This window comes from Populus euphratica, unplaced genomic scaffold (genome assembly GCF_000495115.2).
Source record: "Populus euphratica unplaced genomic scaffold, PopEup_1.0 scaffold179.1, whole genome shotgun sequence".
NCBI lineage: Eukaryota > Viridiplantae > Streptophyta > Magnoliopsida > Malpighiales > Salicaceae > Populus > Populus euphratica.
Genome location: NW_011500059.1, coordinates 4,729 through 126,624, shown reverse-complemented (window position 1 = coordinate 126,624; position 121,896 = coordinate 4,729). Strand labels below are relative to the sequence as shown.

At 31.0% G+C, this 121,896-nt stretch overlaps 10 protein-coding genes and 1 long non-coding RNA gene across 17 annotated transcripts; 4 read left to right on the top strand and 7 right to left on the bottom strand.

The window, feature by feature from the left end:
• Positions 1–554: 554 nt before the first annotated feature.
• On the bottom strand, positions 555–4,031 carry LOC105107991 (pentatricopeptide repeat-containing protein At1g80270, mitochondrial-like). The gene is made up of 3 exons (XM_011002118.1): positions 3,825–4,031; positions 2,736–3,309; positions 555–1,992 (listed from the first exon to the last, which is right to left on the bottom strand). The coding sequence occupies exons 1-3, from the start codon at positions 3,857–3,859 to the stop codon at positions 745–747; spliced, it is 1,857 nt and encodes a 618-aa protein (XP_011000420.1). The 5' UTR covers positions 3,860–4,031; the 3' UTR covers positions 555–744.
• A 2,029-nt stretch (positions 4,032–6,060) lies between these two features.
• On the top strand, positions 6,061–10,832 carry LOC105107989 (arginine/serine-rich coiled-coil protein 2-like). Of its 5 annotated transcripts, none has more exons than XM_011002115.1 (7): positions 6,062–6,289; positions 6,487–6,621; positions 6,796–7,641; positions 7,745–7,888; positions 10,041–10,132; positions 10,212–10,280; positions 10,428–10,832. In XM_011002115.1, exons 1-7 carry the CDS (start codon positions 6,127–6,129, stop codon positions 10,770–10,772), a joined length of 1,794 nt encoding a protein of 597 aa, XP_011000417.1. In that variant the 5' UTR covers positions 6,062–6,126; the 3' UTR covers positions 10,773–10,832. The 5 variants fall into 5 exon arrangements, 3 of the variants coding, with proteins under 3 accessions (XP_011000417.1, XP_011000419.1, XP_011000418.1); XM_011002116.1 differs by having other exon boundaries at positions 6,064–6,289; positions 10,465–10,695; XR_838972.1 differs by lacking the exons at positions 10,212–10,280; positions 10,428–10,832 and adding an exon at positions 9,234–9,944 and having other exon boundaries at positions 6,061–6,289; positions 10,041–10,115.
• Positions 10,833–20,205: 9,373 nt separating this feature from the next.
• LOC105107988 (F-box protein At2g26850-like) lies at positions 20,206–23,715 on the top strand. Its single transcript, XM_011002114.1, has 5 exons — positions 20,206–21,190; positions 21,341–21,420; positions 21,703–21,875; positions 22,137–22,211; positions 23,178–23,715. Exons 1-5 carry the CDS (start codon positions 20,522–20,524, stop codon positions 23,363–23,365), a joined length of 1,185 nt encoding a protein of 394 aa, XP_011000416.1. The 5' UTR covers positions 20,206–20,521; the 3' UTR covers positions 23,366–23,715.
• Positions 23,716–26,680: 2,965 nt separating this feature from the next.
• On the top strand, positions 26,681–32,082 carry LOC105107987 (ubiquitin-associated domain-containing protein 2-like). Its single transcript, XM_011002113.1, has 8 exons — positions 26,681–26,924; positions 27,056–27,156; positions 28,086–28,226; positions 28,644–28,710; positions 29,361–29,512; positions 29,657–29,758; positions 30,661–30,783; positions 31,472–32,082. The coding sequence occupies exons 1-8, from the start codon at positions 26,900–26,902 to the stop codon at positions 31,637–31,639; spliced, it is 879 nt and encodes a 292-aa protein (XP_011000415.1). The 5' UTR covers positions 26,681–26,899; the 3' UTR covers positions 31,640–32,082.
• Positions 32,083–34,969: 2,887 nt separating this feature from the next.
• Positions 34,970–39,316, bottom strand: LOC105107986 (dual specificity protein phosphatase 12-like). Of its 3 annotated transcripts, XR_838971.1 has the most exons (8): positions 39,216–39,316; positions 38,662–39,103; positions 37,961–38,013; positions 37,692–37,756; positions 37,500–37,578; positions 36,779–37,084; positions 35,175–35,253; positions 34,970–35,094 (listed from the first exon to the last, which is right to left on the bottom strand). XR_838971.1 is itself a non-coding variant. In XM_011002112.1 (7 exons), exons 2-7 carry the CDS (start codon positions 39,069–39,071, stop codon positions 35,234–35,236), a joined length of 933 nt encoding a protein of 310 aa, XP_011000414.1. In that variant the 5' UTR covers positions 39,072–39,103; positions 39,216–39,316; the 3' UTR covers positions 34,970–35,233. The 3 variants fall into 3 exon arrangements, 2 of the variants coding, with proteins under 2 accessions (XP_011000414.1, XP_011000413.1); XM_011002112.1 differs by having other exon boundaries at positions 34,970–35,253; XM_011002111.1 differs by lacking the exons at positions 34,970–35,094; positions 35,175–35,253 and adding an exon at positions 35,350–35,917.
• A 3,074-nt stretch (positions 39,317–42,390) lies between these two features.
• LOC105107985 (uncharacterized) lies at positions 42,391–46,065 on the bottom strand. The gene is made up of 6 exons (XM_011002110.1): positions 45,691–46,065; positions 45,118–45,210; positions 44,646–44,879; positions 44,005–44,107; positions 43,662–43,891; positions 42,391–43,078 (listed from the first exon to the last, which is right to left on the bottom strand). The coding sequence occupies exons 1-6, from the start codon at positions 46,005–46,007 to the stop codon at positions 42,859–42,861; spliced, it is 1,197 nt and encodes a 398-aa protein (XP_011000412.1). The 5' UTR covers positions 46,008–46,065; the 3' UTR covers positions 42,391–42,858.
• A 3,292-nt stretch (positions 46,066–49,357) lies between these two features.
• LOC105107984 (CDPK-related kinase 7-like) lies at positions 49,358–55,765 on the bottom strand. The gene is made up of 11 exons (XM_011002109.1): positions 54,421–55,765; positions 53,342–53,472; positions 52,727–52,768; positions 52,528–52,636; positions 51,906–51,984; positions 51,494–51,790; positions 51,297–51,409; positions 50,714–50,821; positions 50,563–50,625; positions 50,260–50,427; positions 49,358–49,927 (listed from the first exon to the last, which is right to left on the bottom strand). Exons 1-11 carry the CDS (start codon positions 54,907–54,909, stop codon positions 49,790–49,792), a joined length of 1,737 nt encoding a protein of 578 aa, XP_011000411.1. The 5' UTR covers positions 54,910–55,765; the 3' UTR covers positions 49,358–49,789.
• A 16,064-nt stretch (positions 55,766–71,829) lies between these two features.
• Positions 71,830–74,148, bottom strand: LOC105107983 (transcription factor bHLH106-like). The gene is made up of 2 exons (XM_011002107.1): positions 73,745–74,148; positions 71,830–72,860 (listed from the first exon to the last, which is right to left on the bottom strand). Exons 1-2 carry the CDS (start codon positions 74,039–74,041, stop codon positions 72,435–72,437), a joined length of 723 nt encoding a protein of 240 aa, XP_011000409.1. The 5' UTR covers positions 74,042–74,148; the 3' UTR covers positions 71,830–72,434.
• Positions 74,149–83,784: 9,636 nt separating this feature from the next.
• LOC105107982 (probable auxin efflux carrier component 1b) lies at positions 83,785–87,484 on the bottom strand. The gene is made up of 6 exons (XM_011002106.1): positions 86,096–87,484; positions 85,284–85,560; positions 85,104–85,189; positions 84,817–84,974; positions 84,627–84,703; positions 83,785–84,249 (listed from the first exon to the last, which is right to left on the bottom strand). Exons 1-6 carry the CDS (start codon positions 87,195–87,197, stop codon positions 84,183–84,185), a joined length of 1,767 nt encoding a protein of 588 aa, XP_011000408.1. The 5' UTR covers positions 87,198–87,484; the 3' UTR covers positions 83,785–84,182.
• A 15,611-nt stretch (positions 87,485–103,095) lies between these two features.
• Positions 103,096–106,309, top strand: LOC105107981 (3-oxoacyl-[acyl-carrier-protein] reductase, chloroplastic-like). The gene is made up of 3 exons (XM_011002105.1): positions 103,096–103,529; positions 103,669–103,898; positions 105,825–106,309. Exons 1-3 carry the CDS (start codon positions 103,166–103,168, stop codon positions 106,101–106,103), a joined length of 873 nt encoding a protein of 290 aa, XP_011000407.1. The 5' UTR covers positions 103,096–103,165; the 3' UTR covers positions 106,104–106,309.
• Positions 106,310–113,981: 7,672 nt separating this feature from the next.
• LOC105107980 (uncharacterized) lies at positions 113,982–115,069 on the bottom strand. Its single transcript, XR_838970.1, has 2 exons — positions 114,965–115,069; positions 113,982–114,900 (listed from the first exon to the last, which is right to left on the bottom strand). It is a non-coding gene; the product is annotated as an uncharacterized LOC105107980 (long non-coding RNA).
• Between the last annotated feature and the right edge of the window lie 6,827 nt (positions 115,070–121,896).

The window sequence follows — 121,896 nt, the reverse complement described above, 5'->3', positions numbered from 1 at the left end:
CTGCAGATTTTCATAAAGGTTTGCCTTTGCACATGCAGAAGCAAAGTTTAAAGGATTTTTGGTCATCTGTTGGGAAAAAAAATCCATTGAAGTTAATTGTGGCCCTCTCTGAGGACTTCGAGCTCGAAGAAAGCCAAGATTTTTCAGGTTTTCTACAAGTGTTTGTCCCAGTGGAACCAGCTCGTAATAAAAACTGCAGGACAGCCAACAGGAGCGTCTACCCATGCTTCAGAACCTTGTTCTGTAAATAGATTTCCTGATTAGATATGTTGTCAGGAACAAGTTTCACCCTCTGGAAAATAAGCCTTGACATTCTTCTTTTCCTTGTCAAGTGCGATATTTATTAGATGCTTTCCCAAAGTAAATTGACTTCAAGTGAAAGGCAAAGGTATACTTGGGGCCAGCAGTTGATGATACAATGAGATCCGAAACTGAGTTGGAGAAACAAGTGATCAATGGCTTAGACTTGATCCAGCGCTGTCAAACCCTAATGCAATCTCAACCAGACAAATGGTAAAATATATTTTCACGAAAGATTTGAGGATAAAGCAACATAAAAGAAACATAATGGCAGGCATAAGATTAAACATTACTACAGAGGAGATGGGGAACAACTGTCGCGACATGAAAGTAAGCAAAAGATCTGCGTAAAAAAAGGTTTCACCTACTAATAACTTGTAACCACCATGCACGGAACATAAAGTTTACAAGAACGTAATCCATGCATAGGGACCGTCAAATAATTCAGTCAAGCAAATCAGAAACTACCGTCCTCTTAAATGCATCTACCTGAGAAAGTTGGGCTGCCATGGCCTTGTTGGCGAATAAACCATCCGCCTTCAGTCTCTCCCTCATGCCATAACATGGAGCCTTGGCATTTATATATGCCTGGATTAGTGTCTGAAATTGCTTTGATCGAGCCTGATAACCAGCTTGTCTCATCCGGTGAAACATTTTCTCTGCATTATGTATGTCACCCTTCTTTGCATATTTCTCCATGATAATCATGTATGAACTAAACATTGGCTTCATCTGATTCTGTTGGACAGCCTTATTCAGTATAGAGTCAGCTTTTTCCACCTCCCCTGCTTCCACATAAAGCTTGATAAGTGCATCCCATGTCATTGGCCCAATGCGACACCCACTATCACCCATTTGCTTGATCAGATCTTTACCCTTGGATAGCATCTTATGGTTTGCATAAACCTTCAAAAGTGTAGAATAATGCCTTGAAGAAAGCTTCTTCCATGTTTTTGACATCAACTCAAAAACTGCCTCAGCTTCAGGAATTTTCTTCAGCTGTCCCCAGGCTTCAATGGCAGCCATGCACTCATCAAGTCGGGGGCTTTTCTTACAGAACTTCCAAAGCCTACTCACTTCATCAGCCTTCCCAAGAGTACCATACAGAGGAAGCATAAATTGGCAAGCCCACCGATGCTCTTCTAAGTTGCCCCCTTCCATCTCTTTCAAAACAATCTCAGCTTTTTCTTTGAGGCCACCAGATACATAGTGCCTGGCCATTATAGCTTGAGTTTTGATATCAGGTTCAATGCCTTCAGCCTTCATTGTCTCTGCGATTTGTTCCATCCCCGCTATGTCATTGGATTGGCCTTTTGTGTCTATTAAGAGTATGTAAGTAAAAAGAGAAGGCTTGACATTTTCTTTCTCCATTAATAACAACACATCAGCAATTTTCTTCTTGTCATGCCTCTTGTAAAGGAGCAGCAGTTGGTTGTAAGAAAATAATGTGATTGGTAATTCGAGGTCCTTCATTTTGTTGAATACTTCCAATGCCTTCTTTGCATTATTAGCTGAAACACAGTTTGCCAGCAAGGTTCGGTAGATCACCTCCCCTTTAAAGGATTTTGGGATTTTCTCAATATAAACCTCTGCCTTCTGGAGACCACGCACCTTTGCAATTAAATCAAGACGAGACGCATAATCTCTTTCATCAAAGTCTTTTTGCTTATTTGCTTCCACCCACTCTGAGAGCTGCAAAAGCAACCACATAAATGTGCCCAAAGGACAGAAACCATCATAAAACTCTAAATAACTAAAGGGAAGACAAGTAACTCTCACAACTTTGCAATCAACATGGAACTCATAAATCTTTCAAATGAGACCCAAACAATCACCATTCAAACTGGAGTTCTGTGAAAAGGTTGTGATGAAAAAATCCTACCCTTTTGTAAGTACATGTAGTAAAAGGGATGCATTATTTATCATGATGAAAAACATCTTGGGTTTGCAACTATCTGGTGAGAATTCAAGTCTCTAGAGGGCCACTTCATGCAAAAAAGCTGAAGGATAGATCACTCCAAAGCCTCGCACCCAAGGCCAACTTTGGTAGGACCACAGAATTATAATTGTTCTAAAACGTTCAATCTAGCTTGGCATGAGGAGTAAGGAATCAATGTCTTGTGAAAACAATGTATGGCCTCATTGCAGTTTAACTTGTGAAGCTAAGTGCATACAGCTGCCACCAACTCTTGGACACAACATCAATTATTAATTCATTTCACTTGGAAAACATCCCCAATTTACTATATGCACTTACCGGCCTCGTCCAACATGTACAGCAAGCATTCACTAGAGAACATCCTAATTTAATTTCCCCTCTCACAAATGAATAGCAGACCTCATATCAAATTGGATGCGAGGCTAACAACCTCAAACAACTGACAATTAGCTACATTAGACATCTATAAGAAAAGATTAGCATCAAGTCAAATCACCTGTAAAGCCCTCCCAAACAGTCGACGCTTGCGAAGATTGAACATGGCATTAGAGATCTCTAACTGGTCCAAGTCCTTTCCTTCTGCCACCCACTTGTCAAGAACACTATGAACAGAAACACCTGGAGCAGAAATGATGGCCTTGAACAATTCTGAGGGAGCCTTTTTCCTTGGTAATCTTTTCTCAGCTGGATCTGTTTCATTATCTGATAGTTCTAGTGCATTCTGAGAAGGCTCCCCAATATCATTTGTGTCATCACCGGACAACTCAGGTTCAGAAATTAGCTGATCTACATTGACCACACTTTCATTGGCACTTATTGGTGTTTCAAGTTCAGAGAACTCGTCCTCCAATTCTTCATCTGATTCACTGCTTTCAGCACCAGCTTGTGAAGCAAAACCACGCTTCTCCAAATAGAACTTTGAACCAATATTTGCGCTATGGTAAAATTGAGGCCTCTCAGATACAGGTTGAGGAGGCTCGACAACCGTAGCCTTGCCTTCTATGTAACTAAATACTATTTCTGATTTAGCACAACAGGCACGGGAAGTTCCAACACTGAATCCACGAAACCTGGTAACAGAACAAAAGATTATCACTCAAAAATATATGGAAGGGAAAAATTAAAACTGCCTAAAGGATGCAATCAATGGAAAACCACCAGAGCAGAAAAATAGTTTAAATGAAACTTCTTTCTACTACAAGAAATGTAGATGTAAGCTTCTCATGGAAATTACAAAATCCCAGAAACCACCTAGGAAACAAAACTGTTTAACTACAACTAATCTAACAACCGGCTAAATTAAGTCAAAGGGGTTTCATTCTTCTTCCTTATAAGTACCTCATTAACATTAAGGCCATTAAAAACTAAAATCTTACTCTCCTACCTTTTCCCTTCTCATCGCTTGAAAAGGCAATGGAAAAAAAAACGCTTTTACAGTAACCAAAAAGATCAAACCTTTACAGGACAAAATGAATAAGTAAAACAAACCCATTCCTCACCCATACTCAAATATCAATTGTGATAGATAATTCTTCAAATAACAACTAAATAAATAACAAAGTCAGAGAGAGAAAGAGAGAGTTACTTGAGAGGATTGCAAGCTCGGCGAAGAGACAGCATGGCTTTTGGTTAATGGGGGATGGGTTGAAGGTTTTGGTGAAGAAATTGAAAATGAAATAGCGGAAGCGAGTGTGAGAGTTGAAGTCACGGCCTCACTCTTAAACCCTGGAGAAACCTGAGAAGGGGTCTTGAAGGGTTTCTAAATAAATATTTGTTCAGCTAGGGCTGCAACCAAAAGTTTCTTTTCTTTTCAGGATTGCCCCCGGAGACTTCTTCTTTTCTGCAACCCCTAAACTCATTTGCTAAGATTTTTTTTAATTTTTTTTTTAACGAATGGATTATCTTCTTCTTTTAAATCCAAGGGTCACCAAGAGTTTCACAATTTGAAATGTTAGAGAGTTAGTGGGATAAATTTAGTTTAGTTGAGAATAAACTAACCACTTTTTTTCTTAAAAAAATACTAACACTCATTGGTGATATATTTATTATAAAAAATAAACTTTTATTGTTATTATACATGAAGTTATTAAGAACCCATTTATTTTTGTATTTTAATGTTTAGTTGATATTTAATTCTTGAAGATCAATTGAAATTTGATTATTCACTATATATAATGATCCCCGCCATAGTTAAATAATTAAATCACTCAACTCATAATTGATGTTTGTAAATTCAATTTTTATTAAATATATGCTAATAAGACCATTTAATAAATCTATTGAAATTGACTATGTATCAATAAAATCTTATCATTCATACATACAAAAGTAAAAGATCAAACTTTTATTTAGTGTCAATGTAACATTTATGAATAGCCATCAATTTCCAAGAAAGGTAGAAGAATAAGACCTATTATAGAACATACAATGTATAATAAATATTTCATCATTATGTTTCAACAAAGTTATTCTATTCCATCTCTCAAAAAAAATAAAAAAAACTTAATAACATAACGATATATTTACATAAAACTTCTACCTCAAGTACAAGTATTAAAGCCATACACAATCAAATAAAATCTAATACATAATAATTTGTTTTATAAGTAACATTGATGTGGCAAAGGTTGTAATGCCAAAGAAGTCATTACTCCAAGCCATGAAGGAAAAGATCATAAACGTTTATATTATAAAATTATTTTTTAGTAAAATATGTTTTATAAGTAACATTGATGTGGCAAAGATTGTAATGCCAAAGAAGTCATTACTCTGAGCCATGAAGGAAAAAATCATAAACGTTTATATTATAAAATTAATTTTCAATAAAATAAAAAATACATGTATGGTAGAATCATAACCATAAAATAAGATCCCAATTGAAATATATACATTTGTCTAGTACACTAAAAATGATGAGAAGAAATATATTTTACATCCTAGAGGGGTTATAATTGAAGATACTACAAAAGTTCCTATAAAAATAAAAAATATTATGTTTTTAAGTAAGATTTAAACTATTAATTTATATAATTGAAAGAATTAACTAGGTTTATGATGAAACCTAAAAATTAATCATTAATCCAATTTAGAGACTTTTACAAAATTGACCTTAATGTAAAATGAAGGAGTAAGGGCATAACTAATTGAATTTAGTAGTTTCTCATGTAAAATTATTGATTTTAAATATATAATAATATGAAAAAAAATAAAATTATTTCAAGCAACGACAAAACTAGAATCACCTTTTATTTAAAAAAGAGAAGGATAAGTTATTCATATTTTGTTTTGAGGTTAAGGATAAATTGAAAGCTAAGCCAAAAAAAATTCTAAAGATTTGTGAAGGAAAAATAGAGATGTCCCCTATATCATCCCTAATATATGATATTATCAATGTAATTTCATAGAATTATTTGATCTAATGCTATATGAAAAACATAAGCTAACCACATGAAGGAATGAGAAGGCGTGAGATGTGAAAAGCATTACATGAGTGGTTCAATAAATTTTGATTTTTATATATTCATTCATGTAGTAATTGATTTTATTATAAGATATATAACATATATAAATATTATCATCTACGCCCATAAAAACCTTATAGTTTAAAAAAAAACTTGTCTTAATTTAGAAAGAAAATCAAGTCTTAAATTTCATGGGTGTTTTATTGTGGCTAACCGGTCGATTGATGGCAATCACAAATAACATCTTAGATATAGCTCCAGCACTTTTTATATTTTTTTATTAGTGAAACCAAATAGCTTTAGCTTAAGAAGAAAAAAAACTGAAACAACGATATTTTGAAAATGGTTCGGATTGATCTATTGACCCATGGATTAACCCAATAAACCTTCTGTTCATTCTTTGGGTGTGGGTTCGGGTCGGCTAGTATGATTTTTGACTCTTCCCCGTATCCTTCTGCATACAACAAATGGATTTTTTTCTCATGCAACAAAAAGAATAGGAAAGAAGAAGAAGAAGAACGAAAATCCCATCTGAACAAACAAATATCACGACAGAGAGGGAGAGACGAAGAAATGAAAGAAAAAACAGGTCCCTTTCTTCTTCTTTTGGCTGGTTTAGTTACGAATTAACTTGGTGAAAATAAGTAGTGATGGTTTTAGAACCCAAGATTCATTTCTCTTAATCTTTTTCTTTCTTGTTAAAATTTAATAATTGAATAGTTATGTTTTATTTGTTTACTAATTTTGTTTTTTGATTAACTAATTTATGAAATACTTGTTGTTTAGGTTTGATGGATACCGGCGGCATTCAGTCGGAGAATGCTGAGACAAGATTAACATTTTGTAAGCCTTTAAATGATGTGGCTAACAGGAAGTATCGACGACGCCATTCTCCTGTTAATGGATCTCCTTCTTTGGATGGTTAGTTTGTTCAGTTTTGGTTTTTGGATTTATGGGTTTGTTGCCGTTTTAAGATTAATGAAAGCCTGCTGTAGGTTTTTGTTAGAATTTTGCTGCTGCTGCTAGGTTTTGTTGTTGTAATTTTACTGCATTTTAGTGAGGGTTGATTGGTTGTGTTTATTGTGTGAATTGTAGGAAGTCCGAAGCATGATCGTAGCTCCAGTCCGGTAGTTCCGAGGGAGGATGTTGCTAAAGCTTCACAGAGAAGGAAGGATGAGGAAAAAGAACTGAACCGGGATTCTGGGAGGAGTCGGTATGAGAAGAATAGAGATTCTTGTAGCCATTATGATGGTAATTCTTCGAGGAGTTCTCATGGGTATTCTAGGAATGATGATTATAGTAGACGTGACAGGCGTGTGGATGATGGAGAAAGACATTATCAGGTGTCTTCCCCTTCTGATAGGGAGTTGAAGGATGGTGAGCATGGTAGGTCAAGGGATTATGCGCGAAATGTGGGGAAATATTATTGTGACAGATATGATAATTCAGGGCATAGAAGGAGGTATAAAGAGAGAGAATCATCGGAGCATCAGAAGTTGAAAGATAAGGACTTTTCGCCTGATAGAGTTGCATCTGCTAGGAAATATACAAGCCCAGCTTCTGAAGAGAAGGATAGGTATCGGAACAGGCGGGACAGAGATGTTCGTGATGAGAGAAGAGATCATCACAGTTCTGGAGGTCATAAAGGTGATCGTTCTTCTTACTATGAGGAAACCCGATGGCATCGAAATGACTCTTCTGGAAGGGATGGTGGACATCGCCCTAGAGAACATTATAAGAATGACCCTAAGGAATTGAATGGTCAGAACGAAAAGAAGAAACATGATAACAGGGAAAATAGCAGGGAAAACAATCGGTACAGTGAAGCAGCAGGGCAGACAAGTGATGATAAATCTATTTCTGGGAGTGAAAATCAAGAATCTCCTGCCAAAAAGCCAAAATTGTTTAGCTCTAACAAGGACCCTGATTACAATGGAGATGGTATTACTTTGCTTTGTCCTGTCCTTTGTTCAACGGTTCTCCCTGGTTTGCATTCTTGCTTTAGAAGTCAAGCTCTATTAATTTGAATTCTCAACCACTGTAGTTAATGAAAGGCAGCCTTCAAGTTCATTGCTGGCCCAGGAGGTTGATAACAAGATCAATGAAGGACAAACACATGCCAATAGTTCAGAGGTTGCTAAGGACTTCGATGCCGCAAAGGTTGCTGCTATGAAAGCTGCTGAATTAGGTAGTCAATAATTTCACAAATAAGTAATTGCCATCTGATATTTTATGATATTGCCATGGTTTTGAAGGGTTCTCTTTTGCATGGCATGCATTACTTCTTGGTTGCATTTGCCCCTTGAAATGAAATATGGGGATTTGTCAAGTACTTATATAATGAAAAATTGGAGTACAGGGTGTATACTGTCAAGAAGGTTTTAGCTTCTAGTCTCTTGTTCTTTTGTGAGTCCTAGGGAGTAGCAACTTGTTTTGATCAGGTTCTAACTCGTGTAGACTCTAGAATTTCTTGTTATCTAGACTATATATTTTCCTGATTTTACGGTCCTCCTGGGATTTAAAGTTCATCTATTGCTACATAGTTCTAAATTGCTAGAAGGTTTCTGCAGGTGAATTTTTTTTTAGCTGCACCTGCTTATAAACTTAGCCTCGTGTCTTTCTCACCTTTTATACCTTTTTTCCAATTTGGAAAATAGTGTGGAGATTAGTGATAGACCAGAAAATAAAAAAAGAAATTTCCAATGATTTCCTAGCAAGGTTCTGGCAGTTTTAAGGCCACAAAAGTTCAGAAACAGACCTTTATGTGTGGATGAAGAGAGAGTGCTAGGTTGGTAACTCGCAACAAGCATGTTAGCCATGCTCATGCTATTTAGGGTGGAATTCAAGAAGCATCGATACAAATAGGAAGCAGAGAGAGCTGGGTTTGTGTCACTCTAAATTTTATTATGAGTCAATCTCTTTTCTTGTTAATGAGATAAGTTATGATAAATAAGGTCAAATCTTGCAATAGTTCAAAATTTCTCCTGTAATCTCATAAGAGTTCCCCTTTGGTTAGTAATATGTTTCTTATAATTTTTAGGGCCTAGACGCATGTTATAGGAATTGGTACATGGTGACTAGTATTGATTGAGTTATGGCTGGGTTAATGGAAGTGGAGCTGAATGCTTTGTGAGGATCTTTTGTAAATGCAAAGTGCACAGCAGGGTAGCATCCATTTAGGTATATTTTGGTGGTTGTTGGAAGGAACACAATAGCAGGAAAATAATAAGAGGACAATGCCTTTTCACTTCTCCAGCTTATAAGGAAGTTTTTTCATGGATGATCATGTTTGCATTTTATTAGTTCTTATTTTGTTTGCAGTTCTTTAGTCCCTATAAATGAGAGGCATCTCCTCGGTGCCTTTTGTAGGTTTATTGTTGCTTTTGAGAAGGAAAGTCTTTATTCTTCTTTATCTATATCAAAGTGTGCTTCAGGTTGATTAATTGTAACTTCTTAAATTCATACTGCTACCATATTCGTTTTGGAGCACCTTTTCTTTTTGCACAGTTTTAATCATTTTCTCTCTTTCAAAGCCTTCTTGATGCAGGACAGATGAAGAAAATCAACAAAACATGATAATTGATGTGGGATAGAAGAACAAAATCACCAATAAGAGACGCTCAAACTTGAACGGACCAAACCAAGAGAGACACAATCTTGAAAAAACAAAACAAGAGAGACTCAATCTTGAAAAAAACAATGCTAGAGAGACAAACTCAATTTTGAAGAAAACTTAGTTTATTTTATGCAATAATTCTACCTCCTTATAACTAATGTCTAGGTGTTTATTTATGTATGCCAAGCCAAATAAAATAAGAAAACCTAGTATAAATTAGGAAAATATAACAAGTCTTAGTTTAGTAAGGAAGCTAAAATCCTAATTTAACTACTAAATGATAAATACTAATATTCCTAAATAATAAAATCCAGAATAATCATACAATATTAATACTCCTGAATAAAGAAAAACCAAATCCAACAGTTGCCCTCCATTCTCCATAACTTCCTTTTCCTTTTTCTCGAGAATCATGCCCTTTTACGATTCTCTACTAGACTCTCACTGATCATGTTCACTATATTCATTTAAACCAAGCGGGCCAGTAGAGCCTAATGAATGGAACATTTGTTCATTGGTGAGCTACATTCAGATTCAAACTTTCACATGCTTTATATTTGAGAGGAATAACATGTTTTATTGCCATGGAAAGCAAGTGGATGGGTCTAGCTCCAATTGATCGCCCAAGGTTGCTATATATGTTGTTGAATTCAGATGTTGCAGTGATAGTTTTTAATCACCTTGAATTGGTTTTTAATTGAAAGATTTTTCATGTATGATACAGTTAACAGGAACCTAGTTGGCGGGGGCTTTATGTCTACCGAGCAAAAGAAGAAGCTGCTTTGGGGGAATAAAAAGAGTGCTGCTCAGGAAGAGGTATTCGTGCCTAGTTTATTCTTCTTATGCTGGCTGGTTCTTTCTAAATATCTGTTGAATACCCTCAATCTTTTTACAGCCTGGTCGCCAGTGGGATACTGCTATGTTTGGCGATCATGACAGACAAGAGAAATTCAACAAACTCATGGTAATTTTCATTGTCTCATAATTCTTTCTTTTTACTCAAATGATTCTGTTGTCAGATTAGTTAGGAATGGATCATCAAAATGATCTATTGTTGCTTGTTCCTGCATGACGCTGTTCTCAATTAGTTCACCTACTAACACGGTTTTAGAGTCTGAGTTTGCGCTGGTGCCTATGGCCAATTATAGGGTTTAAAGGGAGATGTAAAGGTGGAGTACAAACCCGACAGTCAAGATGCGGAGAAACAAAAGGAACTCCAGATGGATCTAGAGAAACAATACACTGCCGGGCTTCGACGAAGAGATGGCCGCACTGTTGGATTGGGTCTTTGAGCATCTGTTTAAGATCTTACCAAACGCTGTTTTCTGATATTTTGTTGCAATTCTGTGCAAGAATCACGATTCCTGTAAAACTATATTTGCTCGCCATGCATGCCCTTGGACATCTAACATTTTGCCAAAAGAATGGTCTCCCAGGAGAGGTGTTTCGTCTTTGATCCAGGTTTTGCGGAAATGTTCGCGTTTGTTGCAATTTTTGCATGGCTATTCGGCTATGCCCTCTTTTGCAACTGACAAGTACCATAGGCTTGCTAAGCCACTCTGTATTCGGCATCAAGGTTGAGTCTGTTTTTATTAAAATTTGATTTAAATTTTTTGCTTTAAATTATTTTTTTAGTATGATTGAATCGTTTTAATATATTGATATTATAAATAAATTTTCTAAAATAAAAAAAAAATTATTTTAATATATTTTAAAATAAAAAACTATTTTTAAAAATAATTTTTATCATATTTTTAATCACGCATTTGTTATTTTGCCGTATACCAGGCCAGAACCACAAAGAGAATTGTACTGTTACTGCTCATTCTCCTTTTTTTTGTTTTTGTTTTTTTTTAATCTTATTGCATTCTCTTGGTTTTCATATTTGTTTTTTTTTTATCTAATTGCATCATTATGGGGCCAATTTAATGAATAATAGGTTTGTTTACTTTCATTTTAGTCCAGCTTTTATTTTTATTAGATCCTCCTGGTTTTCGTTTTAGTGCTTGGATCTAATTTTTTTTAAATTGCATCCTGTTAGAGTCAATTTTATGAGTGATAGGTTTAATTTGGAATGATTTTATTTTATTTTAGTGCTTAAACTATTTTTTTTATTGCATCCATTTGGGATTTGGTCACTTAGTTGTGTTTAATTTGGAATACAGAAAAGAAATTCAAAGAGCGACCTCAAAAATTAAGACTTTATTTATATTTTTGTTTGTAATTTTAAAATTTATATTTCAATATTGGGTTTACTAAATTAATATTTATGATTTATTTTAATTTGTTATTTATAGAATTTTTTTGTATCATTAATCGGGTCATGGATTTGACGTATTAAACTGAATTTATCAGCGTTTTTTAGATTCTTTTATTTAATTTATTTTTTTAATTTTATTTTTTAACATTTATTTAATTAAAAATTAAATTTTTATAATTTATTTTAATTTGATTTAATAAATTATCTCCGTCTTTATATTAAGTTATGAGTTTGGTGCATTAACCATATTGACTTGAGTTATTTTTTTATATTTAATATTTAGTTGATTGTGAATTAATAATTTCATAATTTGTTTTATGTGAGATTATTATAATTTTATGATTTAAATTATAAATTTGATATATATATATATATGGTGAAAGATCGGCCCTGCTCATAGGCCAAAACCGTTAAATTTGGCTCGACTTGGGTGGCTTTCTCAAATCAGTCGTGGCAGCGGCATAAGAAATTGATCTCAATGTGAGTCTCTGGGAACGAAGATTCAGACCTTCAACTTTTCAGAAAGGTCGTCTATATGCTCCTCCTTCCACCACTCGAGCCCTGGTTTGATGCTTCTTTTTATTGACGTGGATGGTCTTTTTATTATTATTATTATTATTATTATTGGAGGAATGTATCACCTGGCTGCAAAATGAATGCACCAAAACGAGAAGTTTCGATGGATTTTTAAAATACTAACATAGACAGGAACAAAGAATGTTGGTAGATGAATTTTAGGTCACAACCAACGACAAGCTTGGAGCTCACAGACTTCGATTTTGATAAAGCTGTAATAATGGACATTGGATTCAGTTATTTTAGAATTGTAGCCTGGCTGATTGAGGATATCCTTAGCTGCCTCTATATTCATTCGGCCGAGCTACGATGGATGCTTGTGTGACAATGGCAATGAAGTGAAAGAAACAAGAACCCAGTTTTTAGCAAATTCTATCTTCTTTTTTCTCGAGTATTTTGGAGTGGACGAAGCTTGCTTCTCTGGATAAAAAAGTGGGGCTTATGAGGGACTGACACCAATATCTTATGGAGGTGCCGCACTCCCTCTCAACCACACTTGTTATCAGAGAGTGTTTAAAATTGTGATAACTGTTATGTTTTAAAAAATCTAAAGCACCTCATCTGGTGTCTAAAGCCAGCCTCATTGGTTCTGTTCCGGTCCCCCACCATACCAGCACAAAAAGATAAAGCCCCTCGTGTCACTTGGGCCATTTATTTTGTTGGTTTTCTTTTCCTCGGTGGATCCCATGTAATTATCTTGATCATAGTTGAAACCTAAATCACATCACACACTCTGCTCCAATAATGGTGGATTTCTATGATACGTTCACTTTTAATAGAGAATACTATGAGGAGAGTTGAGGTAGTTGTCGAAGCATATTTCTTCAGAGAGCACCTAAGATTTGGAGGATATCATCTCAGCACTTTCTCGGGCTTTACAAAGATTCTACGATTGCCAGCTTTAAGAGCCCCATATATACCTAGCTAGTAGCTACTGCCCGCACTCTAAAGAACTAAAGAAGAGACATATACAATGCCTCGGCACTTCCTCAACATTTGTTTTTGTATTTAAAATATGTTTGAGTTTGTTTTAAAAATATATTGGTTTAAAAAATATAAAATTGATTTTTAAATATATTTTTTAATGATTTTGATATGCTGATATAAAAAATAAAAATATCCTAAAATAACTATTTTAATGTTTTTCAAGGGAAAACAATACTATATACTATAACAACAAAGACACTATTAATATCATTTATGTGATTAACTCATAAATTGTGTGACTTATATGTGCTAATCTAGAAAAGAGTAAGAGGTATTATGTTATTGGGCAATTTAATCAATTAGTTTTATTAAAATAACATGGTTTTGTTTCTATATACATATTAAGAATTTGTCTTTAATGTTAAGATTGATAGGTTTGATAAGGTAAACTAAATTATTGAAAATCTAGTTAAATCAATGAAACTTGATAATTCATTTTATTATTTAATTCAATTAAAAATATGATTTACATGGAGTTTTGAATTCTAAATTTCTCAAATTCACTTGCTAGAACAGGTAGTTTTGAGGGCTAAAAAGCACCATGCCATGAATTTTATTATGGTTTTTGTCTTGTAAAGGTGAAATGGTCATTGAATCAATATATATATATATATATATTTTCAAAATTAAGTTAACCCGCAGATAAATGTGTAGATGAAGGAAAAAACGGATAGCTAGACAAGGGCAACTTTGTACATGTTCCGTTCATTTTGGTATCGAAAGAAAAGGCCACTTGTAAAATTTCTTGCTTACCTCAGCAACTTTTAGCATAAGGTCCCTTATAGTGGCTGTGTGAATAATATGAGTGGTGGACAGACTATGCACAAGTGCATGAATATATAGTACTGAGATGTGGTAGGAAAAAAAAACAAAAAGGGGGTTTCCCTTTGGACGTGCTATATTTTTTTAGCTTGAAAATGATAATTAATTAATCATGATCTAAGTATCTTTCAAAAGAATAGCTAGAACATACTTCATAAATGCATCTTGTAGAGCATATATATATATATATAGAGAGAGAGAGAGAGAGATTATGTTATTTTAGCAGGGACATTGACAAGCTTAAACTCTAGCTATTTTAGTATAACATGGAAGATAAATAATAATTGAGATAAGATGATGATTTTTCGTTTTATTTTATCAATAAATCTCACGTCTTTATTTATCCAAATAGCATCTGAAAATTGTGAAGAATAGATTCCACGTTTGATAAGATATTCTTGCATGTTAGCTTACATGATTCGTGTGATTACTTGTGAAGAGAATGCCACGAAGAAGAGTCTCGATCGAGCATGTCTGCCAAGCAAACCCTATCATGAAAGCAAAAGCTTGGTTCTCAGCAAGCATCGCAGCCTCTCCCACAAAAGTCTGAAGCATGTGGAAAACGAATGGAGTGCAATATATTCAAAGCTTCCACAAGTTTATAACCCAAAGGGAGATCATAAATTTGTCTAGGCATGTTTATTTTACTAATCTTAGGTTGTGATTCATGTCTTCAATAAATAAATAAATAAATTATTTCTTTGAATATAATGTGATTCATGTCTTCAATAAATAAATAAAGAAATTATTTCTTTGAATATAAATACAGCAGTGGTTTTTTATATATAAAAAAGAGGTTATATATATATAATTCAATTCAAGATGTTTTTAAAAGAAAAGGGCATGCACTGTTTATTTCCAATTAAGTTATGATTTATTAGCTATAATCCAAGAATTTGAGTCTCATTGATATATAGTTAAAAATGTATGCTATAATATTAACACATATTAAAGCATAATTTTCTACAAGGAAAGTTGAAGATTTTGGTTTTTGTTTGATATTGTGGTGTAGGGTATTTTTCAAAAATATTTTTTTTATTTCAAAATCATTTTCTTCATATTTTTTTTTAGCATCATCACATTAAAACTATTAGATAATACTAAAAAAATATCAATATTTTTTTAAGTTAAATATATTTTTAAAACATACTAAAATACAAATACAAAGACCAATAATAATAATTTAAAAAAGCAAAGCTAATAAAATAATAAAAATATCAAAACCATACTCTAATATGCAAGTACATGGGAATATTTTTAGAAAAAAATAATTACCTAGAAAGTTTGTACCCTACATGATCCTAAAATCCAATCCTTATTTGCTTGCGATGGAGATGCATCTATTATTGATTGATGGTGGAGTTCCACTTAACTCTCTTCAAAAGGAACCATATTTTAGGGGGGGCCTCTTTTTTTGTATTTCTTAATCCTCCTTTGTGGAATCCATTCCAGTAATGTTGACATCACACTAATTTTGAGCCACTCCTTTTTTTAAGAATAATTTTCCGGCCATGTAATGTCGGGCTCTTTTTTTTATAAGAATTGAAAGTTAATTTTTAAAATATTTTTAATTTAAAAATATGTTAAAAATATTTTTTTAAAAAATTATTTTTAATATTAACATGTAGAAATAATTTAAAAATATTAAAAATAATTTAAAATAAATAAAAAATAATTTATTTCAAAAATACCTTTGAAAGAATACAAAATCAAACAATTATATATATATATATATATATATATATATAATTCTTGATAGTGGTCTAGTTGAGTTTATGGTTTACTAGTGAATCAAAGATTTGGAGCATCTAAATCAGCATGATTCTTGTCATTGACCAATAGTCCATTAAAATCCCACTACCCCATAATTCATGCAACTAGAAATCCTCTTTTCTTTTAAGATAATTAGACAAAAATAGTACCCTAATTTGATGGCTTGGGTTGATTCCTAATTATTATAGTCAATTTAAAAGTATAATTATGGTTATTTTTTAAAGTATTTTTCCTGTTGAAATATATTAAAATAATATTTTTTATTTAAAAAAAATTATTTTTAAATTTAGCATATCAAAACAATATAAAATATATAAAAATTATTTTTAATAAAATAAATAAATTAAAATGATGATTCTTTTTCGAAACATGGTGCATAATCTTCGTATTTATACCTCCCACCACCTAGTACCATAGGATAATAGGTATATATAGGGTCCCTCACGTTTAAGGAACCTAATTAATCAGTGTCATGAAACAAAATATCCAAGGTTGTCATTAGCTTAAGAACCGATCATGGAAGATCGATCACCCAAATCTTCAAAGCTCAATTGAAAACTTGTCACCATAAAATGTCTCTTCTCTACCATGCTAGACCCCTCAATTAAAAGGATATTGTCTTGTTTGAGAGTGAATTTGACGTGACATTATGGTGCATTTCTTCTTTTAAAAATAATTTCTAGAAATTATTTTTTAAACTTTTTTATATTTATTTATTATTAACAAAATTAGTTAGCATAAAATACTTTTAAATAAAAAATTAACTTGATTTTTAGAAAAGTATTTTTATTTATAAAAATTTTAAGAATTTATACATGTATTTAATTAAATAAATTAAAAATTATTTAAGCTAATAAATATAAAACAAAAACATTGTTAATTATAAATAAAAACTAAATTAGAAAAATCAAGTATCCATGAGGATACTTAATTTTGCAACATTGGGTATACGCCCAATTATTTTATTTAAGCTAATAAATATAAAACAAAAAAAATTGTTAATTATAAATAAATACTAAATTAGAAAAATCAAGTATACATAAGGATACTTAATTTGCAACATTGGGTATACGCCCAATTATGTTTAATAATTCTTAAATTTTTTATTTATTCAAACAATTATATATCATGATTATCCATGCCAATAAAACAATATTTACCTAATAAAAGTTTTTTCTATTTTTTTTTAAATATCATGATGTGCTCATCTCATACTTACATTTAATCAATTAATTTAGTTTAATTTATTTTAAAAATAAAATATATTTTTACAAAGCTAAATTAAAAAAATAATAAATAAAAATATTTGAAATAACCCAAGTTATTTTCAAAATTAGTAAAAAATTATATAAAAAGAAAATAAAAAATAATACAACTTAATCTCCAATTAAATAAATATTTAATGATAAAGTTAAAAAAATATAAGTTTAGAAAAAAAACAAATAAACCAAGCAAAATCAAATAAACTTTTTAAATCTAGTTTAATCTCTATAACCCACAACTCTTGAAATCTTAAATCTAGATTTAATCAATAAGCTTAATTTTAATTAATTTAATATTAAAATGATAAAAAAAAATTAATTTCAAGATAATTATTTTTGACAAACCTAATGACCTAGACACTCTATTTTTTTTTTTAAATAATTATTTTTCGAGTCCAAACTCTATTTTATTTTTCTCAATTGAATTGCCTTATTTAATATTAAATTCAATTCAGAGTTAAGTCTTTTATTCGTCAATAGTTCGGAAGTTTTTATGGGCAAGTTTTGGTAAATTCATTAAACTAGGTTGTTTTATTTTGAAAAGAGGATTGAATTGAATTTGAATACTATTAAATAATTAAAAATGAGGTTTAACCGCCGAAGATATTAATTTAAATTGTAGCAAATAAGGTATTTAATTAATAGGATTTATTAATGAAATAAACTTTATAATTTAAATGGAGTATCTCACCACCTTCTGACATTGAAAGTAAAATTCAATCTCATCAAATCTTATGTAAATAAAGTGAAGTGACAGAGGAGATGATGCACCGTCTAATGCAGCAAACAACTTCATCAGTGGAGATGCATGCATCTAGCAAATACATGATGACGTGGATGTTGTTTTTTTTGTATTTTAAAAATAATTTTATATTTTAAAAATAAATAAATTTTATTATTTTAAATTATTTTAATACAGTGATATTAAAAAGAATTTAATTTTTTAAATATTTTTTAAAATAACAAGTACTTTAAAAAATAATTATAACTACAATTCTAAATAATTTCAAATAAATAACACCTTTAATTTTTATTTTTATTTTTTATTCAACTTTAGGATATGAACTGGAGCACACGTGTGTGTTACAAAGAAAATCTAAAACACGTCAAGGGGAAAAAAAAAGCATTGTATTTATGCCATGATTTACTGGAAGATCAAAATAATAAATTTATGATTTTATTTTTTTGAATAAAATTTAATGGTTTATATTAGGAGTTATTATTGTCTTTTCACGAGGTCTATAAGTCTTGAGGCTTTTGTATTTTTGAAATTTCACTTTTAACAATACACTAAAATGATTTTATTATTTTTAAAATTAAAATTTCATTGTCTTTCCTCCATGATCTTATTCATATTTCATTTTGATTTTTTTTTTGTGATTATTATATAGTTTTAGAGACAATTTGGTATTTTAAAAAATAAAAAATAAAAAGTGGTTGAAATACGCATTAAATGTACTAATGAGGAAGCTCCCTACCATGTTTAAGCGGTGGATTCGACATCCAACAAAGGCCTTTATTAGTGTTTTTTAATATATTTTTAAAAAGTTTCGTCCACAGTGTATCAATTTTTTTTACCTCCTAATATTTATATATATTTTCTAAAAGGTTAAAAAGAAAATTAAGCAACGGAGTAGCAAAGGTCACGAATATAGTGTATAAATATAAAAGAAGTCGTAGACTCACAGGTCAATGATAGCCAAAAAGCTAAAAGAAAAGAGAAGTATAGATCTTCATTGGAACCATCATAAATGGGGAACAAGGCAAGTGTGGGGAGTGAGGCCCCATCCTTTTTCTAACGACCACTTGCATGCCCCCATTTTTGACCTCAACAGAACAATGTCTGTGCACATAAACAGTCGCTTTCTCATTTTTTTCATCAGGACACGATTTTTCGTGAATCTTATCACAGTAGTTTACGTGGTCTGTATGATCTGGTGTGGCTGCTGTGAGTTTGGTGGGAGTTTGGCAAAGGTTCAGGTGGGCTTTTATGGTGTTCTGACAGATCATTCTCACCTCTGATCACCCCCACCGGCAAAAAAGTTACACTTCAATGGCGTAAAATCAAAATAACCTTATTTTTGTCCTCCATGGATTGGCTTGGCTCATGCAGTAAATGCCAGTAAAGAGGATCCCATTTCGCTTACGAAAATTTTAGGCTTCTGGCCTTGTTACCTGTTTTGAAATATAAATCACTGAGATTGTAAAAACAAATATATTCTTGCTTTTTCTGAGAAACCAGATTTTTCAGGAATCGATATGTTTATATATGATTTCTTTTCATTTACAAATATGTTTAAAGTTTTATCTTCCATACAACTGCAGTGATATTCTATACAATTATGCTTGGATGTGAAAGTAACTATATCATACTTCTTCAATTTTAAGATTATGATGCTTTTGTTGCCATATAAAATAAAATAAAAATAAGTTGATTATTTATTTTCATACTCTATGCGCTTCTGAGTTATTTTTTTTACATTTGAATTTGAGATAAGAGTATAAACAAAAAAATATATTTAGAAAGTTTTCTTCTTCTCTTTGCTGTCATGAGAAAACTCTGGTTAAACTAAAAAAGGACCCACTTCGAGTTCATCCTCATCTTCATCAATCAAGGAGTTTTTGCCACGATCTGTATGTGTGTGTGTGTATTTCATGTATGTGTAATTTTGACCAACGACAAGCCTTGGGATCGAGTGATCAACCTCCTCACCTAATAGTTTGGCGCATTCCCAACCTCTGTGTGTGTGTATTCCCTGTATATGTACACATTGTTATAGATTCTGACACGTGGGACTGTCTCAAACCTTTCTCTCTATGAACCTTCGTATTGATTTAGATTTTGTTCTTTATTTATTTTTTCCTTCCTAAATCTTCCACTCTTTATCTTCCAACTGTCTCCCATTACATGTACAGTTTAGTTCTCTCTTATTTGTCTAGGAATTTATCCTCGAGGATTTTTACTGTACAAGTAGATTTATTTTTCACATTGTTATTCATATCTTATCAATAAGAAAAAATACCTTAAGTTTAGTATTGGTAAATAAATATAAGATGGACAAAAAATAAAAGATAACGTAGGAGTTAACTGTAATTTTTTCCTTTACCACAGCAGGGTAGGAAATTAGGAATTCACTGCATGTAGATGCCTGAACATAGCATATTTTAAGAAGCAACCCCAGCCTTTGCTTGTTGGTTGTTATTTATCCCTTGTGGTGTTGTAACTGCCAGCGATCAATCAAAGCATTGTCGGGTGTGCTGTCTTCAAATAGTTTAAAGTTGTCTCGATTTTACCAAACTATGGCCACCCTTTCTTAAATTTAATTTATCTGTCGGTTTAAACAAAGATAAAATCACTTTTCTTATATATTACTTCTACTCCATTTCTTGTTAATGGTGATATATTTTTGCTATATATTGTGATTCATCGGCGAATGTCTTCTCATAGCCAACATAGTCTGTGACTCTCTCTATCTTAGTATCACAAGTCTCGAACCACCCCAGTTCATAATTTTCTCATATCCAATGCTTTTCTTACTGATTTCTTGTTTTTCTTTTATTTTCTTTTTCAAGTCATTTTCTTTCAAGCCACTGAAGAGTGAGGGGAATATGTTGTTGTTGGGGCCTTGGTTTTGGGAGGGGTTTTCAAGTTTTCTTGTTTCATGGTTCAATAAAGGAAGGTTTGCTGTTAGTATGTTTCAAGTTCCTTTGAAAATGCCACTGACGAAGGTGAATCTTTGTTCAAAAGTTCAAGAGATTGTGGAGGATGAGGGGGAGGGGCCTTCTCTTCTGGATTTGCCTGAGTTGGCTTTGGAATGCATTCTCGAGAGGCTTTCACCAGCTGATTTGTGTAGCATGGCTGGAGTTTGTAACTCTCTGAGGGATAGGTGTAGAAGTGATCATTTATGGGAGAAACATTTGAAGCACAAATGGGGCAGAGTGATTTGTGAGGCTGCTTGTAAGGAATGGCAATGTCATATAGCTTCAAGGAAGAGGCCAAGCTTTTTAGATCAAAGAAATCAAAAGGGTTTCTTTGGATCTCTAATGGGTATGTGGCCTTTTTTCTGGTATAAACCTCAGTGTGAAAGTAGAAACAAGCCCACAACTTGTTTACCAGTTGATTCAATCATGGCTTTATATCTCTCTCTTGAAAGTGGCAAGTTTTGGTTTCCAGCGCAGGTCTATAATCGTGAGGTAAAGACTGGAAAATACCTGTTCTTGATCTTAATTTTGCATCTTCAAATTGATGATATGATGACTGTGGTTGTGTGTTCATGACAATTCTCTTTATTAATTTTGTTTTTTGGAAAGTTCAATGAGATTCTGTCTCTGTTTTGGTTTCAGAATGGACATGTTGGATTTATGTTATCATGTTATGATGCACAACTTAGCTATGATTCCAGGACAGACACCTTTCAGGCAAGGTATGGAGAGAGAACTCGGATCGGAATCTGAAACTTCTTATCTGTTCTAACGAGCCTTAAATCATTTTATCAAGCTTTGATGAATCTTAAAACTTTCAGCATTGGAAGTTTTTAACCTGTGCCAAATTCTTCTGCACATTGAACTGCAGCTGCTAATATAGCTGAGAATATTTTATTGTCATATGAGAAGTAATTTGTGTTGAAATTGTGCTTTTTTACTTGATCAGCTCATGTGTAAGGCAGGGCCGTCTGCTGAAACTCGTAGGGTATTTTTAATTGCAGGTATTCTCTTTTTGCACGGCGAACAATAGAAGAGAGCATACACTGGGATAGGCTCAGAGCACCACCAGTTGAAACTCCTGCACATGTTCTTTATACTTCTGATTGTTTGAATGACTTGAAACCTGGTGATCACATTGAGATCCAGTGGAGGAGAAGCAAAGAATTCCCTTATGGTATGTTCTCGATCCTAAAAATTTATCGCCTTCGGAGTTGATCAAGTTTCTACCTTCGGTTCAGACTACATTATTTTCCTAGAACCATGCTTCAATCCCTTTTGAGATTTTGAATATCTTCAAAATTTTCTGCTCGTGAGTTGGGATATTTTAGCTTCAATTTGCTTAGTTTCTGCATCTGAATTTCTGTCTTGAAATTGGTCGTGAATTGCTGTATTAATTGTGGGTATACATTAAAATGATCTTTTGCAAAATGAGCAGGTTGGTGGTATGCTGTTGTGGGGCATCAGGAATTATGTGATGGGAATGAAAATCGCTGCCGTTGCCGATACAGTGGTGAGTGTGGATCATCAGAAACTGTAAAATTATCCTTTTCTTATCCTTTTTCATTCACCATTGATACAGTAGAGATTCATGGAATTTACTCTTTCCATTTTTGAAGTAACAGATTAGTCTTGATGGGTAAATCTACAAAGTCTAGGTACTTCATTTGTTGCCTTTGCCTGCTTTTATAAAGAACAAATGCTATTGGAATTCCAATCTTTCTTATCCTCAACATGTTGGGAACTTGTCCTGTCATTACTCAGCTTTGTCGGGCAAGTGAGCTTGAGTGGTTCAAGCAAGCTGAACATCTGTTAGGCCACTTCTAAAACGTACACTTTTCTTCAAAAGTGAGCGACAAAACATGTGCATGATGCATTATCAGTTCCCCACTTTCCTCATTACTTTATCATCCCCATCAATCTCCATCCAGCATCTTTTCTTGATGAATTCAAGAAGCCAATTCAATAATGACATACAACAAGTCGAAGTACGCAACCCAAAATAGATCACAGAACAAACAGTCATAACAAAACAAAAACAGCAGGTCTTTGATCTACAGACAACATCAACACTTTTTTTCACAAAAAAAAAAAAGGATCATTCAAGTGGAATAAAACCTTTCAGCATTATCAATTGATCATTCATTTAGTCTTACAACTTGTGAAAGCAAAAGATGAAAATTCAAAGGTATACTTAAGTATGATTGCGCTACTCCAGCTCTGGCTAGCTGTCGTATTGATGTTTAGTTCATGGTTACTGGTGGCTCATTGAACAAATTGCTGCCATTCATACATGCATCATTTTCAAATATTTGGGTTTCTTTGGATGTTGATGCCATTCATACATGCATCATTTTCAATCAGAGACACACATGATATGGAACAATTTCAATTTTTAGAGTGATTAAGCATGAACATTAGAAGCTCTCATCATGTTGCAGCACTTGCTCAATTTGCTAACATGAAGTCTTGCTAACAGACACAGTAGTACTGGAGTTCAGCCAATACCCCCCTGGCACTCGATGGAGACAGACGATAGTAAACAGGAAGGACCGCAGGGAAGTGGGTAATGAAGCTGACGGTTTCTATGGAGGAATTAGAAAGCTTTACAAGGAGGAAGAGATATTAAAATGGAAGCAGCTATTGCCAAATCAAATCTTCGATTAGCATGATGGACATTTTCCCTTTCACTTTCATAACATACCGACGTAAATAGCTCCCTTCTTTTCCACACTCTTGAGTTGTGATTTCGAGAGCCGAATGCCATAGAAATGTTCCTAGAAAGCTGAACATCACGCTTCAGAGTTTTTGTGAAGCTTGCTGCGGCCTCAGAATAGTGTAGTCTTGTGTGTATTGTAATTTTGTAAGCAATATATATATATATCCCTAATGAGTGAGTCTTTGTGTAGGGAAAAGATAATCAGTTTTATTATTTCAGTTGATGCATTTCTGATGAAACGTGCCTATATTTTTAACAGAAAAAATGCCGTGTTCAAAATTCATATTGTCATTGGTTATAAGATTATTGTTTTTTCCTTTTTTATCTATTGTATTTTTCTATAAATCTCTTTTAGTTGGTGTTATTCTCACCTCATAAGTTATTATTCTCACTTTATAAATATTATTCAGATAAATCAAATTACCCATAATTATATTTTCATAAATGAAGATATATTAGATTTTGGTTCTGTATTTAGATCTGGAAAATATAACTAAAAGAGTAAATTCTTTATTTTTATAATCATGAATGTAATTTTTTAATTTTTTTTCTATCATCACCTATCACGTAATTATTTTATTGATTTTTTTGTCGTATTATATATTTGTTTTGTTCTAGACATTATCCACCGAATAAAAATATTCATTTAGAAAAAAAAATTAATAAAGTCAGTAAGATTTTAAGAGCTTTAATTTTTATCTACTCCTTTTTTTCTTCGAATTAATTTTTAATTTTAATAAATTAGAAAAAACAACATTTTAGTTATATCTAAAAACATTTCATAATCTTATTAAAAACAAGGAGTAATGTAGCATATCAATATAATTTGCAACAAATATGGAATGAAATAATAAGTTATAAAATGAGAATAATGCCATTTCCCCCTTAAAATTGGTATTATTAACAAACTTGCAAATTAGTATTATTATTATTAACATATGTTAAAAGTATTTGTCATTTAATTGTATCAATAAATAATAAAATATTAGGGTTTTTTTACTTTGATCCTAAAAAATCTTGAGGATTTATTTAATTTCAGTTATTTTTCTATTTTATTTGACAACATTAAAAGAACTAGGTATTAAACTTTACAATTTATTTTGACTTATTTGCTATGAATTTATTTTGGTCTAATGACTTAAATCACAAGTTTTGCAAGTTAGTCATGTTAACTCGAGTTATTTTTTTAATTAATTTTTATATTCAACATTGAATTGATTGAGAATCAGATTTTATAATTGTTTTTTTATTTGCTTTCTTTTAGGTTATCAAGTTCTCATAATCCATGTTACAAGTTTTATAAATTAGCCAAGTGGACTCTTTTTTTTTGTTAATATTTTTTAAATTTTTATTCTTTAAAATTGGGTTGATTAATAATTAAAATTTATATAATTTTTTATTTTTTTGTTATAGAATTATCCTGATCTAAGTTTGACAGGTTAACTCATATTAATATGAGTCATTTTTTTTTTAATTTAATCATTTATCACGATCTTAGGACTCTGGTCAAGGGTTAGATTAGTTGACTCAGTTTTTTTTAGTTTAATTTTTTTTTAATTTTATCATTCAATAATAAAAATTAGACTTTATAATTTATTTCAGTTTGTGTTCTATGAAGTTATTCTAGTCGCATAATCCAGATCACAAATTTGGTTAGTTAACTTAGGTTGTCTAGGTTGGTTTTTTGTGTTCTTTTTTTAAGTGATTTTTTTTAATTTCATTATTCAATATTAAGTTGGTTGAGAATTAAGCTTTATAATTTGTTTTGATTTGCTTTCTAAAGAGTTATCTTAATTTTCTAATCTAGGTTTGATAGATTAACTTAAGTTCACTCAATTCATTTTTTAGTTATATTTATTTTTAGTTTCATTCTTCAACGTTGAGTTGGTTGAAAATTAAGTTTATTTGTTTTTTATAATTTTATTATAATTTCATGACATGGGTAGCAGATTTGGTCGGTTAACCCGAGTCAATCTAATATGTTATCGTTTTAATATTTAGTAAAAGATATCATCTTAAATTTTTTAGTTAAATTTTTTTAGTAAAAAATATCATTTTAAATTTTTTAGTTAAACCATATTGTTATTAGTCATTCGGTTTATCTTTGAATAAGCCAAGTTGACCAAGTTGCATTAAGTTAATTTCCATATAATTTGAAAATATCATACTAAAAAAATATATTAATATCAACTAAATATTTTTTTAAATCCAAAAATAATTAATATGGTCCGTAATGCAGGGCAACAATGATCTAATTAACAAGAATTAATCGGGAAGGGGAAATCATTATTCCCCTCCTCATAAAGCACGATTCATTGGAACATTATTTTGATTTTTTTTAATTTTAATTTTTTTAATTATTTTCATCCCTTAATATTAGATTTATCAGAAATTAAATTTCATAATTTATTTCAGTTTATTTTTTTATAAGGTTATTTTAATCATATAATTTAAGTTATAAGTTTTACAGGTTAAGTCGATTGACTAAGATTTTTTTGTTTTTAATTTTCTTTCTTCAATTCCATCATTCTCTATTTGGATTGATTGAGAATTATGTTTTATAATTTGTCTTGGTTTACTTTCTATGAGATTATTCTAATTTCATAACTCAAATCAAGGATCTAATGGGCTAAATCAAGTTAATCCATATCTTTTTTGCTTATTTTTAATTGCATAATTCAATATTAAATTAATTAAAAATTAAATTTTATAATTTATTTTGATTTGTTTTTTATTAGGTTATGTTGGTTGTATGATCTAGGTTTGACGGGTTAATCTGTGCGAAATCATGTTTTTTTTAATTGTTAAATTAATTGGGAATTGAATTTCAATGTATTTTTTAATTTGCTTTCAAAATAAGGTTATTATAATTTCATGATTTATTTTGTAGATTTTATATTTTATATGTTAACTTATACAATATATTATATTTTTAATATTTTTAAAAAATATCATCTTGATTTTTTTAATTAAACTATATATTTTTAATTATTTTATTTTTTAAAATTTATCAAATTAACTTGTTATATTATATTCTTGAAAACACATTAGCATCTTTTTAATTTAAAAATAAAATTGGATCTTACATGAATCATAACATAACACGGTAAAAAGTTCCCGAAGGAAAAGGCCACGCATTGCTCTATAAAAACTAAAAACACTCAAAAAAACTATTTTCCATACATTTTTATAATAGACTTTTTCAATACTTTTTTTTTTTTAAAAAAAAAAAGTTACAAGAGTCTAGCATGTTTTATATATATATATATAAACCTTTGCCCCAAAATAGAAAAATAAATAAAGAAAATTAATCAATCACATTCCATTCCATCTCAATTTCCCATCTACCAGCGACCTCTTCTTAAAACTGAATTTTTTGTCAACTTTTAACCAAATCCAATACCCACATCAACAACAACGTAGAAATTAGTAGAAAGTTCGTCGTCGCCGTCGCTTGGTAGCGCCTCCTTTGACCCAGAAAGATGAACGGCGGCCCCTCTGGTTTCAGTGCGTCGACCAATTAACCCCCTTCCTTTCTTTTTCCCCCTTCATTTTCATTGATTGATGTTGTTGATATTGATATACATCTAAATTTTATGATTCTTATTTTTATTTTTTGTGGGTTTGGTGATATATAGACAATGCGCCTGTTACGAAAACATTTGTTATTGCAAGTGCAATTTTTTCCATTTTCTTGAGGATCAAAGGTGGCCCTAACAAGCTTGGACTATCGTATCAGGTTCGTTCTATTGGCTTTACTGTTTTTCTTACGTGGTTTTTTTTTTCTTTTTTTTACAATAGTGGTAGATTGATTGAAATTAGAGTCAGAATTTATATTTTGTTTCACAAAAATATTAATAGTTTTCCTTTTTAGTTTAGATGTTAATTATCCTTGTTTTAATGATTTCTTTCTTAAAAGTTATAATTTTATGACTTATAAGGTAAACTTAGAACTCAACTGGTTGCTGATGGGCATAGAAGAGTGAGGGAAGGAGAGTTTACAGTAGAATTATAGATAAAATGGGATGATGGAGCATGTAGTTGGTTAGGGAATCTTGTGGGGTTGGATGGTTTTGTGGAACTTTGTTGATTTGGGAGTCATGGTATTGGACATTATAGGATGTACAAACTGGATTTTTTTGAAAATGACAAAGTTATCAGATGGAAATTTCTGAGGAATCAGCTCAGTAGCATGATTTTGTAACATCCTTTGTTAGGATTGTGTGAACTGAAGTTGAATATTGACTTGGGTATGGGTTTACTGGGGATTCTGAGGCAGATTTTTTTATTTTTTATTTCTAGGGGGAGGTGGGGTCTGTTTAGCTATATCCCATGGAAGTATACTTGGGAGATTGAGGCATCTGTTTCCAGCAATGCAGGGTAACATCTTGATTTTAGATGATATGAATGGATTTCTATATTTTAGTGTGAAATATCCGTCTTTATATGGTTTAGCCTTATCAAATTATAATTTGATGAAGGTATCTGTTAGCCATGGTTGAAGATGTAAGATGAGTTGGAGGAGGAAAAGGATGTTAACCTTGTCTTCATTATGTAGACGACTGTTAGCCATGGTCAAATTATAATATTATGATGTTTCTTGTGTAGTGTGATCCTTGAATTTAAAAATGGAGCACACCTTGCAAATTTTGTTTTTCTTTATGGCAGGATATTTTCAGGAATCCCCGTCTCTGGAAGTTAATTTTGTCAGTTTTCGCCTTTTCATCTACACCAGAAATGATGTTTGGGCTATATCTTCTTTACTACTTCAGGGTCTTTGAGAGACAGATTGGTTCCAACAAGTATTTGGTGAGTTATTATCATCCTAATTTGCTCATGCATTCTTTTGGATTGGCACTTGAGACGAATGTTCCAAATCGACATTATCAATATTTCTACACTTGAGATTTTGCATATCTCCATAATTCTGTGTGCTGTTACCTCTCACCGTTTTGTTTTTGATGAAAAAATTCTTAAGTTGAGAAACATGTCTCTGTTAAGATTCTGCTGCTTTAATCAGTAAATGAATTTATTTATTTGTCTTTCTTTTAAAAAAAAATTGTGGCTCAACTTATGCTTTGGTTTTTGCTCTCTGTTTTCCAACAGGATTGGCCCTAGGAAAGAAATATAAATCTGATTGTGTTTTAGTGTGTGGTTTTCTTTCATTATCATATTTGTTCTCCCTTTTATTTTTTTTGTTTATTGAAGTCTGCCCAAATTTTGCAGGTCTTTATTTTGTTCTCTGTGATAGTTTCATTACTCTTTGAGGTCTTTGCTGTTGCACTCCTTAAAGGTATGATGTCTATCCCTGTTTGATGCATTGTTTTTTTTAAAGTGCTTCTCTTTTTCATTAATCTCTTACACCTCAAGTATATAACCCGTGGAAGTTGTTGTTAACTCCATTGTTACTGTAAAAACAAATTGGGTAAATTTGCTGCTATGATATTTTCTTTTTGCTGAGCAATATAGTGATATACATTGCCTATTAGTTCTCTCTCCTCTTCTTTTTTTTTCCCTAGATGTGAAAAACCTCAGTAGAGGTCACATTAGGAAGTTCCAGGACCAAGATGCTGGATTTCAAATTTATGGTTGCTAATCATGGGTTGTGGGGACCACACTTCACTCCTGTCTTGTTGGATGATATTGACTTTATTGACACAGTCAAATGAGTGCTGCCTGCATGCCTTGTGCCATCTTCCAGCTTGTAGATACCCCATACTATCATTTACAATCCTTTGAATATGAAGAAAAATTTCAACATATTGTCCTATATACTATTTCTAAGGGTGCAAGTTTATTCTGCTGGCTGTGTCCTAGCAAAAATAAGAGCTTATTCATTTATTTATGCTCTTCATGCTTCTTTTATAGGTGATTTTTCAGCAAACGTTCTTTCTGCTGCATTACAATCATGCCCAACAATTAATTGTGTCTGTTTATATGCAGATCCTTCAGCCAATCTTCTGACATCAGGACCTTATGGTCTTATATTTGCTTCATTTGTTCCCTTCTACTTTGACATTCCAGTATCAACTCGGTTTCACATCTTCAGCAACCACTTTTCTGATAAGTCTTTCATATATCTAGCTGGTGTTCAGGTAAAAGAGAACACTTGCACTTTTCTATGTGTGAATGTGTTTTTCTTTCCCCCCCCTTTTGGTTTCGGTTTCAGTTTCTGCCACATCTGCCCCTTCTTTTCTCTTTCCAATACCAGAGATCCAATATCAGTTTTGGTTCTGCAGCTTCTTTTATCATCCTGGAAAAGATCAATCTTGCCTGGGATATGTGGTATCCTTGCTGGTTCCTTGTATCGTCTAAATCTCTTTGGCATCCGCAAGGCAAAGGTAGGTTTTTTGGCTTCACCTCTTATTTTCTGTAACTAATTGTTGACAACAATAGATGACAGCTTAGATTGTGAGGTATCTATTCTTTAGGTCTTTGCTTTGTGTTGTAATGAAATTGGGTGTTGTGAGCTGGAGCTGATCAACTTAATTCAACTTCTTTGCTCTATGCTCAAAGATTTGTAGAGAAAAGTCCATAGGAAATTGTTGGTTGGATCTGATTATTTGACATGAAGTTATTTGTGTATGCAATAACTTAACCAAACTTCTTTACTGTATCTATAAAGGTTGATTGGGAAAATTCATCCACAGCGTTTAAATATTAGATTGACTTGGTTCAGGTGTGTGATCATGTGGTGGTGTATTTTCAGGTTTTCTGCATGTGTTACGAGTCTTGTTTCTGAGCAAAATGTTTTGTTATGGTTTTGATCTTCTATAGGTCTGATTTTTGTGTAATTTGATCATTCCTGGACAGACCTGTTTGAGAGATTATTCGTGATAAAATCAGTTGAATTATGATTATCGTGAACCATAAGATCTTTGATAGTCTCTAGCACTTGTTAGGGTTCTAAAATGTGAAGAAATGAGATGTTTGCATGCATGTGCAGGATATGATTCAGCTTCTGTGCTCAATTTATCTTCACAAAATTACAAATAACAATGTTCCCTTGTTTAGTTGACCATCAAGTTTCCTTTTCTTCTTCTTAACTTGTGTAACTGACTTACTACAGGAAACAAGTCAGTTTGCATCATTAGAAAGTATTATTCCCTGCCTCTTTTTCCCTTCATCTGTTTCTTATAATTAAAATTTAATGAAACATTCAAAGTGTTCAGAGTGTCAATTGCTAAAGCTGACTCGAAGCTATAAACTAATACTTTATTGTTTACTACTCTATCTGCTACAGTTCCCGGAGCTCATAGCTTCATTCTTCTCATGGCTTTCTTGGCCGTCCACGGGCAGTCCACAAGGAGCAACTACGAGGAATGTAACAGGAAGTGCACTATCCCATGCTGGTCGTCATGTGGAGGCAAGTCTCTCGATAACCACTGTTAGAAAGATTGAAATTGGTTTTTGTTTGAATGCCTCTCAATGGAGGTTTTCCTCTAATTAATTAGTTAAAATTATCCACAGCCTAATCGCCTCTCAATGGAGGTTTTCCTCTAATTAAATAGTTAAAATTATCCACAGCCTAATCATTATAATTACATGCATGATTTTCTCTATCAAATCATTCAAAAATCCCTAACATTGCTCCACCAACCATATAAATCCCTAACATTGCTCTACCAACCACAAAAATCCTGTCAATATAAATTATTGCAATATATAAAATATTGCCTAATCTAGTAACAACCTCCACCACCCTTCTGTCTCCCTCTTCAGCCTTCTCCCCTATCACCTTTACCATCATTTTCCTATATTTCCTTCACCTTTTTTTCTCCCCTCTGGAGACTGGAACCCGAGTTTGACTTGTATGAACAGATCGATTTCTGAGTATAGAAAGTCAATTTTCTTTAACAAAATTTTTGGGAGGCCCAAGACTGCAAATTTAAGGAGTTGTCTTGTCCTTTTCTTTTCTTGAATCTTGCACTTGAAACTATAAATTCTTACCTCTGAAACTGCTATGGTGTGAATCAATTGCTTATATTATCAACGTCACTTTGTTAGTTTAATTTAATTTATCCATAACAACTGATCTTTCTCGTTGGTTTCAGAGAACTTATCCTGCTCCCATGGCTCCTTCCACAGAGCCAACACAGGATGCCATTGCTACTCTGGTTTCTATGGGCTTTGATGGGAGCTCAGCTAGACAGGCACTTGTGCAGGCTAGGAATGACATCAATACAGCTACAAACATTCTTCTTGAAGCGCTGTCCAACTAATTCATCGGTGCTGTGAAATGGAATTCAGGCTGTTACCTGGGAGATAAACCCATCAATAGTAAGACAGGGTGATCGATCGGATGAATTTATTTTCATAACTAGATCTAGACCCGGGAATTCATCAAGGTGTTCCTGGCATCATTTTTTAGTGTTTTCCCTCTTGCTTATTTTATTCAGTGTCACGTTTGAGATTAGAAATTCTTACACCAACGATGAACCTGTACAATTGTTGACAGCGTATCTGAACACATGCATGTCATTGGGGGGTTAAGTACATAGTTGTCTTCTCATACACTTGCGGTCTTTCTGATCAATTGATCACCTATTTATGGGACATCTGATGAAAATGGTGGAGTTCATATGCTGACACAGTTGTAAATTTAGACTATGGAATGCATTTGCTGTTTAGACGAAGTTATGTGAATCTTGTCAATTCTACTCTGTCCAATGTATTTGTGCTGATGCGTGTAAATGTGGCTGTGTTCATGTCCGTGCCCCTGTTCACCTACACGCACATACATGGCAACCCAAAGGGAACACCTCTTCTACTGCGCAGCGCTCACTCCATATTCTGATGTCGATCCTGCTGATGAGGTCCATTTATTCTTTAATTAAAAAGATTTACGTATTGTCTTTCATTAATTAAATTTACACCTTTTTTCTTCTTGGTTTTCTTATTTGTTTATTCACAAGCAGTGAGGCTATTCACGACGATTATCTACAACACAGCACAACTTAGCCACCATGGTTTGAAACTGGCTATCCTAGGTTGCTTCAGTTCTTGATCGACATCCAGCCCCGTCTATGCTAGATCCTGAAGAGCCAGGATTATTTTTCAAAGAGTTGTCTCCGTATCCCTTTTACTTGAATTATAAAAGAAATCGAACCTGATTACGGCAACATATCAGCTTTATCAGCTTTACGGCAACTGACAGTAGCACTCCATCATTCTCAACACTTGACTTCTCAAATTGATCTTTAAGACTCGTTATGTTAATATTGTAGTTCATCAGATAGCCAAACTGTCTTCCAATCGGTGCCTCCAATTATTCTCCATCTTTGTATGCAGCTTAAGGATTTTCATTTTGTAGTGTTTGGGAGTCCAGTTCAATCGTGTTTTTTTTTTTTGTTATTTGATTATTTTGATCTTGAAATAAAAAATAATTTTTTTAAAAAATAAAAAATTATATTAGTTTAATATATTTTCAAATAAAAACTATTTAAAAAATAACACCTACTACCGTTCCAAAAACCGTAAACTTAAAAGTAACTAGTAGTGGCTCCATATAATTTAGTAGCCACTTAGATAGGGTCTGCGCTACATCACGTGTTGATCCAAATTTTTCAATGTAAAAATAGATGCCAAGGTAATTCAAGCGTTCTTGAAAAAATGAGTCATTAACTTAATTATATATAATAAACTCAATTAACTCAAATAATATAAAGATAATAAATAAATTGATAATTTTAAAAAATATCAACTTGAGTCTATTCGGGTTAATATACCACATTTATGACCTCATCATGGTATTAAAATAATTTGTTAAAAGCAAATTGAATAAAACTATAAAGTTTAATTATCAAATAATTTGATATTAAAAGATGAAACTGAAAAAAATAATTAAAAAATATTAAGAAAAAAATTTGATTGAACTTGTTAACCTCGCGACTATGAACATGAGATTAGGATAATCTCATAGAAAGAATTTTTTTTTCATGAGATTAGGATAATCTCATAGAAAGAAAATTTAAAAAAAAAAACACAAATATCAATTCCTAATAAATCAAATATTAAATAATAAAATTAAAAAAAAATCAATTTTAAAAAATAAAATAAACCCATGTTAATTTTTAAAACCTATTATCCCAGTTATGAGCCCGTAATTAACCCTATAGGAAACAAACCCTAAAAAGTAGCTAAACAAAAATAGGAAACAAACCCTAAAAAGTAGCTAAATTTTTTTTTAAATTATTAAAATATTAAAGGATAAAATTTTAAAAAATAAAATAAAAATAATTTAAAATAGAAATAATAATTATTAAAAGAAGAGAGATTAAATTTGATATGAAAATAATTTGAAATTAAATATTAAGGGATGAAGTTGAAAATATAATTCAGTTAGAAAAAATAAATTAAAAAGAATTAACTACTCCTATTACATTATGAAATAAATAATACTTGATATAAAATATTTTTTTATTATTCTATTAAACTATTTATAATTTCATTACATATAAAATTCAGCCGATAAGAATTACAGTTTTTATAATTTTGTGAGCGTGTAATAAAATTAGATAAAATATTATCAGGTATAAAATTGATATTACAGTGCGAATGAATTTAATTTACTCTAAACTAAATTTTTTTAAAAAACATTGTTCAAACAATTAACACATGAAAAAAAAACACGTGAATAGTACAAGTGAATTACACTATTTACATGAACAGTATAATTCACTAAACAGTGTATCTATCATGCGAATGAATTTAATTTACTTTAAACTAAATTTTTTTAAAAAAAATTGTTCAAACAATTAATACATGAAAAAAAAACACATGAATAGTACAAGTGAATTCCACAGTATAATTCACTAAACAGTATGCCTATCGTAGTTTGAAACTCCCGTAAAAAAGCAATATTTTACTGCTTCTAAAAAACCATAATCCAACTGCATATAAATAGTCATTTCTTGTGTTTTTAAAAAAACACAAACGTTAATGCATAGCCAAACGGGCTCTTAACCATTACACCGTTGGACACACATGCGGCACCAATAAAATGAAGACTTTGAGGGCTTCCACCACCGCCCCTAAAAGGGGCATTTGGAGGTGACGCTCAGTGACGTGCGCCGTTTACTTGCTTGAACTTGGACATATAAGCTATTTTTTCAATAATATTTTTATTAATCAATATACCTCTCATGTGAACTTTTTAAAAATTTATATTAATAATTTTTATACAGTGTATTTGGAAAGTAAAGGGATTGAATTGTCCATAATATTGAAGGTCATTGACCTGAATTTTCCATAATTAATCTCGTTATTTACCTCTTAAGAAAACACCTCTGTGCCACAACAACAAGCTATTGATTCTTTCTATGAAAGAGTAACATGATTTATAATGTTGCGGTGAATAGACTTCTAGATGCACAATGAATCCTTCATGCAGTTAGGGCATCCTATTAATTATTTACAGGGATCCCTTTTTTCATTAAAAAAAGATGGATATAAGGATAAAAAAAAATATCTTAAGTGTAGATATTTATATATTTTCTGTGGATCATTGATTTTATTTTATATTTCTTCTTGTGTATGTCTTCCTTTAAAAAAAATAAAAATAAAAATTACAATTACTTATATATCATGTAGTTTCACTGAATTGCTAGGAATAGATAAAGAATTTTTACTTTGGCTGAGAATGCATAGAGGCTGACTTGGCCAAGGGCATGGTTACCTGTTACAAGGCAAGTTCATTATACCGCAAAGACAAGTTAAAATGACGTGGGAAGTGAAGGGAACAGAAGCCAACATTACTTGGAACTGATGTCGGTTGCAATCACTCACTCAACAATGGCTCGGATTTGATACCGTTTTCAGGCATGCTGCACATGAACTGAAATGAAAGCAAAAGACTGATAACCCCATAAAAGCAAGAGAATAGACAACCCAACGGCCCAATGAACTAAATAAAAGCCGAAGAAACAAAGAATTCAAGCAATTTAACAAGCTATATAGATTGACCTCTGTAGTAAAATCAATTAGAAATATAAGGAGGCCTAGCCCTCGCTGTCCATTCATTTCTAGCCTTGTAAAATCTCTTTTTAAAAGACATTCTCAAACCACCAAGCAAAGCGGTCCAATTGTATGACCATATCATACAATAAATACAAGACATTATTTCACTCAAGTTACAAATCTGCGCCTCCAGCTCCTCAAAGATAGATCTCCGTGGGAATATGCATGGAAACTTCATAAAACGATTTGGGGGGTTTGCTCATTCTGTGCAAGTGCGGACTGGTGAGGAAACGGTATGCTTTCTTCAGATAGTATCAATTTCTCTGAGAAAACTGGACTTTACTGCAGTCAAGAGATATGCTTGCATCTTCTTTTGCCTCGAAGGTATTAGGCAGTGCTAACATCCACTCGACTTTTGTGTAGCTGAAAGGCTGGAGTAATCCAGCTCCCACAGCTGCATTGGATACCTGACCAATTGAAGTAACCCAAACGAGCTTCGCAATGAGCACAGGACAACTTTCCCTCCAATGCACCTTCCTCAACTGGATAACAAGGAAGAGCTATTATATCATTTCCAGCTAGTATGCACAAATTATAATTCTTAAAACCCATGAACCAATTAAAAAAACATGCCCTGGGTAAGGCATAAACCAAGTATAAGGATCAATTGAGTTCTAGATGACGATGATGATATGGAAAAGTCAAGTCGGATTTGGGAAAAACATGGATAATTGAAAAGCACTTGTTTGGATCCTCTTTACATATAAACGGGATGGCAACAAATGCAATGCACCTTTATATATATATATAACAGGTATAAATTACGCATAATTCTTATGATAAATATTTCAAGATGCTTTCAAAAGTACTGTGTTATTTCCCCCTAAATCCTTCTCTCCTATAAGATACAAAATAGCACCTCCATCATTGAAATGTCATAAGTGTTGATTCATTATGGCCTTAGCGCATGGAACCGAGTTGTTTGTGTGGTTCATAATTTTCCCCAACTTCTATCAGTTAATGGTTTCCATTAGAAATCTCTATGCACTGAATACAAGGATGCCCTTTTCCAAAAGAGTGCATCACAATAGCTGCATAGGCCAATACATCTTCAAGACATAGCCACGTGGCTTTCATAAATAGATAATGTTATACCCAGAAATTATCTCAACTGATGATGAGAAGTACTTCTACAGCTAAGCAACACAATATGAGAATGGAGGTTGACCATTTGGTGGAAAAAACAAGTCAAGGATTTGAGAAATCTCTAGCAACTAGTGAGCCATTATACTAACTCAAAGTAAACCAATGAAGTTGCAATTAGTTCTGTGTTTTCTTCTTTATGAATAAACTTAAAAATGTCCAATGACTTTGGAATTTCTACAAAATGAGATTGCAAATACCTGCTGTCATCCACTTCAGAGGCTCAACAAAAAGAGATGAACACTCAGACTCACTGGACTTGTTAAAGGGGTTGCCACTTTTCTGCTTGCCCCATGCAAAAGATGTCTCGCCCTCTCCTGGAACATGATCCACAACATTCTCCCGCAGTGCAACTACTCGACGGCATTTCTTGCAGCGGTATGCAGGAATAGCCTTTTCCCCTTCATTTGGAGATGCTTCTTCCTCAGAGGAAATTTGTGTAGGTACACCAGGATCTGCCCCAAATTTAGAACTGTCTATCTTCTCTCCACGGTTGTAAAACTCACCTGGAAGCATGGGGAAATTAATCCTTCACAAAAAAATTTAAAAAAAAAATCACAGATTCAACATATCTAATCATTCTGTATGTTTGTAACAGGAAAGAATATGTTTCCAACAGACATGAAAGATAGATCTATAATAATGTTCCAGTTGGAAGAATTTAAGGATGAAAATTTAATTGGATAAGCAGGAAAAGCATCAAATGCTCAATGCATGACCCCTTATGCTATGCCAACTCTTATATGCAGATTCACATTTTGGAAGTAACCACTTCATGCAAATGCTCAAGGTTAAGGACGTACTAATGTCATGCCTCGAAAATTATGCTTATGCAGAGCCCTATTTAATGACCTGCTTTATCATACAAAAAAATAATTTACAGGTACAGCAAGTGAGGATCAATATACTAAGAACATGTACCCAATACTTTCAGGCGAAACCGCTTGTATATGGTACTAGCATGATCAACCTTGAACCCCATTTCCTCAAACATTTTCAACTGCAATGGGGGAAAAAGAATTAAGATCTATGACAATCACATTAGAAACCAATGTCTCAGTCACCATAAATGCATCCCAACAATCATATAGGTTTTACAGGACCCTTGCATACCTGTTCTAAAAAGCCATCATTGGGACAAACAGACTCACAGCTTCGCCTTAGGGATTCAAGAGCATCTGCAGGGACACATAGGGAAAAGATGAGCAAGGAAAAGGATGAAATATTAAATAACTCAATATTCAAAGAAACAACAACACGTATTTTTATGGTTGTCAGACAAAAGAGCCACCAGATTTTCAGAAAGCTAACAATGAAGGCCATCAGCATTAACCAATCAGCAGACCCAAAATGCTCCAAATAAAAAGTGGATGTGTTCAAACCTTCAAGGGACAACTGTTCAGTTTTCATCAAGTACGCTGTAATGATAGCTGCACTGCAAAGAAAACAAACGAAAGAAGGGACCAAACCATTAGGGCTTGACAATTCAGGGCAGGTCTTCTGAGCAATTTCCCAACACTCATAAATTGGGTCAGAAGATAACCTAAAACACTTCTTTTTTATTTTGATCCACTTCAGGATCATAAATCAATCAACTGAAAAATATCAAAACAGACTTCATGACCGTTTTAAATTAACCAAGAAAAAAGTCACAAATTTGCACATCAAATCCCAAGCAAGTAGACATGCAAAAATAAGGTAATGTTCTTTACCCCAAACTATCCATTCCCCATCCCGAACTAGTTTTCCAGATAATACCAACCATTGATGAAGCACACTTCACCGATGGATCCAAAATACATTTCATACTATATGCAAGAATCAGAGTAATGTTTTTCATCCCAAAATATCCATATCCATCTCGAACAAGTTTCCTGAATAATACCCAACCACTAATGAAATGGACTCCTCTGGTGTGTCCCAAACACTGTTCATACTATTCCAGAAAATCATTCGGGAGAAGTAGCATTGCATTTCAATATTAACATAATCCAAAATTAAGGGCAACAATCATTAATTTACATTAAAAAATACAGAGAATCATCATCATTATCATGAAAAATGACAACAATTTATCATATACCTTCTCGAAACGCCAGCAAAACAATGCACCAAAACAGCTCCTTCTTTTCTACTCTTCTCAATAAAATCCATACAAACATCCAAATAATCCAACAAATCCTCGCTCTCCATATCCCTGATCGGCACCGCCATTCTCACCAGTTTCAAATCCTTCCCTGCATACTCTAACCCATACAAAACCTTATTCGCCGCCAAACAACTCCTCCACTCATCCTCACCGTCACCCACGCAAACTTTCTTTATCTCCTTCGCCGGGATTACCACACCGCTTCTCCATTCCGTAAAGAACGATATAGACACGGAACTTAAGACCGATAAAATATGCGTTATTTCCGAACTTCCATCTTGCAGAACCTCAGCCGCGTCGCTTATGTTTCCGATGAAAAGATTCTCGCGTACAAGATACGGCATCACAAAAAAAAATAATCGAAGCTTATTTTCTCCTGCAAAAAAATATGGAATTATAAGCAAAGGAGAAATAAAAAAAATTATGCCAAAAATGATAACCTTTTGGATTAATTAGAAATTAGTAATCAGAGAGGATTTTGAGATGACCTGAGGAGGAATATTCCGGAGAAGGATTGAATCTTCTTTTTCGTGCTGATTTTTATCTTAGGCTACGGCTGCTGCGAGATTTGAGACTGTGGCAGGAATTTATAGGAGGTGGGTTAGCACGTGCGAATAACTGATTTGGTACGTGCGAGTGAATGCGAGGCTTTTCGACCTGGCAGGAGATGGAAGGGTTGTCTTTTTTCGTGTAAAAGCATCCCGCCATGCACTTTCGGTTGAAGGGAAATGACGTGGGAATATCAGGACAGGTGGTGGGGATTGATTGGGGTTTGTGTCTTGTGTGTGCCACGTCAGATATTTTCTTTTCTTTTCTTTTTGGGGTATGCTCCTATATTTATAAGACCTCACCCGTGGTCGCCATGATCTAAGAACAAGGAAGCTGGCGGAGTGAATTGTCTCGAGTTAATTTAAATTTTTTAAAATATAAATAAGTTTAAAATAATATTATTTTAAAAAATTAAGTTTTTTTTATTAATTTCAATTTAATCAAATTTTGAATCATCATAGCAACCCATCAAATCAAATTTTCTTGTGACTAAGCTTCTAGAAGCTGCTAAAGACTTAGAATTTTATTTTTGAGCAATATGCTGTTTAATCAATTGTGAAATATTTATTGCAAAGTTCTATAAATAATATTAAATATTGTTGATATTATTGAAAACACTTTTTAAAGATGGATATTTGGGAAAGCGTAACATTTTTAATTAATGTTTTTATTATTTACTATTTTGAGATTAAAATTTAAACTCAATTAGAAAATGAGGAAATGAAGTTTCTAAGGAATGTAATAAATGTGTTCTATCATTAAAAAAAATAATAAAAATAAAAGAAAAGGAGAAAGAATTGCCTTGATTTTTTCCCATTAAAAATGGTCATGAGAAAACGACGTGTCTTTCGTAGTTGAGTGAGATAAAAAGCTGTGCGTGTACAGGCAAAGCGACATGATCATGTGTAGTCATGCCGTACAAAGAAAGATGCATCCCATTGCATGAACCGTTAAAAGAGGACATCAAAAAATCGAATCTATCATGCGACCGAATAACAACAAGCCACATGCCAAATTATGCCACTCATGATTAAAGCCACCATTTAGACTTTCCATGGCTCCTGGGTCGTCTCCAAAAGATGCGCCGAATGTAAATCCAAAAATAAAACAAAAATATTAATTTGTCTTTTCAATACGTGTTTTAGATATATTTTTAAAAAATATTAAATAAAATTTCAAAATATAATCTTTTTAAAAATACAATTCTTATATATTTTTTAAAATATCAAATAATTATAAAATACTGTTCATCGCAATAATTTTTTATTGTTATTTTTTACTTTTATTTTTTATAAGGTTACTATGTTTTTAAGTTTGGTAATTTTACTTGATGTACTTGGATTATTTTTTTATTTTTTAATATTATATTAATAAATAATTTTTTTAAACTCATCAAATCATTTAAATAATATTAAATAATTAAAATAATTTTGTTTAACATATATTAAAATACAATAAATTTTTTTAAAAAATATTTTATCATTTTATTATTGCAATGCACATAAAAAAAATATTTATACTATTTAAATATTTATTTTATTAGTTTGGCTCTAATAAAAAGCATCTCACCCCGCAGATTCTCATAAGGTGACAATCTGTGCATCATCATTGTCCCACTTGTCACCATTTCAAGGCTTTCAATTATCGATCGTGAGGTAACATGGGATGATGTAGATGCGCTCATGATTGATGTGCACCATTGTGACATGACACACCATCATGGGCCTCCTCCATCTCCCTTCCATTACAGGCGCAAATGATATAGGAATTTCAAAACCTAAAGAGTCTAAACTCGGATTTAATTTTAATTAAATCAAATAACTTGATCATTTTTTTCAAACTCCATTGTTAATCATGTGAAACTCAATTATTATTTCAATTCTGAAGGGTATATAGCTAAATTAATTATATTTTAAATTAATTTTTTAAAAATCATTGGTTTGAGTTTCATAAACTTCAGAGCTACTGAAGATTTATATAGTCATTAATTTCGGGGTTTATAAAATTAGTAAAGTTCGTATATAAATTGACTTAAATACTTAAATGAATAAAAAAACACTATTATTTTAATAAAAATAATTAATTTAAGTTTGTATGAACTCAAATCCAATTTCTTTTTACAACTATGATTAAAGTTTAGAAAAATAAAAAGAGAAAAGAATACAATATATTATTCTTTTGACATAAAAAATAAATATATATTAGATAGATTATTCGTGTTGTACTGTAGGCTAGATCGATGTTTTTTAATGTAAAAAAAAATATTTAAATGATACTAATGTTTTTAAAGAAATAAGAAAAATACAAAACTTGAATCTTTAACTTAACTGGTCAAATAAAATCAGTTGATTTAATAATATAATTTTAAAAAATTAATAATAAGTAAAGTGATTTTTTTTATAATAATTAACTATAAAAAATGAAGAAGAAAATGTTTTTTGGGATACTCAACATCGCCTTGTCATAAACTCTGCCCCACCACCAAAAATAGCACCCTACGACAAAAGTTAAATAGTTAATTTATTTATTTTATTTTATTTTTAAAAGTGAAATACTAAAAACCCATAAAGAACCGTTTACTTTTAAAAGCATTAAAAACAGTTTAGTCATTTTATTATGCTTAAAAAAAGGTAAAAAAAACCTAAACCTAATTAATTTAGTAACAACTAATAAACATGATTAAAAAAATGAATTACCCTAATAAGCGGTCAAATGATTTTGTTTAAGAAAAAACAAAATTGATTATTAGACTATTCCGATCCAAATTGTAACAAGCCTCGGGCCAGTACAATGAAACCCTGATACGCATAAAACAAAATTGATTATTAGACTATTCCGAACCAAATTGTAACAAGCCTCGGGCTAGTACGTACAATGAAACCCTGATACGCAATGTTTTTTTTTTAATTGCTACAACAACAAATAGGTGAACTTGTGAGCTGACACAACCAACAATGAATATTGCCTTCTTCCTCGATCCTATTTGACCTCATCTCTATCGAGATTACAGTGACTTCACAAATGGAGCTCATGGAAAGAAAATACGAGACTTCCCAAAATGCTGATGAACTCAAACCCAAAACCTTAAGATGAATGAGTAACCTGAGCAAGAACTTAGTACAATATATTGATCTCCCATTTTAGTTATTTTCACATGGTCCAAAATTTGCGTATAAATCAAGAAGTATCTACCAGATGATACTCGGGAAATGCCCGTTGCGAAACAGGGACGAGCTGTGAATTTAACAAGGGAAAGAAGGTCGAAGATAGGGGCTAGGGTTCCTCTTTTCTCTACAAAACTTATGCACAATAACAACCAACATAATACGAAACCGCATACAACCTTGTACTAAAACTCACATAGCTCACAATATACACTGGCAAATTAATAACCCTCTCACAACCAACATCAAGCTGATTCTCCTCAACAAAGCTACGAGATTCATCCATGATTAGCGATCCAGGCATATACCATAATGTCATGTGAGAATGACCATATATGCAAGAATGGCATGCAAGGAGAAAACTCAAGCTGGATTGGTAACAGAAAGTGCAATGGTCATGAATGCTTTATCAACTTCCTTACTCTACTCCATCCATGGTATAAACAGGTAATTGCCATGACTTGGTATTCTTCTTAGGATCGTCGGTGAGGCTAAGATCATTATCATTTTCCTTGAATGTTTTAATGCGTGTTTTGGCACCCATCAGAATAAGCCTTTCAATTATAAATAATTGATAGTTGTTCTCAATCACGGGATCCAGGATTCCGCTGTAGTTAGATGAATATACCAATTTGTATCTGCAAAATATGAGCCACCAAAGTTCAATGTCAACTTCGACATCATAAAAAAATTACAACGAAATTCTATTTAGCATTTTTTTTTTTAAAGAAACAAAAGTCTCTTCCAATTGCCTGAAATGGTGGCAGAGATTTCTACAACATCAAAGACATCTCTTAAAAGGCATGAAGAGAGAGGCATCAATTACAGAGAAAAGTAAGTATTGACTGCAAAAAAACTCACTGCAGCCATGCATCAGAACCATGTTCAACAATCAGATACAACCAACTTAATCAATGAGAAAATAGAAATGCCATACCAAGCATCCACACCAGTTGAGTTAATCATGCAAGATATTACTTCTGGATGATTTTTTTTCCATGATAAATTAGCAAGTTGCAATGAAGTAGTACTTAGCAAACACAAAAGTTAACAAAAGGATACAGAATCATGAATTTTTTTCTCTGCTCATCTCTAATTTATTTCTTTTTGAGAGTTCTCAGAACTGTACGTATAATCTGTCATGGCCAAATCAATTGCATTACTTCCCAGCTAAGAATTAGAGACTACAATTCTCATTTTTTTAAGTTTGAAAAGGTTTACCTGACAGCAAGAGGTGAAAAGAATCCTGGTGTCTTCTCATTTGAAGCAATAAAAAGAGTTCGTCCAGGTGGAACCCATTTTTCAATCCTGTGGAGTATAAACTCTGGACGTGTATCCCTGTCAAGATGAGGATGTAGGGTCCTATAAACACCAAACCCATCCTTCCTGGTTTTTATTTTATCACCTCGACGAACATGCATGGAATCATAATCACCAAGAAGTGCTATAACCTGTGCACATGAGATCCATTGCAGGTTAATCAAAACCTGTTTTAAAAGAAACACAAGTAGACAAATGGTGTAGAACAAGCAAAGAGAAATTAGCAATATCAATTATTACAGACCTTATCCGCAGCATCCCTTAAACTTTGTGATGCCATTGTAGGAAGAAAGGAATATGGCAACATTATAGCACTACGGTTGTTTCGGTCCTTGCATTCCATGAACCTGAATGGCTATCATGATTAGGGCCTAGAAAGAAATAAGCAAGATTCATGAATCATGGAGACAAGTTATGTTATGACAAACAGCTACACTGAAAATAATAAGTGAAAACTCTTCCTTTTCTTTTTCCATAGCTATAGCAGTCACGGATCTTTTCCTTTTCCCTTTTCATTTCCCCTCCAAATAGAGTAGTCGGCTTTCTATCCAACATTGGCTTATTAAAATGGTTCAAGTCACTAAACCACTTGAAGAAAAACCAATCTTTTCATCACAGCCAGGCATTTTAGTTTGTTTCAGAACTTAAGAAAAAATGTCAACAAATTTTGTGCTTCAAGAACTATATTCATATTAATTGTGAAATTTCAAAAGCAATGAAAGAGAACTATCATTATTTACTCTACTCTTAAACTATTATCGAAACAAAAATACCATTTTTTCTTCCCACAATCACCACTACCCAATTTTCAAACAGCTCCTTTTCTTTTGAGACATTCCAAGGAAAAAAACATGAGAAAGCCAAAAGTATGGATGCATTCAATACCATGAAAGAGGGCTTGCTGTTCGATTAATGAGCAAGAGGTTCGAGTAGTGACTGTTCACTTTGAGATCAATCCGACTTATTCCTTCCACATGGGCCACTCCTCTAGCTCCCAACCTCATACTAGTTGATAGTACCTGAAACCAATCTTTTGAGTTGTCTAAGATTACAGGTACAGTTTCTGATATGAGATCCATATCATACAAAGTGTCCATGGAACAAGAGCTTTCAGCCCACCTGCCAATTAGAAGGAAGCAAGTTCAGATCATAGAACTTTTTTAAATGTATTCATTGATAAAAATGGAGGCAACCTGTTAATTCAATTAAATATTTCTTTTCATAAGAATTGAAAAGCAAGCATACTAAAGAAAAGGTTATCGCACCCCGTACAAGATGTTGGATATAACACACTAGACGCAACAGTTTAGCTCTGGCAATAACAGCAGTCCACATAATAGAATTTCAATAAACTTGCCTTTCCTCTGGATTCAACTTGTCAGACTGATGAAGGATCCCCTTCTTATTGTGGATTGGATTGATACACATCCTTGAAGGCATCACAAAAGTTCTGCAACAAGATATACGGCAATACAAGAAACGTGAAAAAACAGACAATATCAAATCTGCAGTATCTAACCATACTAACCTTTACAGCTAAAAAATCCACAACAAATATAGTTTCAATAAATCATAATTATTGGCTCATTTAATCACCACACACATTAAAATAAAATAATAATAAGAAAAATTATTATTATTATTATTATAGCAACTGAAGCCCCTAAATCCCAAACAATCTAGGTGCATAATACAGTTTCTTAAGAAGAGTCTCACGTGATCCAAATTTGCTTATTTCAGTTAACCCAACTTCAATGTCATTAACACCTAGAACCCCCATAACTAAGCAAGTAATATACCAAAATCAATTCAATAGAAACAGAGCATAAAACCTAATACCAACAAAAACCCACCAAAAATACACCAAATCCAGTGACATTTGAACACAAAAAAACATAACTTTATACAGATAGCAAAAAGAAAAACACACCTATTCAAGAACATAGCTTCTTCAAGAGCACACCTAAGGCTAGACTCTTGATGACCCAAACCTTCACAAGACTCACAATGTTTACCAGGACAATCAATTCTGCTACCCCAATACAAGTACTTCTCATGAATTGTGTGCTGTCTATAGGGTTTAAGGTTTAAGGTTTTTGTAGATGAAAAAGAGAACCCATTTGTGGAAATTAGTGAAGAAAACAAGCACAATAATGCAATGGCTGAGATACAAAGTATTAAAGTGAGAAATGGGGATCTGAGTTTTGTTAAAGGTTTTGGCCTTAGGGGTTTGTTTATTGTTGCCATTGAAAGATTGAAGTTGCAGGTAGAGGGAGAGCGAGATTTAAGAGCCGAGTGTGAAGAGTGTTATTATTGGCTAACCTTAGATTTTTAGATTTTGCCAGGTCAGCATGAGTTTTTTTTTTTTTTTACTGGTCCGTTAAATTGAGTGATTTTTTCTTAATATAATAATGATTAAACTCACCCGGTCGTCCCTGCTCAAGGAATTTAGTCCAAGCCAATAAAAAATTTAAAACAAAATCAAAGAAATAATTTTATAATTTTTTAAAATCAAATCAAGTTTTGTTTTAACCGAACCAGTCTAGTCTCGTCTTAATCCATTGTGTCCATTGAATCAACTTTGAGTTGATATTTTTTTTATCTTTTACACTTGGCTCGGGCTAGGAATGAATTGGCGAGATCTAGTTTAATCTATTAGATTAATTTCAGTTTAATAATAGTAGTTTTTTTTATCGAGTCAAAGTGATTATTTAATTAAAATACTCAATTATTTTTTTAAAGTATGCTCATAACAATTTAAACTTTGATGAATCTAATTTTCTCATGTTTTTAGAGCATATTAATTTGTATACTCATGATATACTCAAGGACTCAGATTATTTTAAACTTAAAAAATTAGATCTCAGAAATTTTTTTAATGTTATTATTAAATTTAAAAATATAATTATTTTAAATAATTATTTTTATAGAAATAATTTTTTATACCAATATATTTTTTATTTATTCTAGTCAACGCAACGTTCCTGGCTTTAAACATTGTTACGTGAAAAAATAATTTTGATTGTTAAACAAGTTTTAAAACAATCAAAATAGTATATTTATATTTTATCTAATTGAAATATATAAAAAATATAAATTTATAAAATTTTGTTTTAAATTTATTTAAATATTTTAATTATATATAACTAATTTCAATCAAATTTTTATAAATAATTTATTATTAGTCTTATTATTTTTAGATCAAATACATAATAAGCAAAAAAAATATTATTAAAATTTATAATAGTATTTAAGAACCATGTCAAAATTAAAGGGTAAATAAATTTAATAATTTATTTTTTAAAAGTAAAAAAAAATCAAACAAAATAATTTATTTTTTAAAAGTAAAAAAAAAAAATCAAACAGAAAATGTCAAACAAAAGGAAAAAGAAAAAGAAAATGGCAAAGGGCCAAGCACAATACTTGCCCCACACGTGCGTTGCAAGCCAGGTCCGCACTCCTGGCTCTATTATATTTTTTTTATTAAAAGAATAAACAATATATCATTTGTTTTTTTTTTTAAATAAAATAACAAATAAAAGGTTATCCATCACAATTTAAAAAATATGCATGTCAGTAAGCTCTTAAACCTGCAATCTCTTAGTTGTAAAGCGCTTAACCGACGAAGCCAAGACTTGGATTTGTTCTGGATCTATTAAAACATTTCAGTGTTTATATGAGCCCTCAAACACCATAAAAAACTGAGTTCTTTCAAATGTTGGAGGTTAATCTTCTTAATTTGTTTGATTGTGATCAAAAGGACACGGTTTCTATTATCTAAGTAGATGTGACCATTCTTGAAAAAATTTATATTTTTTATTAAAAATAATTTTTTATATATTTTAAATTGTTTTAATATACTCATCTTAAAAGTACTTTTATTAAATTGTTTTAATATACTCATCTTAAAATACTTTTAAAAACATAAAAAAATATTATTTTAATATATTCTAATATAAAAAACATTTTAAAAAATAATTATAATTATACTTCCAAATATATTTTTAAAAAAATTGGATGACAACTCACTTTGAGGTGCTTTTTTTAAAAAATTATTTTATAATATTTTTTTAATTTTAAATATTTTTTTATAAATTATTTTGTTTTGCAGAGTTTATCACTTAAATTATAAATTTAACAAATTAAATTATGAAATTTGGTTCAATTTAATATATAAACTTCTTAATATTAAAATAAAATCATTTTAAATTATTATTTTTAAGTCAAATTATGCTTCTTACATGTTATTCGAATTATTTTTAAATATGTTAAATTAACTGGATTATTTTAAGATAATCATTGTATATTTTAATTTTGAATTTAAATTAAAAAATTAATCAAGTTAAAAAATTTTAAAATTAATTTATTAAATTAATTATAACAATAATATCAAATAATTGCACGAGGTTAACATTCCTTTTCTTACATTATTTTTTTTTTATTATTATTTTAGCCCCGTGGAGAGCCCCATTTGTAAACAGTATTGACTTATAATATTAAAAAGAAAAACACTAGTCCATGTTAGCTTTATAGTATGAATTCAAATTTTTTTTTTTAAGAAAAAAACACATATGTGACCATCATGTCAATCTTTTAGAATTCAAACTAGTTTACATATTATGATAATGGTGATAGTATTATTTTTTAAATTAAATATGATTCAACATTTTAATTCATCTTGCTATATTTTAAAATTATAGTAAATTAGTTTAATATAATATTATTATTTTAGCCGATTAAAAAATAACTTAGTTAATAAGTAAAAAAAAATAAAAAAAATAAAAGTAAAAATAAAAATCTTATGACTAAATATCTTGCAAGCCTGAATTTAAAATTAAATTATAAATAAGTTATTTTGATATTATCTAGTTGACTTAGCCTGTTTAAAAATAATTAAAAAAACATATAAAAATAAAATCAATAAAAAATATTAAAAAAATATTTTTTTCAAAAATCAAACCAAATTTTATTTAAATTAAGAGTTGACTTGGTGGATCACTCATATTTAACCATGTCAAGTACGAGGTTAATCCATTAGGCAATGCAGGCTTGCTAGCATTCAGATTGTCATGCCTGAAAGGCAGATTCGATTAAATGCTTGGAGTCTTCTTCCCTCTTGGAAATGGATCACAAGTTCTTCATGAACACATTAATTCATAGACAGCATCAAACGTTTTACGTGAATCATGGAGCGTTGACAGTAATTCTTAACTGCAAAATTAACATTTTTTTGGCTACAAGAAAAAGGATTTGAACTCGAAACTTCATAGACACCAGTTGAATTAAGAACTCATTGAGTGGACGAAGATCATTATTACGAGGGCAGTTTCAAGGTGATGCATCATGAGGAGTGCCAACCCAACAGCGCACCATCATAAAAAGTAGACGTGAGCAGATGGCGATACTGTTTCAGTGTCTAGATCATCATTGAGAGACAAGAAGTCAGGAAACACACCAGGAAAATGTGTGATTCTACAGTTCTGTAATTCATTTCGAACCCCTTGTTTTGACGGAGTCGGTAGCGAAATAGCAACAGGAAGAATTACTGTTTCCGCTTGGAATTGGAAATGCTGTAAAAACCATCTGAATCGATGTTCTGTGGTTTGATAACTTCATGCAGATCACATTAAGGATTTATTAGAAAACTTAGTGCGATGGGTACACAAGGATAGACCCAAAAACACAACTCACTTCAAGTTTAAAGCTGTCTGCTAACCCTAAATACACTTTCTGATCTACCCTCATCTGTACAATCCTCTAATCCCAGTTGCACCAATCATAGAGAAAAAAAAAAAAAAAAAAAAACGACTTATATAGGTCAAGAAAAAAAGGTGGAAAACATACTTAACAATACATCATGTCTTGGCTTCATCGGCAGGGCATGCTGTATTGACTTAAGTTTCAGCTGACAGCACCCTTTGTGATGATCAAGAGAGCATGAGACTGTTTTGGGTGATTATGCCGTTGAAATTGCAGTTCTTGGTGAACAAGGAGAGTGGACAAAATAGTTCGTATTGGTAGGATTCATTTCAAGCCTTCTGAAATGTTCGTGAAGAAACTCCATGGAGAAGCCTGACAAACCCCAAGAAGCTTAGTTTCCCATCTGAATGTCTTATCCAGTCCTGGAGAACCACATGAACTGGTACTGATGGGCTAAGGCCAAGTTCCTGAAAACAGAGAAACAAATAAATTTTAGCACTCTGATTCAATATGAAGAACAAAACATGTCTCTAAATAGAGCAGACTTGCTTCATCATCGAAGTTTCCCTTTCTTGGAGGAGGAAACTACTCAGTAAAATAGACCTGTACCTTCATTTTTCTATGTTCTAAGTAAAAAATTAGATGATTAGAAACTTCAAATTTGAGTCTGACACAGTAATCACCTTTTCTGCTAAATTGCAAGAGAATTTGATCAAAAAGGTCATACAGGAGTGAGAAATTAATTTGGACCATCCAGTCCAAAACAGTTATCAAGGACTTTAGCAGTCGAAGAACATACCGAGGCAAGCTCCTCTATCATAATTGGTCTGTTGCCATCCTTCTCGAACAACTCATAGGCACGCCTAGCATGTTGCTCCCAACAATCCATTCCTTCCAGCTGATGCACACTTACGGCAACAGCAGAAAATTCTTCAAAATCCAATTTTCTGTATTGAAGAGAACTAATCTGAAGCACACAAGAGCAGACAATTAACTGGAACTCTATATCAATTCTTCTGATAAATAAATTAGATAGAATAGTACAAATAATTATACAAAAAAAGCACATTAACAAATAAATAGAACATGTGTTAAGCATTACCATGTTAACATAATCAAGGACCCTGGAATCCTTCATAGCATCTGTAGAGTGCTTTATTACAGCCTGAAAATACCAACATCTTTCAGAATGACATGAGAAACACAAGCACGCATGAAAAAGAAGAAAAGAAGGTGGAAGAGAAAGAGCTCACTGTTTTGAAGTTCTGCATAGAAATGAAGCCATTTTTGCTTGGCCCCAACAGTGTAAATTGTTCCCGCAGGTAAGCTAGCTGAGCCACTGTTAATGTCTTCGCCAGAGCCTGTCAAAAACAACAAGTTTGTGACTTTCACAGTAAGTATTAAGATTTTTATGAAGGACATTATACCAAAAAAATAAACAAGTTTTCGTCTCCTCCAGCTGGAATTGACTTTTGGCTTATGATGCAGACAAACTCTACATAATTGTACCCGTTGCCTTGTGCACCCATGTGCTGAGTGTCTAAAACCAGTACAACAAACAACACCATGCATTGAATGATCCTATATATCCATTTTTCTGGAATTGACAGTACATTTTACAACAATCCTCAATAAATGCAGTCTGTTCTTTTCTTTTTTCTCTTTGTTTTTTAGGGAATAAGCAGCACATAAACTTCAGATGGTTGACTGGATCATAGACAATTTAACTTTGAACAAATAGCATAGGACTCGACTAAAAAAGCTGGTCACTTCTCATGTCAAACCAATATGCATTTGAGTTGCAACTAAAAAGGGAGGACACAGGATCCTACTTACCCCCAAAGCAGATTTCCGAAGAGACGATGAGCTTATATAAGCTTTTACAAGCTTGTATACAATCATATCCAATGGAATTTTTATGTCATGATGATTAGCCAGCCATGGGTGACCTAAACATAAAAATGACACCTTAGAATTAAATCGTTGACCACATGTTGGGTGATCAAATAAGGACTATAACTTTAGGAACTTACTCAGAGCCTGAGCAGCGGTTAGTCTTTTCCGATAGTCCTTGTTCAACAGTCTCTTCACAAAATCTATTGCTTCAGGGGATAAAGAAGGCCAAGGAGCTTCATCAAAGCTTGGATCTGCTTTCAAAACAGCTCGAAAGATGCCAGATTCTGTCCGGGCCCAAAAAGGTCGGCTACCACATAGAAGAATATAAGCAATTACACCAATACTCCACATGTCTGCCTCAGTCCCATATGATCTGTGTAGAACTTCAGGAGCTACATAATATGCACTTCCCACGATGTCATTTAACCTCTCATCTGCAATAGTTTCAAATAGTCAAAACTCCCATCCACCATTGAATCCCCCTCCTCCCCCTTCCCAAAAAAAAAAAAAAGGAGAGGAAGGTGAGGAGCTGTATCCAGCAATGCTGACCTAGCTTTACATAGTCAGAGAGTCCAAAATCAATGGCTTTCAATGGGGAATTCTCCTCCTTGGTGGTAAAGAGAAAATTCTGAAATAAATATGCAGAAAACAATTAGAAAAGAAAGAGGACATGCCAGAATGGAAGCATATATACGATCTTGTTCAATCAATTGCACAGCTCTAATAATGAATCAATCCATTGATCAAGAACAGTAATTAAACAATCCATCAGTGAAGGAACATAGAAAATACCCCTGATCAAGAAAAGTAACCATACAAGAAAACATAGCATGGGCAAAGCGGGCACTTCTGACCTCCATTTAGTAGCATTAAATGTGTTTAAAGGGAGTAAGATAAAAGTAAGAACTCAAAACTCTTAAGGGAAATGGCAATGTGCAATCTTATCCATCAGAGCTCCATTTCAACCACAAGGCAAAAAAAGAAAAAAGAAAAAAGAAAAGAAAGTGAGAAGAAAATTAAGAGAGAAAGATCTGCAATAATATTGAACTTCTTAATACATGAACAAAATCCAACATTCCACATTAAATGGAGGCTAACAAACTGCATCCAAACTGTAAAAAATTCAAAAGTAACATGATCAGAAGTTATGATTATTTTGTTAATTGCTTACCTCAGGCTTTAAGTCACGATGAACAACACCTTGGAGATGGCAGTAGGCAACCACACTTAATATCTGAACCATAACAGTCTTTGCATCTTCTTCTGAGTATTTTCCACCCCTGCATAATATTAAGAGGATTTCAGCCAGTTAGAATGTCACACAACAAGCCAGGGATATACCATAAAGAAAACATTTGAGAGTACAGTACCTTGAGAGTATCCTATCCAATAATTCACCGCCTTTGCACAACCTAAAGAACAAAAATATATGTAGATGGTAAGTTCCACATGTGCAACTTTTCTGTCTGAAGTCTATGTTAATATAAATGTCAAAACTGAACTAACCGATGGATTAATTTCTTATTTCAGTTCTTTTGCTGCTTGATAATTAGATGCAAATGTGTTACAGATGACAACCATGCAAATGTACCAAAAGACTCGTAGAGTTATATTTTCCAAGTGTTTTGGTTAACATGAAGATTATTTATTAGTCAATTCCATCAAGCTTTTCATTGAAAGCAAAATTGATCAAACATGGCAGAATAATTTATATAATTGGTCTACATTTTTTTGACATTGAATATCAAAAGGCCAAAAGGCTTATGAAATTTGAATTGTAAGTCCTTCATGCTTGTAAAATTCACTAAGACATGGAGGGGTTAGTATCATTAGTTAGTTACTTGGCTTATCTGATTTTCCTTATCTTTAGTCATTTTCTTGACAGTCATTATCACAGTTTTGAGCCATAAACATAATAACCAGGGCAAAGGTAAAACAATCGAATGTATTTACAACCAAAAAAAAAAAGTGCAGACAAAACTTACTCCATTACAACATAGACATTGTCATCATCTTCGTAGGCATCATAGAACTGCACTAGGTTATTATGTCCCGTTAGAGCCCTTAATATTTTCACTTCACGTCTCACATCCTCTATAGCAATTGCAGTGGTCATCTGTAAAACATTGCCGGATATGCATGAGAACAACAACTCATTGGTTTCTACAGTCAATGGTCAAAAGGACTATCATTCATGACATAAATATTGTATCCTCATACCAAGGCCTCAACCATCTAAGATAAATGCGACTGTCATTGGTTTCCACAGTCAATTTCCAAACAGACAAATAGTACAAATAGTGATCCTTGTACCTTTGCCCAATAATTCAGAACAAAAATAGGATATGCTTTCACAAGTAGATTAATATTAGCAACATGGAGAATATTACAGAATACATTGTTTGCATTAGATTAAGCTATGATATAGTATAATTATCATGAAGGGGCAATAACTACCTAAACTTTATGGTCAGTCAGACAAAAAAAGAGCATTGAATTCAATTATCACCAACTAAATTAGAGCCATAGTGACCCGCGACATGTTTATCATGAGCCTGGATTGCCTAAACATTAAATTGAGCCTCCATTAATAAACGTTGACACACCAATTAACTATAAGAAAGGCAATGTCAAGCTACAAATGTCCTAACAAAAGAGAAGCACTGCGTATCTCAGGAAGGACCTCGAGAAAATCCATCATTCTTATCATACCCAGAGAACAATAATTGTAAAAAAACTTTAACATGATAAGTAAAACCCTTTTATACATAACACATAGCACAGCTGAATGTAATCCTACACTCTTCCACTATCACAAAAGAAGACAGACAGATCAGTTACAATAAATAGCAGCCAAAATTGCATTAAACCTCTATAGATGCTAACTTGCAGCCACAAAAGAAATATGCGCCTTCAAACATAAAAACAAATCACATCTATACATGAGTAGAACACATAACAATTAAAACATCCCAAATTTTAAGCTAATCTAAGGAATTACTCTAACAAATAAAAGCTAGTCAAAATCAAAAGATCATAATCAATGAGAGGTTAAGAACTAAACCTTGGACTTTGGAATAACTTTGACTGCCACATCCTGGCCTTTCAAGCTCCCTTTCTTTGCCTTAGCAGAGCAAGTATACCCAAAATGTCCACGCCCCACTTCCTCACCAAGCTCATAATGACTTACAAACTGCTTAGAAAACCCAAAATTCTTGTCCAAACCAATATCAGTCTCATTTCCTTCAGGAATTGAAGCTTCATTAGGCTTAACAGAGCCATGCCTTCTTGCAAGCAATGCACGTATATGCTTTGCAGGGGAAGGAGGTGGAAAAGGCCTCTTGAAAATCCTCAAAGGAGTGGAGCTTACACTTGATATAGCAGGTGAAGTCTTGAAGAGACTTGGTAATGGACTTGGACTGTAAAAGGGAAAGTTTGAGGTCTTGCTAGTGTGTGAATTTGGTGGCTGTGTTGAGTCTGTTTCAATGGAGAGTGTGTTGTTTTTGGATTGATTTTTCTGGAGCTCAATGGGTTTTCCATGACAAAGTCCCATGGAAACAAAACCCAAAACAGAGAATTCAAGAAATCACTTAAAAATCAAGAAAGTTTAAAACTCTGATCAAGATACTCAAAGAAAAGTACAGAGATTTAGACCATTTGAAGAAAACAAAAAAAAAAAAAAAAACAAAGAGAGTGAGTGACTAAATTTAAGGATTTGAGGCTAAAGAAAAGAAATTTTCACAGTGAATTATACAAGAAGGAGAATTAAAAAAAAAAAAAAAAAAGAGGTACTGATATCTAGACAATTTGAACAAAAAAAAAGAAGTCAGCAAGAAACTGAATTCAAGACTAAATTTTTACAATATGATCAAGAGAACCCAGAAATGATTGGCACTGTAAATTCCAAAGCACAAGAATTTGCCAGCTAATTTTGGATTGAAAAGGTGGGAAATTTAAAATAGAAATTGAAAGGGTGGGAAAAAAAGAAAAGGAATTGGACTTTACTGATCAAAGAAACAAGTGCTTGGAAAGAAAGGATGAGACAAATAAATAAGAAGCAATTGTTGGAGAAGAAGGGAGAAGGGAGCAGAGGACGAGAGAAACAAAAGAGAGAAAACTGCGAGGAAATTATATTCCAGGAGAGAAAGAACGGAGCGAGAGAGAGGGGCAAAAGCACAGTGAAAAGTGAAGAAAAGATGCTTAGCAGAGGCAGCAAGAAAAGGGAAAAAAGAGAGCACAAGGCTTCTTTTCCTTGCTTTTTTGCAAACTCTCTTTGCTTCTTTGTTTTCAATTTTATTTCCAATTACATTTTTTCTTTTTTTGTGTTTGTGTTAGCAATGGTTTTTGGCCTTTCTTGTGTAGGGAAATATCAGCTAATTTTGTGGATTGATGATTGTCTTCTTCTTCTCCTCCGCCTCCTCGTCCTCCTCCTCTTGTTGTATAATAATAATGGAAGTGGGGTTGGAGTTTGGATCCTTCCAGCCTGTCCTTATGGATCCCAAAATAACCAAGATGGATGTGGTGGGTTTTTCTTGCATTGTTATTTTTTCTTTTCTTTTCGTTTCTTTTTTAGTTTCTATACAGTTAAAGAAAACTGAGCTTCCATTGTCTTGTGTATTCCACCTTTGACCTGCTTTTGTTGGGCTTTGAGAGCTTTTGTCTTTCTCTTTTGTTTTTCTTTTTTCTTCTTACTTTTCCTCCAAACTATTCACGTACTTCCCACTAATTTGAAAATATAAAAAAAATAAAAAAACTGGGTATTTGGGTAACCGGTCAGTAACATAATTAAAAGCTAATTTTGAAGTGAAAAAGAATTAATTAGATTTAAAATTTTTTTAAAAAAATTACTCATTCAAGTTTAATAAATCATAAGAGATTTATATAGTTAATAATTGAAATATGTTTAAGCTAACTCGGATACTTATATTGTAATATCCCACATTAAAAAAAGAATATCTAGAATTAGAATATATTAAAACAATCCATAGCTAACCTTGTAAAACATGTTTAAAACCCTAAAAGGGACTTGGATGAAAGCCCTGGGAGGCCCAGAAGGGATAATATTTGACAGAGTAAGTTTGTTGTACTACTTTGAAAGACGTGTTTTGAGACATGTGGGTTGTCAAGAACAAAACTATAAGGCATGAAAGTCAAATTAGACTGAATCATAACAAATAATTTTCTGCAAAGAAGAGTAAGTCAGGCTTTACACATATTAATTAAAAAAAAATTATATAAAACCTGAAAAGTATAGGTTAACTAGTCAAGTTTTGAAATTGTTTTTTAGATATCACCCGTTTGAATATTATAAATTTTAAAATTATTAAAAATTTATATGATTATTAATTTTAAATTTCAAAATTATTAAAGATTTACATGATCATTAATTTTAAAGTGTTGGGAGATTACTCAAAAGCCTGAACATTCATAATTAAAAAAAATCTCATAAATCATAATATTAATTAGATTAATCATAACGTTGCCTTCCAAAAACTCATCTAACTTAAAGTTTGACTGAGACAATGTCTCAAATAGTTCGAAAACAAACTCAAGTTGGTTTTTAAATCGACATTTATTTGTAACATTTTCTCAAGCCACTATACGCTCATACACAGTATTTGAAGATCCTTGCTCACATCTCTGAAATCTGGCCTCAGTTCTTGAATTGACAGTAGACTTTAGCTAACCTAATTCTGTTTAAAATATAGAATATTTTCATCTAATTTAATTCCAAAATCTCACTTAAAAACGTTCTTTTTGTTCATATTAGATCATCTACTTCCGAGGGATAAAAAAAATATTAAACTGCAAGCATTAATTTTTGCCATGAAAGCTGACCTAAACGCAACCACATTTTGATCCTAAACATCTGTGCTTAAATCAGAACATAATTGCCAAATTAAAGCCATCATTTATTTTACTGAAAAATGCACTGCGCATCCTTAAATTGTAGGGTACCTGCCCTCTTGTTTAAGTGAGCTTTTCCTCAAAAGTAGTTGCATCTACTTTGATGCCACTAAATAAAAAGTAATGGTGTCACTGAAAGAGGCTATTTTTTTTAATTAGAGTCGAGGCCAGGCTTCAAACCCTTTACCAATTGGAGCCTAATGTCCATCCCACCGCATTTAAAATGCTGAAAAATCAATTTATTTATACAATAATATGGCTGCTTTTACTCGAGCAAAACTTGATTAATACGTAAAGAAAAGACAAAGGCATCTGATTCAATTGAAGCCTTTGGAAACATGCCTTCCAAGGGCCAACTTTTGGTGGTAGTTGACCTATGTTTGCTTCCTCAGTGTGCAAGCTTGTGCTCGCTTATCTGCAATGCAATTGCAGTCTACGAGAACAAATCATCAGATTTATGGTCCTGAAATCTTTCAATACTTTTCTTACCAATTTCAACTAAAATTATTAAAAGGATGCCACACATCCAGTGAGTTTATTCTAATTAATTCAAAATAGTGTTGTTTCAAGAAAATATTTTAAAAAATAAAAATAATATTATTTAAAAATAAAAACTAAACAATTTAAATCAAGTTTTAATTAAATTGTTCATGTTTGATAAAGTCTGCTCCCATCAAGATTTTTTTTTTAAGCCTAGCCCATGCTAAATTTTTTGCTTTTTTTATTATCGTGGGTGCCCGGGGCAGCTTACGCGCACCACGACTAATCCCACGGTCCACTGAACATCCTGCAAGCCCAGTGAACAGGTAAGGCACCGCGGGGGTGACAGGCGTACCACACAGAGAGGAGCCAGCAGACATAGAAAGGAAACCACTCGTTAACCCCACTGCCACTGGGACTCGAACCGAAGTTCGAAAGAAGACGAGCAGCGCCTTACGCCACTGAGCTTTAAATTTATAAGATCTCGAGCTAACTTACCTAGCCATCTAGCCGGGCTATGTTTAATAACGTTAATTTTAAAATTAATTGAATGAGACATTTATAAACTTGCACTAGGATTACACAATCAAAAGTTGTTTGTTGGAAATTAGTGTGTTTCCCACAATTTTCTTACTTTTTAGGATTTCTAAGGTTTGAACACGGCAAGAAAAAGACACCATCCATGCTTAAGCATTAAATCGCCTTGTGTTCCTCGAAGACATGCATGTCCAGGAAGACAGAGAAGCATCTAGAGATGAATCCCTATGAGCTTCCTTTAATGGTGATCATAGATTTGGTCACGGTCTTGAGGGTGGCAAGTAGTGGGGGTATTATCATCATGTTTCGGGTCGGTTGGCACTTGTAATGAGAGTTATAGCATAGCCCCATCTAGACCAACCTTCATCAAACAATTTGAAAGAAGCTTAATTTAATGCAACCATTTTAGAGGAACTATTCCATCAACGCTCTCCTTTATTATCTAGGCAGATACCCGTACTTGTCTTGTTCCTTTATTGTATTTTTTAATTATCTTATTTAATTTACTTTATTATAATTTATAGATAATGTAATGTAGCAAAAAAAAAAACTGCATGTTATGGATACGAATTTTACTTTAGATAAAAAAAAGATTGGGAGGATGTGTACCACTCTAGTTATGTTGCATGCCGCCCTAAGATTTCGACATCCTCCAAATGACATCAATGTTTTATATTAAGCCATCATCAAGTTTATCATGATCAATCATGTTCTTGATGATAAACCATATTGTATAATATATTTTTTTCAAAACATTTTAAGGCATTCAATATTCAATTTTTAAAATATTCTTCCCTCTATTTGACACCAATTAATTATACCTCATGAAAACGTATGATTGCGGTCCAAATTTGAATTTATATGATTTGTATTTGGATTTGAAATCAAACTAATCAACCTCTAAAATCCAACTAAAATAAATATATGATTCCATCTGAATGTCATTTTAGCATCTTGATGACAATTTTAACTGCTAATAAAGTAGCTACTAGATGTTGATTGTTGAGCATTCTACTATGGTTCTCCCTGTGCTCTCTCTCTCTCTTGCAAAACCGGGAACAATAGGAACCTAGGGTTTTACTCTACATTAGTACATTGCCAACTTAAGAGCCAAATAAACACGCTACTATATTCAGTAATGGCCAAATGATGAAGGTTTAAAAGTAACTATACTTGAACCTAATTAATCTAAAGCAAGTTCGCAATGCATCATTCAAAAAAAAAAATTAATTAAAATAGATGTTTAAATAAATTTGCGTATATCTCGATTGATTTTATGAGTTTTAAAATAAATGATCATATAAATTTCAAGCGGCTCTAAGATTTGTAAAACTTGAATTGATAATTTTTGAAAAGCAAATTCAAAACTTAATTTGTTAACCTACACCTCTTGATATTCAAATTTTAATTTAATTGATAATATTTTTATGTATATAGAATAAGAAGTGTATTTATATATCTAGACATATGAACCAATCTCATAAAAAACTTTAAAATTAAATTTGTTTGGATTAAGATAATACTAGAATAAATATTTTTTTAGAATTATTGTATCACCTCAACCCATATGTAAGTACATGATCGCTGGTGGATCTTGAGTTGGCAAGTTTTTTTGATGGCAAATGAAGATTTTTCTAAAATATTATATTAGTTTACTACTAGAAAATTATAAATTTTTTTATATTAGTTTACTACTAGAAAATTATAAAAAAAAATTTAAATCATTGATAAAATTTCTCTGAAAATTTGACATATTAGAAATATTAATATTTTATTATTTTATTATCATTTACTTGGAAAATGATTGACAAAAACTTGTAATAATTTTCATCGCGACAAAATATTTTCAATGGATAATTTTGTTTTTCTTTCAATTTTCTAGTAGTGGTTCCCTCTCATCAAATCGTCGAGGTCCAAACTCAATAGCCTTGCATGGGACGCAAATCGGCAAAAGAACAAATGGAATTGAAAGGGCTTTTGAAAATTGAAACTGCACCATATGACAAGTCCTCTCTTTGTTCATGCGAGTTTGACTTCAACATGCCATAAACGATACAAAAAAATAACACTAATCCAAACCACAAGATGATCAAGTGCACAGTCCATATATAACCTACATAAGAAAACCCCGCCGTCGAACTCACCCATTTCCTCGATTAAAAAACTAGTCTCAACTGGGTTTTTGTATTCCTGTGTTTGGTCTAGCGGTGAAAAGGGCTTGTTTCCTGTCACTGGATTTGGGTTCGAGTTCTGGTGTGCACGCCTGTTACCCCCGCGGTGCCTTACATGCCTACTGGATTTGCAGGATATTCAATAGGCTGTGGGGATTAGTCATGATATGTGCAAACTGACCCAAACACCCCACGTAAATCAAAAAAAAAAAACTAGTCTCAACCATTCCATTCCATGACTGTCATTTCGTGAATCACTTGGCCAAATCAAACCTTTCTATTCGCGCGCGCGCGCGTGTAGATCCAAGCATGTCTTGGATTCTTGACAGCTGAATTATTATTTGGTACAACTCATCACACCTGCTTGATTACACTCACAAGCTTACTGCACGCAATCCGTTTGACAACTAACCAAGGTGCTCTCCATCCTAATCAAAATTTTTATTTCTGGTTTAAGTTGCTTCTATGATAAGTTGTTCGATTTTAATATATAACCCATGTTTCCATCTGTCAAGTTAGTTAATGGAGCGATCATATGAAAATGCATTTCATGTTTGAAATGTTTTTGTGCATTGAGGATTAATTTGAAGGTGGATTGCGACGACGACAGAACCATCATATTCCGAGCAAAAATGTAGTGGGGAGGCAATGGCTTGGTACGTATTTCACATGGTTTACTAATTAATCTTTCATTTAAAGGCCTACAATAATATATAAATCAAGGTTAATTAATTAGTAGTCAAAATACAAATAGATCAGATCAGAGAGAAACCCTGAAGCCCTGGCCGTGTAGTGACAAATTTCCTGGAAGGGAAGAGGAAAAAGATGATAAATAAGAACCTCATACCATTAGATTTGGTCAGCTCTCCTCTTGGGCCACCAGAGAAAAGAACGATATGCCCCAAAATACAGGCAAAACACAACGAGGACTTGAGTGATGATGCCTTTATCTTTGATATTGAGTGGAGCTTTGTTCTATGAAAAAAATACATATTCTTATTCCTTGATTCTCTCCTCCCCACCTCTTCTTTTTCAATAGAATAAAGTTGATTATCAAGGAATGGTGGCAGAGGGAAAAGATAAAAATATATTTGTATATTGAACAAGAGAGTAGGTGTGTATGAATTAAAAATTGCATGGGAACATGCAAGAACATGGTATACAGATGTTTCCAAGGCATTGCGAGCGAAAAATTCTTCTAGACGAGGAAGACAAAGCTAGCCATTTTAGTCAAATGTTTTGTTAATACCCACACTTGATAGTGAGAATCCTATGGCAAAAACACAAAGCGCTAATCGCGATAAAAAGCAGCTTCTCCAATGTCTCTTTCTATAATATTACATCTTTCTCGCAAGCCATCAATTACATACTGTAATGAAGAGATGTGTTGAAACTAGCTCTTTTTGGGCACTGTGTAATGCCTTGAGATATGCTATTTAACTAAAATAAAACAACAGTAATTAATCCTTTAGTTGATCTAGTTTTACTGGCCTAGTGGCCTTCATCAATTTTAAAGACTCGATAAAAAAAAAAATTTGACTAATTACTTGTAGTTGGTTTTAATGGTTAAAAGTCTCAGAATTAAGTCTTAAGAAAATTAAAGTTTCTATTTATTATAATTATTTTTTATTAAATTTTATCTTATATACAATATATTAAATTGACATTTAAGAAATCAAAAGAGCTAATAAAACCACGATAGAGAGAATAAATCCGTTCTTAGTAAGTCATAATATATTATTAGATAATAATATAAAATTATTCTTAAAATTTCATTCAATCCTTTAAATTTCAGCTAGGGTTGCATTAATTCTTTAACAAAAATACTATATTTAATATTTGAATAATGAAAACAATATCTTTTATTATATATTCTGAAGTATTAAATCTTGCTATTATATTTTATATGAACATGGTGCTTGACTAATTTGGTATCCCTACCCCCCACTATATATATATATTGGCAGTTAAAAAGATTACTTGGAGTATATCAAAGAGATTGAAACTTGTTGTTTGTTTGCTTGGCACAGCAAGTACCCTGAGAAATTGTCATTACTATATGCATCGATCTAATGATAATTTTTAAACCTACTTTATCTTTCATCATATGATATTGTTAGGTGACCCACTACGGACAGTTGTCATTTTGCTACTAAAAAATCCTCTGACCTGGAGAGGGAAAGGAAAGGGACAACCATTTGGGTGCCAGGAGAGACTTTGATCATTGAAATTATCACATTTAGGGGTCCATTCTGTAATGTTCATCGAAGAATATGGCACCTTATGGTTTTTTTTTGTTTTTTCATATTGGATTTCTTTTCACAGGTGAGGGCAATAATCTGTCGATACATGTTGAAATTATTGCGGTATTGCAATCCAAAGTATTTTTTAATATTTTTATTTAACAATATATTAATATCTATATATATATAGTTTTTACTTTAAAAAATATTAATTTTACATTTTTTTATAGTAAATATTCTCATCAGCTTGTTGATTCTTGCTGATTATTCCTTGCCCAGATGATTTATACCCTGTAGACTTCATTGGGATTAGAGATTCTCTGCCAAAACCTCACCAAAATGCAACTTTGTTGATTCACTTTGTTTGATTTTATTCCATCACCACCACCTCTAGCATCTTATGCCTTGTGTTTGCAAAAGCCAGGGACAGGGCATAGGGGGTCCTTTGAGCAATATAATTGGACATGTGGAATCAGGATCATGGTTTTCAAATCCCTAACGAGGAGAAAAGGCAATGGCAATTCCAAACCCTATTCTTTAAATTGTTTATTTTCCATACAAGCTCCCCAAAGAAGGTTTTACTTATGGTACATTTCATAAAATTTGTGCAGTGAAACTATGTCAATCTTTCCATTTCCGTAAAAAAGGACCATTGATGTCAAAATAAAAAGATCTGCGAAAATTTTACATCCTACTATTAATTTGTTTTAAAGTTGGAATCTTTCTAATAGAAGAAGTAACCGTATCTTCAAATTTAAAATAATTTCAAGAATAACTCCATAAAATTTTGAGAGCGCGGTGATTTCTATTTTTAATTGTGTTTCACTTGAAAAAATATTAAATAAAATAAAAATAACTTAATATATTTTTTAAATAAAAAATACTTAAAAAAAATTATATATTACAATACCAAATAGAGACCAGATGTTTTCTCTAGCATTCATGGTCATTTCTCTTCTTTGAAGCTTTGTTTGAGGCCTGTAGGTATGACCTAGGCTGGCTCCATGATTCGTGATGGATGGCTCGGTTCCAAATACTTTTACATTTTGTTATGGGACATCTGTTAGTGGGCTTAGTGTAAAGACTTTCTAGGTCAGGTCACAGAGGACTTTAGATGGTGGAACTTTTTCCATTTTTGGATTTCTGATCGGACCGAGTTGAGTTCTCTTTTGATAGCAGACCCAACTGGGAATTGCTTGGGCTAAGTATAAACGACGATGCCATGTAGCGAGTGCTGCTTAAGCTTCATGTCAGTTATTGCATGTACTGTGATGGTTTTGTTTATAGAATGTTTTTTTGCATTACTGTCAGAGCCAATTCTGAAACGTTGCCTGATGCTCCTGGATTTTCTCAAGTCTATGCAGATGGTGATAGCAATCCAGCACAAGTTGACCGTGAGCTCTAAAGATCCTTTAATTATCGGTATGTTTTATGACAAGTGAAGACGTGACCCTCGTGAAAAGAGAGGAGAGAGAGAACTTGCCCACAAATTAATCTGTGAAAGCAAATGCAGGGAATTCTACTGATATATGATGGCTTCAGTATTGGCCATCCAAGTGTCAAGTGCATATATATTATGAAGGTTAGAGGAAATAAATGAGAGCACAAGGAGTCTGGAGAGATCCCAGATAGGATTGATGTTGAGTGGAAGGGAAGGTGCAGCTTCCTTCCATTGCTTAATCCTCCACAATTCCTTAAAGCATTGCTAGATGAGGAAGGAGGTCGTCAAAGTTTCAGAAAAACCATACGAGCATTCCCACTGTGATTGCAGTGATTTCAATAGGCGGATAGTAGGAGATTAATAGTTGAGTAGGATATTCTCAAGTAAATGGAGCTGGGATGCTTCTCCTGGGCGTGTATTTAAAAAAAAAATTATATTTTAAATTAATATTTTTTTATTTTTTATTCTCTTGTTAAAATCAAAGGTACAAAAAAATATAAAAAAATATTATTTAGAATTATTTTAAGTGATTTTTAAAATCACTCTCTCAAACAATTTCTTAGTTTAAAAAAAATAGCATAGAAAACATAATAATATCTTGTAATGAGATTTTTTTCTAATTATCAATAAATAAATAAATTTATACTTTATTTTAAGCAAATAATTTTCTTCAATATTAAATCAGACATCTGCCAATTTTTACCTCGAAGAAAAAAATCAGGGGAAAATAAAAGCAAATAAAAAAGAAGAAAAGGAAAAGAAGGACGTGGGCTGGACTGGACTGGACTGCTTAGGGGCCCCGGTTTGTTTATGTCCAAGCCCATTTATAAAATAAAAAAAAAGCAGGGAAATCTAAAGTGACCAGGCCTTTCCTTGTATGTATACACACCCTAACTCCCGCGCGCACACAGAGGCAAACAACAGCCAACCCTAATAGAAAGCCTGTGTCCGCAACATGTACTGCCCAAAGGTTCGCCGCACCATAACCCCGCCCTCTGCTTTTGATCCACTATATGCCAGTCCCTCTTTTTGTCATCCTTTTACATCTTGATCCTCAATTTGATAATTGAGCTATAAAAAACCCTCTGATCTTTTGATTGTTGGTCTAGATTTTAATTCATATTTTGTGTATATATATATTTTTATGCTTCAAATTACTCTTAATAATTGAGATTTTACGTGATATAATTATGTATCATAATTTCACATAGATTATTTTTATATTCATTTAACTTGAAAATCAGCATAATAAATATGTGAATAAATGATTAAATTGAAAGGCTAAGGTTAAATGATTAAATTCTTTCTTCGATTTGGAGGCCAATTCTAGTTTCATTTATTCTTATTTTTCAAAAAATTGATGAGAGTATTTTCACTAATGGATAAATACTACATCCATAGACCATGATCAACGCATGTATGTTTTATATAGGGGTGAGTTAAAAAAAAACTAAAAAAACCAATTAAATTAAAAAAATAAAAAAATAACTGAAAGAATTGAATCATGAAAAAAAACTGATTAAAATTAAAAAAAAATCAGCTAATTTGATTTTATAAGCATGAAATCAAAAAAATTAAATCAAATCCAAACAAAAAAAAAATCAAACCAAATTGAAAACAACTGAGCAAAACTAAAAAAACAGAGTCAAGCCAAAAAAAATAATTTTTGTTCTAAAACAACCGAACTGAAACAAATCAACTTGAACCTGTTTTGATTTGATTTTGGTTTTTAAAAAATACAAGTTTAGTTATTTTTTTTTATAAAAACTGAACTAAACATAAAATAATTACTTCTAATTCTATATTTAGATCAAACATGTTAAAAAAAACTAGTATATCTATAACATTTATATTACATTACCCAATTTGAATTCAAATAGTATAAATATTATAAATGATAGTGGATTAAAAAAGCTAATAAATAAATAGTACAAATCAAATGTGGCTTGTAATTTTAAAAATTTATTAAACCTGACTAAACACAAATAACTCAATATAAATAATTTTAGTTTTTGATATAATTAATATCTTTTACTCTCTCTCTCTCTCGTGTCTATCTCTCATTCTCTTTTTTACTCTCTCTCTCTCTCTCTCTCTCGTCTGTCTCTCATTCTTTTAACTCTTTCCCTTCAAATCTTTTTTTTTCAAATCTCATGTACTTAATTATTTATCATTTTTTCTCTGTTGGACAAAGATTCCCCACTCTCATTGAATACTAAGTGTTTTGTTTTGATAGTTATAAGTTAGGCTTTGTTGTTGACTTTCTCTCACAGTCAATTTTTATCAGATTGATGGCTGGTGCTGCTGGTGCTGCTATTACTATATGATAGTATCACTGCAATGGTTAAAAGGATGGCTTGGAATTTGTTCTCTTCACTGCCTTGATGCAATTTATTCCTGTAATTTTCTCTGTTTTCAACCACGCAGATGAGATAAATGGCTATACTAAGTGCAATTAATATTTTTGTTTTGAGAAAACCTGTTGTTTTAATTTTAGACTTTGTTGTTGACTTCTGCAGTCGCTCCTTCGCCTTGCCAAGCATGCCCTCGTTGTTTTTCGCATTGGAGAAGCATCGAGCAACAACACTTGCCATTTCTCCTATGAAGCAACCCTTTCACCAACCTCCTGTTCTTACTTGCAAGTAGCATCTATTTTCTAATTCATTCTTTAATTTCACAAAAATTATAGTTTTTTTTTTGTAAGTTTGACTTAATGATCGAGTGACGAGCGTTTTGTAATTCTAATTTTTTTTATATACATAACTAATAAATCATAAGAAAATAAATGAAAAATTCAAAAAAAATTCTTAGTCAAATCACAAATCCAAAATAATTTTATAGTCTTTTTTCTACCAGAATGTTTTTGTATCGTAATGCATCCTAATTATTTAATAAAATATTTAATAGTGATTTTTATTTTATTTTTATGTGAAATATTATAATAGTTCTTATATTGATTTTAATATATTTATTTTAGTAGCCTTATCATGCTCAATTTATGAATATCCATGATATCCATAAATAATATAGCCTGACTTAATATATTCAACATGTTATGATCCAAAATAAATAAATAAATCGGACGTGTTAGTAAACTAGCAATGATCCATGAGTTAAATAAAGTTTTATACTTAAATAGAGTTTTTTATTTTTATTAACATTAATTTCAGGATAGATTATGCATATCTCGACTAATTTTATAGGCTATAAAATTAACAACCATATAAACTTTCAGAATCCTAAGATTTACAGGACTTAAATTGGTAACCTCTAGGGATTAAATCTAGAATCTAATCAGTTAAATTATAACATTCAGATTCTCAAGTAAAGTTTTTTAAATTCATTATTATTATGTAGAAAACTTTTATTTTTCTATACACATGTATCTATTTTTAAATCAAATGAAAAACTATAAATTGTTCATTCACACGAGTCTTAAATTAATTTGAGTTCTTATCTAATATAATTATTTATGGTATTTCTAAGATTTAAATAGATTATTTTCTATATTCATTTGACTTGAAAATTGACAAGTTAAATAGGTTAATAAATGATTAAATTCAACAGTTATAGTCCGGTTAAAACAAAATTAAACAAAAAAATATAGAGCTTGGAGTAACTAATACAATGGATAATTAATGAAATATTTGTATATTATGATTTTTTTATTTAAATTTTATATTTATGTTACCTTTTAACATTGTGTGCTTACTTAAAACAACACTTTAAATATGTTTAGGAGCTACTTTCAAGAGGTGCATAACCTAGTCTAATTAATGGCTTATTGATCCATTTTGCATTCAAGCACCTCATTTTCCATTCTTGGGGGGTTAAATTATAACATCTCCATTATTCTGAGGGGCAATTTCACTTGACTGCTCTGATAACTTCTAAAAGGCAAGGGGTGTTTTGAATTTAAAAAAAAAACTTTGGGGGCCATGTTCATCACTGGCCCCCTCTTAAATCGATTGATGCCGCCTATTATAATTAATGGCTTATTGATCCATTTTGCATCCAAGCACCTCATTTCCCATTCTTGGGGGGTTAAATTTCAACATCTCCATTATTCTGAGGGCCAATTTCACATGACTGCTCTGATAACTTCTAAAAAGCAAGGGGGGGTTTTGAATTTTAAAAAAAAACTTTGGGGGCCATGTCCATCACTAGCCCCCTCTTAAACCGATTGATGCCGCCTATTTGAACATAACTCAGCCTTCAACGAAAGTATCTTTGACAATTTAATCCATGGAAAGTATCTTTGACAATTTAATCCATGGCTTGGAGCTTAGCTTTAACTTTACTAGCTCCAATGCTAACTTTATTAGGAAGCTCCTAATGTCATGTCATGGAAAAATTAAGTCCTCCCCTTCAGAATTTAATAGATATGAACGAGGATGGAAATGTAAAAACTCGTTTTATCATAAGTGATTTTTAAAATGATATTAATTATCTTAAAATAAATAACACTAATGTTTCTACGTACTTTTAAATGATTTTAATATAAATATATTAAAATCATAAAAAAATCTAAAATGTTAATTAAATATATTTATATTTAAAAATAATTTTTACCATAATACAAACACATAAAAATAAAATTTTTTAAAAAATTGATAAGGTTTTGATGGTTTAAAATTTGAACAAGTGGCAAATACCTTGTATTATTAAGGTTTTGATGGTTTAAAATTTGAACAAATGGCAAATAGAGAATAATATAATGTTTGTAATTATAGTTGTTGTTTTCTCAAATATTTTAAAAAAACTAAAATAATTTTTTAAAATTTTATTTTTAATATTCATGTATCAAAATAATATAAAAATAAAATAAATAAATAAATTCTAAAAAAACACAATGAAAGACAGAAAAAGGAGGTGGCCACGGAAATGGCCCGGCCCCAAACAAGTCAAGAATTAGCCCAAGCTCCTAGAAGATGAAAAAGCAGATGCGTGCAATGATTGCTCGAAGAGAAATAAGAAAGTAAAGAGGAAGCAAAAGGCAGCACGCTAAGGCGGCAGTGGCAGAAAAATGCGCGAGGGAGGATGGCACGTCCACGACAAAGCCACCTCCTGCATGATTCATTTGTCTCCTCCACATTGAAATAAGTGAGGACGAGTTCCACAGCCACACTCGACCAAGCACCTTGAATTCAAAGGCTACAAGCTTCTTTTATCTTTGCCCATTATTGCACTCTTTTTGTCAGCCCTCCTTTATGCACGCTTCTCCCTGTTCTCTCTCCAGGATTTGCTTCTGCAAGTGGACGACGCTGCTTCCACTTTAAACCATTGGTCAAATCATGATTGATCTCGATGATGACAATTATGATGATCATAATGTGATTAATAATCACATGGTCTTCGTTGTCCCTGTTATAAACGGCCAAGTTCTTCTGATAACGAAGGATCTCGATTTCGTAACGTAAATGACAAAGTCTCATGTGCTCATTTGAGCTCCAAAGAGAATTTGCTAAGTTGTGGATTAGTAAATTACAATATAAAACACAAGCTGTCGCATTCATAAACACTTACTCCATATATTCATAAACACTCACTCCATATCTGTAATGAGGACGTAGACAAAACTTATTAATGGAATAATTTTATTATTATTGAAAAGAGTGAGATAGAAAACTAAGATATATGATAGGAAAAAAAAAATGTTTCAATTAATCTTCTGTGTTCAAATTTATGCGGGTTTGATTTCAAGTGATTAGAAGATTATTAAATGCAGTTTTTCTAAAAGCTAATAGAAGAGGGGTATCGTTACGTGTTCACAATCGATAACATAAAGGCATGAATTTCAAGGAAAGCATGATGAAATCCTGTAGCTATGCGACAAAAAATCAGAGACCCTTTTGAGAAAACAAGCCAACAAAGTTGAATCGTGTATACAAAGACTAGCATTTTTTCCCCATTAAGCAGAGAGCTTGAAACACCAGCAGACTTTCAACCGTCCTTGTTTGTAACTCGGTGAACTTTCACACGAACGAGACTAGAGAACTCCTTAGGCAGATTTAGTTGTTGTGGGATCACAGAGGGACTCTACAGATGATAGGATGCTTGTCTCCGATCCATGTGGGCTCCAACGTGTTTTATGATCTCTGACCATCTTGTTTTCGTTTCAGAGGGTTCTTCTTTATGGCTTGTCCTGTTGTCCACAATCTAGGTTGGGTCCCTGCTCCTTGGACATGTTCAATCTGAACGTTATCAGAGAACTGTAAATTCTTTGGCGTTGCTGATGAAAGAACCAGCCTCACTTGCTCCCCATCGAGGGCTAGACTACAGAGAGCGTGTATATATATTTGTGGTACGGAAAGTATTATAAGCCAGCTAATGAGTCGGGGACATGATTGATGCTTAACGGCTTAATCTGATAAATTCATAGATCGTGATTTTACGTTTGACTTGGGTCGTTTTTTTATTTGAATCAGTTTTGACAATTCTTTCATGGAAGTTCTTTTGTGTTTGAATAAGTTTTGACAATTCTTTCATGGAAGTTCTCTTGTGTTTGTCTTGATTAAAACAAAACTTAACTCTACATTTATTCATATAAATTTTTATTTGCATCATAAATTTACTAGATTATCAATATGAGTAAATTTATTTAATACAACTAAACAAATAATAAAATAATTAAAACAACTTGAATATAAATTAAATTTAGAAAATAAATATTTATATTTATAGAGTAATCAAGTTTGGCATTCATCATTCCTCTTATCAATTTGTGTATAATGATCAAATTCAAACTCGATTTATCAAAACCATGTAATTTTTCTTAAAAAATCAAAATTTATAAACAAAAAATAATAGAATTGATTTGATCAAATGACACTCTTAGATTAATCAATAACTCAGTAACCCAAATGTTTTTCTAGTCAAATAGTACAATGCATCTCCTAGTTAATTATTCATTCATCCCGATGCCATCATTCTAGTCAAATAGTACAATGCATCTCCTACTTAATTATTCATTCATCCCAACAACTGTAGCAATAGATGTAAATAAGACTTTCGATCATATATTGTAGTGATGCCATCTTCTTCGACATTATTCTAGTAAATTCATTAGATTAGTGAGTTAACGTTGTTTTAAATTAATCGGTTTCTATTCACACTTAAAATTATGCAAACAATTAAGATTATATATCTCTCGTTTGGTAGTTAAAACCCAATGTTCCTTTCACTAAATAGGAAACAATTAAAATACAAATAATACACTTCAAGCTTATGATAATCAAGACAAACAAGTTCAAGTCTTTTTCCAAATTAGAACATTAGTAGCTAGAAAAACAATATTTCTTTAACTAACATAATTACCAAAAAAAACCTCTTCATAGAAAACAATGATAAGATACGCATGTGTTCCCTATACAGTTTAAAAATTATTTTATCACAGAGAGAAATTTTCTGCAAGGAAAAACTCGACAAGTTCTCTTAAAAGAGTTAAGGGATCGAGCGTGTTGGTTTTCATCGACTCCCGATACACCTGCGAAATAGATCAGAGATCCTCTTGGATTCTTGTGAGTATGTCGTTCCAACTTGTCTTCTCGTGTTTTTTATTTTAATAAAATATTTAAGATCTTAAACAATCACAATCTTAAATTCTCTCACAGAAAACTCTTGCAAGTCATCTGCTGTCCCAATTAAATAGTTTAGCATCAAATTCTGAGATTGCATCTAACTCAAGCAGTCTGCATTAACTTCAGAATCTTTCCCTTCTCTTGCTTTCTTTAAAATCAGTGTACATTACAGACAAAATGCTCAATAATGGAACTCTAGTACTACACATCAATTGGATAAAAGCAGATATGGAAATGCCTTTTACAGCCAAATATCATAGAGAAGATAATCAAATGAAATCTACGTAGTACGTACACGCAGGCAAAAAGTCTTCAATTTCTGCTTGGAAACTCACATAAATATTCGCTTTTACAGATACCATAATCATACATCACGTAAAAAGATTTCGGCTCCTTCACCATCTTCATTACAGATTCTTTGATTCTTCAGCTTTGTCTCCTTACATGGAAGATAAGATCACATGCAGGAGATTTACAATAATCTAAAACCCTAGACCAGTTAAATAAAATATCCAAACTACCACACAAATTCATTTCCCTTTTTTTTGCCCTCCATTCTTTTCTGGGTTTAAACTAAAACAAACAAACCCCCACAACTATAGAAATTAACCAGATTGCACAAGCCTGTAACACCTAAAATAATATTAAAAAAAAAACAAGAAGAAGAACAAGAGAAGACTAAAAAGGAAATTAACTACGACAAACAATAATACTAATCATCATTGGATTACTAATTTTCGGTTTAATATCCTTCGCCTTTTCGATTTTTCGCTAGAATTCGAGCGTTCTAGCAAAGATTTCAATGCATTCTGCAAGAAATGGACCGACTCGACACTATGATCTTTGTCAGCCGCAATGATAAGAACATTCCTAATTCTTCCTCCTAGTGTTACCATTTCAGCTTTCAATGTCTTCAAATGTAGAGATTTCAGTATCTCATTTAGGTCTGGCATGAGATCCAACCGGTCTTCACAACAAAGAGATGCCTTAAATATTAGCTGTCCATCGCTTGAATATTCACCAGAGAGTACAGTGACTTCATCTGTTTCTGATGGGAAAGTTTCAAGTCCAGAAAGCTCTGAGGTCTGTTGTTTCAGCTCTCTAACTCTTTGAACAACCTTTGCTAGAAGTGAAGCTTTGTCTGTCTGTAAAAATTGAGACAAAATAAAAAAGATTGATTAGAAACCCTAGCTATAGTAGATTCTAAATGCAAAACGATTAGCAACTTCCTTAAAAAACTTACACCCTGTAAGAAGAGGGGAAGAAAAAGGAAGCTTCTTTTGCTTTTGCAGATATATATATGTACTAGCTGTTTGAACAATAATCCGAAAGTCTCAATAGACTTGAATAGATCCAAGATTTTAGAATCTGAATCTTAGTATTGTAGCAACAATAAGCCCTGTATAGGTCCTTCCCGTTTGGTTTCCAAGTAAAACGAGCAGGTAAACTGATAGAAGCAGAAAAATCACTGAATGAAGCACTAAACGTGAAAACCATTGTTTAGTTGATCTTAAAAAAAATGGACACTGGAGTACAATACAAATGCCAACTGATTTTGATTAGGCAAACGCCAAGCCAGGCAGCAGGGATTTTGGCTTCGCGGGTCAAAGGTAATGAAAACTGAAAAGTCTAAAACTCGAAGTTTCGATTTTTTTTCACTTCCCATGGATTCTCAGCAGCCAAACAGTCAAAATTAATAAAGCAAAACATTGTGGAATACCCTGAAATACATCATGTTTTTTAAGTCTAGATGAATCCCGGAAGAGAAAAATTACAAACTTTGCCATGAAAACGAATCCCGGAAGAGAAAAATTACAAACTTTGCCATGAAAACAACTTTAAAGCTGCAAGTTGAATGTGATCCTTTTCTCTCATAATCAAGGCAACCCTCTCACAAGAAAATTTTAGAGATAGAATATTGATATAATCCCTTAAACTTCATGACTAAAAACACGATCAATTCACACACAACAAAAGACTTAGAAAACACGACAAATAGTATACACACATAAAATATTTATATAACTACCTTGGAATTGCAATGAAGGAGGCCTCTAAGCTTATCAAGATGAGAGTTAATCCTCTCTCTCCTTCTCTTCTCAGCTTCCTTGTGATTCTTCAAAGCAGCAAGAGCTCTATCTTGTGCTGTCATATCTGTGATTACAGAACTTTCAAAGTGGTAATTATTGTTATGGTAGGAGGTGGCTGATGAGGTACACAAGGTTTGCATCGCGGCTGGGAAACCATATGCTCCAACGTTAATCATTCCATTCTCTGCAAGAAAGCGGTACAACTGTGAATTCTCTGAGCAGTTTTCAGGCTGCATGTTGTGTTTTTGGATTGCTCTAAGAGAAGAGGAGGGGAGGGGAGATTTTCAATCTTTTGTGTTGAAAATAGTGTAGGGCTCTATGCCTTTCGGTGGTTTTGGGTTTGTCTTTAAAGGGATTTTTATTTGTAGTCGTTTGATTTGACTTATTATGTCGTTTTAGGATAAGGTTTCGTGTAAAGCAGTGGACCCGGAGGACTAATGATACTGGGAGCTACGACTATAGCTGTTGAACCCCGGATGTTGAGCCTGGCGTGTTCCGGGTTTCATTATACTTATTTTTTAAAAAGTTTTATATTTTAAAATATATTAAAATAATATTTTTTATTTTAAAAAAATTATTTTTAACACCTCCTTTTATTTTAAAAAAATTATTTTTAACACCCCTTATTAAAATAATTTAAAAACATTAAATATATATTAATTTTAAAAAATAAAATATTTTAAAATATTTTTGAAATGCAATGTCAAATAGTACTTTTTAAAAAATATTTATTAAAATATTTATTTATTTTCATTTTTTCAGAAAGTAATTATGTAGGATATTAAAATATATTTTGTTAAAATTAAAAATTCTTCATGTATGTTTTTATTTTATAGAAAAACTATAAAATAAAGGAAAAAATTTAACTATTTTTTCTCTTTAAACATTCCCTTTCTCTTTCATCATTCCATGTAAATATAAAATATCTTGTTAAATTTCTTTTTCATTAGAGTAACGCATGGTAAAAAAAAAAAATGACTTTAGTCAAAATATTATAATAATCACTTGGCTTTTTAATGGTTTTTTATCATTGAAAATACCCTAATAACGAATTTAGCTAAGAAACATGTGATTTGAAATTTAAGTTGATCCTAATTAAATTCAAGTTAAATTAAAACAAGCATTAGCTTTATAAAAAATTATAATTTAGTTTATACGAGAGCTAAACTTGGTTAGAACCCATCTACATCAACACCGAGTGATCTCTTTGAGAAAATGAAACCATATTGTTTCAATAAAAATAATTAATTTGCATTAATCCAATGATTTGATGACTGTTGCATTTTTCAAAACAGTTCTCAAATGAATATGATCAGGATATGCGTTAATTCTTTGGGATTTTGAAGCCTTATAACATGGCTAAGCCACTCACATATTTACGGCTTCCTATAATTTTTATTTCCTTTTTTAACTCAATTGATATTCATTGGTGAATTTGATTTTTAAAATTTTTTATTTACTTTAAATTAATATATTTTTAATATTTTTAAATTATTTTAATAAAAAATAAAAAAATTATTTTCATGTATTTTGATACAAAAAATTATTTAAAAAATAAACCTAATCATACTTTCAAACAAACCTTAAAGCTAATTAACAAGAATTAATCTTCTCATTGACATCTTAAATCCCATATAATTATTTAAGGATAGATCAAGGAATTCATTATGATTAATTTTCATTTTTTTATCAAATATAAATAGTGTTGATTAATTTGATACTAAGAATGCATTTTTGTTAAGCAGAAACTAGTTATGGTGCTGTATAGATCCGGATTTTTTTTCATCAACCACCACTACATGAAATTTATGAGAAAATAAATTAATATGGACTAATTAACCTTCAATAATTAAGCCCTGGTTGAAAACATACGAAATACATCTACTAACTATCTATATATAATCCTCAAAAATAATTTCTTCTTTTTGCTAACGAAAATTAATCTCCATTCCATGCCATCATTAAATCTCAAATTCATACCTAATTAACTAGAGGGTTTATGAATTGCAAACCAAAACCTGAGATGTGCACCACAGTAGCTTGATTTCTGTTTGTTCCGTCGCCAATAACAATACCGGTTCGCCGACCAATCGAGCGTGATCCATGTAATAATTTTTCAAAAAGAAGTCAATTTTGGAAAATTTTCCAGGAATCTTTTCTTCCATAAAGTCTTGAGAGGAAAACTCATATTCAACCTTTGCGTTTATTCTTTTTCACCATGTTAGAAAGAGTTGTGCATGCTGACCTAAATGCCTAACAGGCAGTAATATTCAACAGTAAATAATCATCAATGTACCTGCAAGATTATTTCAGTTAGTAGCTCGTTATGTTCTCTGTAGGAGCTCTTTCTTCTTCCCTTGTTTCCTTTTCTTGTAACCATGATAGGGCAATGTCGATCATAGTTGTCGAAAATGGTTCAGAACTTGACTCGATTTAGAGTCCGAGTCACTTGATTATCAGGCCAGGGTGCAAGTAACCAAATCAACTCGTATAACTAGGAAGTTTAACAACGATGGTCAGTAGGGTATCATAATCTAGTGGGATTGGTTTTGCTTCTTTACGGTGAGAGTGTGAGCTGAGGAATTCACATCTGATATTTTCAATCTTGTAAGCAAGGATGCTTCTTTAGTCAATGAAAAACTTAAATCGAGTTCTTGAAATCTCAAGAAGGAAAAGGATTAGTTCAATATATTGAGGTAAAAACAATCTTAAAATGGATTCATCGAAAGGCATTGTAGAAAACATCCATACCAGCAGTGCATGAATGTTTTTTTTTAAAAAAAAAAATTCAATATGTTTGTGTCTGTGTTAAAGCAAGTAAACTATCAATCATGAATGTTTTTGCTTGATCCTTTTACAAATTAAAATTGTGGTCAGGACATGTATATCAATCATGATTGGTAGGGTTTCTTTGCTTGATCCATTTACAAATTGAAATTGTGGTGAGGGCAAAACACTATAGCGGTCAAACAAGTTTTTTTTTAATCATGAACAAAAGATTACTAGGCCAGTTAAAAGGAGAAAAAATGGAGAATTAAACAGAAAAACACTATTGGGGTCTTCTTCGGAACACAGAATATCATCGTAATGATGTTAAGGAAAGGCAAATGAGTGAACCGAACCCACCGTTAATGGGAGCTGGGGGATCCAAAGTCCAAGCATAATCCCCTTTTCTCCTCTTTTTTAATTATTATTTCTTTTTATACATAATTTTGATTATGAATTTGAGAATTTGACTCTAGGTTTAATTCAAGCCATAGCTTTGTTAATGCAAGTTAATCTATTACCTGCGAATGCATTTTAATTCTCCTGTAACCCCAAAAAAATTGGAATTTGCAAATGATTTCTACTGTTTCCAGTATAGTCTTGTGGATTTTCCTGCCCCATGATAAACTCATCAAGCGGCTTGCATATTTTGTGCAGCAACCAGCTTGAGCCCTAGGGCATCTGGGCCTGTGTATATATTCGATACACAGTTCCATTAATTTCCATTTATACGTACTTAGACTTAGATTGACTGCAAGATGATAGCTCGCAATTATACAATTGCAGTTCAATGTCACTAACAAAATAAAGATAATGTGACTGTTTTTATGGTGGGATTAGTGATTCTTAATTTTTTATACAGATGCAACGATAAATTAAATTATTTACTTTAATTTTCAGCTAGGTGTAAATTGTGCCCAGCGTTTTGAGGGATTCCAGTGCACTTATTAAATGTTTTCATATATTTTTGTTTCTGGCTTATTTTATTTTTTTTACTAAATTTGATCTACCCACAAGTCCAACAAAATGTTAATGGTTTCTTTTATATCTTTTTTAAAAATCATTTCATGTTATATTAATAAAGTAATGGTCACCTAAAGATATTAAGTCAAGTTTTGTAATGCGGTTCAACCTTGTTTTTGTAAAATTTTAAATTTTTTTAACTTTAAATTTATATTTTTCATGTTTTTGAATAGTTTTAATGTGTTAATATTAAAATTAGTTTTTTAAAATAAATATTTTAAAATAAAAACTATTTAAAAAAAATTCTACCATACTCCCGTATTTTTGTTATCAACAACAGTGTTGATGGCAATATATAGTAGAAACCCATTGTGATCATCGATTAACTTATTTTATACATTTTTGTTTGAATTTCCCATCCTTCGGACTTGAATGATATATAATTGTAAAACTCAAATCAATCTAATGAATTGATCCAATACCTGGATGATCATCTAGAATCTAAATTATTCTAAATTTAAGATAATAAATAAAACTCGATTTATTTAAAAATTCAAGTTAATCCAATTAACCTGATTATCTATTATTTTTTGTCAAGACTGAAAAAAATATATATGGACCATAGGCTCGATATGAGCCGACAGTGAAGAGTGCTATACCAATTGAAAGACTCATCGTGCTCGGGCCTTGCTATTAGTTGTGTTTGCTTGAGTGGGCTCGTAAGTGATACAAGCACTGAAATCAACCTAGATTATACATGGACATGCGTATACTGAGGGTAGGCCAGAGACCATTTCCTCAAGAACAACATGATTTTGGCTCTATACAAAAATGAAATTCAAACCAGGATTTTTTGTTTTCATAGTAGAAATAAGACGCAGACCATTTGCTCAAGTGGCATTGTGATTAAAAATATTAAATTAGTAATGTTTTACTTAGCAGTGTGATGTATCCATGTTTTTTAAAAAATTAATTAATATTTTTTGATTTTTTTATCGTTTTGATATATTAATTTTAAAAATAAAATAATTATTTTATATATTTTCAAACAAAAAAAAACTTTAAACAATAATCTCCACTACACTAAATTGAATTGCTTGTGTTAGTTTTGATAAATTATTAAAGTTTTTTTAATTAATAAAAAAAGTCAAGTTGAAATCATTTAAAGCTGAGGTTTTTTATTTGATCAAGTATTGATAGGATTTGATTGATTGAGTTAAATTGTAACTAGATTAATTAATTCATCTTAATCAATTTAATTATAAATCCAACTTGAGTTAGATTTTATATTATCGATGTTTTTTGAATTAACCTATACTTGACAACTATTATGATATCATTGGCACTAAACAATAGTGGGATAAAAAACGACATAAAAATCATCTTTCATAGTGTATTTTAGGAATCAAATTTCCCAATAATTGAGAACAAAATTTTACATCTAGCTCCGTTATGAACTCCAAGGTTAGTCATCACATATGGAGTCATTCATTATTTAGAGAGTATTTATTTTTATATTTGCTACTGCTTTTTAAAGCAAATTACAAAAATAAAATATTTGGTTAAATATAAATGTTATTTATCGTGTGTAGGACCATTATAATTTACGTTTTGACCGTAAGTTACCCAAAAGGAGCATTGATACGCTTCTTTCTCTTGTGCCGGGTCTCTGCAGAGTGAATTAATTTACTTTGTTTATTCACTCTGCACTACTCACTTTAAAAAGTGAATACTATTCTTTCTTGAGGTAAATAATTCACTTGATGATGTTCACTTTAAAAAGAAACAGTATTCATCTCTTGAAGTGAACAGTATAGATTCAGTAAAAAAAATTAACTTTTTATTATAATTTATTTAAAAAATTAATGTTTAATATTATTTAATGATACTATATAAATTAGAAGAAAATTACACTATAATATAGCATTTATAGAATTTGATTGTAATCTGAATTTTATTTCTGATAGTATTTTATTTGATTTTATTACACGATCAAAAAATCATAAAAAATATAATTCTTATTAGATGAATTTTATATGTGATGGAATTATAGATATTTTTATTGAATAATAAAAAATATTTAATATAAAGTATTATTTATTTAATAATGTAATAATAATAATTAAATTTATAATATTTAAATTAAAAATAATTAATATCAATATATATCTTGTTTAGTTATTTTATAATCTTAATTTGGAAAATATTTTTAACTAAATATATTTAATTATTTTTTATTTAACTTTGATATCAAAAACAATTTTAATCAAATATATATAAATATAAAATTAACTTTAATAAAAAATATTTTTTATCACATAATTTTTTCAAACTTTAAATTGGAGTATTAAATTTATTTTGTATTTGGCCCGCCATGTTAGGATCTATATATTTCTCAGAAAGCACTCTTTTTACAAGAAGTGAACACTATTCTTTCTTGAAGTGAATAATTCACTTGATAATATTCACTTTAAAAAGAAACAGTGTTTACTTCTTAGAGTAAACAGTGCAGACATGGTATAAGAAATATTTGCATAATTTGATTGTATTTTTTATGATATTTTATTTGATTTTATTACACGCTCAAAAAACCATGAAAATTATAATCCTTATTGGATGAATTTTGCATGTGATGGAATTATATATATTTTCATTGAATAATAAAAAATATTTAATATAAAGTGTCATTTATTTAATGATGCAATAATAATAATTAAATTTATGATATTTAAATTAAAAATTATCAATACCAATATATATCTTGTTTAGTTATTTTATAATTTTAATTTGAAAAATATTTTTAATTAAATATTTATTATTATTTTTTATTTAACCTTAATATCAACAACAGTTTTAATTAAATATATATAAATATAAAATTAACTTTAATTAAAAATAATTTTTATCAAATAATTTTTTCAAACTTTAAATAGGAGAATTGAATTTTGTATTTGGCCCGCCAAGTTAGGATCTATATATTTCTCAGAAAGCACTCTTTTTACAAGATTGTTTTTAAAAAAAATGCACTTCTGTTGTCACTGCAACCAGTCTTTTCACATCCAACCTTCCACCAACATATTCTCTGTTCATGGTCTCCACAGAAAACTAGCCTCCCGTCTGCCTTTACACCTACTTGTAAGCTCACACATATTCATTGCATTATAAAAGGCAAATGGGGTGGTGTGGATCATGCAACATAGATTCCAGGAGTTACAGAGCTTCTGCTTTGTCAAGGAACTAAAATAATATTGAAAGCAAAAGGGAGAAACTATATAAGGCCTTGAGGGATGCTAGTGACTGCAATGGTGGCACATGTGCTGCACACTCTATGGAAGATCATTCAGAAAATTACTAACTGGCTTCATCATTATATTCACTAAGGTCATCTCAATATTTTTGAACTTTTCATGGTTCAATCAGTGTGTTCTGAACTATGAAAATAAAGAAGAGAAAAGTCGAACCCACTTGTGATATTAATTAGGGCAACTCAGCAGTGTTGTCTGCTTTCGATGGAGATTGGTGTCACTTTGCACCCATTAAAGTGCTTTTTAGTAAGCCTCTGTCACTAGCCATGATTTGCAGATCATGGGACGTGTTTTTCCAAAAAATAAATAAATAATTTTTTTGTTTTAAATTATTTTAATATCTTAATATAAAAAACTTATTATCTTAAAACACTATCGGTTGAAAAGGCGAATTGCTGCATTATTTTTCTCTCCTTCTCGTAATTTTATTATTGTAATTTCCATAAATTAAGCGTGCTTGGTATGAGGATTCGGCTTTTGATGAAGTGAAATGATGGAACATCATTTGATCTTCCAATTTTCAATTCGCATGCAAGAGATGGAGGCATGGCCAACACAAAAGGAAATGGAGAAAAAAAATGGGGTGAGTTACAAAAGTGATTAATCTTTAAATATTTAGCAGTTTATTTGAAGTTGTTGTAATTGTATTTATTTATTTTTATATTTTAATCAAATTAATTTAGATAATTATAGACAATACATACATAAGCAAATGAGAAGTGTCTCATTGAAATTCAATCAAGAAAAAGGTTGAGTAATATCCATGTGCTTGATGTTAGGCATCAAGTAAGAATTTAGATAAGTGTGTTTGGTAAGTGTTTCATTTTAGAAAAAATAAAAATAAAATTTATTTAATTAAATTGATGAAAACAAAAATATAAAATAAATTAATTTTTGTAATAATTTTTAAATATTTTTTATTGTTTCAAGATAAAAAAATCTAGGAAATATATTCTTTATGGCTCAATTGTCACTTTTATTTCAAAATAATAACCAAATGTTTCATTTTTGAATAAAATATTATTATTATTATTTTCTTTTGTCTTTGAGTATTTTGGGACCTGCATTTCATTCCCAACTTCCTCTAAAAAGGAATTTCTAAAAATAAAAGTTATTTTTTTAATGATTTTTATTATTAGAAAATAATATAAATTATATTTAAAAATCTTACCTAATAATTTAAGCTATTATGTTAAGATAGTTCTTTAAAATGTTATCAGAATTTTAATAACTAAACGGTCACAAATTTAAATATTACTATCCTTATTTATTTGATAAAAAATAAATACAAAATAATATGAATTTATGTAAGTTTCAAGCTTAAAAATATTTCACTTGAAAAAATATATTAAAATATAATATAAATTATATCTTAAAATCTTACCTAATATGAAAAGTTAATAAGTTATTTTTCACAGGAAAAAAAAATCATAAGCTATTGATGTATAAATATCATGTATATGCATTAGTGGAAGTGGTGAAAATTTGATTGATTAATTAATTATAAAAATTTAAATTAAACTCAAAATAAAGTATTAACTCCATCCTGTAATGTTAAAATATATCTAAAGTATCCTAATACCAAACTCCTAATACAAAACTCAAGTTACAAGTCTGATAAATTAATGATATTTTTTTATAAAAATATTAATATGTTTTAGCTAGATTAGAATAGAAAATAAATAAATGATGCCCACACAATATATTATTATAAGTGTGTATTTGGTTCTATAAAAGTTTTTCCTGTTATAATTTTAAAAATTATATGAAATAAATTTTTACACGAAAATAAATAAAAAAAGCAAAGGCTATCACATATAAGTGTGTATTTGGTTCTATAAAAGTTAATAAATAAAAAAAAGCAAAGGCTATCACGGTAAAAAGCAGTATCCAAGACTTTGAAGTAAAAGTAGAAACATTTGTGTGGCATCTCAAAATCCCAAGTACCAGGTAATTATACTTCTTGAAAGCATTGTTTATAGTGGGGCAGAAATTAAGGGAAAAGAACCTCCAGGGTCTACCCATCAACAATAAATAAATAAATTCTAGGAAGGTGGATATTCCTCGACACCTTATCCCACTTTAATCTTCAGGAAATTTTGATGTCCATGATGCATGGCATCACCACCATTATCACAAAGCAAAATTATAACTCACCTTCCCACCATTCCATAATTAATCAAATAATTAGAGGATCCAGAATCCTTAAAAGAAGTAATGCTTTTGATTTCTCAAATTCCTTGCTTTTCTGCGTTTAATTAGCGTTTAATTATTGTTTTAAGATTAAAAAAGGAACGAAAGTAATAAAAACATGGCATGTACTCATGTATCTCATATTTCGAAACACAGAAGTTTTGTTTAAAACTATTTTAAAGACATAAAATCCTTTATGACTTGTAGATTTTATTGACACAATCAAATGCTTAAGAGGGCAAGCAAGCATGTTTGGCAGGAAAGAATGGGGAGCGCGAAGAATAAAAGCTAAACAATTCAAGGATTATGATTGCTTTTCCCATTAAAAGAAGACTTTCCATTGACAGATTCAATGGAGAAGTAGCCCTGAATCAACATGCCTTTATAAGCCCACTTCCAGAAGACAGCCTCACAAGAGGTCCATTAATGGTCTCCAACAAACCAGCAAAACCTATTTGGCATGATAGCCTCCTAGTGTTGCCATTATCGTAAAGCTATGTCATGCTGCCAAACACATCCTATAAAGTACCCTTTTAAGTCTAGGCTCATAGGCCTGCCAACTTTTCAAGTGTGGTCTTAAAATGTATGCTAGTTCATAGACAAGAATAGGACATGACAGCTAGTGCTCTTTACACCCTTGCGACCTTTCTAGATCCATGACCAAAAAGGCTGAGAACCCGAAAACCCTGTGTGCTTTCCCATGTCTAGGTCCTGGTTGTTGCGGAGGACACGGATTCTTACTGAGCTTTCCATACAGAATTTAATAGCAATCTTATTTTTTTGAACTTAAAGAAGGTTAATCAACAGGTGCATCTCAAATACAAGCAAGCTTCACTTTCTTTGATCAGAAGAACAAAAGGCAAAAAAGCACACGGCTTTAGAGATGGGAAAAAGGGGAAATGACTTGAAGATTTCTAGGCCCTCCAATGGTTATTTCATTAGAGAATTACACTTTGTTCCATTTCCTAACAACTCTTCCTAAAGCCTTCTCCTTGCTAGTTTCTTTCTAACTTCGATTCATGTTCTGTTAGAGGATGCCCGAAAATTCCCAATGGCCAGATGTGTTCGGTACTACTACTGTAATAACTAATTGTAGCTCATCAGCTCCTGTGATGCCATGCTCATCAGCTCTCCAGTGATGCCCTCACCTTCAAAGTCCCAGCAAAATGTAGTAAACCAGTGTGATGGGTAGAGCAATTAGCATACCAAATATAACTCTGCGGCCACATGAAAATCAGGATATCAAAAACAAAGACAAAAGACAGTACAATACTAAATAAAGCATAATTAAGGGATTACAAATCATTAATGCTTGTATGTGGTACATTAACGAGCAAGTTACAGTTCAGCGATTGATGTGGAAGCTACAGCAAATATATGCGAATTTTCTAATAATGTCGTAAACTACTTAGCATTAAGATTCGTGAAAAAAGCAAATCTTTACAATGAACCATCACTATCATTCATGATCCCATGAAAACGATTTATGAACAAGCACAATAATTTCTTTCCGGAAGTGTTTTGAGTTTCTAAAAATAAACGCAGTTCAGCAGGAATTATATTAGAGTAAAAAACAGGATTTAGAGTATCGAACCCAGTGCTCAGTATGTCAGGATGAACATTATATTCTTTTGCAAAGACAAAGGGCACAATCCCTTGTGGAAGAGCTGCCTGAAAATTCAAAACACTGTTCTGTCAACTGATAAAACAAGTAGAATACGTGTAAACAAAAAATTGTCTATAGACATGGTGTGATATTCATATGACTATTCTCAGGGTTTTACCTGCACTATGGCAATGCGCAGCAGATCTCCTCGTAGACCAACAGCAAATGAAGCAGCAGCCATGACTGCAGGACCAGTGAGGAATCTAACACCCATGGCAAAGGAAGCAATTGAGTTTCCACAGGCGATAATCCTGGGCTGCAATGCCATGAACAAACCTACAAACCCACAAAATAATTTTAATTAGTCAACAATGACAGGCCCTTTCCAAATTGCAGCCAAGTTACCAAGATAGATCAAGCAAACAAGTCAAGAAATCGTTTAATAGAGTCTGATTATTGACTTACCAAGACTAAACATGGCCATCCCAAGACCAGCATTAGATAGAATAGCTATTGAATCAGCAATGATCGCGGGCATCATTATATTCCACCTGTTATATTGCAAATACTTTCTGAGGTAATGTATCGAACGGGAGAAAAGTTCTCAATAAACTGAATGGCGAGTTGTATAGTCTAGCATCATACTTGAATGAAACAAGAGACCAGGTGAGGCCAATCAGGCTGGAATAGGTATTTGGATTTCTTATAAGTTTTCTCCACACCATAATGAGAATGAGTCTTGTCATAACGCTAGTAGGAGGCATGACAGTTGGCTTGGCTTCATCATTAGCAGCACTCTTTGGGTGTAGCTCGGCTGTAGAGCTTGAACCAAGCTTAGAAAGCACTGGACCATCCCGATCCACTCCATTTGGTCCAGGTCTGTTTCCAAAGCTGAACTCATCTCGACCAAAATCATCATAATCTAAACATCACAATTAAAACACATCAGTGCCCGGGAAAATAACACCAGCATGAAACAGAGGATTCTGTTATTTTAAGAAGCAAGTAAAACAATGCCATAATACTCTAAACATGAACATTAACACTAATTGTGTTACACAATACCAGCAAGGTTACACAACTAGAGATGTCACCATGACTTACCAGTTATGAAAGTAAGGAAATAAAGACAAAAATAAAGGGGACGCCTTGTTGATAAAAGCATCAAAGCCATGCCCACGCTAAAGCAAAGGCAAAATGGAAAGCTACGAAAAAAAAGTGCAACAAACAAAAACCAACAAATCCCACTTGACATAACAGAAAAATAAGTAAGCTTTCTCCAATGAAAAAACCGCTAATATTCAACAAGACAAAAACAGTTTTCCCAAGAGACACAAGGTTCCAAGAAATAATCCACAACTCTTCTGCCCAATAACTTGTAATCACAATCACAACATGTAAGACACCAACATAATCCAAAAACTCAAACAAATACCGTCCAGTTTTAGTGTTTATACCTTTATGGTTAGCTACCCCACCGAGGTCATTGCCATAATCTCCTCCCTTAAAGACATGTAGGCCACCTTCTGATACTGGTGAAGCACTTGAACTCCAAACAAACATATGCAAATCCTTGCCATTCTCAGCCCCATTTGCCTTCTTTTTACCCCCAGGAGAAAAGAGTCCAGCATTTGGTGGGGCAGGATAAGCACTTCCATTTGCTCTTGGAACATTACCAAATACCCCAAGTCCTCCACTTTCTTCATCGAATTGCAAGTTAGTGAAGTTAGAGTGTCTTGGACTCGCATTCTTGCCATTAACCATGGAATAAAAATCGGTATGGTTAAAACTCGATGCTCTTGGGGTAGGATTCCTTGAGGATTGTAGAGAGTATATCTCTGCATTGGTCAAATTAGATGGTCTAGGAGTCAATGAAAGACCAGAATTTAGACCATGCGACATGTGAGAAAAAACTTCTGATCTTGAACTAGTTGATTTCCGAACAGTAACATGTAACTTCCCATCTTCACCGACTTCAGCATCAGTTTGCAATGGCTCTCTACCATCTAAAGAAAGAATATCAGAATCAACCCTGAAGGATATTATAGAGCCAGCTGTGTCAGGAAACTGTTCACCAATCAAGATTCTAGCTCCTCTATACTCAAACAAGAACAGCATCAATGTGTACCATATTATGCATTGAAGAACAACTATTTGGACCATGAGACTCCCTGAGGAATCTCCATACATTCCCTTCAACAAAGGGATGCCCATAACAAGAGTGTTTGGGAGACTAGAGAGTGAAAACAAAGTAATGGACCATTCAAGGGAGCCTCTGGAGCTAGCTCTGGACCAAATAGCTAAAACCACCAAGACAATAATTTTTTGAAGAGTATCTGCAGCAATGAACCTCAAGTTCATAGCATAGGGGTTGTTGGTGGAAATGAAGTGAAAAGAAAGCAAGGGTACTGCAAACAGAGCAACAAATCTGTTGATCCCTGAACATTGATCAGGGCTAAAGATTTTCCACCATTTGACAGAACCATAAGCCAAAATCATGGCCACATAGAGGGGTACCACAGCTGTAAGGACATGGTAGAGGTCTACGATACTGATCATCGTTGCTTTATCAAGTTTAGTTTTTAAGAGAGGTTTTGGGAGTTTTAAAGAGTACCCAGATGAGAAATAGAGTTAACAGTGAAACCCAGAGAGGTTTCGCAGATTATGCAAGACAGATTAGACCCCTCATAATTTTCTCACTTTTTCCCTCAGGTTTTCCCTCGTTTTCTCTGCTGCCAAACTAGTTAGAAACAGAATTTAGAGTACTATTTTTTCAAAGACAGAGGGTATCTATATACCTAAGGCCCTGTACTGGAGGGGGGGGCAGCGTCGCTGTGTGTGTGTGCGTGGAGTGAGAGAGGAAAAGGACTAGCCAGCAGCATATCAGATAGAAAAAGAAACGAGTGAAAAATGAAGAGAAAAACAGATAAAAAAGATTCTCACACTCCCACTTTTATTTCTGTGTTCTTTTCTAATTTTTATTTTTTTGTATTAAAAAATATAGCTTCTGTTTTTCATTTTTTTTCAAATTATTTCTTATTAATGTAACTCAAAATTAATATTTTTTTTAGGTATCATTCAATAATTTTAATAAATTAATATAAAAAATCAAAAATAACATTATGTTAATATTTTTAAATTGAAAAACACTTTAAAAAATATCATAAATTATGCTATCAAACACACATGTGATTATATATATATATATATTAAGAGTGTTTTGCAAGTTGTATATTATTGATGCTTTATCATTGGTTTTTTAATATAAAGTATAAACCTCTTGCAATTCTGAGAAATTCCTGACACGCAATTCTTGATAAATAGATGGTGATCGAGAAATGAGAAGCCAAACTGGGCTTTCAGTGATCTTTTGGTAGTGGAAACGCACGTCTCTTAAGTTGAGGGACTGGTTTGGAATATTGCTGAAAGTTAATTTAATTTATAACTCATCACTGTGTAAGTAAAAGTATGATTTTTTTACTTGATAGGTTTTTTAAAAATTTTATTTACTATTGTGTGCGTTGATAGAATCTTTTTTATAGTTATTAAAAATATTTATCTTTTTATATTTTTATATGAAAATGCAAACACAGGACAACAGTAATATATAAAATCTATCTATGCTTATGGAAAAGTGTTTTGTTGGTGATTACAAAACATACTATCTCGCTTTAAAAAACCTATACATGTAAGAATTTTTTTTTAAAAAAAAAGAAGAAAAAAAAAACTTGACTCTGTGCAAGGAAAAATAAATTACATGACAACATAAAATATGTGTAAACATGTAAATTCAAATATGTTTATAATTATAAATTGCTAAAAGATGAATTTCAAATAAATTTATTTTTAAACATGTTCGCAAAAAAATTTTTTTTTTATTTTTAATAAATTAAGATATCTAGGTTATCTTATATATACCATAGATAATTTTAAAATTTATTAAATACTCTGCAAGTTTAGTGAACAAATAAAACATCATAGATATAATAAGCATACACAGAAATAATCAAACTTAGATGTAGAGAAAGAAAATAAGCTCATCTTCTATTAGACCACGACTTCAAGCACAATAAAAAAAATATTTTTAATATTATTAGTAGAGATGGTTTATTAAAAATAGATTATTTTTAAGAAAAATTCATTTATTATTTTCAACCACTTAGATAATGAATGTATTTATGGATAAACGAGCTAAAATAAAAATACAAACTTCTTAAAACTTTTCAATGATTATTGTATTTTTTATGCAATATTAACATTATAGCATGCTAGTATGTAAATTTTGCGCCGTGTCTTGTTAAGAAGAAGGAGTAATATTAACCAAATTCTCTTTTTTAAAAAAAGGAGCTAATCCTATTTTTATATCACTTTCATATTTACATATCATATAAACTCTTGACAACATAAAATAAGCTTTTTAAATCACTTCTAACCAATATAGTACTTTATTTGCACTTCATTTTGACTATATAACTCTAAAGGTGCTTAACAAATAAATTAATAAAGACAAGTAAAAATAAAATACAAAAATAAATTGTGTCCCTAGTTACTTTATATTAAAAAAACTACTACTGTTTTCTTAGATTAACCTCAGCTCCTTGGACCAAAAGGATTCATGAAATCTATGTTGTTTCTCCTGACAAATTTCATAATTAACAATGGAAAGAATTGTTTAAAAATAAAAATTCTTAAAAAAATTAATATTGTCACTTCTGTTCATGCCACATAAAAATTTAAAAATTTTTATGTATTTTTTTGTATAATCTTGACACGTTAAACATGTTACCGTATAAATTAAATTTTAAAAAATAAAAATAATATTATCTTAATATAATTCTAAACAAAAATTACTTTTTTTACAGCAATCTCTACCTCAAGGGACTAACGACAAATCCACATGCAAAAAGCATATTCACCATGTGAATTTTTCGATAATTTTACCTTCCTTTTTCACTTTTTTCTTTGCAGCCCTCCGGTGCAGGTCTAGCGCTGCCTTTCCTGCGTTTAACCTGGTTAGCAGGAGGCTTGTTAGTCAAGATCCAGACATCGATTTTACTTCCACAAAAACTTGTTGACTGGGCGGAGTTGTTGGAATCTTTCTTAAGACAACACCTAAGTCTTTTTGTATGAACTAATTAATGCTTAATTATATGTTTATTTTTTACAAGGAATATGGTCCACGGAGTTGACGAAGAAGAAAAGCCTTGACGTGCTTCGATATCAAGCAGCTATATATCTCTATAGTAGAGCACCTCTAATAAAAGATGTTCTTTTAAAGAGATAAATTGGTAAAATAATATTTTAAATAGTATAAATATAAATTTTTTTATTATGTATATTTAAAAAAAACTATTTAGAAAGCCAATTTTATTAGAATGAAATAAATAAATGTTTTATTTTTTTAATAATTTCAATATTTTTTTTTTCATATGGCTAAATTTAATTAGTTTATTTTTTTATTGACTCTGCATTATTAATTTTGATTCTTTTAAAAGATGTCCAGGAATAGCATTTACGAGGAAGAAAAGATATTTTAATATTTTATTTAGATTTTCCTCTAAAATATAAAAAATTAACAAAAAAATTAAAATATTAATTTTTTATTTTTCACTGTTCATTTAGCTTCTCCATTAAAAATGCTCTAACACCTGCTAGCGAATAACTACTCGGAAGAAAACAATTATTATTTTTGTGGCATCGATCTTCAAATTGGTATGCTATTCACTGTTAATAATAAAAGCTATTTAACTAAATAAATGTTTTTTCTAATATAATTGGATAAAAAAACAGAACTATCACGAGTATTAAAAATGTTATTGATGACTACATTAAAGTTGAAAATGCTAAGAAATAAGACATTACGAAACCACATTAATTTGTAAAAAATCATCTGAAACTGTAATTATGGTTATTTTTTAAAATATTTTTAATTATAAATATATTAAAATAATTTTTTTATTTTATAATTTTTTTTTAATATCAGTGTATCAGAATAATTTAAAAATATCAAAAAATATTAAATTCAAATAAAAAAATTTAATTTTTTTAAAAACACTTTAAAAATACAAAAACAAATAAAAAACATCAAAGAACTATTTGCAACTATTTTTATTTTTTAAATTTTTTTTATATTTGACAGATATATTATTTTCACCCTCCAAGTTGCAAGAAAACAAACTTGACAAGCAAAAATGCCCCGATTCTTTGCTATATATTTTGCTCAACAAATGTGACAAGTTACAATTAATATCCTCTGTGATGGAAATCACCAAGAATTGCCCGTGAAATGGACATCGATCACTCAAGACGATCCTCGTTCTTCTTATTTTGCATAGTATATATATATATATATAAAGACTGAAAAAACCCGATGGAATGTTCCATTGACATATAAATTCTATTTTGTTAACAATTTATATTATTAATAGATTTAACGATAAAATATTTCATTGAAAAAAGGTTTTATAGGAGTTCGCTATCCATTGATAATTGGTAGTGGAGGTGAACATAAAAAGTCACACCATGAGAGCATTATAGAAACATTAACTACAGTGAATCCTCCGCATCATGACTTCATGGGTTTTGAGGTTCAGGTGTAAGTAAACATGTTTAATTTTGAAAAACATGATATTTATCTAATTATATTTATTAAATTTATCTATTAATATATTTTATTTATTTATTTGAGAAAATAATAATAAAAATACAAACATAAATATAAGTTAAATTAGTCCAATAAAATAAAAGAAAAAAAATCATGAAAAGCTGCATATATTAAAAATACTATATGAATCCATCCATATAAAAAATAAAAACAATTAGAAATAAATTAGAAAAACTCTTTACATATAAATACATAACTAAACAAATAATTGTTATTTAAAAAAAATTCTTCAAACAAAATAAAAAGAGAAAACATACTAATTTAAATATAAATTAAAAAGAAAATAGAGAATAAAAAACCATAAAAATAAACATTAATTTAAATTGACAAGTAGGCATGTCTTGTGCAATTGAGCCCTTTGTTTTTTTTGTTTGCAACTAAAATATATAATATGTCATCTATTCTAATTTTTTTTTAAAAAAAATCAAAGGATGTATTATCTAATTTAATAGATTCTAGTCATTATGATTACCAAAAAGTAAAGGCCTAAGAACAGATATAAAACATTATAGAAATTATTATAAAACTATTCATGGTCTCAAAAAATATTTAAAAATCAAAATCAACCTGAGTACATATATTTGTTTTCCATGAAATTTAAAGATAAAAAAACATATAATATAATATCTCTTAATTAAATGAAACTATTTGACACAAATATTATTTATTTTAGTAATTTAAATCAATATCAACGCCACTTTTATTTTTCTATCATTAAAATTCATTTAACTCTTTCTCTTCTTTCTCAACCAACAATTAAAAAATAATAAAAATAAATTTTCATATCAAAATTAAACTGAAAAAATATTAAGATACTGAATTTGTATAATTTACATTTAAGAATCAAAGTGTATCTTTTATAAAATTTATGATATGTCATCTATGTTTGATATTCTTTTTATTTTGAATCCTTTCTTTTTTATTCTATTTTTTAAATAAAAAATCAAAATTAATTAATCTTCAATTCAACCATAAAAAAATTGAGACCAAGTTAAAAAAACATAAATTTTTATAGAGCTCGTTCGCAGCAACAAGGAAGAAATTGAACAGTGGAACAATGGAGTCTTGAACAATTAAAAACCTACACCTTTTACAGTAATACCCGATGAGAAGAGTCCAATGACCACAGACAACTCCTTCTGCCATGGGAGAGAGTGAGTACAGGAAACATGAAAGGAACCTATCAGCAAAAATAAGAAAGGAAGGGGAAAAGAAAAGAAGAAGCATAAATGATAATACTCTCAAATGCTGGAATGATTGCAGCAGCATACGGGTAGGGAATCTGAATCTCACAACACCATGCGTGACACTTGCTGACTACTGTCATCATTGTTTATGTCCCTGTGGGCCTCAATTTGTTCTTCAATTTTATTTCTGGGTTTGATATTGTGTTTGGTTTTTAATTGAAAATAACATTTCTTTTTTTTATTCGATCTAATTCACAATGTTCATTATAAAAAAGCTCGACAACATCATGACAAGACTCCACTAGCAATAACCTATGGAAATGGATGTAATATACACAGCATTTCTTTCATATTTATAGGATTTTAGTACAATTAATTAGGTACAATTAGGTCACTAGAGACTCAAACAATTTCAGAGCTCAGACAACGAAATGTGCATGTTTCATTTTATATCTTTGGGTTGTCCTGCCACCAAGCGGTGGGCAAATGACTCTTTTTTTTTAATGCTTGTAAGTGTAGTATATCATGATGAGTGTTATTATAGTATAAGATTTTTTTATGAATAATTTTTTGTTTGAAAATATATTAAAATAATTTTATTTTAATTTTAATTTATGTATTTTTAACATTATCCCATCAAAATTATAATAAAATATTTTAAAAATATAAATTTAATATATTTTCCAAGCATATAAAATTAAAAATAAAAGTTGTGTCAAACATCTTCTATTAGCCATTGATTAGGTGATTAATTTCACCTTTTAATAACCAAGCTATTAAACCTTTTGGTAGTTCAATCTAGAATCCAACAAATTTATTTCTTAGCTAATTAAGATGGAGTATAAAAAAATACAAATTCAGAATGAACCCAATTTATCTCAGTGAAAAATGAAAAATAGAAATATGTTTTTTTTAAAAAATCAAAATAAAACGAGCTTTACACCAAAATAACTCAGGATCGGGTTGGGTAGCTGATGCTCCACAGGGCATCTAAACTGAACCAGCCCGTACACAAGGCTCCAATATCTTCGACGAACATCTCTCAATTCATGTCTAGTCATGGTCAGCTAGGGTTCCATGGACTCAGACGTCCATCTCCAGATGGATAGATTCGATATACCAGTACTGTTCATGAAGGAGAATCTCATGATCAATATCCAGAGTTGGGTCAATATCTAATCATAGCTGTAATTCGGTGAACAGAAGTATCCTTATTATTTTAGAGCGTAAAAGGTAAACATGGAGGAGATGTTCCCGAGTAACAAATGAGACGAGAGGTCCCTAAAGTTGCAGCGGATACAATGAGAACCCACCTGAAGATGTTACATGTAATTCTCCAAAATAAAATAAAAAAAACTATATCTTATAGCTAGCCCACGAAAATTAAGTCAAAGTGGTCCAAACTTTCATTTCCATGATAAGTAGACCAAGCATCAAGCATGTATTTTGTCACCATTAACCTGAATCATTGGAAAATCTCCTTTTAGGAGCTCCCATCAACCAAACTGATCTCCCATTGCATGACTACGTAGTAGTGCAACTCAACTTTTATTAGAAACTCCGGACATATAATCAAAGAATAACTAGGTTTTGATAACTTTTCTGGCCTGGGAGGGTGATATGTATATACAGTACATCTATTATTTATTACGTGATTTTTTTTTTTCTGAGAGCTGGGATGAGTGGTCAAATGTATTTTTTTTTAATAAAAACAAATTAACCATGGTCAAGGTGAGAATCATGCCCTTGAAATTTGTTACATGTTTCAAATTCATGAAATTAAATAAACAAAATCAATAATTCTTCATGCATCACCACAACTATCAATGGTGCCCACGTAGAATCCCATACTTTGGTGACAGAAGAAGTAATGAAGTTAAACACAAGTCACTGCTTAGATTTTTCTTTGCAAAAAACATAGAATATACACTAATATAAAGAGCTGTAGATTTATGATCAGCATTCAAGCCAAAAATCAACTTTCTTCTGTAATTACTCTTCTTTAGGGTGTTTATTGCCGTCATTACTGTATATCTGCCCTTAGCCTATGTGATTGCCTGGTATTTCATGTTTCCTTTATCAGTTATTTTGACTCTTTTTTATGAAATTATTATTTTAAAAAACGTAATAGAAGGAGTGTAAAATCAAACGAGCAATATTTCAACCATTGAGATGTCTTTTTTTTTTAATTATGTAAATCAAAATGGATAATAATTCAAGAGATCTTTGTGTGGAATGGCTTCTATTAAATTTGTTTTTACTTCACGTAGAATCATATTACCATTCACTATAACAACTATTTAAAAAAATAAATAAATTATCTTGGTTTGATCTTTCAATACGGTAATATTTTTTAGGAGAATTAATCAAAGTATAGGGTTGTCTTTACCATTTGTTTATTGCAATAAAATAAGTAAATCATCTTTAATAAAAATAAATAAATAAGAATTTTTTTATATTTTTACATTTAAAATACAAAAAAATTACAAATTTATGTTTTTAAAAAATAATACAATCTTGCGGCATGGTGCAAGCCTCTAACTTGTTTATTCCTTTATTTTAAAAATATTTTTGAAAAATTTTAAAAAATATTTTTTATTGATTTTAAATTTATATATTTTAAGTATTTTCAAATTATTTTGATGTGTTGATATTAAAAATAATGTTTAAAAAATAAAATAAAAAAAATTATTATTATCATATATTTTAATATGAAAAATTATTTAAAAAGTAATTATAATTATATTATTAAACAAATAAAATTTATTGCAACTAGGGGGAAAAAATCAGAAAAACACAAATTAAAATTGACTTTTGCAAACTGGCCTTTTGATGCTCGACTTTAAGTGCTTTTGATTTTTACTTCTCTAGCATGGTTCTAAAACAAGAAATTAAAAAAAAAAAAAGTGGGAGAATTATCCTCTTTTTTTAATTATTAGAAAGGAATTATCCAACACAGGGCCGAATAATTGACAGCAGGGACTCGAGAAGCACGAGATCCGTACAGATCTTGGATATCGCGTGACGTTAAACTATCATTAAAAGCGCGTGCTTTTATTGTCCTCTGAAAACTTTATCCCTCTCAACCGACCAAAATCACAGGCTACTCAATTACCCTCCGGTGCTTTCCCCGTTCTCAGGCGGCGCAGCTGTCAAGAAATTACAGCGAGCCTAAAGCAAGCGGTGAAAAGTTTCCCAGCAGCAATTATCACTCCGCCACCAGTCTCTTGCAAATACCCAAAAGACAATACCCTACTCCAACTACGAGTTTTTTAGTAGCACAGTAAATTAAAACATTAATGGAATAATACAGTTTTAATATGTAATGTTTTTCAAATTAATATTTTTATATTTTAAAAGTATTATTGAAACTTTTTAATTTTAAATTTTAAATTTAAATTTAAATTAATATATTTTAGATAATTTTAGATAATTTTGATGTAAAAAATAATTTTTAAATAATTAAAAATATTATTTTAATATATTTTTAAATTAAAAACATTTTAAAAATTAATGACAGCTCAGAAAAACATTATAATTCTAAATTAATAAAAGTTACCTTGCAGTATTTTTAAAAGCTCGTTAGAAGGAGGGTGAAATTAAAATTTTTATGAAATTTTGAATTTTTAAAAATAATATTTTAAATAATTTTAGATTATTTTGATGTAATAATATAAACTAAAAATTAAAAATTAAAAAATATTATTTTAATATATTTCAAAATAATATTTTTTAAAAAAAGACTATCACAAATACTGCTTCAAACAACTTCTAATCCATAACCTTTTCATATCTCCGCTACAAGTATAAACCGTATTATTTCATAAAAATTTACCGTGAATGTGTTATTTTAATAAAATTTTAAACCTTTTATGCTAATAATCAGAAAGAGCCGTTCTTGACTGCCTGGTATCTAGTATCTTGGTAAAAACAACACTGTAGCCAGTGGGCACAGCAGGTGGTCATTTTGTTTTTGTTTTATGCCCTAACAAGGCAACATAACACCAGCACGCATTGGCAGTGAAGAAAAAGCAAGAAAGGGGGAGGGGGGAGAGAGAGAGGTTTTTTCAGTGTAATTAAAGGGACTTTTAATGGAGGATGGGATTTGGTTCTTGAGAATTCTGTCTGTGAATTCTTGAGGATGAGAAGGCATTGTGTTCCTTTGTGGCATTTGTACGTTCCCAAGGCGTAGCCTGTGTTTTTACCTGTTCACGCCGTTTTGTTTGCTGAACAAAACGAGCTCGTATTGTGTCAAGAAAACCAAAAAAGGTCATGATTGCTATTTATGAAATATTGACTTATATTTTTAATATAATATTCAAGATTATTTTAGAAATACAAGATTCAAATTCATATTTATAAAATATTTTTGATTTTTTTATAATTTTGTACTGTTTTTATATATTAATGCTAAAAATAAAATTTAAAAAATGAAATAGTATTGTTTTAATATATTATTAAATAAAAAATATTTTTAAAAACAATAACTAACAAAATGCAAATTAATCGCTGGCAGTAGGCAGTAGGCAGTAGGCAGGGCTACATGCCTGCTTAGACCCATCAAGGATATTAAATTAGCAACTTTGTTTGGTGCTTTTACAAATTAAAATAAGTGCTGTTATTTTAAAGAGACATTTAGCCGAACCCTGGACTCATGCTTTTGGAGCCCAAACATATTGGACCCGGCTCCCATTTCAATCTTATCCAAGACTAGAACCCGTATTGTAGTTCACCGATTTAAAATTTAAGTTGATCTGGATTTATTATTTTTATATGAAATAATACCATTTTAATTATTAAATTACGAATAACCTAATAAGTTGCTTATATTTAATCAAATTAATATAAAAAATAATTTAAAATAAAATCCGATTCAAATCCGATTTTAAATCATTAATAATCTATTTGAAACTAAATTAAATTCAATCTCATATATTTAATTTAAAAATGCAACTATCAATTGTATATATATAATTTTGCAAAATTATTTGGATAAGAATAAGTTTTGCAAACTCTAAAATCGTGAGAAATCAACTCGTACGTGGCAGTTAAAACAATAAATTATTTGGATTCAATGACTCGGGAGAGTATTGAAATGGTTTTAATAAGATTAATGTAATCATTTTTTTATTTGGCTTTTTTTTTTCATTTATAAAACTATTGTTTGAGATAATTCTCAAGTACAGGATGAGTCCCTCTTCATCCGTATTTCTTGACGCAGTGACGTATAAGAGAAATTTAGAATTTTTCAAGTTTTAAAATTACAATCTTAAATTATGGAAAAAACTATAGCATGGGATACTTTAAAACTCAATAATTATTAAAATTATTTAAAAAATAACTTATAAACTGTTTAAACAATTGCTAAATCAGCATGGTTAATTGAAAATAAATTGAATTAAGATATTGAAACTTAACCAATAACTTATTCTGAAAACTAACAAGAAATAAAAGAAATTAAATAGCAACTTTTAGAACGCTAATCCTAACTTTAACAGATCACAGTAGATAATTTAGTATAGATTCAAGCTTGTAAAACACAATAATCAAATATCAATCTGAATTCAATTGAATTAAAAATATATTTGTTTTTTTTTATAAAATTTTATTTTTTAAATTTTTAGCTGCACGGAGTGTTTGGAAGCCCTCCCCTTTCTTTTTAAATGCTTTCTAAAAATACTTTTAACTTGAAAAAATTTTAAATTAATAATTTTTATTATTTTTTGATAATTTTGATATGTTAATATTAAAAATAAAAATATAAAAATAATTAGTTTAATGTATTTTTAATTAAAAAACCATTCTAGTAAATATCTTTTACTACAATTACATATCAAAATATATAAAGAGCTGTGATTTAAAAAAATAATAATTTGTTTATAAATGTATTAAAATAATATATTTTTACTTTTTTTCCACTCTGGGGTATAAAAAATAAATAAAAAATAATTTAAAATAAAAATAGTTGTTTTAGGTAGTTTTAAAACATAAAAAAAATATATGCTTGAAATAAATAGTGTTTTCTTGAATGATAGATAAATCAGGCGTGCGTTGAAGGACTGTTGAAGATGGTGGGTGGATAAAAGGACATGTGGCTGACATGGAAGTGCAACAACCAAACGCGCCATGACAACATAGCAGCAGCTGTGCTCCTGTTAAATACCATGCTGCTATCATGGCACTTGCTCCCCCTTTTTCACAAAAATCCAAAAGCAAGTTTGTTGGCTCATACATCCCGCGGTACTCCGCGTGTTTGATATTTTAATGTGGATTTTTTTACATATATTTTTTATATTCATGCATTATAAAAAAATAATTAAAAATGTATTAATTAATTTTTTTAAATATATTTTTAAATGCTTTTTTTATTTTCATAAAAAAAGAAGAAGACTAACATGCAACTAAACACTTAACAAACCTCCTAGCTATTTGGCTAGCAATTAATATGATTTTTTATATTAGTATTTTAACTTAGGGTTGTTTGGCTTGGTAGCCGAATTGCTGTTTTTGTTTATTTGGTACTTGGCTAACAATTAATATGCATTAAATCACTCTATTCTATTTTTTTTTTCTATTTGCAAAACAACATTAAATGTTTCCTAGTAAATTTCTAGATTATTCTCGAATTGTTATTGGGCCTTTTGACATTTCATAGTAAATTGAAGGGCGCTCAATACCTTCTCTAAACGTTACATCTGCAATTACATCTGCAATTACATCTGCACATTTGTTTGTTTTTTGTTTTTTTGTTTTAAATAGTTTCTGAATTGGTTATGGATTTTGATTTATTTAATATTGAATATATTTAGTTTTTGAAATTCGAAAAAATTTCCCCTCCAAACAAAGAGCCTGAGACAAGGAATACAGCTAGTGACAAGTATATATATTTTTAATCAAAGTATGTTTAATCATTTAAATTAGTTTATATATTTAGCACAGTTTTGAAGGAGCCGTGAAAAGTAATTCTTTTTAAAAACTAAATTTTAAGAAAGAAAATTATTTTTTAATATTTTTTAATACAATAAAAAATAAATTAGAAAATATTTTAGAGTATTTGGTTATGTTATGAAAAATGAGCTGAAAATATCTTATTAATATTTTATTTTTCTCAAGTTTATTAAAATAATAACTAACAAATCTTGCAAATTAAAAAGTTGAACGAGAATTAAATTGAAAAAAATATAATTTCATAAATTATCTTAAATAAAATAAATAATAATTAAAATAACAGAGATCAAATCTAAAACATAAAAAATAAAAGATGAAAAAATTAAAATAATAATAATTAACATTTTATAAATTATTTTAAATAAATAAGTAACAATCAAAATCAAAAGAATGACACCAAATTTGATAGATAATTTTTTTAAAAAAATAATAAGAAAAAAATAACAATTATAAAATAATGATAAAAAATAGTATAAAAATTAAATTTTAAGAGATAAAATTAAAAAATAAATATTAAAAATAAAATATATATAGCAATCAAATCAAAAGTTTGAGCATCAAATTTGATATAATAAATAAATAATTTGATATTTTTAAATTTTTTATAATTTTCAAAAAGTGTTCTCTATCCAATTTGTTTTAGAAAAATACTTTTTTAAAAATCAAGCTAAATTTTTTTGATTTAAAATTATTTTTTATTAATCAATTTTTTCAATAAAAATAAATACTGAAAATTTTTAAAAATTATTTTTTAAATACAAACACGGCGTAAAACTAAAAAAATACATAGAATTCTCATGAATCTTCTAATTGTTTAACTACTGTATTAAAAAAAGTTACGTTTACTTGCCTTCTTCACTGTTGATTTCAAAACGAAGAAGGTGGGAATCTTTATGTTTTTTTCAATTAAATATTTTTTAATTTTATATTTTAATATTTAAGTAAATTTAAATTTCTCTTCTATTTTTTTTAGCTTTTTATAAGCTCGCAGTAAATTTAAACAAAAATCTCCGCTTCTAGTTGGTGTTTGCTGGGAGTGTATATTTTTTATAACCATATCATTACATAAAGCATAATTTTAAAAATAAAATTATTAAATGAAATAAAGTTCATAATTTAAATTTTAAATTTAACAAGTTAAGTGTGAATATTAAAAATATTAAATTAAACTATATTTTTTTATCAATAATTTAAATAATTTTTAAATTTATTAAGCAAATATAATTATATTAAGACAATTCTCATGTATATTAATTTTAAATTCATGCTAGATAAAAAATTAAGTAAAAAAATTCAATACTAGTTTATACCAAATTTAATAACAACATCAAATAATATTTTATTACGAAGCTAATTTTTACAGCGGATAGTCTCTCACTAAATTAAAAATATAACAATAAGTCTTAATTCATAAAAAAATAAAAAGGCTGGAAGATCCACAAATCTTTGATCGACTTTGCCAGGACTCACCAATCGTGAGGGATGGTTGTCTAGCGGCGGCACTGCTCCTGCAATACTTTTTTAAAAATCAAGCTAAATTTTTTTGATTTAAAATTATTTTTTATTAATCAATTTTTTCAATAAAAATAAATACTGAAAATTTTTAAAAATTATTTTTTAAATACAAACACGGCGTAAAACTAAAAAAATACATAGAATTCTCATGAATCTTCTAATTGTTTAACTACTACATTAAAAAAAGTTACGTTTACTTGCCTTCTTCACTGTTGATTTCAAAACGAAGAAGGTGGGAATCTTTATGTTTTTTTCAATTAAATATTTTTTAATTTTATATTTTAATATTTAAGTAAATTTAAATTTCTCTTCTATTTTTTTTAGCTTTTTATAAGCTCGCAGTAAATTTAAACAAAAATCTCCGCTTCTAGTTGGTGTTTGCTGGGAGTGTATATTTTTTATAACCATATCATTACATAAAGCATAATTTTAAAAATAAAATTATTAAATGAAATAAAGTTCATAATTTAAATTTTAAATTTAACAAGTTAAGTGTGAATATTAAAAATATTAAATTAAACTATATTTTTTTATCAATAATTTAAATAATTTTTAAATTTATTAAGCAAATATAATTATATTAAGACAATTCTCATGTATATTAATTTTAAATTCATGCTAGATAAAAAATTTGGTAAAAAAATTCAATACTAATCTATACTAAATTTAATAATAACATCAAATAATATTTTATTACGAAGCTAATTTTTACAGCGGATAGTCTCTCACTAAATTAAAAATATAACAATAAGTCTTAATTCATAAAAAAATAAAAAGGCTGGAAGATCCACAAACCTGTAATCGACTTTGCCAGGACTCACCAGTCGTGAGGGATGGTTGTCTAGCGGCGGCACTGCTCCTGCGTCGAGTGGTATGGAGGTTTGACCTCGCGACTCTGCTGGATCATGACAACATCGTATTGATTTTTTTTTTTTTTGATTTCTTGACGATAGAGGGAGAAGTATCGAGTGGTATGGAGGTTTGACCTCGCGAGTCTCCTCGATCACGACGACATCGTATTGATTTCTTCTTTTTTTCTTTTTCTTTTTCTTGATTTCTTGACGATAGAGGGAGAAGCTCTGTAATTATTTAAAGGAAACAAAAAAACAGAAGAAGAAATGATATCTAAAACTGAGAAAACGTGCAAGAACGAGAGTCTCCCTCCCAGTTTTATTTTAAAAATATTAAATTACTTATTTTTTAATATTGTTTTATAATCTTGATGTATCAATATTTATTTAAAGAAGTAATTTTACAAGAATCGAAATATTTACTTTGCAGTATTAGAAAACTCCAAATCGACTACTTCCTTTTAGGATGGGCCCATGATATTAAAATCACACGTGGAAATATCATCAGATGTATTCAATGAAAAAATGAAGACGTAATTATAGAAAAAAGTCAAACCAATCAATTATATAATATAGTTATAAAATTAAAATTAAAAAAACCCTCAACTATGAGTTAATGTCCCGTTTCCTTCCCTCTCGTCCTCCACCCCTTTATCACCTAACCTTTTCGTTCCTTCCTTCCCAACTATTGCCACGCGTCCTTTCTAGTCGTTTCAGCACCCCACAGGTCCCTCTAATTCAACATTTAGTCACATTTAACTCTGTAGTTCTTAAGATAACAACTGGGCCCTTGTTATATAAATTTCTATTAAAAACCACAATCATACTTATCAAACTCAATTTATAAGCCACCTTATGACTTAGATTGATTTGATTTGATCTTATTAAGGCTTGATTAGATTAATTTTAAAGATTTTCCTCCCTTTAATTATTATCCTGAACAATATCATTAATGATACCATTTTAAGATAAATCCAAGTTAATTTATTAAATTTTAAATTTATTTAATCAACTCATAAATTGAGTCTTAGACTGTATTAGGTATCAAGTGTGCTCTAATAATAACGATCACAATTATTATTTACACAAGATCACCCATAAATTGGCTTGGTTTGGTAGTTTTAGCATTGAATGTCAACAAAAAATTGGATGGATGGAGGGAGTAATTCCATCCTAAAATTCAAGTTTGAAGGACCAATTTGATTTTCTTTGAACTACAAGGTTCAACATGACTTGTTAACCAGACGGACACAAGTGCAATTCTTCGTGGACAATATATTATATGACTACAAGTCCCCTGCATCTCATCCTCTCAGTTAGAGATCAACATTCCCACTAACCAAATACTAAGAAGAAAAAAAAATGTCAACCAAAGTAGCAACCCAGTTCGAGCCATGGTGTGATTTAAGGAACAAAGTGGTTCTAGTAACTGGTGCATCATCTGGTTTAGGCAAGGACTTTTGTCTTGACTTGGCCAAAGCTGGTTGCAGGATTTTAGCAGCAGCTCGTCGTGTAGATCGTTTAAAGTCTTTATGTGATGAAATCAATCAGATGAGTTTGTCTTTCCCTACTCCCCCCTCAACAACTGAGGTGGATATTCAGCCGCGCGCGGTGGCGGTGGAGTTGGATGTTTCTGCTGATGAAAATACTATTGATAAGTGCGTACAGAAAGCTTGGGATGCTTTTGGTGGGATTGATGCCTTGGTTAATAATGCTGGTGTTAGAGGTATTGGTTAAAGAATTTTAGAAAGTTGGGTTCCTTTTGTTTTTGGGGTTCAAAGAATGGGTTCTTTTAATTTTATGTTTTTTAATTGTTGGATCAATTGCATTTTTTTTAATGTTTTTTGGATGTGGGTTTATGGCAGGAACTGTAAGGGATCCATTGGAATTGTCTGAGGAGGAATGGAATCATGTTATAAGAACGAATACGACAGGAACTTGGCTGGTTTCGAAGGCTGTTTGTATACGAATGCGTGATTCGAAACGAGGAGGATCAGTGATTAATATAGCTTCTATTGCTGGTCTTAATCGTGGACAATTGCCTGGAGGCGTTCACTACGTTGCTTCAAAGACAGGCGTGAACGCCATTTCAAAGGTGATGTATGTTATGTGTGATTTAAGAACGTTGGCAATCTCATTTTGATTTCTGAGATCATCTATTATTTTTAGCATGATTTTGAAGTTCAAAATACCGACAGGAGGATAATGATTATTTTGAAAAAATAAAAATAGAGAGATGCAACAGAGGAGAAGTGGGAGGATAAAGAGTCTTCAAAATGAAGAAACAACCAAATAATTAAAATAATCTGAACTCTGGATTATTTTAAGTTAATTGGTTTTAACTTTGAGTTTATTTCTAGATCTATTCATGTAATTCTAAATTTATTACACAATATTAATATGATTAAATCTATTTCCATGCAAGCAGTAGTTTAATTATAAAAATAACTAAATAATTAAAACAACTTGAATATAAAGTAAACTTGATAACTTAGGATAGGAAATAAATACTTATATTCATAAGAGTGATTCATATTTTAATTATATCCACAAATTGAAATTCCTGGATAACAGATCTTTTTGATATTTTTAGTTTATGGGATTGAAACTATAAGCATATTGATTGCAAAGAAAATTGTAAGCCTACTTGTTTATCGCCTACAGAATTATCACATACAAGCTATTGCCTGCTGGTTTTCAGGTTTGAAAAGTCCTGAGAATTTGATAAAATTGCAATGTAGTGATTTGAGTTTTTTTGTTGAAATGTTCAGTTGTCTTGAATGTTTCTTGCAATCCGCCTTACATAATCAGTCGAGTGATGGTAATTGTTGATAACCTCTCATCTTTTAAGGTTCTCCACTAAACTATCTGTCAATTGTTAATAATCTTTTATCTTTCAGAGTTCTTTCCACGATCTCACGTCTAGAATAATTACTGCTGTCTTTTAATTACACTACTGGTTATGCCTGTTTATTACACGTTTGTTCTTTTATATATGCAGTAACCCTTATCTTCTAAGTTTATTTTAGTTATCCAATTATCAGATAGTTATCTTCTAACTCTCTCTATCTATTTCCCATAAAAATTTATAATATAACACCTATACTAAAACTTTGTAGTCTTAACTGCACGGGACCTCTACTCCATAGATTAGAGTATAAAAAAAATTATTTCGGTCATGTTTAGATGGCCCTAAGATGTTAAATCCTACAAAGAGAGGAACGGTTTATCAACGAAAAGATAGGACAGACCAGCTATCATGTGCAAAATCTTTCCTTGATGTGCAGTGATTGTTTCGAGAGGAAGAATATAAGCATGTCATTAAGGTATGAACTCTCTGTGAGGATTATATTTGACAAGATTAGAATCACCTAACCTGAAAATAGAGTGTAGTACTTGGGAGGGAAAACGTAGCAAGGAAAGCTATATAAATTATAAGGTAAATGAACAAAAATATACAGAGAGGTAACAAGGGCAATGAAAGTTTATGTCTGGTTCATCGATGGTACGAATTAGCGTGTGGGAAGCAGACTGGCACAGGTAAGAACTTCAGTTGCTTTCTTAATATTTTCCTTTCCCTTCGTTGCCCTCTCTCTGCTTGTTTTGTTGGCCAGCTTTCACATCCCGACAGTCTTATCTTGGTAAGCCATCGAATCCATTTCTTTGGATCATGATCTTGAGAGCTAGATCATCCTTGTCCGTTCCACACTATGAAACAGAACTGAGATTTAATTTCTATGTGGTGTGACTGACAACTCTGAACTGTTGCTTCGGCTCAACCCTCAATATGAACTTCGATAGTCCCCGAGTCTTGTTAAGATTACCGAACTAGGTGTCCAATCAAGATGTCCTCATGAGATGTGGAGGCCTTTCATGTGCCTTCTGCTTTCAATGGTTACCTAACTATTTTCATCAAATTCTTTATGTTGTTCAAAGTTTTTCGATCTGTATTTTTTTCCCCTGCTTTTCTGGAACAGGATTCATATTGAAATATTGAAACTGATGATGATGGGAATATCAGGTTATGGCTATGGAATTGGGAGCATACAATATCAGAGTGAACTCAATATCACCCGGACTTTTCAAATCGGAGATCACACAGGGCCTTATGCAGAAGGACTGGCTCAGTAATGTTGCTCTGAAAACAGTCCCTTTGAGAACATTTGGCACAGCAGATCCAGCATTAACATCACTTGCTCGCTACCTAATCCACGATTCTTCAGAATATGTGACAGGCAACAATTTCATTGTCGATGCTGGGGCAACCCTACCAGGGGTCCCTCTATTCTCTTCCCTTTGAAACTCAATGTACCCCCATTATTTACTAGTTTGAGCTTTCAGATGCCTGCTGCACAGTGTTTGTCAGTGGAGAATCTTTTAATTGCGTTTGCTCAAGTACTTCCATGTGATTCTTTTCTTTTCCGAAGATGAATTTTCATGCGATTCTTTGATGCTTTCTTTTGTAAGGTGAGGTAATAATGAAGTTTATTGGTGGCTTTTTGGATGTTGGGTTTGGTTTGGTCGAAGATGAGTTCAGCTTCGGAAGCAGACCTGGACCTAATGGGGTGGGACCGGGATGCCCCTATGCTTGCTAAGCTTGGGTTAAGCTCCACAGCAGAGCCTCACCCAAAGACCGGTCCTAGTAGTGAACCCAGGCCTACGGCAAGGCCTTCTCCTAGTGTTACGGGCTCAGTCTGGTTATGGTGTGGGCGAGAACTTCCTAGGAATCCCAAAACTTGTTAGAAATGCTCCTGGTGTTATTCCAGCCTAATTGGCAACACCGTTTGTTTGTTTTTGGTTACATGATTTTTAAAAATATTTTTTTAACTTAAAATATATTAAAATATTTTTTTTAATTTTTAATATTAGCACAAAATAAATAAACATTTTTGTACGATGAAAGTAAAAAATTGAAAGCTATCAATAATATCATCTAAATAAGATGCAAAACTTCACACTAAATTATTGAATTAATTTGTAAATTATTTTCTTCTTCAAAATAACTTTATTTATATTCTTTTGGGTTGGTGTTGATGTAGCTTGATTTGATAGTGTTAATAGATAATTAAAAATTAAGCTAGGTGAACTTAGAGCATGTAGCGTGCTTTACCACATATCTGAATTATTTATCAATTAAATATCTTAAATCATTTAAATTTTAAAATCAAACTTAATCAATATAATTAAGCATAAAAACATAAATATCTTACCTTAGAAATCCCTATCCCCGACTTTCACCTCTCTTTTCCTGTTCTTCTTTCCCTGTCCTTCCTCGCTTCTTCTCTTAGGGTTCTCTCTCTCAGGAAAACTATGTAAAACATCTTTCAATTATTTATACTCTTAACCAAGGGCGGAGGTAGGAATTTTTCCTATCCTAGGCTATGATATAAGTATATATAAATTATTTTTTAAGATTAATCATTCCCTTGAATATATAAATTTGCTAGGTTAATAGTAAAGTTTTAATTCAAATATGTAGCATAAAATATATAAAAAATAAAATTTAAAATACATAAAATTCAAAATAAAAATAAATTATGCCATCAAAGTTGCACCCTTCGACATTTTATAAAATATAATTCATCTATGATTGAATTCGAATTAATATCTTTAACAAGCTCTCGTTCAATGTAAATCATCAAAGAATCTGCTAAGAGCTCCTATTTCATTTTATGGCGAAACATAGTTTTAACATGTTTCACTGTCTCGTTACTGAATCTAGAATTTAATTCTTCCAACTGAAAATAAATTATTGAGTTAAATATATCATAATGATAATGCTGGTAAATTGTCGCTGAACCTTATTGTTGATATGAACAACCTATATTTGTTTTTTATATGAAGCATTTATATGTGGTATGCCAATTTCATATTTTGTGCAAGCAGATTGCACATTTCCAAGAAGAAGATTAATCCAATATCTCTCAAAGTTCGAAGTAATGCTTTAGTAGTTGATACAAGATCCATTGCATTTAAGATGTTAATCGATTTTTGCTGCAAAACTCGACAAAGTAAATCAGTAGTCCATATTATTTTATGCATAAAATATAAGATGAATATAAATTCAAAAGATTTCATCACGATCAAACAACCACCAGCTTCTTCATGTATAGAGTTAGAAGATCCTTCTTCAACCATACTTACAAGCACAGTAATAATTGCACCATATATATCTATTAAGCTGCAAATAGAATCAAAATGAGAGCTTTAATGAGTAGTTCCACTTCTTTTTAAAAAAATAAATTTATTTTTTATTTAAAATTTTTTTTTTTAGTGTTTTCAGATCATTTTAATGTGATAATATCAAAACTAATTTTTAAAAATAATAAAAATATTATTTTGATATATTTTTAAGTAAAAAATACTTTAAAAAACAACCATTGCCACAAAGATAAACACCCCAAACAAAACATATTTTACAATTAATTACATACAAAAACATTTATTTTCCACGGGTTGCAATTATAATGCTGTGTCCTTACCTTTATCTATACTCCTCTCCTTTGTATAATTTTATGTTTAGAAAGCCTCACAATTCATAAAGGTTTAATTGTTCAAATGTGCTTTTTTTTTTATTAAGCAAAATATTATTTGTTACCTAGGCTACAGCCCACCTGAGCCTTGTACAAGGCTCCGCCCTTGCTCTTAACTAATTATCAAAAGGTATAAATATCTTTTCCAATTCAATGTTTTCAACATATTACAACAAGAGATGCAGTCCCTTGGAGTGGACAGACAAGAAGAATGTCTCAAAGAGGGTTTCTTGAATCACTAATGTTCAATATTGTGGTGGAACTTTATGGAAATTGATAAGAGTTCATGTTGCTTTGGGGGATAATGCATCATCCGATTTCTTCATTTTTAGGTTGCTGTGACTCCTAGAGTCCATGAACACAGTGATATTGAACCAAAACTTTGCACCTTCAACTAATCAGTAATTACACAGTGCATTTGCCAGATGGGGATCAGCGTGGTCGATTCATCAGTTTCAGGTCTGGGGTTGCCCGTATGCTAAAGGTGCTTCTGGGAATGTTGCTACTGAAGATTTTGTTTGCATGCTCAATGGTCTTGGGGTCAAGACCAATATTGTGGATCTTCAAAAGATTATGTTGGCGGGTAATTTCATCTGCAAGCATTTGGGACATCCATCTGGTTTGAAAACTGCAAAATCCTCTAGCAAGATCACAGATCACGCCCCCTAACTTTAAGTTACTGGAGCTTCTCATTCATTTTCATGACTAGCACGTGACCTCTCTTGCTCCCTCAACATGCATACGCACAACATTTTACATAGACCGCCATCTCTTGCAGTTGATCCAAAGATTTCACTTGAATAGTTTTTTGCCACGACAGATGAAGTAACTTTCATCCTGTAAGTTCTCTTGTAAGCTCTGTTCTTCTGTGATAGTAACAGTCTTTCTGCCATCATTTAACTCTGCCAGCAGATTGCATTTGTTGGGATTAAACTGATAAATGCTGCTCTCAGATTGTAATTTTCAGCGTAATGATATAAATTGTAGAGAGCATCGACTGTTTCTATCACTTGACCTGTATGAGATTAATTTCGTAAAACAAAATCGGACCATTCAGTCTCTGTGACACCAATACACTGAGGAATTATGGATATCAATGATCTTTCGTTTACTGTAAAAGATGCCTTATTTTATACAGTGCATGGCATGGATGAATTCAAATGAAAATGCAGGGCTAGCGAGAAAACTCTACTTGTTATGTCAACACGTATAAGATCAAAGTCTCAGAAAGAAAATCCCCCCCCTGGTAACAATGTTCCATTGCGCATCAAGCACACAGCTCCAATTATCATATGCTAGGTGTCAATATACACAGCTTCTGTATATGCAAGAAGGTAGGCGTAGCATACAAGTAACTCAAGTGATAGAATGGAGATATATATAGAGTGGAGGGAGGAGGCTAGGTGATAATAAGTGAACCAAAACTCATGGTGGGTGAGGAAGCTAGAAGGCATTTGGTGAGAATGGAAGTGCGGAGAGGTGCTTTGTTCGGAAGATAAGGTCTTTGGAGGGATTTGGGTGATTTATACCGGGAGAGGTGTAGTTACGATAAGAAAACTTTGAGAAATTCAGCTCTACTCAAATTTCTGGTCATTTATTTTCATGCGAGTATCCATGATATTTTGTTTTTCAAAAAATCTATATACAAATCATTACTCTTTGGGAAACTATATGACAACTGGTAGTCTTGATTCGATGTTAGATTAGGACATTCGTCATGAATGACATGTAGTTGAGATTTGGGTTTTGATTAAGCTAAGGTAAAAGGCGTGAGCCTTCTTAGAAAATCAGGGTCCAAAAAACCTTTTGTTTCCGGTAAGGGTAAATTGTATAAAAAAAACTGTACAAAATACAAAGGAATACCTCAGGAAATACGTAGTTTTGTTAACATATCAAAATACCTTAAACAATAGATAACAAAGCAAAAGCTAAAGAAGAACCTCAAAAGTTAGAAAAAGAAAAAGCTAGAAAACAACAGGGTAACCGGTTATTCTGAATAAAATTCAGGAATCCACCGACTAGTTTTTGGAAAACTGGTCTCTGAAAAACCCCGGCTCATTTTCCTAACTCCTCAAATCTCTGATATTGCCGCAAATCCTTAAATTAGTTAGAATCAATTAACTTAAGTGGTTAGTAAGTGTAAAATTTATATAAAATTATAAAATATGATGATAAAATTTAAATTTATGAACGTTTAGTTTAATAAAACTATGATATTGTATCAAGAATAATCTCAACTAAATAATTTAAATTATTAAATAAAACTTTAATATATAAACCATTTTAATCCAATATCTTAAATTTATATATTTCTTGTTACCAAAGCAAGCCAATTATCTAATATTTGAAAGCACAAGTAAATATTCACGCATCTACACTAGGTCAGGTATGTGCATGTCATTCACCTTCAATCCCTGCACACTTTTAAGTGTAGATCAGTAGTCACGTTTATGATGCAAATCATGGGAGAACAGAAAACCCTGTGCAGCGCAAACCATCGAAACAATGAAGTTCTGATGCCTGGCTTGTATTATTTTCAGCACGTCTCCTTCTACTCAAGGCTCTTATCTTAGCTGACAAGAAAAGAGCTAGTAAGCTATCTCAAGACCCTCACCTCAGCAGACAGGAACATCGCCAAGCAAGCTCTTTCAAGCTAGCTGGTGGACCAGCCAAATCTTCTTTGTATAACATTTTGAAGTCGGCTAGTGTTCTTCAACTTCACATTAACGACAAACTATTTAACTTTGATATATTCTTGTCTTCAAAAGAAAGCAAGACCATGGATAACTGGAAAAAGGAACAGAATTATCTTTGTAAAGCACCCTGAATAATTTTTGAAACAATTGGTGAATTTTTGTCAAATAAAAAAGTAAAGAAATAACTCCAAAGGAATGTTTAAATTTTGATACAGTACATAACTGTTGAGTTTTTTTTTATTTTGATACAGTACATAACTGTTGAGTTTAAAAAAAAAAAAGAAGAAAATTTCTTCTTTTTTATTTATTCTCCCCAGACGTTGCAGATGAGCAGTGTTCTGTCCAATTCTAATTCTAGGGTTCTGAGTTATGGTTACAAGTCTGTGGAGTCTGTACAGAGATATTATGGTTCTTTTTGCTTGAGATTAAATTTGAAATACACTGTTATTTGGTCACTTCTGGACCTTATTAATGCTGAGACCATGGCTCTGAGGGCTTCAATGAGTACTTCACTTTTTCTAGCTTTTACTCCATAACCTCTACCATAGGAACAAGCCATTTATTATCCAGGTCTCAATTTATCAATGGCTCTACAGTCTGTATTAACTAGGATAATAAAAGGCAGCAGGGACAAATTTTTTACAAGAGGGTTATTTTTTTTTAAAGTATATTAAAATAATATTTTTTTATTATGTTTAAAATCAATTCATTAAAACAATCCAAAAAATATAAAAAATTAATTTTAAATAAAAAATTAAAATTAAAAAAATACAGTTTCAACTTTATTTCCAAATTGTCTAATTTTTAAAATTTTCTCTACTGATATTTAAAAGAATTTTTTTTTTAAAAAAACAAGGTTGCCCCCATGAAAAATAAAAGGTTATGTATGATGATGTAAAGATAAACATGCCCATCTAGTCTTTCTCATGTTCATGCCAATGTTCCTTTCCTTTTGCACTTCCCCTTTTGAAAAATGTGATTACTTTCCATCTTCTAGGTCTCTTATAAGCCAACTTTATCCTAGTTTGTTTAATTTTGTTACTTTTTTGCTCCCCCTTTTTGCTGTAACTGTGAATGGGAATCTTGCAAAGTTGCACCAACTAAATCACTTTGCATTATGATTAGTATTACTATATTGTTGCGGGGAATCAGGCCTCAAGCTTTGATGTAATTGTAAAATTCTTCATCTTTCCACTATGAAAAGATTAGTGAATGAGATTATCGCTAAATCTTTTTCATAGCCCTACTGCAATGATCCTGCTAGAATTACACTTTTCATCTGCCATGAATCAGTTTTAGTAGTTTGTGTATTATGTGTACGCATATTGAATAAACAACTGGATTGAATAGGGCTTGAAAATTGGAGGAAATTACAAAACATTACACATGAAATAAGCTAAACAGGAAGGGAAATGGGTTAGATTTTCTTAGAAAAAAAATTCAAGCAACGGGAAAGTATATTAAAATAATATTTTTTTATTATGTTTAAAATCAATTCATTAAAACAATCCAAAAAATATAAAAAATTAATTTTAAATAAAAAATTAAAATTAAAAAAATACAGTTTCAACTTTATTTCCAAATTGTCTAATTTTTAAAATTTTCTCTACTGATATTTAAAAGAATTTTTTTTTTAAAAAAACAAGGTTGCCCCCATGAAAAATAAAAGGTTATGTATGATGATGTAAAGATAAACATGCCCATCTAGTCTTTCTCATGTTCATGCCAATGTTCCTTTCCTTTTGCACTTCCCCTTTTGAAAAATGTGATTACTTTCCATCTTCTAGGTCTCTTATAAGCCAACTTTATCCTAGTTTGTTTAATTTTGTTACTTTTTTGCTCCCCCTTTTTGCTGTAACTGTGAATGGGAATCTTGCAAAGTTGCACCAACTAAATCACTTTGCATTATGATTAGTATTACTATATTGTTGCGGGGAATCAGGCCTCAAGCTTTGATGTAATTGTAAAATTCTTCATCTTTCCACTATGAAAAGATTAGTGAATGAGATTATCGCTAAATCTTTTTCATAGCCCTACTGCAATGATCCTGCTAGATGTACAATTTTCATCTGCAATGAATCAGTTTTTGTAGTTTGTGTATTATGTGTACGCATATTGAATAAACAACTGGATTGAATAGGGCTTGAAAATTGGAGGAAATTACAAAACATTGCACATGACATAAGCTAAACAGGAAGGGGATTTTCTTAGAAAAAAAATTCAAGAAACGGGAAGATTTTTGTAACACTATGCAGGGAAGCAAGAATGCTGTAGCCCGCAGGAAGAAAGATGGTTTATGTTTGGGTAAAATCTCCATTGCATAGTGGACATAAGGCTGGCATAGGGTGAATCAACACAAAAACTAGGTGGGGTCTGCTACATAATTACTCAAGACAGAAATTGAAGGTGAGTGGATGGTTGTATACGTTTCTGTCCTACCACTTGTACTCTATGATTAACTATCCCTGATAAAAATTCCAAAGGAATTTAAGGCTCACAGTCCTGCCATTTCCTCTGCGTTTGATCCAGCCAAGATGAAATAATTCAAAAAAATGGCCATTTGTGCAGGCATGTCATGAGTCATTAATGTTTGTACTGTGCATTAGGATCCACCTTCCCATGCCAAGTCCTGGAGCACAGGTCTTTTGTGCATGCATACATGATACATACATACACTTGCATACATGTGCATGGTCATGCACGAGCAAACCCTGTATTGTTTACTGCCTAGAGCGCACACAAATTTCACTTTTAAGACGTGCTAAATCTAAGATACCTAGTAATCTGAAACAGTGTAAAATATAGGATTAGACCACCGCAACACGGTTCCTTTCCTTTTTCAGCAGAAGCAACAAACAGCACTAATGGCCACAAGCCAAGTCGCAGCAAATCTGGAAAGCAGGTCAGAATTTACAACACCAACAACTCCATTGATGTTTCATGAGTAAAATTTGCAAGGAGTATTAATTTCTTCTTTTATAATTTTAACAAATATAAGTACATGTCCTCAACCAAAATCTCATACCCTAAACTCTCATATACATCTGTAAGACTACTTGAAACATTTACTGTGGAGATTTCCAGCAAAAGCTTCAAAATGTTCAGAGAAGGAAGGAAAGCAGAAGAAAAGAAAACCGAACAAAAAATCTTATAAATGAAACGGAATTCAAGCTTGGTGACGACTAGCTGTAATAATTAACAACTTATCTGTTGTGTAGAGGATTTGGTCCTGTATAGACTTTCCTCTTCTCAGCACCAAGAATTTCATTACCATATTTATCTGCGTTTCCTTTCAGGCCACCGATATTATTAGACTTGGCAGGATTGTTCTTCAGCTCAGAACTAGAACCACCTTTGAATCTACTAAACTTCCCATACCCAACAGCATAACATGGAGTCTCTAACGGTGACATTATCAACAGAAGAAGAAGATATAAGCAAGCCAGCTCTCTTCTTAGAACCCCCATCCCTTTCTTCCTTGTAACCCAATTCATGGCATGGAAATCGAACATAAACTAGAGCTGTCTTTTGATTCTCCTTCAAAAGCTGGAGGCGATGAAGCAGTACTTTAAGCAGGAGATCGCTGTGAGAGGTGACTGGAGATGGGGATTACCCTCCTTTTCTGATGCTCTTTTTTGGGGCCGGTCCTAATATCATATCAACTTTTTGGTTGTTGGTTTAGAAGCCTACTAGGGGTTTGAAGAAGAGGCAAGTCAATGTAGGGTGGTGAGTGTCAAAATGCATAGGATTTGCTGCCTGGTTAAAATACTAGAAATAGTAGAGGTTTTCAAACCCAAGACTCAAGAGGGTTTTATTGGCAACTTGTTTTTGCTTACCGATTTCAGAGCCCAATCTCCGCTGAGAAAAGCTGTGCAGGCAGCAGAAGGTAAAGATCTGAGAGGGAAAGAGAAAGAGAGGTTCAATTTCCTAACCTGAAAGTGAAAGCTTTCCCAATGTCTCCTCCTCCAGTCTTTAGCTGTCTATCCTTGAGTCATTACATATAATCATTTTCTTGGACTTTTATTTCCCTTTGGGCCTACTGGGATGTGAGAATATCCTTAATTTCAACATTAGGTTACGGATCGCCCCGAAGCTATCTACTTGCCTTCCCTCAAAATGATCGCATAATTAGCCAATTTCATCGATTATTCTATTTGAAATCAAGTTTAGATAGAACTTATGCATTTAATAAATTTATCTTCCAAATATATGTATAAATCTAATGGTTATTTTTTTTTTGAAAAATAGTTTAAATAACATTGAATGCTTGGCTTGGTATCAATAAAAAGATTAATAACAATGAAATCAAAATCATGTAATCAACTCCTAGTTGTTTCATTGCTGTCTTTAATAGTGACTAATTATCTAATTTTTTTTTTTTCATTGCTGTCTTTAATAGTGACTAATTATCTAAAAAAAAAAATTTTAAGATTGTGAGTTTGGTATTGGTAATGTGATATAAATTATTTTTTATTTTTTATATTAATATTTCAAGATTATAAAAAAATATTAATACAAAAAAACTACACAAATAAATAAATACATAAAGTTCTAATATATACTCGTTTGGAACTTCAAGCCAGTAATCAACTCAATAAAGTCAAAAGAAGAGGAATAAAACTCAGTCAATGACATAATTAATTCTTGGCTACATGATTTGATAAAAAAGGTACAAGCCATTACCAAATTAGTATGTCAGAATGAAAGCATTTCTAGAGAAAATTGAATTTAAAATTTATTTAGCTAGTATATACCAAATTCTTTACAATAATAAAACGCATGCTATTAAATTATTATTTTTATATGATTAAGACAGTAGAGCTAGTAGCATATAAAGATGTGCGAGGTGAATATCAGAATGCATATAGTGATCACTTTTTATAAAAAAAAATGAATTTTTTTTATCAACTTTTAAATATTAACTGAAAAGAACTTGATATATTTTTTTTCACTCAAATCAAATAAAAGGTGGCCCATGCCTCTTGATGTCGTATTTTTAATTTATTGATATCTAGTAAATCTCACCATGAAAAATAAATAAATAAATTTTTTCTAATTTGATTGATTACCTTGTTTTAACTCCCCAGTTATATGATCTGTTAGATATTTTTATTTTTTATGAAAAAATTATACATTCAAGTTTTTTTAATATATTTTTGTAGTTTAAAAAATCTAAATAAAAATAATTTTTTTTTATATAAAATCAAATAAATAAAGAGTTATATTTATAAATAAATAAATAAATTAAATAAAGAGTTATATTTATAAATAAATACATAAATAAATAAAAAGTCATCAACAATATCTAAAAATAAAACGACTTCTCTCTTGTCTTTTAATTTTGAATAAAAAATAATAAAAATAAATTTATATATCAAAATTGAATTAAAAAAGTATTAAGGTGCTGAAATTATATAATTTAAATGATTTTTAAAGTTTAAAGATCAAAATATATTTTTTACAAAATTTATAATATATCATCCATGTTTGGTTTTTTTTTCTATTTTAGTCTTTTTTTATCTCATATTTTTACAAGAAATAAAAATTAATTATTTTTAATTAGAACTAAATTGCTAAAAAAATTAAGAATCAAATTAAAAAGCATAAAATTTCACACAGTTAATTATAAGTGAATGAACAATAAAATTTTGCACAATAAAAAATACTGTTGTATTTTAAAATAATACGTAATTATTTGTATAGAAGAACTAATAAAGACCTAGTTGTGGTGCAGAAATCCATCTAATGAAAACCATGGTGTTTTAATTAATTTGACTGGTTCAATTTAATTATTTTTATAATAAAAAGATGGAGGAAATTAAATAAATAAGGGATTGGCTAGTTATTTGAAAGGATGTCAATTAATTCACGGCCCACATCTTAATTAAAATCTTTCCTTGATAAATAGTCCTGTTTTCAAAAAAGCCATAAACTCTTAAAATTAAGATCCATACATGTTTAACTATGTACAATTGTAAGCATATACTTAAAATTAAGATCCATACATGTTTAACTAGGTACAATTGTAAGCATATACATCTGAGCTCAGACAAAAAAAAAAACAGCCTTCCAAATGCAAGGACGGCGTCTAGATCATGGATCCCCCATCCAAATTTATTTCGATGTGCGTAGTTTGGCAAGAACATGCAAACTAAGCTTATGAACCCTAGGATGGTATACACAAGATGCATAATCAGTAGATGAAGCACACGAGTACATTTCACAGCACAATACGTCACGGGGACCCTTCTAGTTTTTATTTTTCTTACAAGCATTTATTTCTGATTTGATTGATTTACAGTCTTTTCTTCAAAAGAAAGGAAAAAGAAGGGGAAAAAATCATAAATTTAGACCCACCACTTCTCAAAGACTGAAGGATTGAGCTGGGTTTCGAGCAAAATGATAATTGGTTGGCATCACCTTATATGACAAGAAGCAAAGATAAAAAAAATCGTTCAAATGAACAATGTGGCTATGAGTACATGCGACATGATTAGGGCAAAGAATGGATTGCTATGCAAGCAAATATATATGGGTTTTATTTTTTATTTTTCCAGTGTTTTTCTTTAATCATGGTGCCCTTTTCCCCCTTGGTCAAAGTCTTGCTCCTATCATAATTGGAAAATAACTGCTACATTAAATTTCTCCTCGCCAATGATGCTCATAGAGCCCATATAAAACTTGCTTTTTTAATATTGACATTCCTCTCTTTCACTTGTGTTGTGTGTCTGTTTACCCTACCTGTTTTCTCACTTCTGTTCGTTGCACAAATCAGTTGTGTAATAGAACCGCTCCATGATTCGCTAAACTAGTGCCTATTTTTATTAAAAGAATATGTGATGTTATTGATTTTTTTTTGTTTGGTTTGATTTTTACCTATAAAAATAACTAAATTAAAATTTTATAAAAGTAATTCAACCACAACTGAATCAAAATGGATTCAAACTAATTGATTTTGATTCGATTCGGTTCGGTTTAACTATTTTATGTTAAAAACAAAAAAAATCTATATTATTTTGTTTTGGACTTTATGATAGGCTTATAATTGATGTTAATATTGCTTAATTTTATTACAAAATTCCATAATATATTAATTTTTTTTGCCACTAAATATTTATTTAAATTAAATTGTTAGTGCTAATTTTGTGTTTATTAAATTGTCTTGCCACTAAATTTTTAGTGTCAATCTTATGTTCAATATGCTGCAAGTCATTCTAATATTTTTTTCTGTTTTGTTTGAGTGAGCAAGACTCCTTTTGTAAAAGAGTTTAAATAACACAAACCAAGTAAAAAATTTAAATTACAAAGCATTGCTATAAAAAAAGCTTAAAACGAAACAACAAATAACCTTGTTATAGAACACTTCATGCACAAAAAAAATAAATTCTTATTGTGCATATCATCCTAATCAAGAAACATATCAAGAACATTACAACTTGATTTCTTAATATTATTGATATCAAAACCTAGAAATCAAAATCTAGAATTATAACATGACAAATTAAATTAGAAGCTATACAAATAAAAAAAAATAGTATTTTTACCATATGTTTTCAATAAATGCCCTAGTTTTTAAATTAATTATCATTTGTTGCTAGATGAAACTTTCTATCAAATTTTACAAAAATAAAAAATTAGACATGTTAGATTGAAAACGTGTTAATTAAATAATAAAATAAAAGGTATAAATTTATAAGAAAAATTACCCGACTCAAGGTTTTCATAGGTTTCAAAATCATTCATTAAGATTCTAATATCAAATGGAATTGATCCATGATGCAACTAATTTTGACAACAAATGAATACTTATTATTGTTGGAGATAGAGAATTTCAAAATTGATCGAGTATAAGATTGCTTATGTTGAAGGCTGGTTTAGAAGCCACTATGAATATAGAAATAGTTAAAACATGTTGTGCAACCTTTAAAGTTATTTTATATTTTGAAATATTACTCTTTCACTAACCTAAAATATTTAACTTATCATCATTAAAATCCTCACAACCATCAACCAAATACCTCACAATCTTATTTTTATTTTTCACACTATCCTCTTTCTATAAATTCCTTTTAAATTAAGTCAAAGTGTAAGCATCTATGTCCGTATCATCAATAACATTAATATTTTGTTTATGCCTATTATTGTTCACCACTTTATCAGTTTTCAAATAAAACCCATACAAGCTCACCAATATATCTTTCACCTTATTTGTTTGCAATTGTGCTTTGCATAATCATACAAGTCATCAAAACAAAATTTTATATATTTCTACTTGAAATGTAGATCTAAGACATTAGTCACTTACAACAAAAATTTTCAATTTACTTCACTACTCTAATATTTCTCAAACTTTAACATTATATTCATTATCATTTCACTTAAAAGACTATCTCTACTTTTATACAATTGCAACAAGTTTGCATGCATGTAAATCAATTCATTGTAGAAAGAATTTGATATGACTTGCAATGAGTTAGAAAATCTTAATATAGCCATGTAAAAGATCTTTAAGAGCTTCACTAGAGTTCTGATGTTTTCTTAATTCTCCAAACTAGGTATCTTTATGTTTTTTTATTCTTCTTTGAATTAACCTTTAAAAAGTAACTTATATAACTAGGCCTACTTTCACCTAATCTTGTAAATACTTTTTCAAAATTTTCAGCAGCTTCTAATATAAGATAAGCTGAAGTTCATCGAGTTACAACATCTAAATATAATGATTTCTTACATTCTATATGTAACTTTTCTGCATACTTTTTAAATGTAAGTTGCCTAGAAGGTGAAGATCTCACAAATCTAATTGTATTTCAAAATTTAACAATGAAAACATTAATCTTTTTTAATTCATCATGTATAATGAGGTTCACAATGCATGCACAACATCTAACATGCAAATGCTCATTTAACAATATATTAGTTTGCCAATCTTTCATTACATTCTTTAATAATAAAATAGTCACATTATTATAGCTTGCATTATCTACTATAATAATCAAAACTTTATCATCTCCCGCTTTAACGTACTAATCAAAACTTTATCATCTCCCGCTTTAATGTACAACTTGACCAATTGTCTCACCTATATGATTGAAAACTTAACAAAAATTTAGAATTTTTTTATGCAAATTCCATTTATTATCAATCCAATGAGCTATTAGGTATATATAATTAATATTTTGGATTGATATCGTGTATTTTTTATTAGGCATAATCGTTAATCCTTAAGAGCTGTTCTCAATTTTTCGTTCTCTTCAATATAAAATTTCATACAATTTCTCATAACAATGAAACAAGAAGGAATGTTAAATTTAGGTTGCATAGTCCTAGTAAACAATCTAAATTCTTGATTCTCTATAAAATTAAAAGGCAACTAATCAATTATAACTATCTTTGCTAGTGCTTATTTGCATTCATCATAATTATAATCTATTGCCTTTAAAGTTCTTACATTTTGATATTTTAATACACCCTCCTCTATCTTAGGTTTTAATATCAAAACTTTTTGTTTTTTATAAACCACAAAAAAAACTTTTTATATACTTTTAAATGATTCCATATATTACTTGTGCCATTAAAAATAGTATAACATGCATAATGTTTTTCACAATAATTACATTAAGTTTTATAAGTTTTAGAATCACCATCAAGTTTTGTAAAGTGATTCTAAATTTGTGTATTTTTTCCATCTTTAACATTTTTTTTCTTGCCGTAAGGATTTGAGGTTATTTACTTTTATTATTCATGATGGATCCTATAATGGTTGATTGTGGGTTAGTTTTTAAAGTTAAAGCATTGGTTAATGTTGGTAATGTCATTTGATGAAATATTTTAATTTTGAAAGTTTCCATATACAATTATCAAATAAAAATATATTAATAACAATAATTTATACTAGACTTAAAAATTTTAAAATTTAAAGAAATTAATAGTAATAAACTTGTTTATAATATACTGAAAATGATAATAATTCATGAGAGAGAGAGAGAGAGAGTGTTAAATTCGAGTCATAAAATCTACTTGGACGCATCTATCATATAAATAAACGAAACCTAATCTTTCACAAGTCTCCTTTTGACAATGTATTTTTTGTTGATTTTATTTCCCGGTTTTAACTTCCTTTTATGTTGATAGTTACTTTCTAAAAAAATATTAAATATCAAGAAAAAACCTTCAGGGAATATTATAAAACATAGTTGCAGGTTTCACTAATCAAATATATTATGTATATATTTAATTTCTTTATTGTCTTTTCTTAACGTTTTGCATTATTCATATTTTTTCACACTTTGATTTGTTGACGAGGCAGCTGAATTAAGTTAAAATAACCAACAAACCAAACCTCAGCTTCTCCTTGGTAAAAACTCTTTGATGGAAAATAATTTCGTCGAAACAAACAAAGTCCTTGTTCCGAATTGAATCTTGTCCCATAGCCTAATGACCTCATGATTGTCTCTTTCATTTCATATGCTTTAAGGCCACTGGGCATTATTTTGCTGGCACCAAAAAAGAAAGGTTGGGCCTCATTGAATGATGGAAAATGGTGTTGTGACAAAGAGCATCAATCCTGAAAATTTATGAGGCGTTATGATGACCATTGCTTGACAGGGCCCTCATTCTGGCTCCTGTTGATCAAAGGAAACTACTAATTTTGTAATTTTATTGATGTATTTTTTATTTAAAAATGTATTAAAATAATATTATTTATGTTTACAAATTTATTTTAATATTGATAACTCAAAATGATCTAAAAATATTAAAAGAATAATTTAAAGTTTAATTGAGTCATATGTTGATCCAAAGCTTCCATCATAACTGGGAAATGAGAAGTGAAACATTCATGTTGTTTATACAACTCCCCTGGTTT

What these genes read in the sequence shown, in the direction of transcription:
- LOC105107991 (XM_011002118.1), bottom strand. Translation starts at nt 3,859, where the DNA reads ATGCTGTCTCTTCGCCGAGCTTGCAATCCTCTCAA. An exon ending in CGAGCTTGCAATCCTCTCAA is followed by an intron (nt 3,310 to 3,824) that starts GTAACTCTCTCT and finishes TTCTGTTACCAG; the next exon opens with GTTTCGTGGATTCAGTGTTG. An exon ending in TGTTTGGGAGGGCTTTACAG is followed by an intron (nt 1,993 to 2,735) that starts GTGATTTGACTT and finishes TTGCTTTTGCAG; the next exon opens with CTCTCAGAGTGGGTGGAAGC.
- LOC105107989 (XM_011002115.1), top strand. Translation starts at nt 6,127, where the DNA reads ATGATTTTTGACTCTTCCCCGTATCCTTCTGCATACAACAAATGGATT. An exon ending in AGAAATGAAAGAAAAAACAG is followed by an intron (nt 6,290 to 6,486) that starts GTCCCTTTCTTC and finishes CTTGTTGTTTAG; the next exon opens with GTTTGATGGATACCGGCGGC. An exon ending in CCCTGATTACAATGGAGATG is followed by an intron (nt 7,642 to 7,744) that starts GTATTACTTTGC and finishes CAACCACTGTAG; the next exon opens with TTAATGAAAGGCAGCCTTCA.
- LOC105107988 (XM_011002114.1), top strand. Translation starts at nt 20,522, where the DNA reads ATGCTTTTCTTACTGATTTCTTGTTTTTCTTTTATTTTCTTTTTCAAG. An exon ending in AAGCAAAGAATTCCCTTATG is followed by an intron (nt 21,876 to 22,136) that starts GTATGTTCTCGA and finishes CAAAATGAGCAG; the next exon opens with GTTGGTGGTATGCTGTTGTG. An exon ending in CTGCCGTTGCCGATACAGTG is followed by an intron (nt 22,212 to 23,177) that starts GTGAGTGTGGAT and finishes TCTTGCTAACAG; the next exon opens with ACACAGTAGTACTGGAGTTC.
- LOC105107987 (XM_011002113.1), top strand. Translation starts at nt 26,900, where the DNA reads ATGAACGGCGGCCCCTCTGGTTTCA. An exon ending in TTGGTTCCAACAAGTATTTG is followed by an intron (nt 28,227 to 28,643) that starts GTGAGTTATTAT and finishes CAAATTTTGCAG; the next exon opens with GTCTTTATTTTGTTCTCTGT. An exon ending in TTGGCATCCGCAAGGCAAAG is followed by an intron (nt 29,759 to 30,660) that starts GTAGGTTTTTTG and finishes TATCTGCTACAG; the next exon opens with TTCCCGGAGCTCATAGCTTC.
- LOC105107986 (XM_011002111.1), bottom strand. Translation starts at nt 39,071, where the DNA reads ATGCCGTATCTTGTACGCGAGAATCTTTTCATCGGAAACATAAGCGAC. An exon ending in TTTGCTGGCGTTTCGAGAAG is followed by an intron (nt 38,014 to 38,661) that starts GTATATGATAAA and finishes TTTTCTTTGCAG; the next exon opens with TGCAGCTATCATTACAGCGT. An exon ending in ATGATGGCTTTTTAGAACAG is followed by an intron (nt 37,579 to 37,691) that starts GTATGCAAGGGT and finishes CCCCCATTGCAG; the next exon opens with TTGAAAATGTTTGAGGAAAT.
- LOC105107985 (XM_011002110.1), bottom strand. Translation starts at nt 46,007, where the DNA reads ATGGCAACAATAAACAAACCCCTAAGGCCAAAACCTTTAACAAAACTC. An exon ending in AAGTTGAATCCAGAGGAAAG is followed by an intron (nt 44,880 to 45,117) that starts GCAAGTTTATTG and finishes TCTAATTGGCAG; the next exon opens with GTGGGCTGAAAGCTCTTGTT. An exon ending in ACAGCAAGCCCTCTTTCATG is followed by an intron (nt 44,108 to 44,645) that starts GTATTGAATGCA and finishes ATAGCCATTCAG; the next exon opens with GTTCATGGAATGCAAGGACC.
- LOC105107984 (XM_011002109.1), bottom strand. Translation starts at nt 54,909, where the DNA reads ATGGGACTTTGTCATGGAAAACCCATTGAGCTCCAGAAAAATCAATCC. An exon ending in TCCTTGATTATGTTAACATG is followed by an intron (nt 50,428 to 50,562) that starts GTAATGCTTAAC and finishes TGTGTGCTTCAG; the next exon opens with ATTAGTTCTCTTCAATACAG. An exon ending in TGATAGAGGAGCTTGCCTCG is followed by an intron (nt 49,928 to 50,259) that starts GTATGTTCTTCG and finishes CTCTGTTTTCAG; the next exon opens with GAACTTGGCCTTAGCCCATC.
- LOC105107983 (XM_011002107.1), bottom strand. Translation starts at nt 74,041, where the DNA reads ATGCAGCCTGAAAACTGCTCAGAGAATTCACAGTTGTACCGCTTTCTT. An exon ending in TCCTTCATTGCAATTCCAAG is followed by an intron (nt 72,861 to 73,744) that starts GTAGTTATATAA and finishes CAATTTTTACAG; the next exon opens with ACAGACAAAGCTTCACTTCT.
- LOC105107982 (XM_011002106.1), bottom strand. Translation starts at nt 87,197, where the DNA reads ATGATCAGTATCGTAGACCTCTACCATGTCCTTACAGCTGTGGTACCC. An exon ending in TGGGGTAGCTAACCATAAAG is followed by an intron (nt 85,561 to 86,095) that starts GTATAAACACTA and finishes TGTGATGTTTAG; the next exon opens with ATTATGATGATTTTGGTCGA. An exon ending in TGGTCTCTTGTTTCATTCAA is followed by an intron (nt 85,190 to 85,283) that starts GTATGATGCTAG and finishes GCAATATAACAG; the next exon opens with GTGGAATATAATGATGCCCG.
- LOC105107981 (XM_011002105.1), top strand. Translation starts at nt 103,166, where the DNA reads ATGTCAACCAAAGTAGCAACCCAGTTCGAGCCATGGTGTGATTTAAGG. An exon ending in TAATAATGCTGGTGTTAGAG is followed by an intron (nt 103,530 to 103,668) that starts GTATTGGTTAAA and finishes GGTTTATGGCAG; the next exon opens with GAACTGTAAGGGATCCATTG. An exon ending in GCGTGAACGCCATTTCAAAG is followed by an intron (nt 103,899 to 105,824) that starts GTGATGTATGTT and finishes TGGGAATATCAG; the next exon opens with GTTATGGCTATGGAATTGGG.